We start from the raw sequence: 115,292 nt of genomic DNA, 5'->3' as shown, positions 1-115,292 counted from the left end.
TTAAAGTCATGTTAAATCCAGCATTTTGGACTTTATCCAATTATTTTTCCAACAGTGTCACCTGTAAAAATACAAGCAAAAATAAACATTCATCTTTACAAATCTAGGTTATATTATATCAGGGTATCCAAAAATGTAAGAAAATATGTGAAATGCAACAACCTTGATTAACAGTAAAAATGAAAGGGAAAACATTACAGGAATTGTCACAGGTTCTGAAACAGTGGACATTTTGTTTTATGTCATATGCCATTGTAGCTCAAGACACCCACTTGAGGACACTCTTTAGGCCCCACACATTCCATGTGGGGGCGTAGTTGCTCCTGAATGTCAGGGATCACGGGGCGGACTGACTGAGGCGGACGCACTCGCTAAAACACAGTACTTTTAATAAAGGAATATAACAAAACAAAGAGACTATAACAGAACGAAAACAAACAGGGAGCCAAGCAGGCTAAACTAAACACGGGGAGCTAAACAGGGCAAACGGGAATGACAGACTAAAGAGTTAATGAAATAACGACAGAGGAAATAAAACTATGACATGAAACAACAACTAGGAAAACAATCACAGAGAAACAGACAGACAGACTAGATAACACAACCGACTTGACATAGGGCAAAGAAGAATTGTTCGACAAACAGGAGAAACACAAGGGAACTTAAATACAAGACAAAGACAAGATATACCTGGACAGATAACGAGGAGGACGGACAATGAGGTGGAATAAAGGCGGGACTAGAACAACAACAAAACAAAGCCATGTGCTGAGATCGAGCACATGGTCGGGAAAACAGACATGACGAGACGAGGGCGTGACACTGAATGCCTTATTTGGTAATTCCATCTGGTATCAATTTAAATGTCACATTGAAGTCTTGGTGTGTGGTTGTGGTATTGTTGTGCCTTTATTCTGGGGTGTTGTGGCATGGGGGATGAAGAAGAATCTCTGCCAGACACTGTCTAGAGTTTAAATACATTTTTATTTCACAAAAGAACAGCATCTTACCAGCCATAAACTTTGAATATGCGGATAAAACCTCTTGTATATTTTAGCATTAATTCCTTTCATGAGTTAATACATTGAGTATATTGATAAAGGTACACAAACTATTCTAGTTATTAGAGATTAATTCGTTTTCTTTTAAATTGAGCAAGGAATTGATCTTCTTGTTTGCTGAAATTCATATAAAATCATGCAGGCGCGGTTAAAATACATTTACATGAGAATAACATAGAATATCACATGATTAAAAAATAATAATACATTGGGTAATGCCTAATAGGCTTAGGAAATGCATAAGTGTCCATGATAACTCTCGGGACAGAGATAATATGAGGGAGAGAGACACACACACTGAACAAATTGTTGCTTTTGTGATATATGATTTCCCAAATTTCACATTCAGTTAAAATTTCCATGCCGCAGAGTATTGTATCATTTTGACTGTCTCATAAAGTCCTGTCCATTGATATAAGTTTCCAGTGAAGATTTATCAGTAGGAAAGGAGAATTAGCCTCAATATTATTTTTTTATAGAAAACTTGTGAGGGTGTTGACTCATTCTCCTGTGGACCATCTGTAAATTTTTTCCTAGATTAAGTCTGACCATTAGCTTGACAAATGCTTTTGGGGAGTCCTGGCCTTCATCATGTGATGACTTTATGAGTTAGTTATCAGGATCACGTGACTGATTTAAAAGAGCTATCTGTTGGTCTAATGGTGGTCTGATAGTCATAAACCGTGTGTACAGATCTCTTAGTGTAGGGACTTTCTCCTACACCTCAGAGGGAAAATGGCCTTTGGGTCTCCAAAACAGACTCTGTGGGGGTAGTTTTATGGCCATTCTTGCAGTCCAAGCTAAGAAACCCATGATCCCTGTAGAGGGCCGGAGGAGAAGCTTACATTCCATAATCAAACAATCTGAATAATCCATAATCTTGAAGATGGCCAGCATCCTTGTCCTTCCTCCACTACATAGGGCACAAATAATGAATATCTTTGGTAATTGTTGACATAAGCAGATTAGGAACCACGTATATAAAGTTATTGTCATGATATGCTACAAGTGGCGTGGTTTCACTTGAACTTAGGTCTTGCCAGGACCCAACATTAGTAACATATTTCAAGCGATAAATATTTCTGGCACCATTATGGGAAGGTTAATGATGAATACTAGTTTCCGGTTTTGGGGATTGACATGAATTGGGATGGTGCTACCTAACGTAGGCTAAATGTGCTTAAATATCTTAAAACTACTTCTTGAGCGTCCGTTGCAAGAATATCCTGAATTAATGACAGGGGAACAAGACAAGTGGGAATTCTCCCCAAGGCTAAGCTGTCAATGGAGGAGCTGACATGAACATGTCAGACAGTAGCATGTTCTCAAGCTGGATGTGGGCAACATCGATCTGTATAATTGAGAACAAGGAATTTACAGTTTGTATGGTTTTGTTCAGAGCCTTGCTGTGAGCGTTTAGCACAACGACCATGTCTTGTAAGGTTTGCCCAGTTGTTTGCAGATGTTGTTGCTGTGAATTTAGTTGAAATTTCAGACTGCAAGTCTCTTATTTGTTGCCAGACAGCAGCTAGATTAACGGTGGATGTTCCAAAACCCAGAAGAGACCCCAAGGCAGCAGTTGCCTTTAATAGTCCCCCTATAAAACACTTGGGCTGCTTATTAGAGCCACTCAATTCGGACTGCATAATTGTGAATTTCAGCAGCTGGTAAAGCATCACCAACCATCAGGCTTCAACTTCCCCTGTTTGTAAGATGTTTACTTGCAATTTTTTTCTCTACAGACTTTTGCAAAATTCAACCATACAAACATGTAGGTGACAATTAGTGATCAGCAATCTTAATGGATCCTTTAATACGATTCCAGAATTGAGCCCTGGTTCAATAATTTCTGTAAGTACAGTGGTCCCTAAGGAGCTGATGATCAGGAGAATGAGCAGCCAGCTTATCCTAGCAGAAGGGATGCTCAAAATTAGTTTGGTGGAGTTATGTGCACGCATCTGCTTTAACACCCTGTGACTCTGAGCAACCATAAATGCAGGTGTAGTGTGAGAGTTAAGGACATGAATGGTCAGGCCCTTGCCAATATGCTTGCCAATATTTAGAGCTGGGAATAAAGCAATGGCTTGTAAATGTTGGGTGTAGATCACCCTTGATTCATCCGTAATTAATGAACTAGGCATAATAGGGATTCATAACTGAATGTCATGGAATCTAGTACTGATTAGCCAACCCAGTGGGGAGGAGTGAGGGATCATTATTGACTGTGTGGAATCATTTTGCACAAACAGGTAGGTCAATTTTGCCCATATTTCCACAAAGGGTGTGGTTTCTATGGAAAGCCCAAGTTCAAAGAATTGAGGTGTAGGTTGGAGGAGAAGATGTGTATGTTTGCGATTTTCTCGCTTCCACCACAATGGGACCTCTGTTGGCCATCTGGCACACCTCTGGAATGGTTTGTCCTGAATCTAGCTTCCTGAGATCTGGGTACACAGTCTACTGAGGTTTCAATCAAGTACCAAAGTACATTGTTAATAGCGGACATCCATTCGCACCAGTAAGGCACTACCAAGGAATGCGACATACGATAAGTTGGGGATGACCAAGAAATAGTGTGAGTGTACTTGTTTGTTCCACTGAATGTTTAGGGCACACATGCCATCAGTGGGAGATATCACCCTTGGAACTGGGTTGAGGGGAACATGGCAAGGACCGTTCACCAAAAAGATGTTTGGCTTAGTGGTGAATAATGCGTGGAAGAGCATTCTACATATGGTGGACTTGCCAGCCCAAAGAGCCAGGGTGGCATTGGTGTGATACATTGTAGTTACATGGTACTCTTGGATTTTTATGCCAATGACTGTAAGACATGTGTTTGAGTACAGTTAATATTTAAGGAACTGTTTGAAGCTGAAATTTCTGATTATTGAGCTGGACAGTGGCTCTGATTCGATGGAACACTGTCAAGAACATTAAGGTAATGTTGGACATGGTGTCCAGGAGAGCTTCATTTATTAGTTCTCCTTACACTACAGTGGAGAGGTAGAACTTTTCTGGCAACCCCTTTTCAATTAAATGTTCCAAGAACCTTCAATAATTGATGGACCATCTAGAGCTAGGTGTTCTCTGGCATCCAGCTGAACTACCAGGACAGCGCTGGTAGGAGTTGGTGAGTCACCCCCTGCACCAATTGGTTTTCTGTGTCAGTCTGGGTTGTGGAAGGATCACGGCTGTAGGCTGTAATGCTCTTGGATTAAAAATGTTTGTATGAGGACGGCTTACAGGGGGCATGTGCGAAACCTGTTGATACCAGAGGGGGTACTGCAGCAGCTTTGTTAGGTTCAAGGGTCATTGGGCACCTGGTCATCTTTGCTTTCTTGCTGATCCTGTCCTACCCATGTGGCGGCTGGAGGAATACCAGGAGGGAAATGGAATGAGGTGCTAGCTTCTTCCATGTTTTGCTTCTTCCTCAGCCTTTGCCTAGTGTTGCTGTGACATTTCTAGCTCTTGTTCATTGGCTGTACCACTAGCCAGTACCAAAAACTGTAGTACCCCTAGGCTGGCTATTTGTCCTACATTTACATACAGCTGATGAGGCTTCTTGAGTAGCAACTGCAAATTCTGGCAAAGCATTACTGGTGAGGCTTGCCAGTACTGTGAACACTTCATCTGACAAATTATCTTCCCAGAAACTCATTGGCTGAGTTTTATTTGCCATGTTTAACAAATGTTTAACTGTGTGTTGTAATCTAGTTCAACTCAACCAGTATTAACCTTACTGAACCTTTTGGAATTTTTCTGGATATGGGGCATACTGGAGTAAAAGCTAGTTTTTAAAGTACGTTTTTATTTGTTACTCAAAACTGTATTGTAACTGTATGTTGTTTAAGATGAAGCACAGTTACTCAGATGTACTAACACTGGAGTGAGCAAGTCAGCTTGTACTAGCAGATTTCAATATGAGGAATACCAGGACAATTTCAACACCACCACTAGAGGACACTAAAGTGCATTTTAAATGGCAGTAATGAGTTTCAAACATTAGAGAATGCTGAAGTTAATTTTAAATTACAATATCAGTTTTAAAAGCCAGCCAGTGCTGATGGGAATTTATATTTGCAATAGCATTTTCTAAACACCAGAAGACAAATTTAAATTGCCATTTCGGACAACAAACACCAGACGTCACTGATGGGAATTTAAACTACAAAAAGCAAATTAGACACTAGAGAGCACCAGAGTTTCACACTGTGATAACACTGAGCACAAAGGGGGAGCAACAGAAATGCTACTTAAAATGTTTTTTTTTTATTTGTAATATTTCTGCAGTTGCTTCAACCACTAAGAAAGCTAGAGAGTGTACAAAGAATTCACTTGTAATAGCATTAACACAAAGGGAAGCAATAGAATTACTACCTATAGCAGCAGTTAAAGAAAACATAACAGAATACACTTATAATGTGCTTCAGTACAAGGGGGCATTAGGGGAAGCGGCTTTTTCTTTTTAGCTCCGCCCCTTAGAAAAGGTCAGTTGGCTCTAGTGACCTGCAGTCCCAGAACACCACGCACCAGCTGCAAAGGAACTGTTGCTTTGTAATGCAACACACACAGTTTACTTTGTAATTTTAACACAAGCCAGAGATTTGCAGCATTGTACTTTATCACACACATGCTTCGCTTTGGCTTTCATGGTTAACCCTTCTATTGCTTAGTTTGAGATTGTCCAGCTCCGGGATCGGCCCTGAGGGGGCTGGGTTGATTCGTTCAATGGAATTCGCGATGAGGGAGTCGAATTGGAGCAAATTGCCAAGTTTTGCTATTGTTGAGGCCTATTTAATAAGTGCTTCTTACCCTATGCATGCTGTTAGGCATGTAGGGTGCGGAATGACGGAGGCGGACGCACACGCTAATAACACAGACTTTATTAACAAGAAATTAACAAAACAAACAAACGAACTCGAGGGTAAACACGAAACGAGGAAAGAACAAGACTAAGAACGAGAACCAGAAACAACATGACTAGGGATACTAACAAATAGAACACTTGAAACAACACGAGAACAACATGGGCCGAAACAGTACAAAGAACAAATGAACGACAACAGGAAGTGAGGGAAGGGGACTTAAATACAAAACACAAGGCGGGACTAGAACAACAACAACACAAAGCCATGTGCTGAGAAAACAGACCTGACGGGACGAGGGCGTGACAGATGCCCCATCCTGAATGCACAACTCCCGAGGCATGTAACCTAGACCCCGAAGAAGCTGGCGCAGGAGGGAGCATGGAAAACAAGACAGTAACAGACACAGGAAATGAGGCTGGAGACAAGAGACTAGACTCTGGACAGAACAGAAGACTGAAAAAGGGGAGAAACCGGTGAAGAATCTAGAAACGGAGACACGAAATAACTATAGACGGGTGGCAAAGCACTGAAACGAAGAGAATGGACTGGAGACAGAACTTGAGTGAGGACAGAAGACTGAACTAACAGGGGACGGGACCTGGGACTGGAAAGGACTAGACTGGAAGGGAGTGGACAAATGAGACTGGACGGGGTGCTTAACATTGGACAAGGCACTGGAAGGGAACAAGGACTGAACGTGAGACAGGACAGACGACGGGACTGAGGCCGGGTACTGGGACTGAGCTAGAGGCAGGACAGAGGGTTGAAACGGGGACTGATGCAGCACAGGAACAGAGACATGAGACTGGACAGGAGATGGGACTTGAGACAAGACGGGTAACTGGACTGGGGCTGGGTGCTGGGACCAGACAGGAGCAAAAACTGGTGACGAAACAGGGGACATAACTGGGGACAGGACAAAACCAGAGACAGAAGATTGGACAGGGGTATGTGACTGGACAGGACTTGGCAGTAGAACAGGGACCAGAACATTTACGAGGACAGAAATGAACACAGTGACAGGGACTGGGACAGACCAAGAGCGGCTGGGGCCACAGTCACGGGTGCCGAAACGGCCAAAGCCACAGTCACGGGAGCAGAAACGGCCGTAGCCACAGTCACAGGGGCAGAAACGGCCGTAGAAACCTCCTTCTCTGGGGCATGTGCGGCTGAGGAAGCCGCCTTCTCTGGGGCATGTGCGGCTGAGGAAGCCGCCTTCTCTGGGGCATGTGCGGCCGAGGAAGCCGCCTTCTCTGGGGAATGTGCGGCCGAGGAAGCCGCCTTCTCTGGGGCATGTGCGGCCGAGGAAGCTGCCTTCTCTGGGGCATGTGCGGCCGAGGAAGCCGCCTTCTCTGGGGCATGTGCGGCCGAGGAAGCCGCCTTCTCTGGGGCATGTGCGGCTGGGGGAGCCGCCTTCTCAGGGACTGGAGCGGCGGGTGCCGCCATCACAAGGACAGGAGCGGCAGGCGCCGCGTTCACGGAGACAGGAGAGGGTTTAGGGGGCTTGACGGGTGCACTCATGAGAAACAACATGAGAACAACATGGGCCGAAACAGTACAAAGAACAAATGAACGACAACAGGAAGTGAGGGAAGGGGACTTAAATACAAAACACAGATGAGATGCACCTGAGACAAATAACGAGAGTGACGAACAAGGAGGCGGAACAAAGGCGGGACTAGAACAACAACAACACAAAGCCATGTGCTGAGAAAACAGACCAGACGGGACGAGGGCGTGACACATGCAATCACTGGCGAGAGACTGCACAGTTAATGTATAGGTATACTAAACAGCACAGGACTTATACATGTAATAAAATAACACAGAACAAAATTGCCCATTTTCAAGCTTTTAATTTTGGAACGTTTTAAATTTAGAATGTTTATCAGTGATAAATAGATATAGAAACATTAGTAGGTATGTAGTATACCCCAAGCTTTGGTGTATATGTATAGAATATTGTTCTATGAGTTTCTTTACTAAGCACGCAGTTGGACACCAATAATATAATATGAAATGGATTTAGTCAATGAATTAGTCATTAATTAATGACTAATTATTTATTAATTAATCCGCAGATCGGATAATGCATATAACTTTATTTAAGTATGAATATGACTTAAATATGACTGTTCTTTGTTCAACACATGAACAAAGCAGAGTCATATATACAATTTATTTATTTTATATAACAATAATGGGAATAATCATAAAGGGAAATTAATATGTTTCATAGTGCTAATTAGTAAACCAAAACACTTATATGGAGTGGTGTGTTAACTGAGACTATTAAGAAATTAATTATAATTGGTGTCTAAGCCATTTAGCCAACTGCCAGCTGCATAGTCAGGGAACCTGAGGGGCTGTTGTGGTGGAAAATTATTACAGAAATAAGAAAGCTTTAATAAGAAAGAATTTATTAACTGAGAAAGGACACTGCGTGCAACACTATTCCTCTCTGTCTGACTGTTTCTCAACTAGTATTTCTTATACCTGGAACTCCGTTTGAAGTTACCATCTGTTTGCTCTTTTACATTTCAATCATCTTTCAATGTATCCTGTTCCCATGACTCCAAGTCTTTTACCATTTGATTTTTACTCTCTTTTGTATTTCTAACACCTTTCCAGACATGCTCTGTGCATCCCCCTCTACCCATTTGGTCTCAGTTATCTCCCCTCTGTGGTCTGGAGACAAAAGGATTTGATTGAACGGAAGGTGTCAATATGCTGTTATTTGAAACACACACACACACATAAGTCTGCTGTCTCACACAGAGAATTGGGAATAAAACAATTTCAGTTTACACAAGCATGCGTGGTCATTGCTGATTAAAAATATATCTATTGATTATGAATAATTTCTATAAACAAATTTCCATCACACTGTCTTTGGAGGTGCTCTAAAGAGCAGTGACTCCTGGTTGATTAAGGCCTCAAGCCTTTTGGGGACACTGACAGTTGTCAATCTGGGTTTGCTGACTTATTGGCGTTCTGGATGGCAGATTTGAAAGCTAGGTGAAGTGCTTGTTCCTGCATGAATGCCACTGTCCGGGCATCTGTAACTTCTGATCTATAAACTAATATCAGACTTCTTCACTTGCTTGGCCAAATCCAGTTTATAAGCCTTTGATCAGTTCTAGCTTTTGTGGAGCAATAGCTAATAAACTAATAAGCAAGTTAAAATGAAACAAAGCAAATAATTATTGAATTATTACATCGTTCTTTCTGCAGGAGGCTTGATACTTAAAAATGGAGCAAGTTTTTTCAGAGATTTACTTTGTGAAATTGAGCTTCTCTGAGAGGAGTGAATTGCCGTTGTGGATCCTCAAGTCAACGCTCCGTGCTGGATATGAAGCTGTTGCTGTTGACTCAAAACTTGCTATTACTGTCTCCTCTCTGACTGACTTCTCTCTGACTTTACAAATTATTCGGTGTGGGCAATAGGTCTTACCCATTGGAGGAGCCTGTGGTCTGATTGGACCCCAAGGGCTTGGCAGAGCCACTGATGATTGGCCCCCAGGGTTTCAGTCAGAGCGTACTTCGAAGAATCAGCACAGGATTGGGACTAAACATTTCATTTAATTTCATTAACCGTCTGATTAGTTCTCTCCCTTAAAAGAAAGATATTGGAATTAAACATGTTTCCTGGAGGACTATTCCACAGTTTAATGCACAGAGGTTATAAACAAATCTGTTTTAACCCAAATACAGAATAATACATGAAAGATAAAGGAGTTACTTTAAAAGTTATGTTAAACCAAGCATGTAGGACTTTATCCAAATATATATTCAGAGTGCTGCCCGTAAAAGTACAAAAAGTAAACATTCATTATTACTGTCACATAGTGGGGTGTAGGGGAGTGTCAGGGTGGTCAGAGATAAATAGGAACGGAGGTAATTGCAGGAGACTTTAATGAACACAAGGGAACTAGACAAAAGGGGCTAAACAAGCTGGCTAAACATAAAAGAACACAGAAACTAAACAACTACTAAACAGAGAAGGCTAAAACACTAGAGAGGATAAACAAAACCAAGAGACTAAACTATAAACAAGGCTAATCACAAAGGCTAAACAATAACACAAAGGCTATGGACATAGAACCAGAACTTAGCAAGACCATGAACCACAAACATTCAACCACAATGACCCACAAGCAGGAAACACTGACCTGGACTATAAAAAGACAACACAAACAAGAAACACCTGGGACAGATAATGAGGCGGCAGGAACACTAAGGAAGCACAAGAGGGAGGAGCAAAGGCGGAGACAAGGAAGACAGGAACAAATAGAGCCATGTGCTTAAATACAAGAAAAACAAAGGAAACAATGATACACAGACAGCAGGAAAACAGTAGACAGGGCTATGACAGAAGCCCCCTCCTAAATGCACAACTCCTGGGGCACATAGGCCTAGAACCCCAGAAGTAGAAGAGCCTGGAAAACAAGATAAACGAGACTGGAAGAAACTCAGACAAGGGATTGAATAGGTGACTGGACTAAAGACAGGACTGGACTAGGCAGGGGACCAGGAGCAGGGACATTTACAGGGACAGACACGAACATGGTGACAGAGACAAGGGCAGACACTGGCACATGAACAGAGATAGGAACCAGGACAGGGACTGACACAGGAACAATAACAGACATTGGGCAGTGCCCAGGACTGGCAAAAGTCTGAGGAAATGTCTGAGAGACCAGCCTGGGCACAGTTCTAGGAATCTGCCCAGGGACATGAAGAGAAGCGATCAAAGCCAAAGGAGCAGAAGCGGTGTGGTTTGCCGCCTTCATTGGAGCACGAGCGGCAGATGTCGCCTTCACTGGAGCAGGAGCAGTCACGTTCGCCACTTTCTCGGGAACAGGAGCGGCTGATGCCGCCCTCTCGGGAACCGAAGCGGCTGATGGCGCTCTCTCAGGAACCGGAGTGGCCGATGCTTCCTTCTCGGGAACCAGGAGCGGCCGATGCCTCCTTCTCAGGAACCAGGTGCGGCCGATGCCGCCTTCTCGGGAACCAGGAGCGGCCGGGTTTGCTGCCTTCACAGGAACAGCCAGGTTGGCCGCTGCCACAGGAACAGGAACAGCCTGGTTGGCAGCCTTCACAGGAACAGGAGATCCTGCAGAGACACCCTTGAAGGCAGGGGGCCTTGTGACGATGTCCATGGAGGCAGGGGGCCTTGCGACGATGTCCATGGAGGCAGGGGGCCCTGTAACAACGTCAACGGAGGCAGGGACTTGGCCTGCTTGCAGGACACGTGCTGTAGCTGTTGAGGGTTTAGGAGGTCTGATGGGCACACTCTTGAGGGACTTCCTCAACCCAAGATCCCCAGGAAGATCGCCCCTGTTAGCCCCACCTCCTTTTTCCTGAGGTTTGAGGCTAAGCGCACCAATGTGGTGTAAGGGAGTGTTAGGATGGTCAGAGAAACAGGAATGGATGTAATTGCAGGAGACTTTAATGAACACTACAAGGGAACTAAACAAAGAGGCTAGGGAACTAGACAAAGGGGCTAAACACAAGGGCTAAACATTGCAGAACACAAAGAAACTAAACAAGAACTAAAGAGAGCCAGCAAAATACTTAACATAGAGGATAAACACAAAGACTATAAACATAGAACCAGACCATGACCCACAAACATACTCACAACCACAATGACCCACAAACATACTCACAGCCACAATGACCCACAAACATACTCACAGCCACAATGACCCACAAACCAGAAACACTGACCTGGACTATAAAAAGACAACACAAACAAACACCTGGGACAGATAACGAGGGGGCATGAACACTAAGGAGGCACAAGAGGGAGGAGAAAAGGCAGAGACAAGGAAGACAGGAACAAAACAAAGAGCCATGTGCTTAAATACAGGAACAAAGGAAACAATGATACACAGACAGCAGGAAAACAGTAGACAGGGCTATACATGACAATTACAAATCTAGTGTAGATTATATCAGGGATTTCAAGAATGTAAGAAGGTTTGTATAATGCTACACCCTTGATTAACAGGAAAGAAAAATTACAGGAATTGTTGCAGGCACAGGAACAATGAACATTTAGTTTTATATCGCGTGGCATTGTAGCTCAGGACGCCCACTTGAGGGTAGAGGTGGGTGATACCGGGAATTTTGGTATCGATCCGATACCAAGTAAATACAGGGTCAGAATCGCCGATATCGATATCAATACTTTGTAATATTTAAGCTTCATAGATCCAAAGGATCCAAAAGACATAGGATAGAATTTTGCCAAACATTGTATGTGACAAAAAAATACTTTGTCACAATCAACATTTTTGTTTAGAAACAATGGAAAAGCAACAAAACAAAGTTTGCCTTAACATTAGGAAAATAAATCTTATTTGAGGTAGAAAAGGAGAAACCACAATACAAAAATGAAATAAAAGTTCTCCCCTCACTAGAATTTTTCTAGTTCTTTCTTTCGTTCAAATAGAATTGTTCTTAGGAAAAACAATAAAATATAAGGAATTTTCTTCCTTAAGTGTAAAAAAATATCACTCAACTTAAAACAAAATCTTCTGAGGTAGAGGGCTGTGAAACCACAATTGTCACGCCCTTGTCTCGTCATGTTTGTTTTTTCCGGCCATGTGCTCGCTCTCAGCACATGGCCCTGTTTGTTGTTTCCCTAGTCCCTGCCTTTGTTCCGCCTCCTTGTCTGTCCTCCTCGTTATCTGTCCAGGTGTGTCTTGTTTGTGTCATGTATTTAAGTTCCCTTGTCTAGTTCCTTTTTGTTGGTCATTCGTTTCACTCACAGGTCATGTTGTTTCCTCTGTTAATTTCCTTAGTCACATTTGTCTCTGAGTTTCCACTTTAGTTTGTACTCTCCAGTCTGTCTGTCTTGTCTGTCGCTCGTTCCCTTGCTTTGTTCCTTTCGCTTCCCTTGTCTCAGGTCTGTTTGTATTTTAATTCAGTCTAGCTTTCTTTGTATCTGTTTATTTCTCTGTTTAGTTCTCCTTGTTCAGTTCTCTGTTCAAGTATCTGTCTAGGTATCCTTCTGTCTTGATATTCTGTCTAATCATTCGAGTCTGTCTATCTCTGTGTTTAAATAAACTCACTGTGTTTTACAATACAATAAAATTAATACACCACAACAAATACGTTTCAAACTTATTCTGATTTACAAGTCAAACAATGCAATAAAATAATACAAAAAATAAGGAATTTCTTCTCTTCAGTGCACTTCTCTATGTTTTTTTTTTTAAATAAAGAGTGTAAAAATATATAACTTAAAGCTAATTAAATCTCTTCCTCTCAGACAGTGGTGTCTGTCTCCTTACTGTGACGTGTCGATTTGAGGAAAGCGCTGAGTGGGCGGGCCAGGCTGAGCCTACCTGCATGGCTGTTTGGCTGGTGCCACAGAGCCACGTGACAGTTCAAGAACAAAAGACGAGAGGGGGGAGGGTGCGCTGCTCTGTGCTTTGTGACACAGCCCAGCACTATTCTTACAGACAGAGAGTAGACTTTGATGAATCCACGTGCACAGCAGTCAGTGCGTGCGGGAGAGAAAAAAAGCTTGAGTATCCATATTTTTACGCAAGTATTGCTCAGTATCAATACCAGTGTTGGTATCGATATTATCGATATTTGGATCGATCCACCCACCTCTACTTGAGGGCACTCTCGTTCCATGTGGGGGTGCAGTTGCTCCAGAATGTTAAATCAGGAATCTTCTTTTGACTTTTATGCATCATATTTGGTATCAGTTTAATTGTCATGTGAAGTGTCAGTGTTTGGTTCTGCTATGCATTCCATATTGAACAGAGGAATATAGATTTCCATCCATCCATTATCTGTAACCGCTTATCCAGTTCAGTGTTGCGGTGGGTCCAGAGCCTACCTGGAATCATTGGGCGCAATGCGGGAATACACCCTGGAGGGGTCGCCAGTGCTTCACAGGGCAACTCACACACCCACACATTCATTCACACTCACACCTACAGACACTTCTGAGTCGCCAATCCACCTACCAATGTGTGTTTTTGGAAACCGGAGCGGAATATAGATTTATCACCTTTTTTAATGTTGAAACTCAATCAGAAAAGACAGAGGTTGTCTTGGTATATATTTTACATATCACCAGTGAGTGAGTCAGCCTGTAGACTCCCTGACTCCTTTACCTAAAGGGGTTATTTCAATCTGTGAGGTTTGGGTGATTGGGTTGTCCCCTATCTTTATTTGGAAGAAAGCAGATGGTGACTTAACCAAAAGAGTCAGCTTTGGGGCCTTTGAATAAACAAGAGATATTAACTTGGGAGATATTTAATTTAGAGATTCTTGCACTAAACTGGACTGAAACAAGGAGTTGAATAGAGCTATGAAAAAGAACAGAATGCTGTTTTTTGTTCCAGAATTTTGAAATATGACTGATTCGATTTCAGAAATAACCACTCCATTTAATACAATAATACGCACAATGTATACCACAAAAAGTGCAATAGGTCTAAGACTTTTTACATGTCATACTTTAAGAGTTATATATCATGTCATGAAACCTATTTCATTTGCTTTTCACTCATTTACGTCACTTTCTCTTGTCCAGTTCCAAATTTTTTAGGGAATATTTTACAAAACAATTGTAAGATTATGGCTTAACATTTTTCAAAGCATTATTTAGAATGATTTAATTAGTGTGATTTTAATAAGGAATTTTCAAATAGTTTTGTAAATTCATGATACGAACACACATCTCATAGAATGTCTCATGTCTACGAAAGCTGGTAGGACATGTCAGTACTCTTTATTAAAGCTATTTTCATTTGAAAAACTTACAATACAATAATGCCCACAATGAATACCACAAGAGGTACAATAGGTCTAAAACCATTTTATTTGTCAGTCTTTCAAAGTTGTATATTTTGTCATGAAGCCCATTTAATTTTCTCTTCAGTTATTTACCTCAGTGTTTCTTGTCCATTTTTAAGATATTTGCATGGCAACAAAAAGAGTATAATTATGGCTTGCCATTTTTTAAAGCATCATTTAGAATGGTTTAAATAGTATATCTTGAATAAGGAATTTTCAAATAATTTTGTAAAATCCATGATAAAGACACAAATCTCATACATAATACATAGAATGTCTCATGTCCACGAAAGCTGGTAGGACATGACATTGCTCTGTATTTAGGCTATTTTCTTTTGAAAAACTTTAAATCTTGTTGTATTGCTTAATTTACAAAAAAGTTGTACTTTTTTAAAGATTTAAAATGAAATTAAAGTGTTCGTAATAAATTGACACAACAGGAATTGTCAATGAATAATGCTACTTTGTGGCCACCAAATAACATTTTTGTGAAAAAAAAGAAAAATGAATGTGGCTCTCACCAAATTAACAGTGTCTCAGAGAATGGCCCTATATATAAGACAAAAGTTTTGCTATAAACATGTCATAGGACACTGACACTTGGTTAAAAGAGTTCATAGGACATGACAGTACTCTTTATTAAAGCTGTTTTCATTTGAAAAAACTTTAAATTTTGTTATATTGCTTAATGGAAAAATAATATATATTTTCCTTATTTTACTCCAAATGAAAATTATTGTCTCCGTAACAAGCTGACACAGCTAGAATTGTCAATGAATAATGCTGCTTTGTAGCCACCAAATTTCACTTTTGAACAAAACGGAAAAATGAATGTGGCTCTCTACAAATTAACAGTGTGTCAGAATATGGCTTTATATATAAGACAAAAGCTTTGCCATAAACATGTCATAGAACAGTTGCACATGGTTAAAGCGTTCATGTTTAAAACTGTACTGAACCAAGTAGTTTAGACGAGTTATGTAAAATCACAGCATGCTTTTTATTGTTGCAGAGCTCTGAAATACGATTTTGTTTACATTTCAGAAGTGACCACTCCATTTACTACAATAATGCCCACAACGAATACCACAACAGGTACAATAGGTCTAAAACCATTTTATTTGTCTGTCTTTCAAATTTGTATATTTTGTCATGAAACCCATTTCATTTTCTCTTCAGTCATTTACCTCCTTGTTTCTTGTCCATTTTAAAGATATTTGGGGAAATTAAATCAAGAACATATTAAAGATACAAAATAAAATAAGATCATACTCTTACTTGAGTCTGTTGCATGGCAACAAAAGAGTATGATTATGGCTCGCCATTTTTCAAAGTATCATTTAAAATGGTTTAAATAGTATATCTTGAATAAGGAATTTTCAAATAATTTTGTAAAATCCATGATACGGACACACATCTCATACATAATACATAGAATGTCTCATGTCCACGAAAGCTGGTAGGATATGACAGTACTCTGTATTAAAGCTATTTTCATTTGAAAAACTTTAAATCTTGTAGTATTGCTTAATTAAAAATGGTTTTCCTTATTTTACTCCAAAATGAAATTAAAGTATTCGTAATAAATTGACACAACAGGAATTTTCATTGAATAATGCTACTTTGTAGCCACCAAATATCATTTTAGTGAAAAAAAAGAAAAAGGAATGTGGCTCAAACCAAATTAACAGTGTCTCAGAAAATGTCTCTATATATAAGACAAATGTTTTGCCATAAACATGCAATAGGGCAGTGACACTTGGTTAAAAGAGTTCATATTTTAAACTGGACTGAACCAAATAATTTAGTCAAGCTATGTAAAATTACAGCATGCTTTTTGTTGCTACAGAGCTTTGAAATATGATGTTGTTTACATTTCAGAAGTGACAACTCCATTTACTACAATAATGTCCACAGGTACAGTTGGTATAAAAGCATTTTACTTGCCATCCTATCAAAATTGTCTTCAGTCATGTACCTCAGCGTTTCTTGTCCATTTTCAAGATTGTTAGCCAATTTTAATTACAAATATATTAAACATAGAAAAGAAAATAAGATTATAATGTTACTCGAGTCTGTTGCCTGGCAACAAAATAGTAAGATTATGGCTTAACATTTTTCAAAGCATTATTTAGAATTGTTTAATTAGTGTGCTTTTTATAAGGAATTTTCAAATAATTTTGTAAATCCATGATACAGACACACATCTCCTACATAATACATAGAATGTCTCATGTTCACGAAAGCTGGTAGGACATGACAGTACTCTGTATTAAAGCTATTTTCATTTGAAAAACTTTAAATGTTGTTATATTGCTTAATTGAAAAATAATATATAGTTACCTTATTTTATTCCAACAGGAAATTATTGTGTTCGTAACAAGCTGACACAACTGGAATTGTCAATGAATAATGCTGCTTTGTAGCCACCAAATATCACTTTTGTGAAAACAGAAAAATGAATGTGGCTCTCAACAAATTAACAGTTTGTCAGAAAATGGCTTTATATATAAGACAAAAGTTTTGCCATAAACATGTCATAGGACAGTGGCACATGGTTAAAAGAGTTCATATTTAAAACTTTACTGTAGCAAGTAGTTTAGATGAGCTATGTAAAATCACAGCATGCTTTTTATTGTTGCAGAGTTTTGAAATACGATTTTGTTTACATTTCAGAAGTGACCACTCCATTTACTACAATAATGCCCACAACGAATACCACAACAGGTGCAATAGGTCTAAAACCATTTAATTTGTCTGTCTTTCAAATTTGTATATTTTGTCATGAAACCCATTTCATTTTCTCTTCAGTCATTTACCTCCTTGTTTCTTGTCCATTTTAAAGATATTTGGGGAAATTAAATCAAGAACATATTAAAGATACAAAAGAAAATAAGATCATACTCTTACTTGAGTCTGCTGCATGGCAACAAAAGAGTATGATTATGGCTCGCCAATTTTCAAAGTATCATTTAAAATGGTTTAAATAGTATATCTTGAATAAGGAATTTTCAAATAAATTTATAAATCCATGATACGGACACACATCTCATACATATTACATAGAATGTCTCATGTCCACGAAAGCTGGTAGGATATGACAGTACTTTGTCTTAAAGCTATTTTCATTTGAAAAACTTAAAATTTTGTAGTATTGCTTAATTAAAAAAAGTTTTCCTTATTTTACTCCAAAATGAAATTAAAGTATTCGTAATAAATTGACACAACAGGAATTTTCATTGAATAATGCTACTTTGTAGCCACCAAATAACATTTTAGTTAAAAAAAAGAAAGAAGAATGTGGCTCAAACCAAATTAACAGTGTCTCAGAATATGGCTCTATATATAAGACACATGTTTTGCCATAAACATGTCATAGGACAGTGACACTTGGTTAAAAGAGTTCATATTTTAAACCGGACTGAACCAAGTAATTTAGTCAAGCTATGTAAAATTACAGCATGCTTTTTGTTGCTACAGAGCTTTGAAATATGATGTTGTTTACATTTCAGAAGTGACAACCCCATTTACTAAAATAATGTCCACAACAAATACCACAACAGGTACAGTTGGTATAAAAGCATTTTACTTGCCATCCTATCAAATTTGTATGTCATGAAACCCATTTCATTTTGTCTTCAGTCATGTACCTCAGCGTTTCTTGTCCATTTTCAAGATTGTTAGCAAATTTTAATTACAAACATATTAAACATAGAAAAGAAAATAAGATCATAATGTTACTCGAGTCTGTTGCCTGGCAACAAAATAGTAAGATTATGGCTTAACATTTTTCAAAGCATTATTTAGAATTGTTTAAGTAGTGTGCTTTTAATAAGGAATTTTCAAATAATTTTGTAAATCCATGATACAGACACACATCTCCTACATAATACATAGAATGTCTCATGTCTACGAAAGCTGGTAGGACATGACAGTACTCTGTATTAAAGCTATTTTCATTTGAAAAACTTTAAATCTTGTTATATTGCTGAATGGAAAAATAATATATATTTACCTTATTTTATTCCAAAAGGAAAGTATTGTGTTCGTAACAAGCTGACACAACTGGAATTGTCAATGAATAATGCTGCTTTGTAGCCACCAAATATCATTTTAGTGAAAAAAAAAGAAAAAAAAATGTGGCTCAAACCAAATTAACAGTGTCTCAGAAAATGTCTCTATATATAAGACAAAAGTTTTGCCATAAACATGTCATAGAACAGTGACACTTGGTTAAAAGAGTTCATATTTTAAACTGGACTGAACCAAGTAATTTAGTCAAGCTATGTAAAAATAAAACATGCTTTTTATTTTTGCTACAGAGCTTTGAAATACGATTTTGTTTACATTTCAGAAGTGACCACTCCATTTACTACAATAATGCCCACAACGAATACCACAACAGGTACAAAAGGTCTAAAACCATTTTATTTGTCTGTCTTTCAAAGTTGTATATTTTGTCATGAAACCTATTTTATTTTCTCTTCAGTCATTTACCTCAGTGTTTCTTGTCCATTTTTAAGATGTTTGGGGAAATTAAATCAAGAAGACATTAAAGATACAAAATAAAATAAGATCATACTCTTGCTTGAGTCTGCTGCATGGCAACAAAAGAGTATGATTATGGCTCGCCATTTTTCAAAGCATCATTTAGAATGGTTTAAATAGTATATCTTGTATAAGGAATTTTCAAATAATTTTGTAAATCCATGATACAGACACACATCTCCTACATAATACATAGAATGTCTCATGTCCACGAAAGCTGGTAGGACATGACAGTACTCTGTATTAAAGCTATTTTCATTTGAAAAACTTTAAATCTTGTTATATTGCTGAATGGAAAAATAATATATATTTACCTTATTTTATTCCAAAAGGAAAGTATTGTGTTCGTAACAAGCTGACACAACTGGAATTGTCAATGAATAATGCTGCTTTGTAGCCACCAAATATCACTTTTGTGAAAACAGTAAAATGAATGTGGCTCTCAAGAAATTAACAGTGTGTCAGAAAATGGCTTTATATATAAGACAAAAGCTTTGCCATGAACATGTCATAGAACAGTGGCACATGGTTAATAGAGTTCATGTTTAAAACTGTACTGAACTAAGTAGTTTAGACGAGTTATGTAAAATCACAGCATGCTTTTTATTTTTGCATAGCTTAGAAATACGATTTTGTTTACATTTCAGAAGTGACCACTCCATTTACTACAATAATGCCCACAACGAATACCACAACAGGTACAATAGGTCTAAAACCATTTTATTTGTCTGTCTTTCAACGTTGTATATTTTGTCATGAAACCTATTTTATTTTCTCTTCAGTCATTTACCTCAGTGTTGCTTGTCCATTTTTAAGATATTTGGGGAAATTAAATCAAGAGCACATTAAAGATACAAAATAAAATAAGATCATACTCTTACTTGAGTCTGCTGCATGGCAATAAAAGAGTATTATTATGGCTCGCCATTTTTCAAAGCATCATTTAGAATGGTTTAAATAGTATATCTTGAATAAGGAATTTTCAAATAATTTTGTAAATCCATGATACGGACACACATCTCATAGAATGTCTCATGTCCACTAAAAGCTGGTAGGACATGATAGTACTCTGTATTAAAGCTATTTTCATTTGAAAAACTTTAAATCTTGTAGTATTGCTTAATTTAAAAAAGTTGTCCTTATTTTCCTCCAAAATGAAATTAAAGTATTCATAGTAAATTGACACAACAGGAATTTTCAATGAATAATGCTACATTGTAGCCACCAAATATCATTTTAGTGAAAAAAAAAGAAAAAAAAAATGTGGCTCAAACCAAATTAACAGTGTCTCAGAAAATGTCTCTATATATAAGACAAAAGTTTTGCCATAAACATGTCATAGAACAGTGACACTTGGTTAAAAGAGTTCATATTTTAAACTGGACTGAACCAAGTAATTTAGTCAAGCTATGTAAAAATAAAACATGCTTTTTATTATTGCTACAGAGCTTTGAAATACGATTTTGTTTACATTTCAGAAGTGACCACTCCATTTACTACAATAATGCCCACAACGAATACCACAACAGGTACAAAAGGTCTAAAACCATTTTATTTGTCTGTCTTTCAAAGTTGTATATTTTGTCATGAAACCTATTTTATTTTGTCTTCAGTCATTTACCTCAGTGTTTCTTGTCCATTTTTAAGATGTTTGGGGAAATTAAATCAAGAAGACAATAAAGATACAAAATAAAATAAGATCATACTCTTGCTTGAGTCTGCTGCATGGCAACAAAAGAGTATGATTATGGCTCGCCATTTTTCAAAGCATCATTTAGAATGGTTTAAATAGTATATCTTGTATAAGGAATTTTCAAATAATTTTGTAAATCCATGATACAGACACACATCTCCTACATAATACATAGAATGTCTCATGTCCACGAAAGCTGGTAGGACATGACAGTACTCTGTATTAAAGCTATTTTCATTTGAAAAACTTTAAATCTTGTTATATTGCTGAATGGAAAAATAATATATATTTACCTTATTTTATTCCAAAAGGAAAGTATTGTGTTCGTAACAAGCTGACACAACTGGAATTGTCAATGAATAATGCTGCTTTGTAGCCACCAAATATCACTTTTGTGAAAACAGTAAAATGAATGTGGCTCTCAAGAAATTAACAGTGTGTCAGAAAATGGCTTTATATATAAGACAAAAGCTTTGCCATGAACATGTCATAGAACAGTGGCACATGGTTAATAGAGTTCATGTTTAAAACTGTACTGAACTAAGTAGTTTAGACGAGTTATGTAAAATCACAGCATGCTTTTTATTTTTGCATAGCTTAGAAATACGATTTTGTTTACATTTCAGAAGTGACCACTCCATTTACTACAATAATGCCCACAACGAATACCACAACAGGTACAATAGGTCTAAAACCATTTTATTTGTCTGTCTTTCAACGTTGTATATTTTGTCATGAAACCTATTTTATTTTCTCTTCAGTCATTTACCTCAGTGTTGCTTGTCCATTTTTAAGATATTTGGGGAAATTAAATCAAGAGCACATTAAAGATACAAAATAAAATAAGATCATACTCTTACTTGAGTCTGCTGCATGGCAATAAAAGAGTATTATTATGGCTCGCCATTTTTCAAAGCATCATTTAGAATGGTTTAAATAGTATATCTTGAATAAGGAATTTTCAAATAATTTTGTAAATCCATGATACGGACACACATCTCATAGAATGTCTCATGTCCACGAAAGCTGGTAGGACATGATAGTACTCTGTATTAAAGCTATTTTCATTTGAAAAACTTTAAATCTTGTAGTATTGCTTAATTTAAAAAAGTTGTCCTTATTTTCCTCCAAAATGAAATTAAAGTATTCATAGTAAATTGACACAACAGGAATTTTCAATGAATAATGCTACATTGTAGCCACCAAATATCATTTTAGTGAAAAAAAAAGAAAAAAAAAATGTGGCTCAAACCAAATTAACAGTGTCTCAGAAAATGTCTCTATATATAAGACAAAAGTTTTGCCATAAACATGTCATAGAACAGTGACACTTGGTTAAAAGAGTTCATATTTTAAACTGGACTGAACCAAGTAATTTATTCAAGCTATGTAAAAATAAAACATGCTTTTTATTATTGCTACAGAGCTTTGAAATACGATTTTGTTTACATTTCAGAAGTGACCACTCCATTTACTACAATAATGCCCACAACGAATACCACAACAGGTACAAAAGGTCTAAAACCATTTTATTTGTCTGTCTTTCAAAGTTGTATATTTTGTCATGAAACCTATTTTATTTTCTCTTCAGTCATTTACCTCAGTGTTTCTTGTCCATTTTTAAGATGTTTGGGGAAATTAAATCAAGAAGACATTAAAGATACAAAATAAAATAAGATCATACTCTTGCTTGAGTCTGCTGCATGGCAACAAAAGAGTATGATTATGGCTCGCCATTTTTCAAAGCATCATTTAGAATGGTTTAAATAGTATATCTTGAATAAGGAATTTTCAAATAATTTTGTAAATCCATGATACGGACACACATCTCATACATAATACATAGAATGTCTCATGTCTACAAAAGCTGGTAGGACGTGACAGTACTCTGTATTACAGCTATTTTCATTTGAAAGACTGTAAATCTTGTTGTATTGCTTAATTAAAAAAAGGTGTACTTATTTTACTGCAAAATAAAATTAAAGTGTTCGTAATAAATTGACACAATAGGAATTGTCAATGAATAATGCTACTTTGTATCCACCAAATATAATTTTAGTGAAAATAAAAGAAAAAAGAATGTGGTTCAAACCAAATTAACAATGTCTCAGAGAATGGCTCTAAATATAAGACAAAAGTTTTGCTATAAACATGTAATAGGACAGTGACACTTGGTTAAAAGAGTTCATATTTTAAACCGGACTGAACCAAGTAATTTAGTCAAGCTATGTAAAAATAAAACATGCTTTTTATTATTGCTACAGAGCTTTGAAATACGATTTTGTGTACATTTCAGAAGTGACCACTCCATTTACTACAATAATGCCCACAACGAATACCACAACAGGTACAAAAGGTCTAAAACCATTTTATTTGTCTGTCTTTCAAAGTTGTATATTTTGTCATGAAACCTATTTTATTTTCTCTTCAGTCATTTACCTCAGTGTTTCTTGTCCATTTTTAAGATGTTTGGGGAAATTAAATCAAGAAGACATTAAAGATACAAAATTAAATAAGATCATACTCTTGCTTGAGTCTGCTGCATGGCAACAAAAGAGTATGATTATGGCTCGCCATTTTTCAAAGCATCATTTAGAATGGTTTAAATAGTATATCTTGTATAAGGAATTTTCAAATAATTTTGTAAATCCATGATACAGACACACATCTCCTACATAATACATAGAATGTCTCATGTCCACGAAAGCTGGTAGGACATGACAGTACTCTGTATTAAAGCTATTTTCATTTGAAAAACTTTAAATCTTGTTATATTGCTGAATGGAAAAATAATATATATTTACCTTATTTTATTCCAAAAGGAAAGTATTGTGTTCGTAACAAGCTGACACAACTGGAATTGTCAATGAATAATGCTGCTTTGTAGCCACCAAATATCACTTTTGTGAAAACAGTAAAATGAATGTGGCTCTCAAGAAATTAACAGTGTGTCAGAAAATGGCTTTATATATAAGACAAAAGCTTTGCCATGAACATGTCATAGAACAGTGGCACATGGTTAATAGAGTTCATGTTTAAAACTGTACTGAACTAAGTAGTTTAGACGAGTTATGTAAAATCACAGCATGCTTTTTATTTTTGCATAGCTTAGAAATACGATTTTGTTTACATTTCAGAAGTGACCACTCCATTTACTACAATAATGCCCACAACGAATACCACAACAGGTACAATAGGTCTAAAACCATTTTATTTGTCTGTCTTTCAACGTTGTATATTTTGTCATGAAACCTATTTTATTTTCTCTTCAGTCATTTACCTCAGTGTTGCTTGTCCATTTTTAAGATATTTGGGGAAATTAAATCAAGAGCACATTAAAGATACAAAATAAAATAAGATCATACTCTTACTTGAGTCTGCTGCATGGCAATAAAAGAGTATTATTATGGCTCGCCATTTTTCAAAGCATCATTTAGAATGGTTTAAATAGTATATCTTGAATAAGGAATTTTCAAATAATTTTGTAAATCCATGATACGGACACACATCTCATAGAATGTCTCATGTCCACGAAAGCTGGTAGGACATGATAGTACTCTGTATTAAAGCTATTTTCATTTGAAAAACTTTAAATCTTGTAGTATTGCTTAATTTAAAAAAGTTGTCCTTATTTTCCTCCAAAATGAAATTAAAGTATTCATAGTAAATTGACACAACAGGAATTTTCAATGAATAATGCTACATTGTAGCCACCAAATATCATTTTAGTGAAAAAAAAAGAAAAAAAAAATGTGGCTCAAACCAAATTAACAGTGTCTCAGAAAATGTCTCTATATATAAGACAAAAGTTTTGCCATAAACATGTCATAGAACAGTGACACTTGGTTAAAAGAGTTCATATTTTAAACTGGACTGAACCAAGTAATTTATTCAAGCTATGTAAAAATAAAACATGCTTTTTATTATTGCTACAGAGCTTTGAAATACGATTTTGTTTACATTTCAGAAGTGACCACTCCATTTACTACAATAATGCCCACAACGAATACCACAACAGGTACAAAAGGTCTAAAACCATTTTATTTGTCTGTCTTTCAAAGTTGTATATTTTGTCATGAAACCTATTTTATTTTCTCTTCAGTCATTTACCTCAGTGTTTCTTGTCCATTTTTAAGATGTTTGGGGAAATTAAATCAAGAAGACATTAAAGATACAAAATTAAATAAGATCATACTCTTGCTTGAGTCTGCTGCATGGCAACAAAAGAGTATGATTATGGCTCGCCATTTTTCAAAGCATCATTTAGAATGGTTTAAATAGTATATCTTGAATAAGGAATTTTCAAATAATTTTGTAAATCCATGATACGGACACACATCTCATACATAATACATAGAATGTCTCATGTCTACAAAAGCTGGTAGGACGTGACAGTACTCTGTATTAAAGCTATTTTCATTTGAAAGACTGTAAATCTTGTTGTATTGCTTAATTAAAAAAAGTTGTACTTATTTTACTGCAAAATAAAATTAAAGTGTTCGTAATAAATTGACACAATAGGAATTGTCAATGAATAATGCTACTTTGTATCCACCAAATATAATTTTAGTGAAAAAAAAAGAAAAAAGAATGTGGCTCAAACCAAATTAACAATGTCTCAATGAATGGCTCTAAATATAAGACAAAAGTTTTGCTATAAACATGTAATAGGACAGTGACACTTGGTTAAAAGAGTTCATATTTTAAACCGGAATGAACCAAGTAATTTAGTCAAGCTATGTAAAATTAAAGCATGCTTTTTGTTGCTACAGAGCTTTGAAATATGATTTTGTTTACATTTCAAAAGTGAAAACTCCATTTACTACAATAATGCCCACAACAAATACCACAACAGGTACAGTAGGTATAAAACCATTTTACTTGCCATTCTATCAAGGTTGTATGTCATGAAACCCATTTCATTTTCTCTTCAGTCATTTACGTCAGCGTTTCTTGTCCATTTTCAAGATTGTTAGCCAATTTTAATTGAAAACACATTAAACATAGAAAAGAAAATAAGATCATAATGTTACTCGAGTCTGTCTTTCAAATTTGTATATTTTGTCATGAAACCCATTTCATTTTCTCTTCAGTCATTTACCTCCTTGTTTCTTGTCCATTTTAAAGATATTTGGGGAAATTAAATCAAGAACATATTAAAGATACAAAATAAAATAAGATCATACTCTTACTTGAGTCTGTTGCATGGCAACAAAAGAGTATGATTATGGCTCGCCATTTTTCAAAGTATCATTTAAAATGGTTTAAATAGTATATCTTGAATAAGGAATTTTCAAATAATTTTATAAATCCATGATACGGACACACATCTCATACATAATACATAGAATGTCTCATGTCCACGAAAGCTGGTAGGATATGACAGTACTCTGTATTAAAGCTATTTTCATTTGAAAAACTTAAAATCTTGTAGTATTGCTTAATTAAAAATGGTTTTCCTTATTTTACTCCAAAATGAAATTAAAGTATTCGTAATAAATTGACACAACAGGAATTTTCATTGAATAATGCTACTTTGTAGCCACCAAATACCATTTTAGTGAAAAAAAAGAAAAAGGAATGTGGCTCAAACCAAATTAACAGTGTCTCAGAAAATGTCTCTATATATAAGACAAATGTTTTGCCATAAACATGTCATAGGGCAGTGACACTTGGTTAAAAGAGTTCATATTTTAAACTGGACTGAACCAAGTAATTTAGTCAAGCTATGTAAAATTACAGCATGCTTTTTGTTGCTACAGAGCTTTGAAATATGATGTTGTTTACATTTCAGAAGTGACAACTCCATTTACTACAATAATGTTCACAGGTACAGTTGGTATAAAAGCATTTTACTTGCCATCCTATCAAAGTTGTCTTCAGTCATGTACCTCAGCGTTTCTTGTCCATTTTCAAGATTGTTAGCCAATTTTAATTACAAATATATTAAACATAGAAAAGAAAATGAGATCATAATGTTACTCGAGTCTGTTGCCTGGCAACAAAATAGTAAGATTATGGCTTAACATTTTTCAAAGCATTATTTAGAATTGTTTAAGTAGTGTGCTTTTAATAAGGAATTTTCAAATAATTTTGTAAATCCATGATACAGACACACATCTCATACATAATACATAGAATGTCTCATGTCCACGAAAGCTGGTAGGACATGACAGTACTCTGTATTAAAGCTATTTTCATTTGAAAAACTTTAAATCTTGTTATATTGCTGAATGGAAAAATAATATATATTTACCTTTTTTTATTCCAAAAGGAAATTATTGTGTTCGTAACAAGCTGACACAACTGGAATTGTCAATGAATAATGCTGCTTTGTAGCCACCAAATATCACTTTTGTGAAAACAGAAAAATGAATGTGGCTCTCAAGAAATTAACAGTGTGTCAGAAAATGGCTTTATATATAAGACAAAAGCTTTGCCATGAACATGTCATAGAACAGTGGCACATGGTTAATAGAGTTCATGTTTAAAACTGTACTGAACTAAGTAGTTTAGACGAGTTATGTAAAATCACAGCATGCTTTTTATTGTTGCATAGCTTTGAAATACGATTTTGTTTACATTTCAGAAGTGACCACTCCATTTACTACAATAATGCCCACAACGAATACCACAACAGGTACAATAGGTCTAAAACCATTTTATTTGTCTGTCTTTCAAAGTTGTATATTTTGTCATGAAACCTATTTTATTTTCTCTTCAGTCATTTACCTCAGTGTTGCTTGTCCATTTTTAAGATATTTGGGGAAATTAAATCAAGAGCACATTAAAGATACAAAATAAAATAAGATCATACTCTTACTTGAGTCTGCTGCATGGCAATAAAAGAGTATTATTATGGCTCGCCATTTTTCAAAGCATCATTTAGAATGGTTTAAATAGTATATCTTGAATAAGGAATTTTCAAATAATTTTGTAAATCCATGATACGGACACACATCTCATACATAATACATAGAATGTCTCATGTCCACGAAAGCTGGTAGGGCATGATAGTACTCTGTATTAAAGCTATTTTCATTTGAAAAACTTTAAATCTTGTAGTATTGCTTAATTTAAAAAAGTTGTCCTTATTTTCCTCCAAAATGAAATTAAAGTATTCATAGTAAATTGACACAACAGGAATTTTCAATGAATAATGCTACATTGTAGCCACCAAATATCATTTTAGTGAAAAAAAAAGAAAAAAGAATGTGGCTCAAACCAAATTAACAGTGTCTCAGAAAATGTCTCTATATATAAGACAAAAGTTTTGCCATAAACATGTCATAGAACAGTGACACTTGGTTAAAAGAGTTCATATTTTAAACCGGACTGAACCAAGTAATTTAGTCAAGCTATGTAAAAATAAAACATGCTTTTTATTATTGCTACAGAGCTTTGAAATACGATTTTGTTTACATTTCAGAAGTGACCACTCCATTTACTACAATAATGCCCACAACGAATACCACAACAGGTACAAAAGGTCTAAAACCATTTTATTTGTCTGTCTTTCAAAGTTGTATATTTTGTCATGAAACCTATTTTATTTTCTCTTCAGTCATTTACCTCAGTGTTTCTTGTCCATTTTTAAGATGTTTGGGGAAATTAAATCAAGAAGACATTAAAGATACAAAATAAAATAAGATCATACTCTTGCTTGAGTCTGCTGCATGGCAACAAAAGAGTATGATTATGGCTCGCCATTTTTCAAAGCATCATTTAGAATGGTTTAAATAGTATATCTTGAATAAGGAATTTTCAAATAATTTTGTAAATCCATGATACGGACACAAATCTCATACATAATACATAGAATGTCTCATGTCTACAAAAGCTGGTAGGATGTGACAGTACTCTGTATTAAAGCTATTTTCATTTGAAAGACTGTAAATCTTGTTGTATTGCTTAATTAAAAAAAGTTGTACTTTTTTACAAAAAAAAAATGTACTTGTTTACATTTCAGAAGTGACCACTCCATTTACTACAATAATGCCCACAACAAATACCACAACAGGTACAGTAGGTATAAAACCATTTTACTTGCCATTCTATCAAAGTTGTATGTCATGAAACCCATTTCATTTTCTCTTCAGTCATTTACGTCAGCGTTTCTTGTCCATTTTCAAGATTGTTAACCAATTTTAATTGAAAACACATTAAACATAGAAAAGAAAATAAGATCATAATGTTACTCGAGTCTGTTGCCTGACAACAAAATAGTAAGATTATGGCTTAACATTTTTCAAAGCATTATTTAGAATTGTTTAAATAGTGTGCTTTTAATAAGGAATTTTCAAATAGTTTTGTAAGTTCATGATACGAACACACATCTCATACATAATACATAGAATGATTCATGTCTACGAAAGCTGTAGGACATGACAGTACTCTTTATTAAAGCTATATTCATTTGAAAACTTTAAATCTTGTTATATTGCTTAATGAGAAAATAATATATATTTTCCTTATTTTACCCCAAAAAGATATTGTTGTGTTCGTAACAAGCTGACACAACTGGAATTGTCAATGAATAATGCTGCTTTGTAGCCACCAAATATCACTTTTGTGAAAACAGAAAAATGGCTTTATATTTACGACAAAAGTTTTGCCATAAACATGTCATAGAACAGTGGCACATGGTTAAAAGAGTTCATGTTTAAAACTGTACTGAACCAAGAAGTTTAGACGAGCTATGTAAAATCACAGCATGCTTTTTATTGTTGCAGAGCTTTGAAATACGATTTTGTTTACATTTCAGAAGTGACCACTCCATTTACTACAATAATGCCCACAACAAATACCACAACAGGTACAGTAGGTATAAAACCATTTTACTTGCCATTCTATCAAAGTTGTATGTCATGAAACCCATTTCATTTTCTCTTCAGTCATTTACGTCAGCGTTTCTTGTCCATTTTCAAGATTGTTAGCCAATTTTAATTGAAAACACATTAAAATAGAAAAGAAAATAAGATCATAATGTTACTCGAGTCTGTTGCCTGACAACAAAATAGTAAGATTATGGCTTAACATTTTTCAAAGCATTATTTAGAATTGTTTAAATAGTGTGCTTTTAATAAGGAATTTTCAAATAGTTTTGTAAGTTCATGATACGAACACACATCTCATACATAATACATAGAATGTCTCATGTCTACGAAAGCTGGTAGGACATTACAGTACTCTTTATTAAAGCTATATTCATTTGAAAACTTTAAATATTGTTATATTGCTTAATGAGAAAATGATATATATTTTCCTTATTTTACCCCAAAAAGAAATTGTTGTGTTTGTAACAAGCTTACACAACTGGAATTGTCAATGAATAATGCTGCTTTGTAACCACCAAATATCACTTTTGTGAAAACAGAAAAATGGCTTTATATTTACGACAAAAGTTTTGCCATAAACATGTCATAGAACAGTGGCACATGGTTAAAAGAGTTCATGTTTAAAACTGTACTGAACCAAGGAGTTTAGACGAGCTATGTAAAATCACAGCATGCTTTTTATTGTTGCAGAGCTTTGAAATACGATTTTGTTTACATTTCAGAAGTGACCACTCCATTTACTACAATAATGCCCACAACGAATACCACAACAGGTACAATAGGTCTAAAACCATTTTATTTGTCAGTCCTTCAAAGTTATATATTTTGTCATGAAACCCATTTCATTTTCTCTTCAGTCGTTTACCTCAGTATTTCTTGTCCATTTTTAAGATGTTTGGGGAAATTAAATCAAGAACATATTAAAGATACAAAAGAAAATAACAGTGTGTCAGAAAATGGCTTTATATATAAGTCAAAAGTTTTGCCATAAACATGTCATAGGACAGTGGCACATGGTTAAAAGAGTTCCTATTTAAAACTGTACTGAACCAAGTAGTTTAGACGAGCTATGTAAAATCACAGCATGCTTTTTATTGTTGCAAAGCTTTGAAATATGATTTTGTTTACATTTTAGAAGTGACCACTCCATTTACTACAATAATACCCACAACGAATACCACAACAGGTACAATAGGTATGAAACCATTTTACTTGCCATTCTATCAAAGTTGTATGTCACAAAACCCATTTCATTTTCTCTTCAGTCATTTACCTCAGCATTTTTTGTCCATTTTCAAGATTGTTAGCAAATTCTAATTAAAAACATATTAAACATAGAAAAGAAAATAAGATCATAATGTTACTCGAGTCTGTTGCCTGGCAACAATATAGTAAGTTATGGCTTAACATTTTTCAAAGCATTATTTAGAATTGTTTAAGTAGTGTGCTTTTAATAAGAAATGTTCAAATTTTTTGTAAATTCATGTTACGAAAACACATCTCATACATAATACATAGAATGTCTCATGTCTGCGAAAGCTGGTAGGACATGACAGTGCTCTTTATTAAAGCTATTTTCATTTGAAAAACTTTAAATTTTGTTATATTGCTTAATGGGAAAATAATATATACTTTCCTTACTTTACTCCAAAAGGAAATTATTGTGTTTGTAATAAATTGACACAACTGGAATTGTCAATGAATAATGCTGCTTTGTAGCCACCAAATATCACTTTTGTGAAAACAGAAAAATGGCTTTATATTTACGACAAAAGTTTTGCCATAAACATGTCATAGAACAGTGGCACATGGTTAAAAGAGTTCATGTTTAAAACTGTACTGAACCAAGGAGTTTAGACGAGCTATGTAAAATCACAGCATGCTTTTTATTGTTGCAGAGCTTTGAAATACGATTTTGTTTACATTTCAGAAGTGACCACTCCATTTACTACAATAATGCCCACAACGAATACCACAACAGGTACAATAGGTCTAAAACCATTTTATTTGTCAGTCCTTCAAAGTTATATATTTTGTCATGAAACCCATTTCATTTTCTCTTCAGTCGTTTACCTCAGTATTTCTTGTCCATTTTTAAGATGTTTGGGGAAATTAAATCAAGAACATATTAAAGATACAAAAGAAAATAACAGTGTGTCAGAAAATGGCTTTATATATAAGTCAAAAGTTTTGCCATAAACATGTCATAGGACAGTGGCACATGGTTAAAAGAGTTCCTATTTAAAACTGTACTGAACCAAGTAGTTTAGACGAGCTATGTAAAATCACAGCATGCTTTTTATTGTTGCAAAGCTTTGAAATATGATTTTGTTTATATTTTAGAAGTGACCACTCCATTTACTACAATAATACCCACAACGAATACCACAACAGGTACAATAGGTATGAAACCATTTTACTTGCCATTCTATCAAAGTTGTATGTCACAAAACCCATTTCATTTTCTCTTCAGTCATTTACCTCAGCATTTCTTGTCCATTTTCAAGATTGTTAGCCAATTCTAATTAAAAACATATTAAACATAGAAAAGAAAATAAGATCATAATGTTACTCGAGTCTGTTGCCTGGCAACAATATAGTAAGTTATGGCTTAACATTTTTCAAAGCATTATTTAGAATTGTTTAAGTAGTGTGCTTTTAATAAGAAATGTTCAAATTTCTTGTAAATTCATGTTACGAAAACACATCTCATACATAATACATAGAATGATTCATGTCTGCGAAAGCTGGTAGGACATGACAGTGCTCTTTATTAAAGCTATTTTCATTTGAAAAACTTTAAATTTTGTTATATTGCTTAATGAGAAAATAATATATACTTTCCTTACTTTACTCCAAAAGGAAATTATTGTGTTTGTAATAAATTGACACAACTGGAATTGTCAATGAATAATGCTGCTTTGTAGCCACTAAATATCACTTTTGTGAAAACAGAAAAATGGCTTTATATTTACGACAAAAGTTTTGCCATAAACATGTCATAGAACAGTGGCACATGGTTAAAAGAGTTCATGTTTAAAACTGTACTGAACCAAGGAGTTTAGACGAGCTATGTAAAATCACAGCATGCTTTTTATTGTTGCAGAGCTTTGAAATACGATTTTGTTTACATTTCAGAAGTGACCACTCCATTTACTACAATAATGCCCACAACAAATACCACAACAGGTACAATAGGTCTAAAACCATTTTATTTGTCAGTCCTTCAAAGTTATATATTTTGTCATGAAACCCATTTCATTTTCTCTTCAGTCGTTTACCTCAGTATTTCTTGTCCATTTTTAAGATGTTTGGGGAAATTAAATCAAGAACATATTAAAGATACAAAAGAAAATAACAGTGTGTCAGAAAATGGCTTTATATATAAGTCAAAAGTTTTGCCATAAACATGTCATAGGACAGTGGCACATGGTTAAAAGAGTTCCTATTTAAAACTGTACTGAACCAAGTAGTTTAGACGAGCTATGTAAAATCACAGCATGCTTTTTATTGTTGCAAAGCTTTGAAATATGATTTTGTTTATATTTTAGAAGTGACCACTCCATTTACTACAATAATACCCACAACGAATACCACAACAGGTACAATAGGTATGAAACCATTTTACTTGCCATTCTATCAAAGTTGTATGTCACAAAACCCATTTCATTTTCTCTTCAGTCATTTACCTCAGCATTTCTTGTCCATTTTCAAGATTGTTAGCCAATTCTAATTAAAAACATATTAAACATAGAAAAGAAAATAAGATCATAATGTTACTCGAGTCTGTTGCCTGGCAACAATATAGTAAGTTATGGCTTAACATTTTTCAAAGCATTATTTAGAATTGTTTAAGTAGTGTGCTTTTAATAAGAAATGTTCAAATTTCTTGTAAATTCATGTTACGAAAACACATCTCATACATAATACATAGAATGTCTCATGTCTGCGAAAGCTGGTAGGACATGACAGTGCTCTTTATTAAAGCTATTTTCATTTGAAAAACTTTAAATTTTGTTATATTGCTTAATGAGAAAATAATATATACTTTCCTTACTTTACTCCAAAAGGAAATTATTGTGTTTGTAATAAATTGACACAACTGGAATTGTCAATGAATAATGCTGCTTTGTAGCCACTAAATATCACTTTTGTGAAAACAGAAAAATGGCTTTATATTTACGACAAAAGTTTTGCCATAAACATGTCATAGAACAGTGGCACATGGTTAAAAGAGTTCATGTTTAAAACTGTACTGAACCAAGGAGTTTAGACGAGCTATGTAAAATCACAGCATGCTTTTTATTGTTGCAGAGCTTTGAAATACGATTTTGTTTACATTTCAGAAGTGACCACTCCATTTACTACAATAATGCCCACAACGAATACCACAACAGGTACAATAGGTCTAAAACCATTTTATTTGTCAGTCTTTCAAAGTTATATATTTTGTCATGAAACCCATTTCATTTTCTCTTCAGTCGTTTACCTCAGTATTTCTAGTCCATTTTTAAGATGTTTGGGGAAATTAAATCAAGAACATATTAAAGATACAAAAGAAAATAACAGTGTGTCAGAAAATGGCTTTATATATAAGTCAAAAGTTTTGTTATAAACATGTCATAGGACAGTGGCACATGGTTAAAAGAGTTCCTATTTAAAACTGTACTGAACCAAGTAGTTTAGATGAGCTATGTAAAATCGCAGCATGCTTTTTATTGTGGCAAAGCTTTGAAATATGATTTTGTTTACATTTTAGAAGTGACCACTCCATTTGCTACAATAATACCCACAACGAATACCACAACAGGTACAATAGGTATGAAACCATTTTACTTGCCATTCTATCAAAGTTGTATGTCACGAAACCCATTTCATTTTCTCTTCAGTCATTTACCTCAGCATTTCTTGTCCATTTTCAAGATTGTTAGCCAATTCTAATTAAAAACATATTAAACATAGAAAAGAAAATAAGATCATAATGTTACTCGAGTCTGTTGCCTGGCAACAATATAGTAAGTTATGGCTTAACATTTTTCAAAGCATTATTTAGAATTGTTTAAGTAGTGTGCTTTTAATAAGAAATGTTCAAATTTCTTGTAAATTCATGTTACGAAAACACATCTCATACATAATACATAGAATGTCTCATGTCTGCGAAAGCTGGTAGGACATGACAGTGCTCTTTATTAAAGCTATTTTCATTTGAAAAACTTTAAATTTTGTTATATTGCTTAATGAGAAAATAATATATACTTTCCTTACTTTACTCCAAAAGGAAATTATTGTGTTTGTAATAAATTGACACAACTGGAATTGTCAATGAATAATGCTGCTTTGTAGCCACTAAATATCACTTTTGTGAAAACAGAAAAATGGCTTTATATTTACGACAAAAGTTTTGCCATAAACATGTCATAGAACAGTGGCACATGGTTAAAAGAGTTCATGTTTAAAACTGTACTGAACCAAGGAGTTTAGACGAGCTATGTAAAATCACAGCATGCTTTTTATTGTTGCAGAGCTTTGAAATACGATTTTGTTTACATTTCAGAAGTGACCACTCCATTTACTACAATAATGCCCACAACGAATACCACAACAGGTACAATAGGTCTAAAACCATTTTATTTGTCAGTCTTTCAAAGTTATATATTTTGTCATGAAACCCATTTCATTTTCTCTTCAGTCGTTTACCTCAGTATTTCTAGTCCATTTTTAAGATGTTTGGGGAAATTAAATCAAGAACATATTAAAGATACAAAAGAAAATAACAGTGTGTCAGAAAATGGCTTTATATATAAGTCAAAAGTTTTGTTATAAACATGTCATAGGACAGTGGCACATGGTTAAAAGAGTTCCTATTTAAAACTGTACTGAACCAAGTAGTTTAGATGAGCTATGTAAAATCGCAGCATGCTTTTTATTGTGGCAAAGCTTTGAAATATGATTTTGTTTACATTTTAGAAGTGACCACTCCATTTGCTACAATAATACCCACAACGAATACCACAACAGGTACAATAGGTATGAAACCATTTTACTTGCCATTCTATCAAAGTTGTATGTCACGAAACCCATTTCATTTTCTCTTCAGTCATTTACCTCAGCATTTCTTGTCCATTTTCAAGATTGTTAGCCAATTTTAATTAAAAACATATTAAACATAGAAAAGAAAATAAGATCATAATGTTACTCGAGTCTGTTGCCTGGCAACAATATAGTAAGTTATGGCTTAACATTTTTCAAAGCATTATTTAGAATTGTTTAAGTAGTGTGCTTTTAATAATAAATGTTCAAATTTTTTGTAAATTCATGTTACGAACACACATCTCATACATAATACATAGAATGATTCATGTCTGCGAAAGCTGGTAGGACATGACAGTGCTCTTTATTAAAGCTATTTTCATTTGAAAAACTTTAAATTTTGTTATATTGCTTAATGAGAAAATAATATATACTTTCCTTAATTTACTCCAAAAGGAAATTATTGTGTTTGTAATAAATTGACACAACTGGAATTGTCAATGAATAATGCTGCTTTGTAGCCACTAAATATCACTTTTGTGAAAACAGAAAAATGGCTTTATATTTACGACAAAAGTTTTGCCATAAACATGTCATAGAACAGTGGCACATGGTTAAAAGAGTTCATGTTTAAAACTGTACTGAACCAAGGAGTTTAGACGAGCTATGTAAAATCACAGCATGCTTTTTATTGTTGAAGAGCTTTGAAATACGATTTTGTTTACATTTCAGAAGTGACCACTCCATTTACTACAATAATGCCCACAACGAATACCACAACAGGTACAATAGGTCTAAAACCATTTTATTTGTCAGTCCTTCAAAGTTATATATTTTGTCATGAAACCCATTTCATTTTCTCTTCAGTCGTTTACCTCAGTATTTCTAGTCCATTTTTAAGATGTTTGGGGAAATTAAATCAAGAACATATTAAAGATACAAAAGAAAATAACAGTGTGTCAGAAAATGGCTTTATATATAAGTCAAAAGTTTTGCCATAAACATGTCATAGGACAGTGGCACATGGTTAAAAGAGTTCATGTTTAAAACTGTACTGAAGCAAGTAGTTTAGATGAGCTATGTAAAATCACAGCATGCTTTTTATTGTTGCAGAGCTTTGAAATATGATTTTGTTTACATTTCAGAAGTGACCACTCCATTTACTACAATAATACCCACAACGAATACCACAACAGGTACAATAGGTCTAAAACCATTTTATTTGTCAGTCTTTCAAAGTTGTATATTTTGTCATGAAACCCATTTCATTTTCTCTTCAGTCATTTACCTCAGTGTTTCTTGTCCATTTATAAGATATTTAGGGAAATTAAATTAATAACATATTAAAGATACAAAAGAAAATAAGATCATATTGTTACTTGAGTCTGCTGCATGGAAACAAATGAGTATGATTATGGCTTGCCATTTTTCAAAGCATCATTTAGAATGGTTTAAATAGTATGTCTTGAATAAGGAATTTTCAAATAATTTTTAAATCCTTGATACAGACACACATCTCATACATAATTCATAGAATGTCTCATGTCCACGATAGCTGGTAGGACATGACAGTACTCTGTATTAAAGCTATTTTCATTTGAAAAACTTAAAATCTTGTTATATTCATTCATTCATTCATTATTTATAACGGCTTATCCAGTTCAGGGTCGCGGTGGGTCCAGAGCCTACCTGGAATCATTGGGCGCAAGGTGGGAATACACCCTGGAGGGGGCGACAGTCCTTCAGAGGGCAACACACACACACCCACATATTCACTCACACCTACGGAATCTTTTGAGTCGCCGATCCACCTACCAACGTGTGTTATTTTGGACTGGGGGATAAAACCGGAGCACCTGGAGGAAACCCACGCAGACATGGGGAGAACACACCAACTCCTCACAGACAGTCACCCGGAGCGGGTATCGAACCCACAGCCTCCAGGTCCCTGGAGCTGTGTGACTGCGACAATACCTGCTGCGCCCCCATGCCGCCCAATCTTGTTATATTGCTTAATGAAAAAATAATATATATTTTCCTTATTTTACTCCAAAAGGAAATTAATGTGTTTGTAATAAGTTGACACAACTGGAATTGTCAATGAATAATGCTGCTTTGTAGCCACCAAATATCACTTTTGTGAAAACAGAAAAATGAATGTGGCTCTCAATAAATTAACAGTGTGTCAGAAAATGGCTTTATTTACAGGACAAAAGTGTTGCCATAAACATGTCATAGAACAGTGACACTTGGTTAAAAGAGTTCATATTTTAAACGGGACTGAACCAAGGAGTTTAGTCGAGCTATGTAAAATTACAGCATGCTTTTTGTTGCTGCAGAACTTTGAAATATGATTTTGTTTACATTTCAGAAGTGACTACTCCACGTACTACAATAATGCCCACAATGAATACCACAACAGGTACAATAGGTCTAAAACCATTTTATTTGTCAGTCTTTCAAAGTTGTATATTTTGTCATAAAAACCATTTCATTTTCTCTTCAGTCATTTACCTCAGTGTTTCTTTTCCATTTTTAAGATTTTTAGGTAAATTAAATTAAGAAAATATTAAAGATACAAAAGAAAATAAGATCATATTGTTACTTGAGTCACCCCCTCCAGGGTGTATTCCCGCCTTGGGCCCAATGATTCCAGGTAGGCTCTGGACCCACCGCGACCCTGAACTGGATAAGTGGTTACAGAAAATGAATGAATGAATGTTACTTGAGTCTGTTGCATGGCAACAAAAGAGTATGATTATGGCTTACCATTTTTCAAAGCATAATTTAGAATGGTTTAAATAGTATATCTTAAGGAATTTTCAAATAGTTTTGTAAATCCATGACGGACACACATCTCATATATAATACATAGAATGTCTCATGTCCTGGAAGAATTTAAATTAAGAACATATTGAATATCCAACATATGAAAGAGGTATTTCTGTTATTCGAGTCTCTTGCATGGCACCAAAAATTAAGATTATGGCCTGACATTTTTCAAAGCTTCATTTATAATGGGTTAAATAGTGTGACTTGAATTAATATTTTTTAATAATAGTTTTGTGATATCATGATACAGACACATATTTGCTACATATTGCATGGAATATCTCATGTCCATGAAAGCTGGTAGGACATGACAGTACTCTGTAGTAAAGTTATATTCATTTGAAAACCTTTACATTTTACTGTATTGCTCAATAAAATAAAATGTTTTCCTTATTTTACCCCAAAAGGAAATCATTGTATTTGTAATAAATTGACACAACTGGAACCATCAGTGAATAATTCTACTTTCTAGCCACCAAATATCACTTGTGAAAAATAGAACAAAGAATATGGCTCTCACTAAAGTAACAGTGTCTCAGAAAATGGATTTATAAATAAGACATATGTTTTGCCATAAACATGTCATAGAACAGTGTCACTTGGTTAAAAGAGTTCATATTTTAAATTGGACTGAACCAAGGAGTTTAGTTATGCTATGTAAAATGAAATGCTTTTTGTTGTTGCAGAGCTTTGAAATATGATTTTGTTTACATTTCAGAAGTGACCACTCCATTTACTACAATAATGCCCACAACGAATACCACAAAAGGTACAATAGGTCTAAAACCATTTTGTGTGTCATTCTATCAAAGTTGTATATCATGTCATTTGAGTCTTTTGCATGGCAACAAAAGAGTAAGATTATGGCTTAACATTTTTCAAGGCATTATTTAGAATGGTTAAAGTAATGTGTCTTTAATAAGGAAATTTTTTGAAAATTTTTTGTTTTGTTACTTCATGATACAGACACATAACTGCTACATAATGCATAGAACGTCTCGTGTCTATGAACGCTGGTAGGACATGGTAGTACTCTGTTTTATAGATATTTTAATTTGTAAATCTTCAAATTTTTTGCATTGCACAACAAAATTAAATGTTTTCTTTATTTTACTTCTGACGGATATTAAGATAAGATGAGATAAGCCTTTATTAGTCCCACAATGGGGAAATTCAAAGTGTTATAGCAGCAAAGGGACAGTAAAGTAATACAAAAGAGGCAAAAAAAGTTTGTAAATTAAAGTATTCATAATAAGTTGGAAGTTTGGTAAGTTGGAATTATTCTACTTATGTTATTGAATAATGCTACTTTCTAGCTACCAAATAGCACTTTTGTGAAAATAGAAAAAAGAATGTATCTCTCACCAAATTAACAGTGTGTGAGAAAATGGCTTTATATTTAAGACAAAAGATTTGCTATAAGCATGTCATAGAACAGTGGCACTTGGTTAAAAGAGTTCATCTTTGAAACTGGACTGAACAAAGTAGTTTAGTTGAGCTATGTAAAATTACAGTATGCTTTTGGTTGTTGCAGAGCTTTGAAATATGATTTTGTTTACATTCCAGAAATGACCACTTCATTTACTACAGTAATACCCACAATGCATACCACAACAGGTACAGTAGGTCTAAAGCTATTTTCCTTGTCATTATATCATGTCACACAACCCATTTCATTTTCTCTTTAGTCATTTAAAAAAGTTAAAAGTTATATTTGTTATTTGAATCTGTTGCTGATGATTATGACTTAACATTTTTCAAATAATCATTTAGAATGGTTTGAATAATGTGTCGTGAATAAGGATTTTTTTTTTTTGTCAATAATTTCGTGAATTCATGATATGGACACATACATGCTACATAATGCATAGAATATCTCATGTCCATGAAAGTTGGTAGGACATTACAGTACTCTGTATTAAAGTTATTTTCATTTGGAAAAACTTGTTTTCCTTATTTTACTCTAAAAGGAAATTAAAGTATTCATTATAAATTCGAGTAATTGGAATTATGTCAGTGAATAATGCTACACTCCAGCCACCAAATATCACTTTTGTGAAAAAAAAAAAAGTATATATGGCTCTCACCAAATGAACTGTGTCTCAGAAAATGGCTTTATATAAAAGAGAAATGTTTTGCCATAAATATGTCATAGAACACTGGAACTTGGTTTTGGAGCTTCCCCGGAATCATTGATCACAAGGCAGGGTGACACACACACAGACACACACACACACACACACACACACACACACAATTGATTAAGCTGTTCATTTTTGGTTTTTCTTTCATTTTAATTAACTCATGAATGATAAACCAGTTAGGACATGGAGGAAAAAAGGTAGAATGGCCACTTTTAATTATGTGAGTGCGGTAAGAAATCACAACTGCAGGCTTGTGTATTGGCCCTAGGCACACATCTCCTACTATGACCCAACACAGGTCAAGTCTCCGGGCATAGGGTGTGTTATTGGGCCCATTATGTCTTTCTCACACTTTATGAACTTGAAGGATGTTACGACCCAAAAGGAGAAGGATCTTGGCTTCTGGGTTTTGTGGAGGAATGTGGTAAGCAATAAGCCTTATACGAGCATACCAATTTACTGCATCCAGGGGTCGGTATCCTATCATTTGGCATTTTGTTACTTTCAATCAAAGTTGGCAAGTTCAGCTTAGTTCTTCTATCTAAGGACTCTACAATGAAACTTTTGTCTCTTCTCCCTCTGGTAGTGACAGCAGAAGTGTATAGGTTGAACTGTGCCTACTCGTCTTTGCAGAATTGTGTAATTCAGTCACATTGGAGGGTTTTCGAGCATGAACCGCCTTTTTAAGGTCATGCCAAAGCATCTCAATGGGATTCAGGTCAGGACTTTGACTAGGCCACTCCAAAGTCTTCACTTGTTTTTTCTTCAGCCATTCAGATATGGCCAGACATTGCCCTTCAGGATTTTTTTGGTTCCATTCATCACAGCAAATCATCCAGGTCCTGAAGCAGTAAAACAGCCCCAGACCATCACATTACAACCACCATATTTTACTGTAGGTGTGATGTTCTTTTTTTGAAATGCAGTGTTACTTTTACTCCAGATGTAATGGGACAAACACCTTCCAAATAGTTCAACCTTTGTCTCGTCAGTCCATAGAGTATTTTCCCAAAATCTTGGGGATCATCAAGATTTCTTCTGGTAAAATTGAGATGAGCCTTAATGTTATTATTGCTTAGCAATAGTTTTTGTCTTAGTACTCTGCCATGCAGGCCATATTTGCCCAGTCTCTTTCTTATGGTGGAGTCATTAACGCTGACTCTAATGTAGGCAAGTGAGGCATGCAGTTCTTTGGATGTTGTTGTGGGGTCTTTTCTTACCTCTTGAATGAATCATTGCTGTGCTCATTTTCCAGAATGATAGAACCCACATTATCAACACAGTCATCTATTCTGGGTAAAGGATAGGAATAAGACATAGTGATAGAAATTACACACCTATAATTTGTTTCGCAATTGGTATGACCCATTAGGCTTAGGAACAAGGAGACAAGGACTGCAACTTGGCTTCACCAAACCATGCTCTAACAAATAGTCAGCCTCCTTTATGGCAGCTCTCTTCACAGAATTAATATGACAAGCATGTTTTGTAATTGCTGAGGTGGTAGTAACATGGATATTATATTATAAAATATTTGTTTGGGAGGGAACATCAGTAAAAATGGAAATAAAACCACAGATTAGTTCCTCAAGATCTATGCTTTGCAAATCTGGCAAGTGACATTATATGGGGGCCAGGTTCTGCAGCATTTCAGAATTGGCAAGTCTACACAATACCTGTGGATGGTCTCTTAATATAAACCCATTTGTAACATCAGTTTCAGGGCTAGCTGTTGCTACACCAGCAGAAACAATGGTGTCAATAGGCATCTCACCATCAACAGCAGGTTGGCATGAGAGTGGTAAGCTTTCAACATGTTGACATGGCAATCACGTTTCCAATGTTTTTGATCTGGGGTTTGAATAATAATATGTAGCACCAAGTCTTTCTTCAACAGTATATGAGCAAGCAAACTTGGCTGAAAGTAATTGTCCAGGGACAGGAAATTTTATCATAACTTTATCACCTGGTTGGAACTGTCTAAAAGCTGCATGTATGTCATAAGAATCTTTCATCCATTCCTGAGACCCACTAAGGGTCTCCAAGAGCACAAGTTTGTATGCAGGAAGATATGGAATTGAAACCTTGTGAGCAATATTTAGAGTGGCTATAACTTGTGAAAACACTTTGGACAGAAAATTAGTACCTTGTTCAGTCTGCACACTCCTTAGCAGACCAAAAGTAGTAAAATTCTTTATTTACTTAAAAATTCTTTACATTTAAAATTTTCAAAGATTTAATGATAACTCGGGCAGTTATACTCAGTAAAGGGATAGCTTTAGGAAAACATGTTGCAGGATACATTATTGTCAACAAGTATTGGTTTCCAGACCTGGTTTTTGGCAAGTGACCTATGCAATTAAGTAATACTCTTTCAAATGGATCCCCAATCACTGGAATAGGACAAACAGGAGTAGGAGGAATAACCTGATTAGGCTTCCCTGAGCTTTGACAAACATTGCAAGAATGGCTTAAGTATATGAACATATAAAATTTTGTTAATACCTAAATGACTGGACCAAGGGTGATCATGTGCCAGCTGAAGCACATGCTGTCGAAAAATATTAGGCATCACAACTTAACAAACACAAGTGGCTTCATAATTTGTATGAGGTGACCGATTCCTCATTAAAACATTCTGATCTATATAAAATAATACTTATTTATCTCCAGTTTTTGTAGACAAGGCAGTTAGCCTTTCCGAATTCTACAAACTGGTCATAGCTAATGACTGATCCCCAGTCTTCTTGTTGTGCACAAAGTAGGTTGTTCCATGGGACACTGGGATGCAGTATAGGAAAACGAGTCATCCTGTGAGCCCTTTCACTGGTAAAGAGGGACAGAAACCCATTCTGTACTTACCAGTGGCAAGACTGCAAGTGAAATAAACATGGTGCAAAGGAACCTTAACATACTGCATAGCAATACCCTGACTGTCCACTAGCAACACTCCTGCAAGTACAAATGATTAAGGCACCGGTATCATGAAGAATATTTATGGGATACAGACCCAGCAAACAATATAACCCTGAGTAATAAAAGGCTGATAAATAGGATCTGGAATGGCAGGATGGCAGGATTGTGTATCTAATAGTGCCAAACTATTATTCTGATTAATGTAGGAGGTTTGCTTTTCATGCTTATATTTTTGGTTGGTGCATGTGGCTATTAAATGACCAGGCTTCTGACAGTGAAAACTCTCATCTGAGGTTCAACTGGATTGGGCCTGCTTAGGCCTTCAGTCACTTACTACTGAAGAGTCGGTCTTAGCTTCCTTATAGATGTTTTTTTGATTCAAAACATTTGATTCATCAGCCAATACTGCTGCTTCTGACAAATATGTAACTTTACATTCATTAAGATAAATAAACACATGTTCATGTAAGCAGTTCTTGAATTTCTCAGACAGAATCAACTCACACATGGATACAAAATTTGCTACTTTACTTGCCGAGCACCACTTATCCAGCAGAATCTTTTTTCCCAGGCAAATTCCAAAAAAATTGAGCCCTTTGGGAAGGTGAAATTTCTGTCTATATGCTTCGGGCACAAGTTCATATGAATGTAGGATGGATGCTTTAACAACATCTTACTGCAAGCTATCCTGTAATGGCAGAGATAAACATTTCTGAGCATTGTCTAATAACCTGTACTGTAACAAAAGGGACATACACAATTTGGCCAATTTAAAGCAATAGCTGTATGCTCAAAAACCCAACATACATATCCACCTCTGTTTCCCTAAAAGGCAGTACCAAGGCAATGTGTTTACTCACATCAAATGTTGGAGGGTTGAAAGAAGAAATTGGAGCAGCAGAAGCAGAATCCAATGAAACATCAGTTGGAGAAGACACCAGAGTAGGAGGTGGACACGATGCAATGCCTGGCTAGATGTCCATATAATGGGTTTAAATAGGAAGAAAATAATTTAACATTACATTTATTACTCTCCGTTTGAGATAAAGGTTCATTGTTTAAGGACAACAAATCACTTATGATTAGGATTAAATCTGAGAAAAATGTAGTGTTCCTTGGTCATTGTTTTAGTACATTAAGCCACGTTAAGCTTTTTTTTCATGCTAAGAGTTTTAGACTCTCCCACTTTCAGTCAGAAAGTTAAAACTGCTTGTCTCAGAAACACAGAAAAAAAAATCACATTACAATATTCAACTTATTACTTTTTGAGAGTCCAGTAAAACATTATATAATGTTGCGCTTCTTTTGCTCATTATCCTTAAAGTGCTCACTCCAAGAAAGTACTTAGGGCTCAGGGCAAGAATTGGGATCGTATGAGACTAAGGTTGGAAGATGGTGCTGTGATAGGTTAATGCTGCATTCGATCTCTCTGTGGAAATTTATATATATATATATATATATATATATATATATATATATATATATATATATATATATATATATATATATATATATATTATCCAATCCGGATCTTGTTTGTGTACCCTGGTGTAACTTGGTTGCCACTGCGATGGTGTTCCATAGAAGCGAATTTGATCATCTCCAACAACCAATGTTTAAACAAAGGAGCAGATGGCAATTTCCAATTCAGGAGAATCAGCTTTTTGGTCACAACCATGCCAGCCATCACCCCCTTATATCGGGGGGTTTATAGAATAATCTGATATTCTGGACAAGTTCTCATCCTAAATTTCTTCTGATATTTGACTGTTAATCTCCCTTGCTCAGGCTTCCCTATATTGAGAAGTATCAGGGCTTGAGTACAACACCAAAATAAACCACAAAATCAATTGCCTAGACAAAGGATCCACACACAAAAAAACTTATATAGTGGGTGATCATTTGGTTTATGTTCAAAATTGGGAATATTATCTCTAACAAGTAGTGGAAGAAGTGTACAGAGGAAAGATTATTGCTGAACTGATCGAAGGAAACAAAGCTCTCGTCTACATATACATACCATATATTTCTGAACATAGAGAACTATAGAGAATACCCCATCCAACCAAGAGGGCAGAAATTGATGATTATGCAAAATTGGAATATGGTCTGAGATGTTTGGTGCCCCAGCAAAACTTTTAATCTTGTATAAGATCCTAAGTGAATTTAAAATTATAAAGTTATTACTTATCTAGGTTTTACTAGATTCCACTTTAGCAAACAATAAAACCAAAAGAGAGGACCTTTGGATTTAACTAGCCTCAAATTTAATTTTTCTAAAATTTAAATATTCCATAATGAAGCAGAGTTCAATGCCAGGCCCTCTGGCAATCCCAGCTGCCAGAAGGAGAGGGCCGTGGCATTTGCTGCCCAGTAATAATGTTTAATAATTGGTAAACCTAATCCAGAAGTTTTTTGTAGATGAATTTTTGAAATGTGTGGTGTCTTATAAGCTCAAACAGAAGAGGAAATCACAGAATCAAACTGCTTAAAAATGAATTAGGTAAACATATGGGGAGCTTTTGAAAAAGATATAAAACTCTTGGGAGTGTAATCTTTTTAATTGCATTTATTCAGCCTGCCATAGATAATGGAAGTAATTTCCATTTTCCAATAAACGAACGGAGCTTATCATGTGCCAATTGAAAATGCAACTTGAATAACAATTTTGGATTCCTGGAAGTCTGAAGTCCAAGATAAGTTAACTACTCTCTAGCTACTTTAAAGGGCAATGAAGCAAGAAATCTAGAGTCTAAATTTTGAGTAAGTGGCATATATTCACTTTTGTCATTTTGCTATATATTTTAAAAGACACGGGGCAGAAATTATGAGAAATGTTGAGATGCTCAACAGAATGCTGTCTGCAAACAAAAGGACAAGGCTTTCAACCTCTCCCACTTTAATACACTATATATATTATATAATATATATATTAGAGGCGATTGCTCTAAGACTGCAAGGGAAGCTCAGCTCCCCCTAAAATGTCAAAAAATAAGTGATCAAATATATACTGTTGTGTGTACATATCATTGAATAAATATGCACTACAACACCCTCAACTTTTGTTCAGGATCAGCTACTTATCACTGGTAAAGACGCGGCTTTCCTCTCAATCATTCCCACAGATTCGCGGTGCTTTAAACAGTGTGGACCCTGAGTGTCCACAGAGTTCAATAGCGAAGCAGCGAAGTGCAGCAAAACGAGACGAGTCAATGGATAAATGCTGGACTTTGTCCCGCCCATCGGACGCTCAGCGTCTATGGGGCAGTGGACTGGCCTCGGCTGACCCGGATGCTCAGCTTCTGCATGATGATTGGATGATCTGTCTGAGGCTGAATCCCTTTTTGATTGACAGCAAAATGAGCAAATCAGCGATCCTTTGGTGTAAAAATCCATGGGAGCAATTAAATTCATTCTGTTCTGAGTTGAACCGGAGACTTTCTTAATCCTCTTAGCGGCATTTTCTTTGTTAAAAACGACTAGTGACAAATCGAGCGTCTATTTCTGGTGGGTTTTATTGTAGCTGCTTGTGTTTGGAGACTGACTTCTATCACTCTTTCTGACTTCTATCGCAGTTTCTGTCCAGCGGGTGCTGCTGAGCCCCTCCACTGTCAAAAGCACTCACATGTGGGCACATTTCACATGGGCCAAGGCTGTTTAAGCAGCCTGGCTCTGCTGGCCATTGAGAGGACACTAGTCAAGTCCCTAGAAAAGATGCTGTGTTGTTACGACAGGGTCACAGATCATTTTCTTGAAAAGGAACGGAGGGTAGCATTTACGTATAAATAAACCGACACAGTTTATGATGTAGGCTGAAATTGAGCATCCCCTCCTTGAAAGATCAGCATCCGCCAATGATTGATATATATATATATATATATATTCTATATTCTATATTCTATTCATGTTTTACCCTCTACTGCTCCCTAATAATAGCAAATGAAGGATATTCTAAACTTTCTAAATTATAGTTATGACTTACTTATAAAATGTGCTTTACTTTTGATCAGAAGTTCAGATTTTAACATTCTAGGGTCAAGGAGTGCGCCGGCACGTCAAAATATTTTTTGATGTTTCTTTTAATATCTGTACCATAACACAGTGCAGTTCAAACACTCTCTGAATGTGTAGAAACTGCTCTTTCGATTGCATCTCAAGAGTCAAGAGAGTCAAGTCAAGAGAGTTTTATTGTCAATTCTGCATATGTACAGGACATACAAAGGATTGAAATTACATTACTCTCATCTCCAAGCTGCAGTAACATTTAACAGAAAATAAACTAAATTCAACTAAGCTAAGTATATAAATATATGTAAGTGAACAAACAGAAGACAAGTGCAGGACATACGATACCAGCAGCTAACTGATAGACATACATGAGATAATGGGACACTAACTGAAGACAATAACCTGATTTGGAGGTAGGGTAATGGATGTACAAGGCAGTGTATACAATAGTGCAAAAAATTATAATAGAAGGAGGTAGGATACTGGATGTACAAGGCAGAGTAGACAATACTGCAAGATAAGTGTATAACAACTAAATAAAGTGAACAAGTGCATACCGGTTCTATTGAAGTCACAGTTAGGTCTGATGGGGAGCTTAAGTGACAGTACCAATATAAACAGGACCGGTGTAAACAGTAGTGCTAATAAAGGGGTATGATGCCTGGAGGCTGGATAAAGTGATTGAGTGCCTGCCTGTTTTTCAAAGTCACAGTTGGGTATTCGTGGTAATTGACAGGTGCTGAGTAGTGTGTGCAGGGGGGGCAGAAGTGGGAGGGGGTGCAGAGCAGGGAGAGAGTTCAGCATTCTCACAGCTTGATGGATGGAGCTGTCCCTCAGTCTGCTGGTCCTAGCCCTAGGAACTTGGTGTTGCTCACCCTCTCCACAGCAGCCCCGTTGATGTATAGAGGGGCATGTTGTGTGCGAGTTCTCCTGAAGTCCACAATCTCCTTGGTCTTCGCAGTGTTCAGAGAGTGATTGTTGTGTTTGCCAGTTCACCTCGCTCCTGTAGTGTGACTCATCATTGTTGCTGATGAGGCCTACCACAGTCATCTACAAACTTGATGAAGAGGTTGGAGGTGTGTGATGGAGAGCAATCGTGGGTTAGCAGAGTGAACAGAAGGGGGCTCAGCACACATCCTTGGGGAGCCCCCATGTTCAGAGTGATGGTGCTAGACGAGTTACTGCCAACCCATACTGCCTGTGGTCTTTCAGTCAGGAAGTCAAGCAGCCAGTTGCACAGTGATGTGTTCAGTCCAAGTCTGTCCAGTTTCTGAATGAGTTGTTGGGGGATGATTGTGTTGAATGCAGAACTGAAATCAATAAAAAGCGTTCTGACATAGGTGTCTTTCTTGTCCAGATGAGTAAGGGCTGAATTCAGAGCAGTGGATACAGCATCATCAGTCGAACGATTTGATCTATATGCAAACTGGTAAGGGTCCAAGGAGGGGGGGAGGGAAAACCTGATGTGTTGCATAACTAGCCGTTCGAAGCACTTCATGAGGATGGAGGTAAGTGCAACCGGGCGGTAGTCGTTGAAACAGGAGGTTGATGACTTCTTTGGGACAAGGATTATATTGGTGGCTTTGAAGCATACAGGGACCACAGCCTGACTCAGTGAGGTGTTGAAGATGTCAGAATACACCTCTGCAAGTTCGCCAGCGCAATCCTTCAGCACACGACCAAGTATGTTGTCAGGTCCAGGAGCTTTTCTAGCATTGATCCTGCTGAATACACTCCTCGCCTTGTCTGAGGATAGTGTGAGCACCTGGTCTCCAGGCGGGGGGTGGATTTATGTGCCGGGGTGTGGTTTAGGGCCTCAAACCAAGCAAATAACCCATTCAGGTTGTTCAGCAGAGAGGAGGTGCTGTCACAGGTCTGTGGCGGGGGTTTGTAATCCATAATGGACTGAATTCCCTGCCATAGGCTCCGAGTGTCTCTGATGTCACTGAAGTGTTGGGCTATCCTCTTAGAGTGCTGCCTTTTAGCCTTTCTGATGCCACGGGACAGGTTGGCCCTAGCTGTCTTCAGGCCTGTCTGGTCTCCAGCTTTGAAGGCAGCATTTCTAACCTTCAGCAGCTTTTGGACCTCATCTGTCAGCCATGGCACGAATGGTGATGGCCTTGAGGACAGTTACATCATCAACGCACTTGGTGATGTAAGCAGAGACCGTTGCTGTGTACTCCTGAATATCTGTGGAGTCGTTGTAAGTAGCAGCCACTTTAAACACATTCCAGTTTGTGGTGCTAAAACAGTCCTGAAGTGCCTCTGATGAGCCATCCGGCCACACCCGTACCTGCTTTAGAACTGGTTTGATGACTTTAACCAGTGGTCTGAAAGCTTGCATTAACATAATAGTGAGGTGATCAGAGGTGCCAAGGTGGGGGAGGGGCAGGGCTTTGTAAGCTCCTCTCTGTGTGGTGAAGACCTGGTCCAGAGTGTTGTTGCCCCGTGTTGGAAAGTCTATGTGTTTATAAAGTCCAGAAAACACAGCCCTTGGGTCTGCGTGGTTGAAATCCCCAGCCAGGATGAGAAAAGCATCAGGGTGGGCTGTCTACTGATCACTGATGTGCTGATACAGTTCATTCAGCGCCTCATTCCTGATGTTGGAGGAGCTTCTTTAGATAGAACGGTCGGCACTTAATAATCATCAGTTCCACTACCGGTGAGCAGTATTTGCAGACCACAACAGCGTTATGACACCAAGCATCTGATTGCGAAACTGTACATGATTTACATCCCAAGCTGCAAGTCTGTAAAAAAGTTTTAGGCAGACCGCCTCTGCCTCTGCCTAAATGGTCGATTAACTTGTCCGTCATCTGCATCTCTCTTGTAAGTGGTGAATTTTTGCGTCCATCTGTTTTTGTTTGAAACTGATCAATGGACTATCAAGAAATCACTAAGAACTTACCCATCCCTTCAATTTTCCTCTGTTTTATTCAGTCAACGTCGGAGAAATGGCTTGAAAATGTTTACATTCGCTGAATTTGGTGCGCCACATTTGAAAAACAGCGATGAGGAAAACTGAGCTTTAGAAAATGAGGGGTTTTATGCACATGATGAAGGGGAAAGCAAGCCTCTAACTTTGTGAACCTAAGACTCTGATAAAACCATTTCAATAACAAAATAATTAAACCACATGAGCAAAGGGGGGTCACACAGCTCCAGGGGCCTGGAGGTTGTGGGTTCGATTCCCGCTCCGGGTGACTGTCTGTGAGGAGTTGGTGTGTTCTCCCCGTGTCCGTGCTCCGGTTTCCTCCCACAGTCCAAAAACACACGTTGCAGGTGGATTGGCGACTCGAAAGTGTCCGTAGGAGTGAATGTCTGTGTTGCCCTGTGAAGGACTGGCGCCCCCTCCAGGGTGTATTCCCACCTTGCGCCCAATGATTCCAGGTAGGCTCTGGACCCCCCGTGACCCTAAATTGGATAAGCGATACAGATAATGGATGGATGGATGGATGAGCAAAGGGATTGTTTCACTAAAATGTAAGGTTTAAAGATTTAAGTTTTTCAGTGTTAGAGACAATTATCTCATCATACAATGCTCTAGGTCACAAGGGCATCTCTTAATGAGTGAGCTGAGATTGTTCAGAACATTTTGATAAAAACATGTGGGCAATATAATTATAATCCCTGTACTTTAAAGGTGAATTTCAGAAAATTTGCAAAAAATGAGAAAATGTCCTTAGACCCAAAAGAGTTAATTGAGTTAACCCTTTTTATATATATAAATAATAATAAATAAATAAATAAATAAAAACATGGAGATTAAGTGCATGTAAATGTGAATTTAAGATTTGAATGAAGATTTGCAAAAAAGTTAAGAAAAATTCCTTAGACCCCAGAAGGTTAACAAGTAACTGTATCCCACTCTCTGTGTTTTGTGCTAAACTATTGTAAAAGAACATTTGTTTTTGGATATGAAGCCAGAGTAATCATCAGTTGTTAATGGATTTCCATAATCTTCACAATCTCATAAATTTGTATATATTTTTAGTTTTTTTTTTGCTGTAATGCACACATCCCTGATATGTCTGGATATTGTCTTGCTATATCTGCTCTCAGCACACTTTAAGAGTACCTTCTGAAGTTTAAATATGTGTGATTTAGTGAAAAGAAAACTACAACCTACAAGGCAGAGGCCAACCAGGATCAGGAATGAGAACAACTGGTTTGTGTGTCCAAAACCTGTTTACTATATATTAAAATTTTATTTTCTACCCTGCATACCAGAATTGTTAGTTTTATCAGCCTGTGGCATATGAAATAATGTAATTCAGTTTCATATATGAAAAATGTATTTATTTATATAATATTTATTTACATTTCTGTTTCAGTGACAACAACCACTCCTACCAGTACATCAGCAGGTATGGTTATTGCTGTTATCTTTGACAAACCTAACTAGAGCATGTTACTTTGTAAAAATGTATTTTGCTTGGTGGAAGAATCCTGAAATACATACAAGTACATTTTTTTAAAATTTGTTCTTTGTAATATAGTAGCTAATGTTTTTTTATTATTGTGCAACTTAGTTTGGCTACACTTTGACAAGTAGTTTTGTGGCAGTAAACTTGCTAAATATTGTACACAGGTTGTTTTTAGGGCTAGGACAGAAGTCCATCAGGATTAGGTTTCAGAAACACTGGCTAAATAATCTAATTTAGTTTGATATATAAATGAAAGTTTTCCCCCCTATATTTCAGAATCTGCAACAAACACTCCTATCATTGCAAAATCAACAGGTAATGGTTAATGCTGTTATCTTTTACACAACTAACTAGAGCATGTTATTTTGTAAAGTGTATTGTGCTTGGTGGAAGCATCATGAAATGAGAAAACATTTGTTTCTAGTTGTGAAAGTTAGTTGGACTACACTTTGGTGAGAGTTGTGGCAGTAAACTTGCTAAATGTTGTACAGTGGTTGTAGATGGTTTTTAGGGTCAGGGCAGAAGCCCACCAGGATTAAGATTCAAATCCACTGGCTTGGATCCAAATGTGTCACGACTTATGAAAAAAATATAATTCAGTTTGATATATAAATAAATGTTTTTCCCCCTTATATTTCAGAATCTACAACAACCACTCCCATGGTTGCAGCATTAACATGTAATGGTTAATGCTGTTATCTTTATCACCACTAACTAGAGTATGTTATTTTGTATAGTGTATTCTGCTTGGTTGAAGCATCCTGAAATTATAAATAATTTGTTCCTAGTTGTGTAATTTAATCTGACTACCAATTAGCAAGGACAGTTGTGACAGTAGACTTACTAAATGTTACACATTGATGTTACTTGCACATCTATTTAATTCAGTTTTAAACACTGCTTAAATGATTTTACTTTCTGGCATGTTATTCTAACTGCTTGAGTGAATTTTGACAAAAAAATATAATTATAAAATGTGGTTTTGAAAACCTATGGATATTACATTAATTGGATTTTCTATTTCAGCCACAAAACTTTGGCAGGCTAGCATGTTTTACTTAGATAAATAACAAGCATATTGGTGGATCACATGTTATCTACATCAAAAGAATATGATAGACAAAGTGCCCATGAGGTGTCAGATTTTAAAAAGGCTGTTTGGCTAAATTTCTATTACTATTTGCATATTTTCTGCCATCAATGGTTGCTGAAGAGTTCACCAAGTGCAGCAGTGCAGCAAATGGAAACATTTTCCAGTAATTGCCCAGCAACGTAAAATAAAAATATATTTTCTTTCTCAGAAACATATTTTATGCATTTATTTTACAGTTGTAACATGGTTATGTCCAGAATCAGTGGGTGATTTTATTCATTCATTCATTCATTGTCTGAAACCGCTTATCCAGTTCAGGATTGTGGTGGGTCCAGAGCCTACCCGGAATCACTGGGCACAAGGCAGGAACACACCCTGGAGGGGGCACCAGTCCTTTGCAGAGTGACACACACTCATCCATTCACTCACACCTATGGACACTTTTGAGGCGCCAATCCACCTACCTATGTGTGTTTTTGGACAGTGGGAGGAAACCGGAGCACCCGGAGGAAACCCATGCAGACACAGGGAGAACACACCAAACTCCTCACAGACACCCAGAGTGCAAATTGAACCCTCAACCTCCAGGTCCAGGAGCTGTGTGACTGTGACACTACCTGCTGCACCACCGGGCTGCCCGGGTGATTTTATAATAAATGTATTAAAAAAACATCAAAGAAACATTCCTAATACAAATGGCAGATGGGGCAGTTATGACATTCTATACTATTAATATTTTTCCATTAGAAAACATTACTTTTTGAAAGTCTGACTTTCACTCTAGCGGCCTGCAGGGCTTAGCCTGAAAGAGCAACATGAGTCCACTCTCCCATGGACCCACCACCTGTGGGAGAGGTTGTAATCCAGGTCTGGTGCAATCTGGATTGGTTGGCAGGTGAGGCAGGTGAGAGGGGCTGGATGCTCCTTCACTCTGAAGTTGCCTAGGGTGAGAGGCGTAAGGCAGGAGTGGGCTTACTCATGGCACCCCTGGCTTAGCACCTGTATGTTGTGGTTTACCCCAGTGGACAAGAGGGTAATTTACCTGTGCCTTCGGGTTGGGGAAAGGGCACTGACTGTCATTTGTGCTTATGCACCAAACAGCAGTTCAGAGTACCTGGCCTTCTTGGGGACCTTAAAGAGGTGCTGGAGAGTACTCATTCTGAGGACTCCATTGTTCTGCTCATGTGTACAATGACAGTAAGACCTGGTGGGACGTAATTGGGAGGAATGGCCCCCCAATCTGAATGGCTCATCCAAATGTGTGTTAAGTGTTTGCTGAGAACATTTGGCAGAGGAACCTCAACTTCAACTCCCACACCTGCATCCTGGGGGAGGTTGGTGACTTTGAGTCAGAATAGACCATGTTCTGGACCTCCACTGTTGATGCAGTTAAACGGAGCTATGGCTGCAAGGCTCTCTGTGCTTGTCAGGGTGGCAATCCCTGCACTCGGTGGTAGACACCCTGGGTGAGGGAGGCTGTCAAGCTGAAGAAAGTGTCCTATCGAGCCTGGCTGGCTCAAGGGACTCTGGAGGCAGCTTACAGGTACCGAAGAGCCAAGTGGATTGTGGCTTCGGCTGTGTATATATACAACCCCAAGTTGGGACGTTATGTAAAACATCAATAAAAACAGAATACAATGATTTGCAAATCTTTTTCAAATTATGTTCAATTAAATACACTACAAAGACAAAATATTTAATGTTCAAACGGATAAACTCCATTGTTTTTTTTGCAAATATTCACTAATTTTGAATTTGAGGCCTGCAACCTGTTCCAAAACAGTTGGGACAGGGGCAACAAAATACTGGGAAAATTGAGGAATACTCAAAAAACACCTGCTTGAAACATTCTACAGGTGACCAGGTTAACTGGAAACTGGTGAATGTCATGATTGGGTATAAAGGGTGCATCCCCAAAGGGCTCAGTCATTCACAAGCAAAGATGGGGTGAGGTTCACCACTTTGTGAACAACTGCATGAGCAAATCATCCAACAGTTTCAGAACAACCTTTCTCAATTTACAATTGCATATAATATAGGGTTTTCATCATCTACAGTTCATAATATCATCAAAAGTTTCAGAGAATCTGGAGAGAACCTTCATTGAATGCCTGTGACCTTAGTGCAAGGTAAAACAAAGCGAAAGCCATATATCAACAACATCCGGAAATGCCGCCAGCTTCTCTGGGCCCAAGCTCATCCGAGACAGACTGACGGAAAGTGGAAAAGTGTCCTGTGGTCTGACGAGTCTACATTTCAAATTGTCTTTAGAAATCATGGACGTTGTGTCCTCCAGGCCAAAGAGGAAAAGGACTGTCCAGATTGTTATCAGCGCAAAGTTTAAAAGCCAGCATCTCTGATTGTGTGGGAGTGTGTTAGTGCCCATGCACATCTGTGAAGGCACCATTAATGCTGAAAGGTGCATACAAGTTTTGGAGCAACATATGCTCTCCTCCAAACAACGTCTTTTTCAGGGACATCCCTGCTTGTTTCAGCAAGACAATGCCAGGCCACATTTTAAAAATAAAACTAAACAAATAATAATTGTCACAAGTATTATCTTTCTGTAGAAGGCCCAATACTTAAAATTGAGGCCGTTCTTTTATGGATGCTTTCCTTTGTGAAGCCAGAGTGAATCGTCTTTTGTTCATTGGCGGATCCTGAAGTCGATTCAAAATTGATTTGTACTGCTGGAATCGAAGATCCAACCTCCACACGAACTGAACTCCAAATTGTACTCACTCCATGATTGACTCACTAACTTACTAAAGATTTATTCTGCGTGGGAAGCTTTTCAATGGTCTTTTGGTCCCATCTCCAGGGATGAGCCTACACTCCGAATGGACCCTTATTTTCTGGCAGAGCTGCTGGTGATTGGCCCTGAGGTGTCCATGCTGGAGCTTCGCACTTAGTGCTCACCCAGAAATAATTACAAAGAGATTCAGGCTGATCATGTCCTGGTGAATTTATTTGCTTATAAAAAAAGATATTTAGGATAAAGCATATTTCTTAGTAACTTGGCATTTTCCCTGGTGGGTTAATCCACAGTTTGTTACACATCATATAAACAAAACAAAATATTATATGAAACAAATAGGGGTTTATTTAAAGTCATGTTAACCTGAGCATTTATGAATTTATCTATTCACAGTCTTCAAAATATAAGTCTAATATATTTTTTTTATTTTAAATTAATGTCATTAAAAAAAATCACATTCAATCTTACAATCTGAGTGGGTTACATCAGGGACTCAAAAATGTAATAGGGTTTGCAAAATAATACAACTGAGATTAAGAAATTTATCATTGTAAAAAGAGAAAGAAAAATATACAGGAATTATGGCAAATGCTAGACAAATGACTCTTTGAAGTCATATGGTGTCGTATTTTAGCATGTCTGCTTGGAGGCCTCTTGCTCCACATGTGGACTCAGTTGCTCCTGAAAGCTTTATTCAGGATCTCCTTTTATGAATCGTAGTTTAATGTCAATTCAATTGTCACGTGAAGTCTCACATTAGGTTGTAATACGTATTCATCGTATTTAAAAATAAAATATTTTCCTTTTAATGTTGAAATTCCTCCGGGACTTACAGAGGTTACATGAACAGATGTCTTGTTTCAATCCCTGCTGATTAGGTTATTTCCAGCTGTGAGGGGATCATTTATGTCAATAAATTTTCGTCACAAAGGGTGCCGACTGCAAGGTTAGGTGATTGGGTCATCCCCAAACTTCTTTGTTCTTTAGAGAAACCAGATGGGTAACTTAAACAAAAGGAGTCTCCTTTTAAGATGAAGGAGAACTTGATCAGATTAGGTACTGAGTTCACTACATATCCTCCCGTTTGCGAGTCTGTTTTTCCACAGGGGAACATGGAGTCACAACTATGAAGGCTGTGGTGGAAGGAGATCAGTAGGCACAATCAGGGTCACTCTTTCTGAGGTATCACGTTTGTCATAGGTTAGTTGGGCCTCTCTAAAGGAGGTGTTTACTAATCAGCGAATACCAACAATCATGGCTTGGGTACTGGTTATCAAACATCAGGGTGTGATGATGACAAGACACTTGATGTCACTCACCACCGGCTTAAGGCCTACTCCTCAATGAAATGTGTGTAACTGGGTGAACTTCCTAATGATTCGGGACGAGCCTCGAGGTGGCAACACTGAGCTTCCTAGTGGTTTGGAGAAAACATGGGCAGAGGCTCACACACTTGGGCACAAATTTTAAATTCTTAAAGTCAATCAGTGAGTCGAATCGATTAAGGAGATGTATTCTGATTGGTAACAGGATACTTTCAAGAGGGGATACTTGGACAGGATGCACCAAGGTCATATGTCCAATATGTAAATATATAAATGCCATGGGTTTCATTGTAATACCCATATGGGAGTAGGGTTGATTTTTTAGGGGACAGGTTTGGAGCTGCAAATCATGATTATTGAGCCGAGCAATGCCTCTGACTTGATGGAACAGTGGCATTAAAGTAACTAATATACGGTGGACAAATAGTACATTCAGGCAACCCCGTTTTCAATTAAATGTCCCATGAATTGTCAGACAGGTGTATCACCGTCTATAATTGACGGATCATCTAGAGCTAGATTTTCTCTGGCATCCTGTTGAACTACCAGGACAGTTTTTAACCACTGCCATTGCCTTGGTTCTCAGGCGGGAAATGCTCCGGTCTATAATTAAGCCTGGTCCGGTGATCCCAGAAATCTGCATCATGATAGTTGTCCGTCCTTTGTGGGTTGTAGTGATCGCAACATGGTGCAAGTCTGGGAGATCCCGGGCATTCTCTTGACCAAGAACCTGGGAATCACGATCCGGTTTTTGTGGATCAATGTGTGTGGCTCCCTCAAATCCTAAAGGGCAAAGAATCAGCATTACCATTTAGAACCTGTGGAGTTTCAGACCATTTTAAGACTTAAAGATACCCCTTGGGGCTAAGTCATGTAACTGTCTACAAGACAGGGTGCATGGACAAGTATAAACTCCTAAAAGGTGGCTAGTATTGGGATGGAGATTTTGTACAAAGAGTGATTTAATGTTTAAATCTTTTTCCATTCCCGAGTCTTTTCATGGTCCGAAATATGCTTGCCTGAGTCTGCTATAATATTGTTGGGGTGATTTCTGACATTGTTGTTTTATACTTAAAGCAGCAGCCGGTACTGTCTGTGACAGGTGGTTGGAAAATTATTCCTCCAATACTTTGCAAACACTTCATACCATGCTTTCATTCAATAAAATTACTGACATCTCGACTGGAGGTGAGTTTAATTATATAAAGTTTATCATCTACTGAGGCTTCTGGAAATCGTTGTAGATTTTGTCATCAATATTTTTGTAATATGAGAAGATAACTTTGGAGCCATCTGTTATGTGCATCAATTTTATCCAGGTCCCTGTAGGTGTGGCCTTGGGAGTGTAGGGACAGTGGGTGCCAGAAGCTGTAATGCTCTGGGTTTAGCAAGGTTTGTGCAAGGACAGCTTACAACGGCTGATCCTGTCCTACCCTTGTGGTGGCTGGAGGAACATTAGTAGAGAAATGGAGTAAGGTGCTAACTTCTTCCATTTCATGCTTAATCTGGCTTAATTCTTCCTCAGCCTTTGCCTGATGTTGCCATGACATCTCTAGCTCTTGTTCATTGGCCCTAAGTTGTAGTACCGCTAGGCTGGCTATTTGGCTAAGTGCTTCTACAGAAAAAGAAACAATTAAATCAAAAGCCAGAACAAAATCATAAATGTCCAATAAGAAAATTACATAAAAAGAGTAAAATGATTAAAACAATTTAAAATGACAATAAAAGAAAAGAAATAAAATGCCGTTACAGAAAAGTGCAGAATATTTTAAACTGAGCTGTAAGCCTGTTCAAACAGGAATGTTTTAAGTCTTGATTTAAAAGTGTCTATAGTCGGGGCTGGTTCCATTTAAAAGTGGCATAGTAACTAAACACTGCCTCTCAGGACTTCAGGACTGTTCCTGAGAGTCCAATCCAATTTGGAGTCTATCTATAAGAATCTTAAGGTCAGTGGTATCAAAGGCAGCACTAAGGTCAAGAAGTAATAGAAGAGATACCATTCCAGCCTCTGTATTTAAGCGGATGTCATTAATTACCTTGATTAGAGCAGCCTCAGTACTGTGATTAGACCGGAACCCGGACTGAAAGTTGTCTAGGCTACTGTTAATGGACAAGAAACTAGTGATTTGCCTGAAAACTATTTTCTCAATGATTTTGCCAATGAACGGTAAATTAGAAATTGGTCTGTAATTACTGATCTGAGATTATTCTAAATTTTTCTTCTTTAGAAGAGGCTTTACAACTGCAGTTTTTAGTGAGCTCGGAAAACCCCCCAACATGAGTGAGGTGTTTACAATGTGGAGTATGTCTGGTGCTATAGTGTGAAACACACTCTTTAAAAAATTGGTTGGTAATGTGTCAAGACTACAAGTGTATGATTTGAGATGATTAACTGTGTCAACAATACTGAACTAAGAAGTTTTTATGAGGTGATGGAGAGGGTACAGACTCATTGTTGGATATAGATGTACTAATCGCTTGTCTGATATTCTGGATTTTAGTGTTAAAAAAGAAAGCAAACTCATTACATCTCTCAGTTGATACTAATTCAGGTGCCATTGGTGTGCCATTTGTAGATTTCTTTGTGAATATGAAGACTTGTTTTACGCCATCTGCGTTCTGCCTTGCAACACTCCCTCTTTTGGATTTGAACAACAGAAGCATTTCTCCATGGTGCTTTCTGTTTGCAAGACATAGCCTTCATTTTAACTGGTGCAATCGCATCCATAACACTGACAATTTTTGTATTAAAACTATTCAGCAGATCATCAACAGAGTTGGATCGTTCACATGGTGTAGTGCACAAGTGTAGCTGTGCAGTCCTTTATAATCCTTTTCTTGACACAAACCCTTCTGTCTCTGTTGACTGGTGAGGCCCACATATCAATGAACACACAGTAGTGATCTGACAACGCGACGTCCTTCACAGTCACTGATATGTAGAGACTCTTTGAGACAGCATCTCTGTAAATTCATCAATAAAATTAGCACTGTACTTCGGAGGCCTGTAGACAGTTACTAGTAATATCTGTGGTGTCCCTTTCAGAACTACACAGAGATTCTCAAATGTTGTGAAGTCACCAAATGATAACTGCTTGCACTGAAAATAACCATGAAACAGAGCAGGTAGACTTCCACCTTTTCTACTGGTGCAGAACACTTGATCTGAAATGTATCTTCCTGGAAACTCATTGGCTGAGTTTTATTTGTAATGTTTAATTGTGTGTTATATATTGTGTGTATCTAGTTCGACTCAGCCAGTATTAACCTTACTGACTCTTTTTGGAATTTACCTGGTTACAAGGAGTACAATTAAGACTAGACCCAATCCATTAAAGCAGCTGTAAAGCTTGCTGTGTTTAACCCAGGGGCAACAACCCTTGACAATGAGTGACTCTAGGTGAGCAGAACACTTAGAGAAAACACACAGAGAAAACCCAGAAATACCTGTAGCAATGTAGCATTGGACATCCCTTTTTAGAGGTGCCCACTTGCTGGGGTAGCCTCAGAACAGACTCAAAGTGACCACACGTACACTAACTCTGGAAAGTGGTACCTTTAGGTAGTTCAACCGAGAAGGGAGGATAAGGACCCATGTTACTGAGGCCCCCTGCGCTCTTTTTGAGCTTGTATAATAAGCTGTCAAAAATTGGGAACACCTATAGTAGGAGTTGTTACAAATTTATAAAACTTATTTATGTATAAATATGCAATTTTCCTAGAGTAAGAATTGGGTTCTTGGATTGCGATTTACACTTAAATGAGCAAATTCCACATGTAAATACAAAACTTGTATAATATAGAAATGTTTTTTATTTGGATAAAAATAACATCCATAACAGGAAGTTAATTATTAAAGCTTCATAGACTAGGCTAATTGGCAAATAAACACCCCTATATGACTTTCAATAATGTGCGATGAAAAAGGATTAATATATGTGGAGTGTGTTACCTGAGACTTAAGAGATCAATTGGACAAGTAACTAAGGGGTATGTAAAATTTTATCAAAATGACTAAACTTGGCATTCACACTGAGAGCACATTTGAGAGAGACTTACTGTGTGCAATGGTGACTTCTCATGGCCATCAGCTCCAAGAAAATGATGCGGGTCTATGGTGGAGGTCCTGAGCAGTCGCTGATAAGGGGCACCTGAAGGATTGTTTTTCGGTGTTGGGCTCTTCAATTGTAGTAGGACCCTGGCGTTGAAGAATTGGTTCTTCAAGCCTTGCAGACACCAAAATATTTTGTCTGGGTTGGCTGTGAAGTGTTTGTAGAGAAATAAAGAAAATGAATAATAATAATAATGATCAAAAGTACTATATTTCTGCAGAAGGCTCAATACTTAAAATGGAGTCAGTTCTTTTTCTGAGGCTTTCCTTTGTAGAGGCAGGGTGAATTGTCCTTTGTTTATTGGTGGATCCTGAAGTCAATTGTTAGTTGATTCTGAATGCTCAAACTGAACTCCAAACTGTACTCCCTCTTTGACTGACTCACTGACGTACTAAAGATTTATTCTGCAAAGGAGGCTTTTCAATGGTCTTTTGGCTATGTCTCAAGGGAGGTGCCTGCTCTCCAATTGGACACTGAGGGTCCAGCAGAGCCGCTGATGATTAGCCACGAGGGGTCGAGAGTGAAACTTAGTACTTAGAACTTGCTCAAGAATCAGGACAAAGAGATGCATTTAGATCATGGACTGATTAATTGATTTGCTACTAAAGAAAGATATTTGAAACCAATCATGTTTCTTAGTAACTGATATTTTTCCTGGTGGGTTATTCCACAATTTGTTACAAATAGTATATAAACAATACAGAATAATGTATGAAATAAAGAGGGGTTTATTTAAAGTCATGTTAAACCAAGCATTTAGAGCTTTATCCATTCACGGGTTTCAAAATAAAAGTCTCATAATTGTAGGTTAATCTTATTGAAAAGCTAACAATTGCAAGGTACAGGTTTAGTAATTTGACTAATATTGTCTGTGGGGAATTTGTATGGCTGAGAGTCGCCATTAAACACAGAAGTAGAAAAGACACATTCAGTCTTACAATCTGGGTGGATTTTATCAGGGACTCAAGAATGTAAGAAGGTTTGCAAGATAATAAAACTTTGATTAATAAAGAGTTTATCATTGTACAAAGAGAAAAACGTTATTGTTTCAAACCCTGTTGATTAGCTGTGAGGAGGGCCATTTCTTACCTTTTGTGTCAATAAATTTTCATCACAAATGGTGCAGACTGCAATGTTGGGTGATTGGGTCCCCAATCTTCAATGATCTTTAGAGAAACCAGACGAGTGACTCAACACAAGGAGTCTCCTTTTAAGATGAAGGAGGTCTTAATCAGATTAGATTCGGAGACCACTACATTGGCATATTATTCAATCTGGCTCAGTGGATATTTGTATGATTATGAAATATTCAGTTTTGATAATGTATGGGAGATTATTTTCATTGTTGGTATTATCTATTACAGCCAAACAGCTTTGGCACACAGCTTTGCACTTTTGGTGCAGCTGTTGCTTTTCTGTCTTGTGCATAATTTCTGTGCTTGCAATACATAGTCCAAAGGTTGTTTTAAAAACATTTTTTTTGCCAGCCTTCTTTTTTGAGATTTGAAAACTGCAAAAACAGTTTTTGTTGGGGCCTAGAGAACTCTGAACATGATCTGCAAAACACAAAATTTTTGCTCTGCCCTGTCACAAGGAGTTTTGCTATAGGTGTTGCAAATCTGTGGGTTTTTTCCTCTCCCACAATTACACCTTAAAAGTTAGACTTGTTTCTGCACACACAAGTAGAAAAAATGTATGCTTAGTTTTACTAAAGTTACAGCGGTGAATAAGGTGCAAAATACATTCACACATAAATAAATAAATACAAAGTCGGCATAGTCACAAGTTCACATATTAAAAATAGAGCAACTTTGTAATGCTGTTGATTTTGACATGTTATTCTTGAGCTTTCATATACATCCTTGTTTAATTCATGATAATAGTTCTTTGTACTTTTTCAGCTACTCCAGCATTAGCTCCAACAACCACAATACCACCAGGTAAATAAAAGAAGCCTTTGTAACCAACTTTACATAGCATTATCCTACCATCTTCAAACAAATATTATATTAACACATTTTATTATTATTTTTTATTTTTATTTTATTGGTTTCATTGAAGTTTACTTTGTCATTGAAAGATATGTTTACGTCTATTGTCTTTGGCAACGCTGAGATTATTTATTTATTTATTTTCAGCTGTGGCCACCAGGAGTTTATCACTCACAATAAATCAACTATTTGATGTAACACTCAATGAACCAAGCAGTGCCACTTATATAAAATATGCAAAAGACATTCGTAACGCAGTAAGTATTACATATGCCAAATGCAATGTCTTCTAGTGGAAATTGAAGTTGTATTGCAATACAATATTGTATTGTTCTAATATAATTCTGTTCTCATGTAAACTGAAACTAAATATTATTTTTAGATTGAACAGAGTTACGGAGCTATAGATGGCTACTTGAAAAATTCTGCAACTGTGACCCAGTTCAGGTATTCTTACTATATATAAAGTTGAATTTTATTCAACTATGTGCTATTACATGTTTTTACAAACATAAATGTTACTTTTGGTGGTTCTGTAGTCATTATAACTACAGTAACCAACAGAAAATCACTTATTACCTAAATCGAATTACCAACACTAAAAAAGTTAACTAATCCGGCTAAAGTTAGCAGGCGCTGCCAATTGCCTTCATTCATCAGTAACTCTCAAAAACCTGATTATAACACTTTGTTGTCAACAAAGCTTTGGTTGCACAGACACAAAGTGCAACTCTAGCCATTTCATTTGCACAGCAACCGAAGAAAAGCAATTTTCTTTTACCAGAATGTCTAACGCAATAAAATGTTCTAATCTAGTTCAAGCACATGTAGTTCACTGCACAGTAACTCCCAAAAACCTCATTGTAACATGTTCATAAACTAAATTTATTGCTAAATAACACATCAACATGTGTTAAAATGCAATAATAATTTAATTTATATAGTGCCTTTCTCAAACTCAGGGTCACTTTACAACAATATTCACATAATTTAAATCGATATAGGGAAAGGAAGAAAAAAAAACATTCAGATATTTACAAGAGGGCACTGATGAAAATGTATAGAAAAACTGGTGTTTTCAGTTCAGACTGAAAGGAAGGGAGAGAAGAAGAGAGATGGAGTAATTGAGGTAATGTGTTCCATAGTTTTGGGGCCATGACACAATGATCAGCCCCCTGCAGAAACCAGTCTAAATTTGGGGATAAAAAGAAGACTAGCATCACAACATTCACAAGGGGGGCTTGTGCTTACAGACCAACACTGTGCAGGGTGAATGGCATTTGCCAGAGAACACCAAGATTGGTAGATTCGCCATTGGTGCCCTGTGCTCTTCACAGATGAGAGCAGGGTCACACTGAGCACATGTGACAGATGTGACAGAATCTAATGACGCTGTGGAGAACATTCTGCTACCTGCAACATCCTCCAGCATGACAGGTTTGTCAGTGTGCCAGTAATAGTCTTTTAGGCATTTTTTGGAGGGGCACACATTCCTTCATGTACTAGCCAATGGTACTGAGATCATCAGACCCATTGTGAGAACATATGCTGGTGCAGTTGGCCCTGGGTTTCTTCTGATGCATGACAATGCTAGGCCTCATGTGGCTGAACTATGTGAGCAGTTCTTGCATGAATCTCAACACCTGAATCCAATTGAGTATATCTAGGACATCATGTCTCGTTCCATCCAGGCCATACACACTACTGAGCCTCATTTTAACTTGATTTGAAGAATTTCCACTAAAGTTGGATCAGACTGTAATTTAATTTTCCACTTTTATTTTTAGAATGTTTCCAAATGCAGACCTCCATGGGATATTCATTTTGATTTACATTGATCTTTTTCATGTTATTTTGTTCTCAACACATTCTACTATGTAATGAATAGAGATTTTCAACTGGAATATTTCATTCATTGAGATCTAGGATGTGTTATTTATTTTTTTGAGCAGTGTATACAACCTTTCTTAATTTATAATGTAATGAATAATGTAGACAAAGTAATATTGCAAAAAGATCTGTTTCAAACATTTCCATTATGAGATATTTGCTGATGGATTTTCTATGTTTTCAATAGGCCTGGAAGTGTCATTGCAGATTACAATATTACAATAACTAGAAGTACAATTAATTTGGCATCAGCTAATGAAAATTTGGTAACCAGTCTCAACAAAATGGGATATGCAGCAAGTAGCATCAATGAAAGAAGTAAGGATATATTTCTTAGTAATGTCATCTTAAACCAGACAGCAGTATATGTGTCAGTGCTTTTGCTAGCTACGCTAAAAGATAATTAAATCAGTAAAAACGGTGTAACACACAATCAATTTTAAAAAGTTTGTGTAGCACAGGTTAAATGCTTGAGTTGTTTACAGATTACAATTATGTGTATAATAAAAAGGAGTGGTGTATATATGTCACAATTGAGGGAGGATGAAGAGGCGGACGTACACACAAGGAATATTTATTTAAACAAAACCAAGGCAAGCACAACAAACAGAAAACAAACAGGAGCAGGGAGGCAAGAAAACAAACTAGAACTCAGTGGAACATAACTAGGACAGGAACATAACAACTGTGAACTGGTGGTAATTTGTAAGACAACAGACAAAGAAACACATCTACACACACAAGAACCGACAAGGGAACACTGAAACAAAGGGACTATATATACACTGAGCACTGACAAGGAACACCTGGGGACAATAATGATAGGGCAGGACTACAAAGGAGACTCTGACGAGAGGACAGGGCTAAGGTGGGACTAGGGCGGAGACAGGAAGAATAAACAGAGCCATGTGCTAAATGAGCACATGGTGAGGAAAACAAACAGGATGTGACAGATGCCCCCTCCAAAACGCACAACTCCCGGGGCGCGTAAACCTAGAACCCCCAGGAGCTGGCGCAGGAGAGGAGCAAGGAAAACAAGACAAGAAACCAACTGGAGACAGGACTCAGACAAAACTGCTGACAAAACAGGAACAGAGACAGGAAATGGAGCTGGATACTTGACAGGACCGCAAACAGGAGACTGACAAAGGCAAGCATCGGGAGATGAAACTTGAGACCAGACAGTAGACTGAACAGGGGAATAGACAAGAGACAAGACACGCAACTAGAATGAAGACTGGACTCAGGACAGGACAGGGGCAGAAACAGGAGATTGAACACCATAGTGGAACAAGGACTGAAAGGGAGATTGAACTAAGGACAAGAGACTAGACTGAACGGACACTGGACAGGAATAGAAACAGGAGATGGGACTTGGGACAAGACAGAGGACAGAAACGGAGACTGAACTAGAGACAAGACAGAACTAGAGATGGGTGACAAAGCACTGGACTGAAGAGGGGAACGAACAAGACTAGAAACAAGAGAATGGACGGGGGACAGGACAGGAACAGGCACATGTGACTGGACGGAGGACAAGACAGGGTGTTGGACATTGGATGGAACACTGGACAGAAAAGGAGACACTACAGGTGATGTGACTGAGGCTGGGAACTGAGACTGGACTAAGGATGAGACAGGAGACAAGTACTGGGACTGGACAGGAGCAGAGACAGGTGACGAGACAGGGGACAAGACACTGGACTGGAGAGGAAGAGAAACATTAGACTGGACACTGGATGGGTACAGGGACTGGACTTGAGATAGGACAGGTGACAGGACTGGGTGCTGGGAATGAACAGGAGACTGGACTTGAGACAGGACAAAGTGTTGAAACGGGGACTGGACTGGACTTGGCTGGGGAACAGGGACCAGGAGCGAGAAAACAAATTAGAACTCAGTGGAACATAATTAGGACAGGAACATAACTGTGAACTGGTGGTAATTTGTAAGACAATAGACAAAGAAACACATCTACACACACAAGAACCAACAAGGGAACACTGAAACAAAGGGACTATATATACACAGAGCACTGACAAGGAACACCTGGGGACAAAAACAAGAGGGCAGGACTACAAAGGAGACTCTGACAAGAGGGCGGGGCTAAGGCAGGACTAGGGCAGAGACAGGAAGAATAAACAGAGCCTTGTGCTAAATGAGCACATGGTGAGGGAAACAAACACAGGACGTGACAATATACAACAGTTTTAATTAAAAAATACTTCTATGTGGTTAAACTTAGCTCTCTGCCAAAAAAAGTAATGTAACATATATGCTCCTGAGAGTGCTTCTCAAGTCAGTAATACTGATTTTATCAAATGGATTTGCACAAAAAGAGATTTAATTGTAAAAAAAAAATGTTGGTGTATTTCAGTTTTTAATCATCAGAAGATAATTCATTTTTATCACAGAACAACAATAACAAAATTGGGAAGGGAAAAGAGGAAAAAAATATTAGGTTATACTGAAGGAAACAGCTAGGATATGTCAAAGCAGATTATATGTCAGAGTATGCTTTTTTTCACCTTTTTCCCCATTTTTCCCCAATTATTTTATACTGATCTAGCCCTTAAGTAAATACATGTATATGTTCTAGACTGCATAAATCCATTGCTAACAAAAATGTAATGACAAAAGCTGCAAAGAATTTAAAACATTTTTTATCTTACTTTCTTACTTTCAGAAGAAGGAAAACTAAACACACAAGGCAACATATTCCCTTTGCAAAACATGGATCTGCTGTGCAATGATGATAAAATTGTTGGAAGCATAACATGGACCAAGGACGGGAAAGCTCTAACAAACAGCCAAAAATATATAATTCATAATAACAGTCTCACAGTAAAGAATATGGAGCCATCAGACTCTGGTAAGTTTCTTCATTTCAAATATTTATAAATATTTTAAAATCCCAAGTAGATGCATTCAGTGGCAACATTCCATTTCCACTGCCATTCAGGGAAATTGTGATTAAACATCACAATATGAGTGATTATTGAGATAAAAAATGTAGTGGTTTCTTACATGAATTATAAAATATTAACAGGGAGAGATATGCCTTGTTTAAGAATGTGGACCTGGCTTGGAATTACTTTTATAAAAGTTTCATTGACATGAATAAACATACTCCAAATTAGAGTTAAGAGACATGATAACTGATAATATCAGAATTGCTTTATGAATGTAATATTGCATGGGCCAAGACTCATAGGTCAGGCACAGATGCTGATTGGCTTCATTTTAGACAATTAAGGAACAAATTTACTCTCCTTTCAAGAAAGCTAAAACTGAGTTTTATTTTTTAGCAACTACTGAAAACCTCATAAACCTAAAAAAAAATTGGAAGACAATCTGCCACCAAGTATTGTTATGCATACATGATTACTGATAAGACAGAGAAATGTTAGATTATTTCAAAAAGCATTATTTCTTTTGGTGTCTTGTTCAAACCTGTGAAATCCCAGAGAGTGTCACCAGTTATCAACAAAGTGAACAGCAAACCTGAGGGTTTTAAATTCAAGACTTTTACCACAGCGGTGGTTAGTAGAGCATTGAAAGGACTTAATTCTCAAAAACCAGCTGGTCCTGATAGTTTGGTACTTTTGTTCCTCAAAATGGCTTCAGAAATTATTGCTGAACCTCTTTGTCATAGTTTTAATCTTACATTGTTGAGAAATAAAATTCCTAAGAATTGGAAAACTGCAATTCCATTTTATTCCATTATTGAAGGGTGGTGATCCAACCAACTTGAATACTTCTAGACCAATCAAACCTTTCAGTTGTGGAAGTTGCTTGAATCCCTAGTGAGTATTCAAGTAAAAGAATTTCTGACCTTAAATTTTATGTTGTCAGTCAGGATTTCATACAAATCATAGTACTATTACTGCTACCATGAAAGTTATAAATTATGTATTTGACGCCTTTGAAAAGAAGTAGTGTTGTCTTGCACTTTTTATTGATTTTTTCCAAGGAAATTTAATACAATTAACCATTATAATTTAATTAATCATTTTTTAGAAATATTTTTTTCAGACCAGGCTGTAATGTGGTTATAAAAACTATGTCTAATATTTGATCATAAATATGCAATCACTGATTACTTAATCACTAATGTAAACAATAAATGCCACCTTCATAGTTTAATGGAATGATTCAGAATCTCTAATACCTAATATTTTTTAGCCAATGAACAATGTTTGTTTGTGCTGCTGAGTTTTTATAATCTAAATACTATTTAAGACTAACAACATATATATATATTTTTTACATTCACAGGTCAATATGCATGTAATTCCAATGTGGATTCAGTACCATATGTTGTGTGGCAAGACATTAAAGTTCAGCCTTATCCAGATATCCAAGTTTCTAATTACACTTTGAAATGTGAGGACATGACTTTTAACTTCAAGTGTTGTGCAGACAGCAGCTACAGCATACAGTGGAGTGACTCTTCACTTTGTGGTGGTTCAATACAAGGTAAAATATGTTGATGTGGTCTCTCTCTCTCTCTCTCTCTCTCTCTCATACAAACACGCACACACATACACACACACACTTAGATTTTAATTTTATTTATCTGTCTTGCATTTGGTGAAAATTTGAATATATTTAGCTGAGAAGGTTCTTGTTTGTTAAATTGAAAGGACAGTTAGGCAGTATAGCAATAACTGTAATTTACATGCATATACACACTGATAGCAGTTTCTCTAAACATACACAGAAAAATAGGTACATAAACATCAGTGCACTGTTTTCATATTTTCATACCAAGAAGTGTTAGCTAAAGCAAAGAATGAAAAAGTCGCTGCTATATACAGACTTAATCAGCATGGTTCTATGGATAGTAAATATTAAAAAAACTATGAATATTCCAGTGGAAACAATGTAGCATCCATCAATATTGATAAAGTCCATACACACAGCTAAGGGATTGAGATGCCTGCTGAACAGCATTACACTCAATATATCAATTAATTTTAACCTTGTGGAAAGTTGGTGTATTCCTACTCAAATTCATATGGAGTGGAGTACAATATTTGGTTAATTAAAACAGACAAAAGTTAATCTCACATTTAAATTAACATTTTAAATAAATAACTACAATTGGACAGCAGTTTAAAAGTGAAGCAAAAATGTCCATTGTGCCCTCTACCCATTCACATGTAGGTGAATAGAGCAGAAAACTGGATTTGGATGACGCATGTGCATTCCTTCATGCATTTAAATAATTATCTTCAAGACTAAGTAAATTTAAACACAAATAAACATAATTTAGCCTTTTTTCTCATGGTCCTTTACTAAACAACTGGAGTACCTGCCAAGTGTGTTTATTTACAACTGACTATATCTTTGTTGAGGAATTCAACAAAACATGACCAATAACGATGTGGGGTACCCATTATGTTCAAACAAAAAGGGCTGTGTCTCATTACAATAATGCTTGAAAAAGAAATAAGTAAAATATCAGAGTTATCACCAGATTGTACCCAAACATGGTGTTTTGGGCAGGCACAGTCCAAATCGGGCAAATATCTGGTATATATAAATAGTGACACCCCTTATAGCAATCTGTTTTAACATTAAATATATTTTTTCTGATTATCTTTAAATACGGGATATCTATAAGTTTTGACTAGTAAGAATTACAGTTTGACTACTCAGAATGACAATTTAAGATATCTGCTTTTACAATCTGACTAGTAAGAACATTAATTTACATATAGATATCTACATTTATATTTTGACTAGTCAAAATACCTTTTAATGATCAAAAAGGTCAAAAAGGTTTTTACTAGTAAGAATTGAATTAGAAAAAGCTCTCTAATGTAATTAGGCAAGGCAAATTTATTTATAGAGCACCTTTCATACAAAAGCAATTCAAAGTGTTTTACAGTTAAATTAAAAGCAAGAATAAAAATCATAACAGTCCAATAAAACAATTAAAGTATTGCAGTAAAAGGAAATAAGGTGGCACGGTGGCGCAGCAGGTAGTGTCGCAGTTTGCAGCTCCAGGGACCTGGAGGTTGTGGGTTCGATTCCTGCTCTGAGTGACTGTCTGAGAGGAGTTGGTGTATTCTCCCCGTGTCTGTGTGGGTTTCCTCCGGGTGCTCCGGTTTCCTCCAACAGTCCAAAAACACACATTGGTTACTCAAAAGTGTCCATAGGTGTGTGTGTGTTGTCCTGTGAAGGACTGGAACCCCCACCAGGGTCTATTCCTGCCTTATGCCCAATGATTCCAGGTAGGAATCATCTGGACCCACCGTGACCCTGAACTGGATAAGCCGTTACAGATAATGAATGTATCAGTAAAGGGAAATACATAAGAGTAAAATGATTAAATGGTTAAAATGATACAAGAAAAGAACTAAAGTGCTAATTACTAAAGTAACTAGAGATGTCAAAAATGACATGCTTACTAGTGAAAATGAAAATTGCACAGCTCCATTAAGAAATTTTTACTCATTTAAAAATAATTATAACTAGTAAAAATAGAGTTGTTACTAGTAATAAATGCAGTTTGAGAGCTCTGCATCTCATTTCTTACCATTCTCTTAGCATTTTTATATTTTCAAGATTTTATTGATCTTTTGAATTCAAACTTCTGGTGTAAAATATTAAATACACAGCACAAATTATGAATAAACTATGGGTTTAAAGAAATATGTTATTAAAATTACATAAATTAGATGTCAAAATGACATAAAATTGACTTGTGCAGACATCACACATCAGGAAAAAAGGCATCTAAAAAACTTCCTAATCCAATCATATTTCGACCATCAGCTAACATCAGGGAAAGACATAGTCTCAACGTCTTTTTTAAATGACCTGTGCTCACAGGGAAGGGGTGGGAACGTATATGTTTAAGAGCTGTTTCAGTCAGCCCTCCAACTAATGCCTGAAATGAATTTACAAACAGAGAGAGCTCATTGATCTCTAACAGCAAACCAAAAGATCCCACTGCAGTTCTGAAGCCTCTGATAGTCAATTTTGTGGACTATTCTGTGATGTGATCCTAAGACAAGCTTGTGACCAAAAACATATAAAAAATCCATAAAAAATGTACTTGATTACCTTTTTATGCTTTGCAGTTATTTACTTATGATATCAGTCAGGTCTTTTGCTTCTGGAATCCCTCTTTGCTTCTGCTTCCTTTTTTCATTTTTGCTTCTGAGTTCTGAAACAAGTTTCATATGTGGGAGTGTCTTACAGGAAGGTGTTCACCTTGAATCTATATTTGTTAAAGATTTGGTGTTTTGAAACTGCCGCTGGGCACCAGGGCACATACATTAACACATAATATATAGTAGTAAGTTTGTCCAGAATATTGTTTTATTTAATTAGCCAAATAGTGTTTATTTATGGAGGACAAATCATGTGTGTGTGTGTGTGTGTGAATACATTTGGACACTAATTCAAATAATATATTTTATTTGTACCTTTGTACATGACCATTCTATTGAATTGGATGGAGAGAAATCACAGATGTAATGAGGAAATGAATTAGAAATTACTTATAACATTTGTATCAACTTTTTAATGCAAAAAATTTAGTTTACCTGTTGATATGTACTGAAACTAGCTTATTATGTCCCAGATGTGGTTTTAGAGCACACATCAGTTGCCAATGGAGATTCAAAGTGAACAACTTCCTCTGAGACTCTCCCACACAGGAAATTTGTTTCAGAACTCTGAAGCCAACCAAAAAAAGAAAATTAAGCAAAAGTAAAGACAGATTACAGACGCAAAAGACCTGACCATAAAAATAAAAATAAATAATAAAAAAAAACAGTATCAAATAATTTCAAAAAACTTTTATACAGAATTCCATCTATGCGGTTCTTACTGGTACAGATATCAGGGCCTTCTTCAGCACAGCCAAATGATGGATCTTGAACATAATATTTAAGTTACCCACACAATCAGCAGCAACCACCCCACGAGCTGGGCTACAGCAGCAGAGACGCTTTGTGTGATCCCAAAGAGGAGCAGTCACCCTTTCCTGCTCAGGTTACTATGGGAACTAGTTTGCTTCTGAAAATTAGTTCTAAAAAACAGTTGGGTATGTGGAAGTTCACTTAATTTTGTATGTATTATTTTTTTCTGTAATATTGTATGTTTTTGTTTGTTCCTTTTAATTTGAGATCACTAATGGGCTATAATTTATCTTTTATTTCTGTTGTATTTGATTTCATGTGTATCAGAAAATGTTCAATACATAAATGGATAGCTTAAACCCTATTAGCTGTAATGTAAAGGGATATGCAGTACAGTTAAGAGCAAGTAGATATTAAACAAACATAAAAAAATATCATTGATCTGTAGCCATGATTGAGGAGATGCATCTATCAGAGAATGAATATTTAAAACTAAAAAGAAAATGGGTGGATCAGTTATACTGTGCTACTTTTAAAAATGGGAGGAAAAGAGGAGTTAATATACTCCTTAACAAATTAGTTTATTTTATCTGGGATAATAATTCAAGACAAATAAGGTAGAAGTGTGATGGTAATAGGGGCTATAGGAGGTTCTAAAATAACAGTGCTCAATGTATATGCTCCAAATGAAGATGATTCATATTTCTTTAAGAATGTAGCATCCTTATTAGCTGACAAAGGGTGTGGGGGTTTACTTTGATAGGTGGGGACTAAAATTGTTACTTGAGACAAACCGTGGATAGGTGACCAGTAGAGGTAGGGACTAGATCTAAAAAAGTCTACAACTCTTCTAACAACCATAGAGGAACTGGGCTTGGTGCATATCTGGCGTCACTTACACCCTAAAGAAAAGTAATTCAGTTTCATGTCGAAGGTGCATGGTAGTTATTCTAGGTTGGACAAATTTTTGATATAAGGAACAGATTTACATAAAACTAGTGAGTGTAATATTGAACCAATCACCATATCAGATCATGCTCTGGTCACTTTTAAGGTAAACATTGGATCACATGTACAGCTTAAATACTGAAGACTGTCTCATTACTAAATGAGACAATCCAATAGGAATCCAATAAGAAATTCATAAATCAATAACAGGATATGTAGCATTTAATTACAACAAGCATATCTCCCCATCTATTTTCTGGGAGGGGGCCAAGGCAGATATTAAACTGTGGATTTTAGTTGCAAAAAGCCCAATCCAATAGAATAGTGCACATGATAAAATGTCCAGGTACTGAACAGATGGTGACCCAAACAAAACTACAAATATTACAAAGTGTTGTATAAATACAAGAATTCCAAAAGACAATAAATATCCAGCTCTGTGAATGTCTTATGGCCCAATCAATTTACTCTATGTGGATTCTAAAATTTTAACCTCCATTATGAACAGAATACAAAATGATGTCAGTTAACTTATAAAGGCAGATCAAACAGCCTTTATTAATAACTGAAAAGGAGTGAACAATGTCAGAAGGGCTTTGAATTTGCAATCATTAGAGACACCCCATCAATGCTTCTCAGTCTAGATGCTGAGAAGGCATTTGATAGGGTTGACTGGACTTTCATAGAATAGACCTTAGGCTATATGGAATTTAACGATATGTTCATGGATAAAAATTGTTTTATAAAAATCATCAATCTAAAGTAAGAGTGAATGAGCATTGCTCAGAATTCTTGCATTTGGGACATGGTACACAACAAGGGGACATGCTCTCACCCTCTTTATTTGCACTTAGTATCGAGCCACTGGCTGAATTGAAATAATAAAATAGATACATCCCAAAGCAATTAAAGGGAGATGAAGCATTATCGAAAACTATGCCCTTTGTAGGAAAAATAGTTTCTTCCTTTCATATTGGATAATGCATATAAAAATGGCCTGAATACATTCAATCAGTTGTTTGATGGGAATTGAAAATTGTATTTCAATCTTTTTCACAACTCCAGGATAAGTTTGCCTAAGTTAGCCTCAAGTGACCATTACATGACATTACTAAGAACACTGATTGGATTATCTTTAAAAGAGAGCCAATCAGTATAGAAACCCATTTCATACATTTGTTTGAACACCCAATATCAATAAAACAGCAAATATCCCATATCTATAAAAAATTACTGATTGACTCCCAAGACAACAATTTGCATATCAAAGAGCAATGGGAACAGGAACTAAATACACAACTGGATGATGAAGCCTTGGTAAATATACAGGTGCTGGTCATAAGTTAAAATGAAAACGTTTATTTATTTCAGTAATTCCATTCAAAAAGTGAAATTTGTTTATTATACTCATCTATTACACAGAGACAAGTATATTTCAAGTGTTTATTTCTTTTAATTTGATGATTATAACTAGCAACTAATTAAAACCTGCAAATTCAGTATCTCAGAAAATTAAAATATTACTTCATTTTACTATGAAGTTTACTATGTATTATGTAGCGTATGTTGGGTTTTTTTAATCATACACCGAGAAATATAAATATATTTCTATATTTATATTTATAGTTTGTGTTTATAGCGTTGACCTTATTCAAACTCCTATAATCGCTGATATTTGACTTAATGATATTAATTAAAGTTTATAATTGGCTTAAGCAATTAAAACGTTAATAATTAGTTTGAGAATGAATAATAATCAAGCTAAGTGAGTTCTTCAGGATTTTCAGAAATTCTAATGAACAAACTGCATACACTGTGATTTCAAATAATGAAAGTTTTATTAACAAAGAGAAGGATATTTACCTAACATAGCGTGATCTTGAAATCTCACGGCATCAAAGCAGGGGAAGCCGATTCGACTGTAGCGATACGCTAGGCACTCTAGCTTGTGACTAAAGTGTTGCTAACTGAGGTTTAATTAATACAAAATTTATCAAGAAACTTGATTCAATTTTCAGCTCTGGAGATGCGTAAGTTTAGCTTACTTTTCGTCGATTATCTCCACTCGTTGAGTACAAAGGCTCTCTGAGGTCCTGGGAGTGATGGCGTCTTGTTTGGTTTCGCAGTCGCGGAAGTTTCCAGGCTGAGTCAGCGTGGAGGTTTTTCTTCGTCGGTTGAGTCGCCTCGGTGTACTCGGAGCGTGATGACGCCGGCGGCAGAATCCTCTGGCTCAGTGTCTTGAGTAGGAGGGTCCAACCATATGGACGTTTGGACGAAAGTTTCGCTGGTTACTGCAGATCCAGAACTGAAAATCGATTCAATAAACTTACTTATTCTACGACTTTCTTATATCTCGGCGGTGTTTTCTTACTCTGGCCACGAATAAGTTCACCGGCTTTGATCAGTCGTGAGATTAAACTTAGATTGGGCTATAAAACATAAACACGATTAAAAGAAAAGTTTTTTGAAAATATTCAAATCACTGGACGCATTATTAAGGCTTTATACTCTTAGCTAATTCAAGACGTCTCTTGTGAGCTTTGATAAAGTCTTTAAGTTTCTTCTTTGTTCGTTCATCGGCGTGGAGAAGAAAGTGTCTCGCTTTGGAGAGGTTTTGGAGTTTGGAGCAATGTTCTCTGCTGATCTCTTTGTTGTTTCCAAGTTTCTCGGATTTCCTTGAACTGTTGTTGTCCTCCGTTCTTTTCCAACTCGCTTCTCTTTGTTTTTTGCTCTCCGTCTTCCTCTTGAACTTCTCGAACTGTTTGAACTCCTTCTCCTTTTTCTTCTTGATTTGAACTGACCTGTGTGTTGAGCTGAACTGCTTTTCAAAGCCAGCGCGGTCACGCCCTCATGGGAGGCGTCCTTTTCCGATTGGATGCGAGCTCGGGCTCACGTGACTCTCACGAGAGAGAGAGATAGGGGAGGGGGAGTTTGAATCAGCGGTTCACTGAAACGGAATATGAATTTCGCATATTGAAATTCCTTATACATTTTAGTAACATATAACAATGAGCGTACTGGATTATTAATATCAAACATTTATATAAGATTTCATCTTGGGTACGTTGTATTTACGTCCCAGTTACAATAATACGTTAGAAGTATTAATTCTGGTGTTTAATTCACTTTTATAATCAGAAACAGAACTTCTTTTCATGGTTGACAACAGCAATATACATCATTCCATTAGAAGGTGGGCATTCATCTGAGGGCACAGAAAGTGACATTAATACATTTGTTTATACACATTTAATCAGAATTTGATTTCATTTCCGTCGTTTGTTTAGGCGACCCCGAGCGAGGCGTAGTTTCGCCAGTGTCCATTTGGGGTCGCTGTTGGTCCATGCCGTTGGTTGTCGTGTAGATAAGTCAACGGGGGTTCAACCGAGGTCACTTTTGGTTAACCATTTGCTGATCCTGTAAGTGATAGCAAGCACGACTCTTAGGCGCCCCTGTCGTAAAAGAGGGCCGTAAAAACTCTCTTCTTTGTTCTGTGTTCCTGTTTCTCACAAGCATTAAAATGAAAACTTGTTATCTGTAGTTCCTGAGGGGAAGAAGGGTGTCGGGGGCCATGTGTCACTTGAAAGTGTCCTTGATGTTAGATTAGGTGCGTGCGTAAGGTTCTGTGAGTGTGTGGGGGCTGCAGGGCCTTTGCACCCCTGCGGTTCGTGCCTTGGTCGCAGACGAAAGGTCCCCTTCAGACTGAAAAAGTTTTAATTCAAAACTTTTCATTTCTTAATTTTTTCATTTTAATTTTTCATCCGTTATTCGGTCTATACTCCACTACAATTACTATGTTTACTATGAAGTTTCATATTACTATGAATTTTACTATATATATTATATTATATATTAAATACAAAAGGATTTTTAGAAATGCTGGCCAACTGAAAAATATGAACATGAAAAGTACGAGCATGTACAGCACTCAATAATTACTTGGGGCTCCTTTTGCCTGAATTACTGCAGCAATGTGGTGTGGCATGGAATTGATCAGTCTGTGGCACTGCTCAGGTGTTACTCAAGTGTCAGGCCCAGGTTACTCTGATAGTGGCCTTCAGCTCTTCTGCATCATTGGCTCTGGCGTGTTGCATCTTCCTCTTCACAATACCCCATAGATTGTCTATGGGGTTAAGGTCAGGTGAGTTAGCTGGCCAATTAAGGACAGGGATACCAGGTGGCAAGTCCTTTTGGAAAATGAAATCTGCATCTCCATAAAGTTGGTCAGCAGCAGGAAGCATGAAGTGCTCTAAAACTTCATGGTAGACGGCTGCGTTGACCTTGGAGCTCAGAAATCGGAGTGGACCAACACCAGCAGATGACATGGCACCCCAAACCATCACTGACTGTAAAAACTTTACACTGGACCTCAAGCAACGTGAAATCTGTGCCTCTGCTCTCTTCCTCCAGACACTGGGACCTTGATTTCCAAAGGTAATGCAGAATTTACTTTCATCACAGAACATAACTCAGCAGTCCAGTTCTTTTTGTCTTTAGCCCAGATGAGACACGTCTGACGCTGTCTCTGTCACACTCTCGTCATGTCTGTTTTTCCGGCCATGTGCTGAGAAAGAGCACATGGCTATGTTTGTTTATGTTCGAGTCTCCGCCTTTGTTCCGCCTCCTCGTCTGTCATTTGTTAATCCGTCCTCCTCGTTATCTGTCCAGGTGTGTCTCGTTTATGTCTTGTATTTAAGTCCCCTTGTATCTCTTCCTGTTATCGGTCATTTGTTGTTTTGCTTCGTTCAGAGTCATGTCGTGTTGTATCTTTCCCCTCTCCTAGTCAAGTCATGTCGTTTTGTGTCCTAGTCACGTTCATTAGTTCAGTCTAGTCTGTCTCTGTGATAGTTTCGTTTCATTTCGTGTTGTGTTGTTTCTACTGTAACCTGTCTTTGTTTTGTTATATCTTTTGTTAAATTAAACTGTCCGTGTTTTAGCAAGTGCGTCCGCCTCCGTCAGTCCGCCTCGTGATCCGTGACAGAATGACCGATTCTTATCTGGACGCAGCTAGCTCAGACCACTTTGTTAGGAGGGGTGCTATTCACCGGACTCCAAGCCCTAAAAAACCTGTGGAGGAGGCTTTAAGAGCGGCCTCAGAATGGAGTCCACGGCTCCAGCTCATGCCCGGCGCGGTTCCTTTTCCCCCAACAAAGGACTCGAGTCGAGAATCGATGGTTTATTCCAGCGAGAAGCTAAATGAAGTCCAGGCTAATATTATCCAGGCACTAATCGAGTCAAGGACTTCTGTTGAGTCGACTCCTGAATCGACGGACTGCTCCTACGGGAGAAATCGAGGAAAGAAGAGTCGGCGAAAGCAACTTGCTGGAGTTACCCCGTCGATGTCGGATTACCCCCTCAGGTCCGGGGAAATTTTTTTGGGGGGGTTGAGGGTTGGGGCTGTTAGCCTCCATCCTCAGGACAAGAAAGAGGAGGCTAACAGGGGCACATCTCTGGGGGATCCATGGTCGATGACATCCCTCATGAGTGTGCCCGTCAAAACCCCTAAACCCTCTACAGCTCCAACGCGAGCCCGACGAGCAGCACAAACTCCTGTCCTCGTGAGTGCGGCGCCTCCAGCCGCTCCAGTCTCCGTGAGCGCGGCGCCCGCCTCTCCAGTCTCCATGAGCGCGGCGCCCGCCTTTCCAGTCTCCGTGAGCGCGGCGCCCGCCTTTCCAGTCTCCGTGAGCGCGGCGCCCGCCTCTCCAGTCTCCGTGGACGGCGTCACTGTAGGGCCCCCTGTTTCCATGGACGTTGTCGCAAGGGCCCCAGTTTCCAAGCACCTCTCTGCACTCCCTCCTGACCTCCAAGAGATGCTTGAAATCTTGGCAAGTCTGGAGGCCTCCACGAAAGTGGGGCAGTCGGCCGCTCCTGTCTCCATGAACGCGGCGTCAACGGCCGCTCCTGTCTTCGTGAACGCGGCGTCTCCAGACGTGCCTGTCCTCGAGAGCGCGGTGCCTCCGGCCGCGCCTATCTTCGTGAACGCGGCGCCTCCTGCTGCGCCTGTCTTCGTAAGCGCGGCGCGCGCCTCTCCTGTCTTCGTAAGCGCAACGCCCGCCTCTCATGTCTCCGTGGACGACGTCGCAGATTCCTCTGCCTCCGTGGACGTCGTCGCAGTTTCTCCTGCCTCCGTGGACGACGGCGCAAATTCCTCTGCCTCTGTGGACGTCGTCGCAGTTTCTCATGCCTCCGTGGACGTCGTCACAGTTTCTCCTGCCTCCGTGGATGTCGTCGCAGGTTCCCCTGCCTCCGTGGACTTCGTCGCAGGTTCCCCTGCCTCCGTGGACGTCGTCGTAGTTTCCCCTGCCTCCGTGGACGTCGTCGCAGGTTCCCCTGCCTCCGTGGACGTCGTCGCAGGTTCCCCTGTCTCCGTGGACTTCGTCGCAGGTTCCCCTGTCTCCGTGACTGTGGCTACGGCCGCTCCTGTCCCTGTGACTGTGGCTACGGCCGCTCCTGTCCCCATGACTGTGGCTACAGCCGCTCCTGTCCCCGTGGTTAAGGCCATTTCTGCCCCCGTGGCTAAGGCCGTTTCTGCCCCCGTGACTGTGGCTAAGGCCGTTTCTGCCCCCGTGACTGTGGCTAAGGCCGTTTCTGCCCCCGTGAATGTTGCTACGGCCGTTTCTGCCCCCGTGACTGTGGCCCCGGCCGCTCCTGGTCATGTCCGTGGGACGGCCCTAAGGACCTCGGGGCCGATTCCCAGAACTGTGCCCAGGCTGGTGTTGTTAACTCTTGCTGTGTTGTGAAGATAGGTGATGGAAAAGAATCTCCGCAGACATGGTTAAAAGTGTAAATACATCTTTATTTACCAAAACAGTGTCTTACGGGTTCTTAAGGATCCCGTGAGAGGGTGTTCAATTGAGCGCTCCGATCATCTCTGTGTCTAGGATCTCTCTTCCCGTCTGGCTCGAATCCTTTTGTCTATATATTCTCTCCTTTCCAAATAAGGCAAAAATAGAGAATAGTTTACATTTGCATGCACTTAAGGGATGGTGTAAAATTGATAGTGTCCTGCCTCACTGACAGCTTATCCTAAACATCCCTCTCTGTAGCGCACATACATATGTTCATATGGCTGAGCATAAAAACACACTGAACATTTCTTAATACTGTCTTATGAGGCCGTCTGATAAATATACCTTATAATTTCCTCCCTTCGAGACTGTTAAAGTCTCGTAAAAATTTAAGCAACCCATACATGTAAATGTCATAACAAATAAGTGATACCTTCCTACACACAATTTTAACATCACTTGCATTATGATGTAACAAAATTTCATGGAGTGTGAGGGCGAAAAAACCTGCCAGGCAGCCATCTTTCTTGAAAATCCTTCAAACATTTTAGACAGGAAAAATTTCCTCAACGATCCCTCTGCCCAGGCGATCACAAAAAAATTGTACTCCAATCCAATTAAATTTATTCTATATGTGTAGGGAGTTGACTTAAGTAAATGTATATAAAAATCTCAGAAAATAAAATCAAACCAATGTCCAAATTCAGGCTGGTCGACCCATCGGACCTTCCAGTGGACCTGTCCCTACCTGACACACCCCTTGGCCCTAACATCGATAAAACAAACAAAAACTCTGAGATTTCAATACACTTACACAGATTACATTTCATCAGTCTATAAGTCTTCATAATAAACAGTTGTTACAATTTTTAATATCACTCTTATAATGGTTTATCACTATCAAAGATTACTAATAATAAACAATTCAATAGAAACATATGACATAATATTGTCTTCTGATGTGATGTTGATGACATATTGAGCTTCAGCAAGTCTTCACCATTCTGTTTCAAAGTCCTTCTGTTTTATTGTCCTCTTTTGAGTTTTTGGATCCCTGTAGCATTTCAGGAATCTCGAACAACCATCCTCCCTTACAGTGATCTTCCCCCCTTTTTCTTTCTGGAAGAAAGAAACAACAGCCAGTATCTTTTGCAAAAATGACAGATGCAAATAAACATCAAACAAAACTTTAATAATAGTAACATTAATGGATTAATACGTTTTATAAGCTACAGTGTATACTTCATCCTACAATCATTATACTTGATTACTAAATAATAAACCTAACAAAATAAAAGATAATATCATAAGTGAATGGAAAAATATATAATAGTGGATATTCAAAATGGATATCTTTCTACCAGGTTGTTTTCCAACATTTCCTCCTCATGTTTGTCTGAGTCGGTTCTACTTAATAATGGCATCTGTACTTGATTTCCAGGCATTACAACTCCAACCCATTTCAAAATCATAGCTTTCGCACAAGTTAACAACAGTGTACAAAAACAAAACATTATACACACTGCTAAAAGAGCTGCTCCAAAAACTTGAGCCAACATTGCTCCTAGTGGTCCTAATTTCTCCAATAACCAAGCATTCACAGACCATCCAGCTCCTTTTGATGGACCAAACGCCTCCCTTATATGCTTCAATGCTTCTATAACACTAGTCATATTATCCGAATTATCCGGAATCAAAGTATAACAGGCATCCCCTGTTAGATTCAAAGCTACATATAAACCCCCTTGCTTAGCTAAAATGTAATCCAGAGCCATGTCATGTTTCAACAAAGTTAATCTGTGACTTTTTTGAGTATTTGACAAAAACTGAAACCCTCTTATTGTTTCATTAGCAAACCCTTGTAAAGTGTACGTAATATTATCTATATGATCCGCTAAAAATGTCACACCATACCATGGGAATAATCCTATACCCCATTTTTCTCCTATACTGATTCTCCAATGATATGCTTCCAAGTTATGAAACTGAGCCATTTCCCTTTTCTTTCTTCTCACAGAATTACCTTCAGAATTCCCTTCATCAGTTGCTTCAACTTTTTGGAGAGTATAAACCTCATAAGGAAGCTTTAATGTTGCCATATAACAACAGCCTGTCCACCCATATGGTAGAAATATGTATGCTTTATCTCCACAAACCCACCAAATATCCTTAAAATTTCCTATAGTCACATTTACAGGCAAAATGTCATACTGCACCATTAATGTTCTACTCTGTTTGCTATCTGGTGTATGAAAATTCACTTTAAACAAAACATCCTTAGGTTTAGGTTCTTTAAAATTCATCTTATAACGAGCACAATCAGATATTCCCATAAACATCCCCTGTCCATTGTGAGTATCATTGGAACAAAAACAGTCTTTAGTCTTCACAGATTTTACTTCCATCGCATCAGGCCGTGCTGTCAGTATATTTTCATACTGATTAAGGAAATTCACATATGGTAACTTCATCAACCAAGTACATTTTAATCTAGGTCTAAACAAATGCACTGATAAAGCCATTATTATATCTTCTTCAGAGTTTTGCTGATATATTAACCACGATAAAGCATAAGATTGACACATAGCATGCAATGGTTCTGGTACTGTCTCTAAAATTGATGGCCATGTGCTTGGTGATGGAACTTTCACTACACATGGACCAGTCAACCTCGTACTCATTCTTACGGAATGGGTTATTTGCTGAAACCATAAATTTCTAGATGCCCATGGGTCTGTGATTTGTAACACTGAAGAATCAAATCCATATGCTTTCCATTTTGCTTCTCTTTTCTGTAATGCATGGTAATGGTCAGTCATTTCTTCAGATGTCCAGTCAGAATCAAAAAACTCTCTCTGCCCTTCTAAAGTGATTTTCTCAGTGGTTACTAAACCCTTTGAATCCATGTCTTCCATTGGGTTTCTAGCTTCAAAAGTCACTTGACTGATATTCACTTCATGCTCCATATTTAACTCTGGACCCTGTGTTATGTTTATTTCCTTCTGCAATGGAAAGGACATTACTTCTGTAGTCTGGGTTACTTTTACAACATTATGTGATCTTGTTATTTTTCCATTTTCAACAGTTGTGCTAGATTCAGATGTACCCGAAGCAGAAGTCATCATTGTCAGTGTAGTACTATTCATCTCCTTTAATAGCATATCTAAAGTAGTAATCCGATTAGTTACATTATTTCCTTTACTTATTTCTGGAGCTAAAGTATTTGGCTTAATTTGTTCTTTAGTAACCTTTAAAGTCATTGCCATAGTGGTTTGGTCCTGAACTCTTTTAATAGATGTAAAAAAAAAAAAAATAGGACTCTGGTCCTTTATCATCACTATCACTGTACGAGTTATGTACCCTTCTCTCCACACATTTTGAAATGGCACAAACTTAAGCTCTGGTTCCAAATAAGTACAAGTGTATTCCCCTTGATCTTCCCATGTAACATTACGTAAAAGAATTGAACAATCATCTCTAACTCTGAACCACCTAAAAGCATTAAACAAAAGATACTTTCTCTGGTCATGAGGCAAATGATCAACTTCAGGTCCTGTTAACACCACTTTTTCACCACGACTATTTTTCCACTCAGGAGGACTATTACTCCCTGTATTAAATCTTCCACATTTACAGGGAAGATGAACTGCTTTACCTAATTTAGCTTTAACCCCTGTCTTGAAAGGTGATGACGTTGTTGAAATTATCAAAGGCATTAGTGTAGTTAGATGTGATCCATTTACCCCCTCACTAACTTTCGACACTGAAAAAGTAAAGTTCTTTAAAGTTTCATTCTCTTTAGTTCTCATACCGTTTAGGTCTAACCTTTTTCCGAACTGGACTCTTCTCTTGATCCAAATCTCTGAACTGTTTTGAAATGGAATTACTGCTTTCTGTAATAGGACCTGCTTTTTCTGGGACATATTGAAATTCAATTTCTCCAAACTTTTTGTCTCGTTTACAATCTGCTGTGTCATGTCTGGCATCATCAGAAATATACACAGAGTCATCAACATCATCCAAACCAGGGACAATCTTCTCTTCAGGAGATCTACTCTGATTTGTTTCTTGCATGTTATTTTCAACCTGTTCTCCCTCATGTTCTTTTGGTTCTCCTGAACCTGCAACCTCTCCTCCCTTTGAGAAAGGCTCCTCTTCACTTGGTGCTTTAACACAGTGAGATAAATGATACCACGTTGGAGACCCCTTGACTTGAACTGCCGTTCCAGTACTGCGAACAACTTCAAAAGGTCCTTCTCTGCGTTCGTTATACCATTTTCTTCTAAATACCTTTACAAACACCTTGTCTCCAGGCTGCACTGTATTCTTCCTTTGCTCATCCAGCCTCTCCTGCTCCTCCTCTTTTCTTTGCTTTTCTGAAACGTATGTGGATATTCTTTTATGTAAATTAGCTAAGTATGAAACATATGCTCTCATATCATCTTCTAAAAGAGCTAAACTTGGACCTTTCCCACTTGTACGCAAACATGGCGTTGGCATTCGTCTGCCTGTCATCAACTCATGAGGAGTCATGTGTAAATCACGCAGCTCACTTGAGCGACAAACCATTAATGCTAATGGAAGTGCTGCTATCCAATTTAACCCCGTGTGCTGACAGATTTTAACAATCCGATTTTTCAAGACACCATTCATTTTTTCACAAATCCCTTGACTTTGCGGATGGTACACAGCTCCCAGACGCTGTTTAATTCCCAATTTTTGCAAAATTAATTTCACCGTTTTATCCACAAACTCATTCCCATTATCGGAGGATATTCGATCTGGAAGTCCCCACCTGCTTATGACTTATCTACACAAAAACTTGGCAACTGACTGAGCATTCTTACGCTTGGTTGGACATGCCTCAGGCCATCGTGAAAACCTGTCCACAACAACCAGCATATACCTCTTACCTTCAACTGGTTTTATCATGTCTACAAAGTCCACAACTAACTCACGCATAGGACCCCTTGGTGTTGGAATGTAACCAGGCGGAACCATCAACCCCCTGCGAACATTATTTTTCAAACAAATTATACATCTGCCAATTACGTAATCAATCTGTTCAAGCAAATATGGTGCCCAAAAACCATACTCCTTTGTAATCTTCCTCCTAACTTCTCCCCTAGCCACATGAGCTAACCCATGTGCCTCTTGAATCATCAGACCTAACAAGTCCCTTGGTGCTACTATTAGCCCCTCATGGTTTCTCCAGAGACCAGTAGAATCCCTGCTGGCACCTCGATCTAACCACAATTGTTTATCTATTTCAGGAACAGCTTCCTGCAGTAAAAGTACATCATTAAGTGTCACCTTCTCTTCGAAGTCCACTTCATGAGTTACCAAAAACACTTCCCCGAGTTTGTCCGCTCCTGTAATGGCTTTGGCAGCTCTATCAGCTGCTCTATTCCCTTGTGAAACCCTTGATGCATCCATTTTATGAGCTGCACATTTAGCTATTGCTATTTCTTTAGGTTTCATCATAGCATGCAACAGTTTCATTATTTGAGCATGATGCTGTATTGGTGACCCATCAGTTTTCTTAAACCCCCTGTTTTTCCACACTGATCCAAACAAATGACACACATTATGGGCATACGCCGAATCTATGTATATGTTCACTCGCTTACCTTCAGCCAACAAACATGCTTCTGTTAACCCCACAAGTTCAGCAAGTTGTGCAGATGCAGGCTGTGGAATCACTTCAGCCTTTTCAACAACAAATTCTGTCCCCTGTGCTCTTACTATTGCATAGCCAGCCCTCAATTTATCTCCTACACGATAACAGGACCCATCAGTCCAATACTCCACTTCAGCCTCACGCAATGGAATAGCTTGCAAATCAGATCTAAGTCTCGAATACCTCTCTACGTCTCGTACACAGTCATGTGGTTCACCATCCTCTGGAGTTGGCAAGTTCTCAGCTGGATTTACTGTTACACACCTTGCTAGGGTGATATCTTCTTGTTATAAGAGCCTATGATAATCTCTAATTCTAGGCATAGTTAGAGTATATTTACCAAAATTTAAAAGATTTCTAAGACTATGATATGTAAGAATTGTCACTGGATAACCCATCGTGACAGATGATGCTTTCTCATACATTAAATACACTCCCACCATTGCTCTGTAGCAACTTGGTAACCCCAATTCCACTTCCGAAAAAGCAGTTGAATAATAAGCAATTGGTTGGGGATTGGTTCCCGTACCTGTTGGCTGACAAAGAACTGCACATGCATATTTTCCTCCAGTAGAAGTGGACACGTATAACAAAAAATTCTTAGAATAATCTGGCAGAGCTAATGCTGGAGCCTCTTGTAACCTCTGTTTTATTGTCTCAAACGCTAAAAGGAAAGATTCAATAAAGTCCAGGAAAGATTACAATAAAGCTGAGCATTCCCTGTATCTTTAATCATAGCTCTCAAAGGTCTTGTTAAACTAGCATAGTCCTCTACCCATGCTGAAGAATACCCTGCAATACCCAAAAATGTCATCATTTCTCTAACTGTTCTGGGTTTGGGAGCTTTGCAAATAGCTTCTAACTGCTTATCAGAAATACATCTGTGTCCCTGTGTTATGGTCTGCCCTAAATAAACTACCCTTTCCTGACAATACTGCAATTTTTTCTGAGAGACTTTGTGCCCTTTCTCTGCCAGCACCTGTAACAAAGTAATTGAATCCTTATGACATGTTTCCTCATCTGGTGCACAGAGAAGAATATCACCCATGTATTGAATGACAGTACTTTTTAACTTCTGATCTACCCCAACTAAATCATCTTTCAATACTTTATTGAAAATGTGAGGACTATGTTTATATCCCTGTGGTAATCTCTTATACTCATAGAATTGTCCCTTGTAAGTAAACCCAAATAAACCCTGACTTTCTACACTTAGTGGAACGCTAAAAAATGCACCACATAAATCTAATACTGTGAAATACTTTGCATCCGGAGGAATTTGGGCTAACAAAACATGTGGATCTGGCACTTCTGCTGGAAAGTCTGCTACTACTTCATTTACTGCTCTCAAATCATGTACTAAACGATAAGAGTTATCTGGCTTCTTCACAGGCAACAAAGGTGTATTACTCTGCGGTTTCTGTGTTATCTTCAGAACATCTGCCTTCACAAGACCTTCAATTTGTGGTTCGATCCCTTTGATTGCTTCTTCATTCAAAGGATACTGAGGCTTCCACGGAGGTTTTGTTCCTGGTCGGAGTTCAACTTTCACTGGTTGAGCTGACTTCACAAATCCAATGTCAGTGCTATGTTGTGACCATAAACATTTTGGAACATATCGCAGCATTTCCTCTTTCAAAGAGTTTGAATCCATCTTCTCATTGTAAAGTGATTCATGTGTCATCTTGACGACTTGTGGCTGTCCTTGTCCTTGAGCAGTAATCATAATCTTAATAAATCGCTGATCTTCACTCCTCCAGATGGAAAGATTCTCTTTAAGCGGTTTATTCTGCTTCTGCCATCATTTCACCTATTTGTTTCTGCTCACAATTTTCAGACACCAGCAAAGTCACATGTGGTACACTTTTTCCCATCTCAAACTCTTTATGCAAGTAATCATTTTTGTCTATCTTCATAGCAGCTCCTTGTGGTCCCAAAATTATGCAACATGAACGTAATTCAACTTGCTTTGGTTGATGACTCAGCCATTGTTCTCCATCTGATTGTTCAGCATCCTTAAAGTATTTCAGTGTACAATGAAATGGATACTCTGGAGTCTTTGCATCAGGCATGTTTGCTACAATAAACTTCTCCCACATCTTGGCTGGTTCCAAGAATTCTTCGCTAAGATTTCCAATCCAAAATACTGAAGAAGCTTCAGTCTCTGTTTTCATCATCAGTTGATCAATCATTTCACTCGGCACTTCCACCAGGCAGCCGTCTGGTGTGCATTTTATTGTACAGTTCAGTTTGCACAAAGCATCTCTTCCCAAAAGTGCAATAGGTGTATGTTCTGATACCAGTATGGGTATTGTAGTCTTCAGATGTTTATAGCAGAGCTCAATTGGTTCTGTGAGAGGAATCAGCTGTTTTACTCCCTCAAACCCGATTGTCCAAATCATCTGACCAGACCTGGGGAGGTGTATAGCATCTTCAGGCCGAATACAGGTGAAAGCAGCTCCACTATCTGCCATCATTGTCAATGGTCGATTATTTATTTTCACCTCTATTGTTGGATCTCTCTCCGGCCCTATTGCTACCAGCTGACACCTCCCACATGAGTTCTCCGGGCATCCCTAGAATCCTGGTTCCGGGCCCCTATAAGGGTTCACAGGTCCCTTGATTGACCTTTGTTGTCCTCTGAATCCTCCTCTGAATGCTCCTCTAAAGTATCCCCTGAAGTTTCCTCCTGGCCGGTTGCATTCACGAGCAAAATGACCAAACTGTCCACAATTATAGCACACTTCAGGAGGCTGCTGAAAGTTCAGACTGAATCTTCCTGGTCTTCCTCTTCCTAGATTTCCTTGATTTCTTCCTCTCCATGTCTGCACCTGACCAAACACTGGCTGTGGCCAGGGAGTCACTGGAGCAACTGATGCTGACTGGCTCACTTGAGGTTGAGTCTGATCCAGATGTGGTCCTGGCTGATTAGGAGGCTGACTTTGTATGACTACAGCTTGTTTCTTTTCTTTTTTCTTGTTGTCCACCAGTTGTATTTGGTTCAGCTTTCTGAGGGTCTCCTCATCCTGTATTTTCTGATCATGTTCCTTCTTTCTATATAGCTCCACTTGATGGGCTATATGATCTGTATAGACACTCTTTGCCATGCTTCCGAGACCCACTACTTCTGCCAGTTTACTTCTCACTGGTAAGGGTAGTCCCTTCTGTAATTTGGCTCGCAAAATTGACTGCTCCATCTGATTTAAATCTGGATCATTTCCTGTGACATTTCTCCATACCTGATGGACTCTTGACACATAGGCTCTCGGGTTCTCTTCTTCTCCCAAAGGCTCAATCAGGATATTGTCAGGATGCACATTGGTTGGAAATGAATCTTTCAATGCTCTCCACATTCGACCTCTGATTGCAGCAAACAGCTCTGGATCATTAACAGCAGTTCTTACATATCGTTCTAGGCCCGCTTTCTGTAGAATTTCTTCCATGGCTGGAACTCCCAGGAGATTTGCTAAAAGTCTCTTTATGTCACCTATTGCTGGCTGCGTTCCCACCAGAAGCTCTTCCAATTTTGAAATCCAAGGATGTGCTCCTTCTTGCAAAGTAGGCAACTTTTCCATGATATCTGACATATCTGTATTTTGCCAAGGCTTGTATTCCAAATTCCGTCCACGGACTATCACTGGACATATCTTTTCAAGTGATTTCCCTTTCCTTGGACGCAAAGTGTATTGTCTTTCAGATTTTTTAGTGTCTTCATTTTTCAGATCCTCCTCATATGTCTGCAACTCTTTCAGTTGTGTCTCCAGTGAGCTAGAAGCATTATCTAAGTTCAATAAACATTGGTCTATACTTTTTTCTACTTCTCTCAAAGCTCTTCGTCTGTCTTCTCCTTTTGTGCTGGATGTTTCAGGAAATAATCCTCTTTCAGAGAAAGATCCCTTACTCTTCCATCCATCATCACTTTCTTCATTCTCTGTTTCATCAGAACTTCCATCTCTCGAGTCCTCTTTCCTTCTACTCACATCTCCTCTTTTTTCTGCTTTAGCTAGCATTCGTCTGATGGCTGGGTCATATCCACCCATGGCCTCCTCCTGGTCACTCAGATCCTCATCTTCAATGGTCCTCCTTCTCATTCTCAGTTCACCTCTAGTCTGCAGACGTCGAGTTTTCTTCTTGCTTTTGGAACTCGGATACAGTTTTATCGTTGTCTCTGCTTGTCCTGTTTCAATGATGCATTTATCTTCGTCTTCAATGTGATAATTTCCTCCTTGACTAATCACTGGAAGCTGAGGATAGGCTTTTTCACTTTTCACTTCCTTCTCATAAGGTGGTGGTGTCTTAACTGAGTCCACATGTGAAAAAGACACATTAACTTCGGCCATCTGTCTTTCTGTTTTTTTCGTAAGTTGGATAATCGCGTCTACACTTTTCTCCCTCTTGTCCTTCGCTGCCTTCATCAGTTTCTGACTCTCTCGTTCAAATAACTGGAGAATGCCAAGCTCTATTTCTCTTTTTTCCTTTCGCTTTTCTCCTTGACGCCCTTTCTTCTGTCCTGCTTTGTATGTTGATACAAGTACCTCTATTGTTTTAATTACATCTGGGTTAAGTGTCCCCTCTACCGGCCATGGTTGGTCTATGTCAGGCCATCTCTTATAAAATTTTTCTGATATTCTTGCAATGCCTTTTATTAAAGGATTATTTTTCTTAACTATATTAACAGGAGTAACCCCTTTTGAAACATTAGTGCCCATTTTTAGCATAATAATGACTAAATATGTTCCCAACTTACACTTATTAATTATTTCTCTCCCTTTTTTTCCTCTGTTTATATGCCACTATATTACCACAATCAATAAAAATTAATCCCCAATTGAATTTGCCAACTTCAGAGAAATCAGACCTTAATATGCAATACAATTCACACCACTAAATCCCCTTTACTAAGTGATATAACTACTAAGTGCACCATAAACCTAGATTTATTAAACATTCAATAACTACCTTGTAATTAAAGAATATACAAACTTATATAAGACTCAACAAGCACTTCTAAATATGATTACCACTAAATATTTGCAACCCCATACACTTATAGCAAAGCTTAGATCAGAAATCCCTTTTCAAATAATAATTTTTCTTCATAAACCACGTTGTTAATTCTTTATAATCAAATTATTACCTTAAAAATGAACAACCTGTTGCCAAGCTTTCTTTGAAGAAGTCTGTCATGTACTATAGCACCAATAATGAACTAAATGCAAATAGATAAACAAATCAATTAATTTCCAATTATTACTTTTTAATAATGAGACCTATTAATGATTTAATCTAAATGTATCAATGCAGGTGTTTGTGAAAGAAGTTTGTGGATAAAATGACTGGCCTTTGTGCAGTCTGCTCTGCTATGGGCAAATTTGACCCCCCTTTTCTTCTCCTGGTCTTCTCACCGTCTCCTTTAAGATGAGACTCACACACATATACACACACACACCCCACAGGATAAAAAGACAAATAGAAATTTAATACATTCAGCTTACTTCTTAGTAATTAAACATTCAATATGCTTATTTGTATTTTATTTACCAACATTTAGTCCATTCATAACATTTTTACCCTTCATTCAATATTGTAAACACCTCCAACAAATCTCTTCATTGGCTTGAAGCCCAAACGACCTTAATCTCAACCCCCCTAAAAAGGGTCTAAAGTGATTGATGGCAATAAGTTCATCCTTAATGCAGCTTCCTTTAACATCTGGTTCGGCTTAACCAGTTTAGCATAAACATTTCACATACTATTCTATGACCACATGATAGTAAATTTCCAACCCTGCATCTTGGTTCCTAAGATGTATATATTAAGATAAGATTAATGTACTATGTTGTACTCTTCACATATAAACATCGCAGTGGTATGTTTAAAACCCAGAAAGTACCAATGCCAAACACTCAGAGTTATCCAATATTCACACATTTGGCAGTACTTTCACTTATCTTTTGGCAGCTAAAAATTATAATTTTTCTCGTATAAAGTAACAGTACTTCAGAGATCTCAACACCATAGACTATAAAATTCACCCCCTTTTTCTGAACAACTGAAATAACACCATTCCTACACACTTTATTAATTCAATTCTAATTTCCATCTTGTAGCAGCTCTCTCCATATAAGGCCATTCCTCAATTCCACTGGCCTAAAACAATTGCCCCATTCAATGTATCTCAATTTCATCAAACTATTGCATTCAAAGAGAACACAACCAAATTACTGCTCCACCAATTCACTCTCACCCACTATGTTAAATTAATCCTCTATTCCCTTTTATTTTAGATCATAAGCACAACACAAGCACCACACCCATTATCAAGAGCTTCAAACCCCTGCACAGCACTATACATCAATATTTTCTAATTTGCCCAATAACTATTAGCTTCTATTTAAATCAAATCAACGTGGCTTTTATCAGTACATCACAAATCAAAGTCCTACCATTTCTCTCTTTTTCAAAAGTGAATTCTAGGCCTTACACACTTGCAGACAGAGACCCCCCTTGCAAAGCATAAGATTTCAAAAATTCAATCAAATGAGAGGAGCTAGACCCATGATCCCCCTTTTTTTTTCAATAAAAGCCAACATATGGAGATTTCAAAATTTTTCTCCTTTCCCCAATAACAATTTTCCCTTTAATTCCCATGATTAAACCTTACAGTTTTCCCAATGTACCCTATTAATTACTCAGCTTTACACCTTGCTCTCCTTTCTCCTATTCTCAGCATCTAAAATCGTCTCTCTGGAGCTCATTTTCTACTGTTTTCTTTAATTTACTGTCTCCCAGAAAGCTCATTTATTTTTACTTTATATATTTTTACTTTAAAAACGTCTTCCGTTCAGGCTCATTGTCATAAATAAACAAACCCCTCATTTTATTGAGGTTCATATTCTTTAAATAACTGTCCTTGAACGAAGCTCATAATTTTTACCATTACAAATTTCTTTCCCTATTAATTTCTAAATCTCGCAATCTTCATCACATTTCCCCCTCTTTTTTTTTTTTTTTTTATTTAAACACTCTCTCTCTCTCTCTGACACTCTCTGGGCAGAGGTGTCCTTTCCCCCCTTTCTCTGAACACACACTCACAGAATTCAGCGCAAGGGAGAGACCAGTTCTCCCCCACACACACTCAATATGCAACCACAGAAGGGATGGGGTTGATCACTCCCCCTTTTTCTCCCAAAAAAAATTCTTTCAGCTGACACACACACATGCACAGCAAGACACTCCTTTTTTCTTAACTCACTAGGCACACATACATACTCCTCATCCAAACAGCGCTTACACACACTCATGATTTTCAACACAATTTCTCATAGTCGACCCATTCACACATTAACAGCATGCTTTTTATTGCCGCCCTTACCTTATTTCCTTATTTCTTATTCCTTATTTTTAATTTATGCTACCTTATGAGGTGTAATAATTCAAAAAGAGGCAGCATCAATACAGTGTTCGTCAACATTGTTTCGAGTGGGCACCCCTAATTAAATCTCTGCATCACACCTCCAGTTTCTCATCAAACTGACCCAAAAAATCACCTAGTGAATTTTTCAGGATTTGCGGCCGGGCTAATCCCACCTCCACGAGGGCTTTTTTCAAATCAGCGGCATCCTCTCTTTATTTAAGTCTCTTTTCCTCTATTTTCCATATATTTCTCTTTTATTCCTTCTCGTTATCCTTAAATTAAATCCTTAAATTTAAATTCCTTTAAACCTTAAATAAATTTTAACCAAATGCCACTGGGCCCAGGGCTTCTCACTATTTCAATACAATCCAATTCCAAAAAACTCAAAGCTTACTTTCACGCAATGACTGTGATTCATGTCTTACAGTTTCAAGCAAAAATAGGGCCCTGTTTACCCAAACGTGCATGTCATCATCAGCTCACCTTATCGTTACTAATTAAGCTATTCTACTTATACTTCAACATTTCCTTTTCTTTTTCCTCTTTACTCTTTACTGTTTCTTCATTATTCCCTTTTGTTTTCTTCATTTCTCTATTACTATGACTATAGTTAAAATTTAGAACGGAGAATCTTTATCCAACACCATTTCCAACACAACATTGCATACACTGATGAGTCTATTTCGGTGCAACCCTTTCTGCATCAGACAGCCCAAACACCCAACCAGCGCTCAAATTTGTGAAAATCTCACCTTCTATTTGCCGGCTTTTAAGCGGTAGTTCGAATGCAGGGGCCGCCCGAAGCAGATAGGTCACAGCTCAAATCCCATCCTCGTCGCCATCTTTGTTGTTAACTCTTGCTGTGTTGTGAAGATAGGTGATGGAAAAGAATCTCAGCAGACACGGTTAAAAGTGTAAATACATCTTTATTTACCAAAACAGTGTCTTACGGGTTCTTAAGGATCCCGTGAGAGGGTGTTCAATTGAGCGCTCCGATCATCTCTGTGTCTAGGATCTCTCTTCCTGCTCGAATCCTTTTGTCTATATATTCTCTCCTTTCCAAATAAGGCAAACATAGAGAATAGTTTACATTTGCATGCACTTAAGGGATGGTGTAAAATTGATAGTGTCCTGCCTCACTGACAGCTTATCCTAAACATCCCTCTCTGTAGCGCACATACATATGTTCATATGGCTGAGCATAAAAACACACTGAACATTTCTTAATACTGTCTTATGAGGCCGTCTGATAAATATACCTCACTGGTTCCTCAGACATTTCCACAGACATTAGCCAGTCCTGGGCACCCCCAAGTTATTTTGGTTCCCTTGTCTGTCCCTGTCCTGGTTCCTGTCTCTGTCCTTGTCCCTGTGCCCGTGTCAGCCTTTTTCTCTGTCCCAGTCCCTGTTACTGTATTCATGTCTGTCCCCGTAAACGTCTTGGTCCCTGTTCCCCTGCCTAGTCCCGTCCAGTCCCCTGTTAGTCCTATCCAGGCCCCAGTTCAACCCTCTGTCACGTCTCCTGTCCAGGCCCCATTTCAACGCTCTGTCTCGTCTCATGTCCAGTTCCCTGTTAATCATGTCCAGTCCTCTGTCCCCAAACATGTCAAGTCCCCATATCCATCCCGCGTTCAATCACCTGTCTATCTCAAGTCCCGTCTCCGGTTCAGTCCCCATATCAACCCTCTGTCCTTCCTCATGTCCAGTCCCTGTTTCAACCCTCTGTCCCGTGTCCTGTCCAGGTCCCATTTCAACCCTCTGTCTCGTTTCATGTCCAGTCACCTGTTAATCATGTCCAGTCCCCTGTCCATTCCCAGTTCTCCATTCCGTCATCTGTCCCGTCTCCTGTCCATCCACCATTTCAGTCCTCTGTCCCCAAACATGTCAAGTCCCCTTATCCATCCCGCATTCCGTCTCCTGTCCAGTCCCTGTTCCCATCCAGTGTCATGTCTAATGTCAAAAACCCTGTCCAGTCTCCTTCCCAGTCTCATGTGTTCAGTCTGCTCCAGTCTCTTGTTTCGTCTCCTGTCACCCCACTTTGTCAGTCTACTTTCCTGTCCCCGGTCCAGCCCAGTCATGTCGTTTTGTGTTGTTTCTACTGTAACCTGTCTTTGTTTTGTTATATCTTTTGTTAAATTAAACTGTCCGTGTTTTAGCAAGTGCGTCCGCCTCCGTCAGTCCGCCTTGTGATCCGTGACAGTCTCTTGTTCAAAAGTGGCTTGACACAAGCAATGCTACAGCTGAAACCCATGTCTATGTCTTGCATTGGTCTGTGCATAGTGGTTCTTGAAGTACTGGCTCCAGCTGCAGTCCAGTATTTGTGATTATCCCCCACATTTTTGAATGGGATTCGTTTCACAATCCTCTCCAGGGTGGGGTTATCCCTATTGCTTGTACACTTTTTCCTATCACATCTTTTCCTTTACTTCGATTCTCTATTAATGTGCTTATACACAGAGCTCTGTGAACAGCCAACCTCTTTAGCAATGTCCTTTTGTGTCTTGCTCTGCTTGTGTAAGGTGTCAATGTTCATCTTTTGGACAACTGTCAAGTCAGCAGTCTTCCCCATACAGAACTAGACTGACAGACCATTTAAAGGCCTTTGCAGGTGTTTTGAGTTAATTAGCTGATTTGTGTGTGGCACAAGATGACTTCAATATTGAACCTTTTCACAATATTCTAATTTTCTGAGATACTGAATTTGGGGTTTTCATTAGTTGTCAGTTATAATTATCAAATTAAAAGAAATAAACACTTGAAATGTATCAGTCAGTATGTAATGAATAAGTATAATATACAAGTTTCACTTTTTGAATGGAATTACTGAAATAAACCAACTTTTTCAAGATATTCTAGTTTTATGACCAGCACCTGTATGTCTGAGATGTCACAGGGGGATTGGGCCGATATGGACAGAGTTTTATTGGAACATTAAAATAAGATATTTTAGGACATCATTGGCTGCTTATGATTTTAAAAACAATTCTGCAAACAAATGTAGGAAAAACTGTGATATTGTCTGAAAATTTTGATTTTCTGGAAAAACGTTCAAGGGGGGTTGGAGAAAAATCTGGAAATTCACATTCCAATGGACACACTATTGTTATTGCCTGATCATATGCTTATCACATATTATTGTTTTATATTGCATGTTATGCTGATGGTTGCAAGAAAAAAAATATTAATTGGATTAATCACAATCCCCCTAACATTGACCAATGTTTATAAAAAGAACGCAACAAACTCCTCACAGACAGTCACTGAGAGCAGGACTAGAACCCACAACCTCCAGGTCCCTGGAGCTGTGTGATTGCAACACCACCTGTTGCACCACTATGCCATCCCTGAATTGTCCTAACATTGGTTATTAAAGTAAGATTAAAATTGTCCAGGAGGGACTTTCAGTACAGCACTAAATGATGGATAGCTAACTCTGGCTGCTGATTGGCTAAATAACCACACATCTCATAAACAAACGTTTTTTTTATGGAACCAAAAGGCTTCTTCTATGGCACTGTTCAAAGACCATTTTTAGCACCTTTATTTTAGAGCATGCTCTTCTAGTCACACCCCATCACATATGCTGTATTTCATGTTCCTTTAATATTTAAATCCCGTTTTTTGTCTATGTGTTTGTCCAACCTTACAGGGTTGGCTTTCACAAGTATTTCTTGCTTGCATTCTATTAATTTCTTGTTCTAGTGTTCAGTACCTTTTCGTTTCTGGTTTTCTCAGTCTTGGTTTTGCTTAATCTCCGTAGTTTTTTGGATGTAAATTGTTTTGCATAGTTCTATTGTTTCTGTCTTAGTCTGGGTCTCTTTCTGTCTCATGTTATTGTTGTTTTAGATATGTCCTATTGTAAGTCCTGTGTTCATGTATTTATTATATTATCATTGTATTTGTTCAAGGTTAGAGTTGTTTTATTACAAGTCTATAAATGTTTACCATTTATGAGATTGATCTGTGATCAATACATTTTATTCTGCATCTAGGTACTTCCACATTCGCATGCTTCCTTATATTCCTCAACCATGTCAGCATCACCACCACCAACAATAGCATTATTATTATTATACATTGCATTTATATAATGTATGTTTGATGTTTAGGTTGCTTTATAACAACAAAAAAGTAATAATAGATTGGTGGCATAGGTAGGGAAAAGGACAGGTATATATACATGAACTAAAAAAAAGTTAATTATTAAACAGAAAGAAAATAAAACACAGTAAACTTGTATAGCAAAAAACAAAACAAAAAAAGGAAACAGAAGACACATTGACTATCAGCAGCATGTTGTTTTGTTCTTTAAATGATGTATTTGAACAGGTGGATCCTTAACTGAGATTTCAAAGCTGAAGGAGAGGTATATATATATATATATATATATATATGCCTATTACACAAGTGGATTTTCATAGTTGTAAGAGCATATCTCATGTAATTACACACATAATAACATATGTATAATTACATTAGTAATCAGACTGGAGCAAGATTTAAATAATTAACATTAATGAACATTAAATAATTCCATAACTGTTACATTATATATTATAATTATACATATAATTTATTATAATTTTACATTATTCATTATAAATTCTTATGCCATTACATGTTTGTAATTACTTGAGAGAGATGCTGTTACAATTATTAAGATCCACTTGAGTAATTACAAAAGGCAAAATTGAAGTTGATATTTACATAATTACATAAGCTTTATTATAGTAATCCATCTGTAACAGGTACTAATCCATCAGTAGTTAAATTGTTGTTGCATATATTTTCCATGTGTAACTACACAGTTATTAAAAATACTTAATATAAAGTTTGACCCAATTTTTTTTATAAATGAAAGTGAAATATTAAGTTCTGTACATATGTATATGAACATTTTTGTAATAGAGAAAAAAAACAGGATAGTAAGAGCTGAATGCTACACCAAGGAAAAAGTGGACCAGGCTTGGGCATAAAAGTGGCCTTGGGTTGAAACATGGCCTACAGATGTACTGTGACAAATTTTACATTGTATTTAATATGTGCATGCTCTTGTTGTCTTGTAAGAGCTTTGTAACGGGGGCTGCTATGTTGACAAGAACGCTGTTTCAGAGCAGAGAAAAAACACGTCTGTATTTTTTTCTTTCTTCTTTAGTAAATTCTGTTTCATAAAATGTCCTCCACATGAATAAGTTCAAATAGGGTATGAATCCACCATTTGTAAATGTATAAGCACAGTACAAATCATTTATAGGCACAAAATAAACTGGCATGGCATGGTATTCTGCTTTTAAACTCTACTGGATATTGTTTTACAGCCATGAGATGCATCACATGCAACTATGCAGTCATCACACAGAAGTGCCTTTCTACCGACTACAAAGATCAATTTTACTGTCAGCTCAGCAATAAGGATTTATCCGGTTTTCAGTACAGCTCAAAGGCCGTCCAGATGATCACAACTAGGACAAGTGTGTAATCCAATTCCTTTTGATTCTTTTTTCATGAAATCCAATTCATGAAATCCAACAATTAAAAATGTCTGTTTATTTGTAGTTTCTTTTGTAGACATTGACTATTCTTGAGAAGTGAAAGGACCCCTCATTTTTATGCACAAATATTTAACCAGTTTTAGCCAGGTTAAAAAAGCCCAGATGTAAAGGTGCTAAATATAGTACGTTGCCCAGTTAAGTTTTATTCATAAGATCACTATATCAAGGATTAGTGCACCAGCCTCTTTACTCTTTTTTTGTGGTACATATGTCAAGACATGGATATGTCATGCATATGGCATATGATACAGAATATAAAAAGAAAACAAAATAATATAGATGCTTAGCTAATGCATTATCAAACAAGAATGAAGAGAGTGCAGATATCACTGTAACCAGATATTGTTTTTTTTTTTGTTCATAAAAAATAAGCATTTACAATATAATACTTGGTGTAGGACAGAGTCAAATATTCTCATATCACTTTTCGGTAGGACTACAATGCTGTTTAACTGAATTAATGTACTTACTGTAAAAAAATTCATCACCATTGGGATACATTGTAATCTTTTTTCTCATAGATATGTGTATGCAAAGATAAATACAGCCATAAAATCACATAAATATAGTGACATAAATAAATATGGATGTTGCAGCCATTATTCTTTTGAGCAATTACTCTGCCATGTGTTTATAAATACAGAAATATATTGAATATTTTTATAAATCATTTATATGGTTATATTTTTCAATCTAGCATATGCTTGTACTGACAACTCATTTGGACTTGGAAAAGTAGGAGAGAGCAAGACAATCTCCTGTCCTGTGAACATGACAGGATACATAATTGGTACATGTCAAGAAGGAGGAAAATGGACAAATGTTTCTTATTGTGTTCTGAGTGTGATTCAAGATCTGAAAATCAGAGCTCAGGTATTACCATTTTTATAGAAGTGTTATGTTTTAAAAAATGTATGAATTATTTAATTTTGTTGGAGTAGTAATATTCTTTTTTGTCCTTTTTTGCAGAATTTAGCACCAGTAGAGCTCCCACAGTTTGTAGCTAATCTCAGCAGTGTTGCTTTAAATAATCCTTCAGCAATAACAAATTCTCCCTTTACTGTTCTAACGATTGTTGACTTGGTGACAGAAATCGCCAATGTCTCACAATCACTTATTATCAATCAAACAATTATGACGGTATGTATATACATTTTGATTGTTTTAGAAGTTTTGTTATCTGAATGCCTTTAATGCAAATTGTATTTGATTTTGAAAAGTAAGTAAGCCAGCATAATACATTATAGTAATATGTAAAACTAACTAACATTTGTGGTTTTTTTTATGATTATTTGGGGAAAGCTTAATACATATAATTATTTGATGACTGCAACATGACATATTTAATGTGTTTTATCAATTTCAAGAATTTCCTAAGCACACTGGATGTCATTGCATCACAAGGGGCAAAAAGCACTTGGACAACACTGAACAGCAACAGCACAAACAAAAGAGCAAGCTCTGACCTTCTGAAGTCAATAGAGTCTTTTGCAAGCAGACTTTCCAATAACACTTTTGATATAAATTCTTCATCCATCCAGCTACAAAAATCAAATTTTACTCAGTCATTTATTGGAACATTTGGTATCAATTTAACAACACATATAGATATTCCATACACTAGTGGATTAACATTTATCACCACCATAGTTTTGACAACTTTTGACAATGTCTTGCCTGTTAGAAGTGCAACAATCAATGACAGTGTTCCAACTAATGTCGTTATCAATGGAGCTGTGACTGCAGTAATCGTAAATGATACAGTTAACAGCACTGTATCCAGTGGAATTCAAAACATATCTCTTATTTTTGATGAAAATCAGACGACACTCAGTAACCCTCAGTGTGTTTTTTGGAACTTTAACCTTTTGGATGGGATTGGAGGCTGGGACTCAACTGGATGTGAAGTGAGTCCTTTGAATCAGGCTGACAAGGTCGGATGTACATGCAATCACACAACTTCATTCTCGATCTTGATGTCACCATACATCAATGTGGAAAACCTTGTTTTAACTTTCATAACGTATATTGGTGTTGGCATTTCAATGGTAAGCTTGGTTTTGTGCCTCATCATTGAAGGCATTATTTGGAAACCAATGACAAGGAATGAAACATCCTACATGCGCCATGTCTCCATAATCAACATTGCTCTCTCCCTCCTGATAGCGGATATATGCTTCATCATTGCAGCAAATATTGTTAATTATGGAGAGCCAACACCAGTGGGTCCCTGCAGTGCAGCAACATTCTTTATGCACTTCTTTTATCTTGCTCTATTCTTCTGGATGTTGTTCTCAGCACTCCTGCTATTCTACCGCACTATAATGGTCTTTTCTGGAGTATCGAAGTGTACAATGATGATCATAGCCTTCACTCTAGGCTATGGGGCTCCGTTACTCATAGCCGTCATCACTGTGGCAGTAACAGCTGGTGGTGGAGGATATGTCCCAAAACAGAATGCCTGTTGGCTAAACTGGGACCAAACAAAGGCCCTCCTGGCTTTTGTGATTCCTGCGCTGACTATTGTAGCTATAAACTTCTTGATAATGATTGTGGTGTTATACAAGATGTTAAGGAGGGGAATTGGTGCCACCACTCAACCAGATGAGACACATGCCATACTGGTTATTGCCAGATGTGTGGCCATTCTAACCCCCCTCTTTGGTCTGACCTGGGGATTCGGCATCGGGACCTTGGTATCTCCTGCTTTAGGGATACAAATTGTGTTTGCACTCTTCAATTCTCTTCAGGTATTTATGTTAAATTAATTTATTTTTGTTATGTAAATGCAATATCACACAACATACTGAGAGAAACAAGAGAAACAAGGCAAGCCTAGCCATATAGCTATTGTCACAGAGGCATTTCATTGGAAGTTCTGGAGAAGCTTTGGTGCTTCATATCAATGTTTACCCCTCTGGAGTTGGCACTTCAGCTGGTGGGATAAATCAGAACATAAATAAATCAGCGCAAAAACACTTATGCAATTAAATCATTTGTAAACGGTGGTATTTTTTATTTAGCAAAGACACAGGCTATGTTTGAACAGCAAAGCCAGACATATGAGCTTCAGATGACTGCTTGAAAGCAGCAGAGAGCACCCAAACTTTACTACAGCTGTTTTCCCTCTATAAGCTGAGTTACATATTGAGAGTTACATGTCACATATTTGGAAAGATAAGTCATAGACAAGGAAATATATATATCAGCTATGCACTTTGCATAGAAAATAATGCACATTGTATAAATGATGACATTATTGAACAGTGTATAAGTAGTGCAAAGTCAAACACTGGAGAGAAGCGATAAAGTTCATTTATGAGAAGCAGTGACACGGCTGCATGAGACGTAGCAGCATTTAAAGATAGAGAATGTGAGTTGTGATAAATAATAACGTTCAAAGAGTTGTGTGTGTGCATTTAGAAGTTGAACAGTTCTGATAGGCCATCCTGTTGTGCATTATTGGAGTTTAGTATTTTTACATTCTATGGATGGTGACATGATTTCTATGTATTGAGACATTGTGTGTGTTCAAGAGTACAGATGCCCTGATAGCCCTGTATCTTTAAGGAAAGAATTATTGAATTTTATTCTATTGTCAGTCAAACTGACAAAAATACTTATATAAAGCAAATATAATTAAATTACCTTTTCTAATTGTTGAGGCCACATTACATACTACTGCTAAGCAATCAGTGTTTTATATTACACATTATTTATTTGAAGGCATTATAATTTATTTTATATATTTAATTGTTAGCTATTCTACACAATGACAGACTTCATGTTCAGCAAAAATGTTTTGTTAATCTTTCTTCATATAAAGGGTTTCTTCATATTGCTGTTTGGGACTTTACTTGACAGTAAGGTAAATAAAATTCCTGTTATAATATTAATATAATTATAACATAATAGTAATAATCCTGAAATTATATTGTATTAATGTAATATATAATTTGGTGTAATTTTTACCATGATACTACCATATAATTAACTATATAATATTGATCTGTAAAGGGATACCAATAAGACCTTGGCTTGGCCTAGTCAGGTCAGCAAATCTTTGACTTGCAGACTGGGCACTGAGAGACTGGAGAAATATGCTAGCAGTTTTTAAATCAAATAAAATCAACCTAATCACAAAGCAAAGTAAATAAATGTGAGATATAACACATTTAAAGAGTCAAAGTAAAAAAAATTGTCTTGTATATTTCTGCTATCTGATGTATGCACACTGTTTTTATGCACAATTGTAAAGGAAATTTGTATTGGTACTTACTCCTATCCAGTAAAAACAGTCACAACACACGGATAATTGTCAGTGCATGTCCTATAAGTTTTGCACTCTGGAAGTTTTCCAAATCCATGTATATTGGTTGATGGTGTTGCTTATAGGTTTTATGGAAATCTTTATTAAAAGAAAGGGAAAAAATATAATACTTTGACTTGTGTTTGTAGATTCGAGAAGCACTGGCCGGAAGGTTGAGACTGGTAAACATTAGCTCTAACCGTACTAGGGTAAATAGCATTTTATACCAGCTCACCGCACAGACAAATATTTTTTAAATTAGCATTGAAATTTTATTTCAGTACTTCTGGCACTTTAACAATATGAATGCTCCATTGTAAATTACAGAGTACTAGTACAGGACCTTCCTCCTCAAGTGGACTTACTTTCCTTCAGAGGTTTCGACGGAGAAGTATGTAATTAAACTGAAGTTTTATTCATATGCACTTTCAGTGTGTTTTATTTCATAATTCTGTCGGTCTACTATATTGTACATGGCCATGTAATTTACCATTGTTTTCATCAAATGCTAGGTTAAAATAGATTGTGTAATATCCAAAGACAATGTTTTTTGTGCTGCATTATATACTATGTTGACATCATTTGGTACATTGTTACTTTACTAAATTTGACCACATTTGTGCAAATAATTGACCTAATATGAGGTAAAAGTCTTCTATAATGTGCTGCTCTTTTACAGATGTATACCACATGTCGGATGGCAGCGGCTTCACTGCAGCTTCAAGCAACTCGGACACATTTGCCAATGCTTAAACTAATGCAACCTAAAAATGCCCAAAGGAGCCTGCTCAACTACACTATGAAAACATCTGCCTGTTACAAAAATGGTTCCATCTGTGCAAACACTGGAAAAGGCACACATTTAATCAAAATGATCAATAGAGAAATTAACAGATCCTGCTTAATGATTCACAGTTTAAATATTTTGATGTTTATGGTGGTGGTGTTTTATATGATTCCATGTTAAGTCTGTGACATAAATCAACACATTCAAGCACTATGCCTGATTTGAGGGTGTGGGTAATATAGCTATTAACAAAAAACTTAACTTCACTTGAAATATGTGAATTTTCTTGAAATAAACAATTGTGTGCAATATGTGTGCCAAAATTGGTCCATTTCCAAAAATATTAGCTTGGAACCTTCTATTATAAATATTATTTGAGATATTATTCAGACCAATTACATAGAAATAACTGAAAAGTTTGTTGCTCTGAACAAAGGGTCTGTTTATGTGGGAAGTCTCATCCTTCAAAAAATAAAATTAATAAATAAAGGAATAGTCAGCTCCCAAACACTAAAAGACTACACATAAATTCATATATGGTTTCACCATGTCACTGCTCAGACTTAGAAAAGGCTGGTCTTTTATGAGTGGAACTATCTGCCCAATGTAAAACTGAATAGACAGGCTTTACAATAAGGACTTAGAAGATCGGCAATAATAAGACATACAAGCTCAATTCACACTCTGCTTGTGCCGTTCTAATTAAAATGAAATGTCATCATTAAGTTAATGAATACAGCACAACAAAAGTAGACGTATAGAGAAATAGTTTTCAGAACAAATTTGCTGATTTGATCCACTCAACTATCAGGAAAATGGGGGCAGGAAGAATGAATGAAGAGCATTTTCTCTTTTCTCAACATTTACAGGTGAGGGGTATTTGGCTAAGGCATTTAAACTTTAGTCTCACTCAAGGTCTGCCCACAAGTAGTAGGCAGTTCTTGGCTATGTTATGCTTACAGCCAATGAAAACCAACCCAAAGGTTTTCTCAGATAAATTAGAATAATAATAAAAAAAAACTGCAAAGGTTTCCAAAGTCTTTAAAATGGTCCCTTAGACTGGTTCAGTAGGCTACACCATCATGGGAAAGACTGCTGACTTGACAGATGTCCAGAAGAAGTCATTGACACTCTCCTGCTGTATCCAAGCATAGAAAAATGTGTACAAGAAACAGGGATTAACAAGAATTGAAAAGATTGTCAGGAAAAGGCCCCTCAAAATGTTGGGGGAGATTCATAAGTAGTGGACTGCTGCTGGAGCCACCACACACAGACATATCCAAGACATTGGATACAACTGTCACATTCTTTGTGTCAAGCCACTCACAACCCAGAGACAATGTCAGAAGGGCCTTACCTGGGCCAAGAAGAAAAAGGACTGGACTGTTGGCCAGTTGTCCAAAGTCTTGTTTTCAGATGTTTTTTTGTTTGGTTTCAGAAGTATTTTTGCATTTCATTTGGAATTCAAGGTTCCAGAGTCTGGAGGATCACTGGAGAGGCAGACAATTCAAGCTGCTTGAGGTCTAGTGTGACGTTTCCACAACCAGTAATGGTTTGGGAGCCATGTCATCTGCTGTTGTTGGTCCACTGTGTTATATCAAGATTTTATTTGTAAATTACAATCAATGTTTCACAGTTTTCATAATTATGCCCCAGTGAAATTAATTTGTGATTTGTTGTAGAAAAATATTCTAAGGGAACAGCGGGTGGGGGCAGCATTACTCCAATTTTTTTTTCTGCAGGGAGAGTACGAGCAGAAGAATGTTTGAACTCTGAATGAATTATGTTATGCTTTTAAACGTCGTAGTCTCTTCTCCAGCAGTTTCTGATCATCTTCCTATTGAAGCTCTGATTTATAATGGTCAGCTTCCCTAGAGGGACATACTCATGTGATGTTAATTTTTAGCCTTAAGAAAATTACTACTGTGCGGCATGGTAGCACTACTGGATAGGATGACCATACGGCTTCTTTTCCTTGGATATGTTTTTTTTCTGGGACCTTAAAAATATGACTGGCCAGAATTTCATAATTCAGCTTGGATCTGGCCTTTGCTCTCTTCAGTCTTTCCTTTCATGTTAAATGTTGAAGAAAAGGAGCATGAGGGCTCAGTTGTTCAATGGTGGGAGACATGTGGGCAGAATTGGAAGACACGTTGCCTCACATGCTTTCAGCTGCGTACATCTACTACTTCAACACTATTCACCATGGTGTGCATCCATATATTACTACACTTTACTAGAGTCTAAAACACAAATGTATTGAAAGTTGTTTACCTAACTAATCATAATTTACTAAACTGTCATCTAGGGTGGTACGGTGGTGCAGCAGGTAGTGTCGCAGTCACACAGCTCCAGGGACCTGGTTCAAGTCTGTGAGGAGTTGGGAGGTGGGTTCTCCCTGTGTCTATATGGGTTTCCTCTGGGTGCTCCGGTTTCTTCCCATGGTCCTAAAACACACGTTGGAAGGGGGATTGGCAACACAAAGTGTTCGTATGTGTGAGTGTATGAGTGAATGTGTTGGCCTGTGAACGACTGGCCAGGATGTTTCTGCCTTGTGCCCAATGATTCTGGGTATGATCTGGACCCATCGCGATCCTGAACCATGAATGAATGAATGAATGTCATCTTATCTGTAACAACACGAGCACATTGGTTGCATCTGTGTGTTGTTTTAACGAGTTTATTTGCACAGCTTTTTGTTTAACTTCAACAACACATAAAAAAACCTGTAAAATCTCTGTACTTAGTAAATGGAAATATCTTGTGGGGCAGTGCTTTTCTTTTTGGTTTGTTCATGCTCAGTGGAATGGTATGTTTGAGAGACAAAAATCACACTTAATTGTACAAGTTGAACTTATCTGAAATTTTTTTTAACTTATTTCCACAGAAACACATTTTTCATTCGAAGTATTTAGTGATTTGGCACTTTTGGTAATTCAGTTAGCCATCTCCTTGAGATGAGTTTGAGAACATTTTCATCATAATCCATAACAGCAAAAATATGTCAGCATTGCCCATGAATGGAGCAGGAAAAGAGCAATATCCTCATCTCAGTTCATGCTTTTCAATGTTTGGAATTCTCTCTGTTGTGTAAAAACTCCAGATGTCTTTGATTTGCCATGGACAAACTGGACAGCAGCAAACAGAGGAAACATCTTCAGAGTTTTATACCAGAACACTAGGGAATGAATGGTTTGCAGAAATTAACTTTATTACACTGAATACCACTTTCTAAATTTTATATTAAAATGTATGCATTTACACCAAAAAATAAATGGTTACCAGTGTTGCCATGTTCATTTGTGAAGTATATAAAATATTGCTGGCTTTTAGAAACGGTAAAAGTCCATCACAGAGCATCACACAATCACAGCAACTAAAACAACTGAAATTGTTTATTTTTAAAATATGTTGTAGAAATGCACATTTGTTAAAGAGTATCTGTTTATGCACAAAGTGCAGGTAATTTTTTTGCCCCAAGCCACCATTGTGCCCCTAGTCTCACATTGTCAGATTCTCTAGTGAGAGTCTGGTACCTTTCACCACTTAACATGTGAATCAGGCAAAGAACCACATACAACTGCAAAAAAAGAAATTTGACTCATATGCAAAAGGACAAACTAAAAAAAAAATTGCTGATCTGTTTAAGTCCGTGAGAAAGACTCAGTTCTCGCACTCTCTCACAGATGAGAATGAGCTGCGTATTCTCAAAATGTCACATTTTAGCATTTTTCCTTCCTGATTTTTTCTCTTTGTTACTTTCTCTTCTAAATTCTTAAAATAGGTTAGGAAATAATGTTTATCCAGCACAGTGACATTTGTATCAGGTCTACTCACTGTATCTCTCATAGTTTTTGGTAATATTTGTAATAGTTTATTTTCCAGATCAAATGTCTCTATTTAGAATCGTTTTTAAAGGAGAGAAAAACTAGTTAGATCTTGTACAGGACAGTAATGTGAGTGGGCCAATGGTGAACCAGACGTGGCCTACAGTCAGTGGTGTCTTAGTAATCCAGTGGACCAACACATATGCTCCCTGTCTGGGGTGAAAGCCTTCAGAATGTATAATTATTATTAATTTAAATTATTAATGGATGGATTATGAACACATTGAATATTTCAAATGTGGTTTTACAAATGATGGAATCCAAGCTTTGCTTGATAGATCGCATGTGAACAAGACACTGTGGTTATTTTTTTTATTTTGCCTTCAAAGTTTTATCTCCTGTTGAATGTTGATGTGTGATTAGCGGGAACACTAGCCCTTCGCAGGACAACACACATTAACATATTCACTCACACATATGGACACTTTTGAGCAAAAAAAAAAAAAAAAAAAAAAAAAAAAAAAAACACGTCCCATAAGTTTTTCAACATTAAAATAAAAATAAATCTTTTTCACCATGTTCAATATGGAATGGATATTACAAACACAGGGTGTCACGCCCTCGTCCTGTCATGCCTGTTTTCCTCACCATGTGCTCTCTCTGCACATGGCTCTGTCTGTTGTTGTCCTTGTCTCCGCCCATGTCCCGCCTTTGTTCCGCCTCCTTGTCTGCTGTCCTCATTATCTGTCTCAGGTGTGTCTCGTTTTTATGTAGTATTTAAGTTCCCGTGTGTCACTTCCTGTGATCGGTCATTTGTTTTGTCAGGTTCAAAGTCAAAGTCATGTCGTTTTATATCTTACTCTTTCCTGATCATGTCGTTTCGTTTTGTTTCCTAAGCCATGTTGTGTTGTTTTGCTAGGTTCCCAGTCAAGTCATGTCGTTTTGTGTCGTTCTTGTTCCTGTTCCTATTCCTTGTCATGTTGTTTTGCTTCCGTAGTCTTGTTACTCAGTCCAATCTGTTTGTCCCTCGCTTCGGTTCGTTCTCTGTCTGTTCTCTTCTTATGCCTCTCTATTTTGTTTCTCTGGTCTGTTAGTGTTTCCTATCCTGTGCTTTGTGCACTCATTTTTTTCTGTCTGTAGTCTTTTAGCTCTCTCTGTTCAGGTCTCTGTTTAAGCCCCTTTGTCAAGGTTTATCTCTGTCTGTCTAGTTCCCTCTGTTTAGGTTTATTCAGTATCTGTCTCTTTAGTCTGGGTCTCTGTTTAAGTCTTTCTGTCTAAGTCTGCCTGTCATTGTTTTGTTATCTTTAGTTTAAATAAAGTATTCTGAGTTTTAGCAAGTGCATCCGCCTCCGTCAGTCCTGAGAAGCACTGCTCGTGCTCTTGAGAAGGCGGCTTCCTCAGCTGCTCGTGTTCCGGAAAGGGCGCTTTCTTCCGCCGCATCTGCTCCAGAGAAAGCAGCGCCCCCTGCCGCATCTGCTCCAGAGAAAGCAGCGCTCCCTGCCGCTCCTGTCCCAGCGAAGGCGACTTCCTCAGCCGCTCCTGTCCCAGCGAAGGCGGCTTCCTCAGCCGCTCCTGTCCCAGCGAAGGCGGCTTCCTCAGCCGCTCCTGTCCCAGCGAAGGCGGCTTCCTCAGCCGCTCCAGTCCCAGCGAAGTCGGCTTCCTCAACCGTTCCTGTCCCAGTGAAGGCGGCTCCTCAACTACTCCTGTCCCTGCGAAGGCGGCACCCACCGCTGCGTTTGTTCCTGCAAAGGCGGCGTCCAACTAGTGACTGTGGCTCCGGCTGCTTCTGCACCAGTGACTTTGGCTCCGGCTGCTTCTGCACCAGTGACTTTAGCTCCGGCCACTTCTGCACCAGTGACTGTGGCTCCGGCCACTTCTGCACCAGTGACTGTGGCTCCGGCCGCTTCTGCACCTGTGACTGTGGCTCCGGCTGCTTCTGCACCAGTGACTGTGGCTCCAGCCGCTTCTACACCCGTGACTGTGGCTCTGGCCGCTTCTGCACCCATGACTGTGGCCCCGGCCGCTCCTGGTTGTGTCTGTAGGTTGGCCCCAAGGACTTCGGGGCTGATCCCCAGAACTGAGCCCAGGCTGGTTCCTCAGACTTTTGCCAGTCCTGGGTATCCCCCAGTCATTATGATTCCCATGTCTGTTCCTGTCCTGGTTCCTGTCTTTGTCCTCGTCCCTGTACCTGTGTCTGTCTTTGTCTCTGTGTTCGTGTCAGTCCCTGTAAACACCCTGGTCCCTGTTCCCCTGCCAAGTCCTGTCCAGTCCCCTGTTAATCCAGTCCAGTCCACATTGCAGTCTACTGTCTTATCACCTGTCTCTTCTTCTGTCTTGTCTCCAGTCCAGTCCCCGTTTCAACCCTCTGTCCAGTCTCCAGTCCAGTCCCCGTTTCAACCCTCTGTCCAGTCTCTAGTCCAGTCCCCTTTTCAACCCTCTGTCCAGTCTCCTGTCCAGTCCCAGCACCCAGGCTCTGTCCAGTCACATACCCCTGTCCAAACCTCTGTCTCTGGTTCTGTCCTGTCCTCAGTTATGTCCCCTGTCTTGTCACCAGTCTCTGCTCCTGTACAGTCCCAGTACCCAGTTCTGCCACATGTTCTGTCTCCATTCCAGTCCCCTGTTCTGTCACCTGCTCATGTCCAGTCTTCTGTCCCTAAACCTGTTCAGTCACCTGCTCCTGTCCCACCTCCAGTTCCTAGTCTCGTCCAGTCCTCATTCCCATCCAGTGTCCTATCCTATGTCAAGCACCCTAGTCTCCTGTCCAGTTTCCTGCTCCGGTCCAGTCTCGTGTCTACTCTCGTCCTGTCTAGTCCTTTCCGGTCCCAAGTCCTGTCTCCTTTTCCCTTTTTTCAGTCACCAGTTCAGTCCCCTGTCTGCTCTCCAGTCCGTACCCCTCTTCATTCCATTATTTCATCACCCATCTCTAGTTCTGTCTTCTCCCCGTTTCTGTCCTCTGTCTTGTCCCAAGTCTCTTCTCCTGTAGCCCCCCTTTGTCAGCCTCCTGTCCTGTCCCGAGTCCAGTCTTCTATATCTGGTCCTGTCATGTCCCCAGCTCCTGTGTCTGTTCCCGTCTTGTCCTGAGTCTTGTTTTCCGTGTCCTCTCCTGTGCCAGCTCCTGGGGGGTTTAGGTGTACACGCCCCGGGAGTTGCACGTCCGGGCGGGGGGGTCATCTGTCACTCCCTCGTCCTGTCATGCCTGTTTTCCTCGCCATGTGCTCTCTCGCACATGGCTCTGTCTGTTGTTGTCCTTGTCTCTGCCCATGTCCCACCTTTGTTCCGCCTCCTTGTCCGCTGTCCTCATTATCTGTCTCAGGTTTGTTTCGTTTGTATGTAGTATTTAAGTTCCCGTGTGTCAATTCCTGTGATCGGTCATTTGTTTTGTCAGGTTCCAAGTCAAAGTCATGTCGTTTTATATCTTACTCTTTCCTGGTCATGTCGTTTCGTTTTGTTTCCTAAGCCATGTTGTGTTGTTTTGCTAGGTTCCCAGTCAAGTCATGTCATTTTGTGTCGTTTTTGTTCCTGTTCCTATTCCTTGTCACGTTGTTTTGCTTCCATAGTCTTGTTACTCAGTCCAGTCTGTTTGTCCCTCGCTTTGGTTCGTCTGTTCTCTTTCTTGTGTCTCTCTATTTTGTTTCTCTGGTCTGTTAGTGTTTCCTATCCTGTGTTTTGTATACTCATGGTTTCTGTCTGTACTCTTTTAGCTCTCTCTGTGCAGGTTTCTGTTTAAGTCCCTTTGCCAAGGTTTATCTCTGTCTGTCTAATTTCCTCTGTTTAGGTTTATTCAGTACCTGTCTCTTTAGTCTGGGTCTCTGTTTAAGTCTTTCTGTCATTGTTTTGTTATCTTTAGTTTAAATAAAGTATTCTGTGTTTTAGCAAGTGCCTCCGCCTCCGTCAGTCCGCACTGGGATTCGTGACACTGGGACAAGTAAAAGTTTAAAATGGAACACATGAGAAATCCTTTAAAAAGAATGCTTATCCCAAGAATAAAACTTCAGGTATCATGGGATAAACTGCGCTTTCATGTGGAACAATGCCATTTATTAGTTGTTCCTGTGTCTGCTGAAATTTCTTGTATATTTTCCTCTTGTACACTGATTAATTATTTTAATCAAGGTTATATCATCTTACGAACTCTTTTATTCATGAATTCCTTTGTGACCCCACGTAGACTGTAAGATGAATATGTTTTTGTTTTGTGTTTACTGGCGATGCTCTGTCATTAAATATTCTTTAGCATACAAATTTCTACGGTTTCCTTTTGCCTCCTCAAAGTCGTCCATGTTTGTATTGTGACACACTCTTTTGTACTAACCAATGAAAAGCTTTGTTGCATGGTGTTTATCCACAGGGTTCACCCAGCTTAAGTGTGCATGACATGGTGAGTGAAGCCTCCGCACAACCTATGTGGTTGTTCATTTTCTCCTAAATTACGTCATATATTTTGCAGCACATTTTCCAGCATGGAAAATCTACCAGGAACAAATTGACTTCAGGATTCATCTTGAACAAAGGAACAAAATTAAATCCTCTCAGAAAAGCTTGATTCAACCTTCTACCAATGCAATAGTACATTTGAGTTAATTGTTATTTGTTTTGTTTTATTTTACTTTATCCATATTTTTTATTTACTGCTCCACAGAAGCTTCCATATTAGAACTGATCAATGGCTTGATTTGTCCAAGCAAGTAGACATATCTGAGATGTGTTTATAGATCAGAAGTTATAGTACCACGGACGTTGGCATTCATGCAGGAATGAGTGCTACACATAGCTGCTGAATCTGCCATCCAGAGCACCGAAGAACCATCCAGCCCAGATTGAGAATTGCTTGTGTCCCGAAAGGCTTGAGTGACTCATCCTCCATCAACCAGGAGTCACTGCTCTTCAGAGCCCAGCCAATAAACCTGGAGAAACAGCCCTCCAGTTCCCTGACTACAGAGCTGACTGATGGCCCAGGACATTTACCTCAGACTCGGCACTTTACCTGGAGCAAACAGCTGTGGAAAAAAAGCTAATTCTTCAGTGATCTGGTAGGCTCTCGTGCATGCTTTCCAGGGTTGAATACCAAGTTCAATTCTTTGATCATTACACACTTCTTTTAGTTAATAATTATAATTTACTACTTAATAGTCTTAGTCAACACACTCGACATATATTAATTCCCTTATATTGCACATGATTGAAAGTCAAATATGGGTTTTGGTTTGCCAATTAGCCCAGTCTATATAATTAATCCCATTATGAATGTTATTGTTTATCTAATTAAATAACTTATTCATGTATATTATACGAGTGTGCTGTGTTTATGTGTAGATTTTGCTCATTGAAGTCGAATGTAAATCTGAGAAAAAAACCCCACCCCTAACCCAAGGTAATTGCAAATTTATTATGAAATAAATTTGTATTTGTTACCCACCTAGCAGATTAATTAATCAATCGATTACTTATTGCTAACTCTGTTTAATCAATATCAGCACAGACTACCGTGGCTTATGTTTATTTTCTGGAGACCATTATGGTGGACAACCAGCACAGACTGGAACCCGCATTTATTAAAATTCGCTAAAGAAGAGTGAAATGTAAACACTAACTTAAAGAGGTGTGTAGTCATTACAGTTAAATTGGACTTGGCATTCCCTGAAAGCACGCACGAGAGTCTACCAGACCACTGAAGAATGAGATTTTCACAGGGGTTTGCTCCAGATTAAGTCCCGGTGTTACACCAAATTCTGTGAACATTGAGTTCTGTAACCCTAGAGGGTGGTACTTCATAGCCTTGGCATAGGAGGTCACACTTTCTGACAGCTGCCGTTAGAATGTGACCCCCACTGAATCTACATATAAACCTTATAAACATTCATGTTTTAGTACATTTATGTAATTAATATTCTGTGGGGTATTCTGATGGCAGCTGTCAGATATCGTGACCCTATGCTGGACATAAAGCAGCACACTATAAGGTCACAGAATTCAGTGTAATGGTCCGAAGTGGGAATTTTGGTGGTGCCGACCTTCAGTGCATAGTCAGGGAACCTGAGGACTGTCTCTGGTGGAGCCCTGGGAAAACGTCATTCCTGGTCGGAGGTCCGAAGTTTTTGGGTACTCTGGCAGTTCTCGATCTGGGCTGAATGTTCTCTCTGCCTTATGGACGTTGTATCCGGCAGCTCAATGAAGTGTTCTCAGACGTGCTCACTTGTTTCACCAAACAAAGTTTACAAGCAATGGATCAGTTCCAACGAGGGAGCTTTTGTGAAACAATAAAGAACAAGTAAATAAAACACAAGAGAAACAAAACAATTAATAATTAAAAATACTATCTTTCTCCAGAAGGCTCAATACTTAAAATAGAGTTTGCTCTTTTTGAAGATTTTCTTGGAGTTTTCTCTGAGAGGAGTGGATTGCCATGTGGATACTTGAATCGATTCTCTTTGTGGAAGCTTGGCTGTTGCTGTTGCTGATTCCTTTCTACACTTGACTTTCGACTCTCCTTGACTCTTGCTGACTGTTACTCTCTGACTCGAACTCAAACTGAACTGAGGATTCACTGTTGTTGGGCTACATATAAGGTTTTTATAAACCCCGCCTCAGAGAAGGAGCCTGCTCTCTGATTGGACCCTGAGGCTTTGGGCAGCCACAGGTGATTTGGCAGGAATGGAGACAAAGGACAAATAACTTTGACAAAGTCACATATTATTTGTCCTTTCACTATGGAGTAGAGGTGGGCGATACCGGGAGTTTTGGTATC

The 115,292-nt window shown here is 37.6% G+C and overlaps 1 protein-coding gene across 2 annotated transcripts; it reads left to right on the top strand.

The window, feature by feature from the left end:
- Window positions 1–38,267: 38,267 nt before the first annotated feature.
- LOC136702135 (adhesion G protein-coupled receptor F4-like) lies at window positions 38,268–104,971 on the top strand. 2 transcript variants are annotated; one of them, XM_066677034.1, is made up of 19 exons: window positions 38,268–38,285; window positions 39,414–39,464; window positions 40,262–40,312; window positions 52,098–52,130; window positions 52,467–52,505; window positions 63,380–63,418; window positions 63,617–63,726; window positions 63,852–63,916; window positions 65,547–65,677; window positions 68,046–68,231; window positions 69,638–69,838; window positions 99,391–99,543; window positions 100,322–100,497; window positions 100,594–100,764; window positions 100,992–102,374; window positions 103,451–103,492; window positions 104,083–104,142; window positions 104,261–104,324; window positions 104,613–104,971. In XM_066677034.1, exons 1-19 carry the CDS (start codon window positions 38,270–38,272, stop codon window positions 104,684–104,686), a joined length of 3,045 nt encoding a protein of 1,014 aa, XP_066533131.1. In that variant the 5' UTR covers window positions 38,268–38,269; the 3' UTR covers window positions 104,687–104,971. The 2 variants fall into 2 exon arrangements, with proteins under 2 accessions (XP_066533131.1, XP_066533132.1); XM_066677035.1 differs by lacking the exons at window positions 38,268–38,285; window positions 39,414–39,464; window positions 40,262–40,312; ... (3 more) ...; window positions 63,617–63,726; window positions 63,852–63,916 and adding an exon at window positions 64,818–64,906.
- The last annotated feature ends 10,321 nt before the right edge of the window (window positions 104,972–115,292 follow it).

Source organism: Hoplias malabaricus, chromosome 7 (assembly GCF_029633855.1).
Source record: "Hoplias malabaricus isolate fHopMal1 chromosome 7, fHopMal1.hap1, whole genome shotgun sequence".
In the NCBI taxonomy this organism is placed as follows: domain Eukaryota; kingdom Metazoa; phylum Chordata; class Actinopteri; order Characiformes; family Erythrinidae; genus Hoplias; species Hoplias malabaricus.
This window is presented reverse-complemented; position numbering and strand designations above follow the sequence as displayed.

What these genes read in the sequence shown, in the direction of transcription:
- LOC136702135 (XM_066677034.1), top strand. An exon ending in TATGGAGCCATCAGACTCTG is followed by an intron (nt 68,232 to 69,637) that starts GTAAGTTTCTTC and finishes TTACATTCACAG; the next exon opens with GTCAATATGCATGTAATTCC. An exon ending in TCAGAGGTTTCGACGGAGAA is followed by an intron (nt 104,325 to 104,612) that starts GTATGTAATTAA and finishes GCTCTTTTACAG; the next exon opens with ATGTATACCACATGTCGGAT.